Here is a 116,072-nt window from a genome sequence, read left to right as displayed (position 1 = left end):
AACTTGGACGTGCGTGCCAGTGCGGGCCCGCGCCGCCTTCACAGTGCGGATGTGGTGGCACTGGACAGACAAACCTTACGTGTAACATCACAGTAAACGTCACGGTAACATCATGACAACGGATATAGTTTGGCAATCCGCTGCATGGTCGTATCGAGTGCAGGCGAAAAAAGTGCTAGCTGGCAAATCCCGGGCGCTCGAAAAGCCCCACGCGAACATGCGAGATTACTGCGCTTTGAGCAAGCGAACATGACTGCTCGTGATCTGGCAAAAAAAGTGGCCACGAAATGATCACCTGAATTCGTCTTTAGATCACTAAAATAGCTGCCGCAAACGGTATGATTTCAAGAACAGACGGAACGATTTCAAACAGAAACTGGAACCGGTATCAAAAATTGTTAGGAAACGAAATACTGTTACAGGGAACGGAAACCGGTACGGAAAATCGTGTCGAAACGGAAACACATGGTCCAGATTTTTAGGTACCTGATACATAATATTAACAGAAGCGAGTTGCAGTAACCAACCAAGGCAGTAATCCATCACTCGACAAAAAAAAAAAAAAAAAAAAAAAACCATCGCGTGCGACTCCAACACCTGACACTCGACTCCAACTTCGAAATCCAAGACCTGTCGGCATCGACCCTGCAATTTAAGATCACAAGCACAAAAATATACTGTATAGAACCTCATAACTGAGTTCCTGTGTTTTGCAGTAGCCCCCATCTCCATATTTTGCTTTTCTAATCCAAACTCAAACTCAACTGAGTTCCGATGACTGGCACATCTTCGTCTATGGTGACATCTGGATGTTGCATTTCGACGCAAGATGGACCACACTTTAAAAAGAAGCTCCATGGATGTGTTTGAACGATATTGTCTTCCAAATGTCGCTACAAGCTACCAACATCGTATATGGAACCTCATTCAATATATTTTTTGCTGTATCCAACATATTGGGTCAAAACAGAGACAAATCAGGAAAAGATAGTCAACCACGAAGAAGCGAGAAATTTTCAGTTAAACGTTGAGCGTGATGTTGATGTACCTGTTGTTGACCTGTTGATCAGAACATGACCTGACATGTTGACCTGTTGTGCATCAGAGAGTTATCGCTACGGGGATTAACAATGAAGCGCCGATATGGCGAAAAATGCCGCAAGTTCACGAAGTGGACCCTTCAAGCGAATACTCCAAATACTTTTTGTCGTTGTATCATTTTTCAAGCAAGGATAAAACGTAAACGTAGTTGGAACTGTTGTATTGCGCGCGATACGAATGGTCTCAACAGGGAGGACTTTGCCGATTGTGCCAAAAGAAAGATTTTGATGGTTACATTTATTCCGCTTTTTTTTCTTAAAAGGGAACCCTAAAGCAACAAAGTTACTTTAATGTGGTAACTGCAGCTGTTACTAGTTACATTTCAAATGAGTAACTCCAGCTGCGACTCAGTTACCATTTTCGCAGGCTAACTGTAGCTGTAACCACTGAGTTACTTCTCTTGAGTAACTTATCCATGACTGGCAAATAGTCCCTAAACCTCGCATAAACCTCCATGCATTCAGTTTCGAAAGGGTCCAATGGTTGTGGCCAGCGGCGTAGCCAGGAGAATATTTCTTTAGGGGTTCTATGGGGAATTTACATGGGAGAGGAGGATTTCCTCCTCGTTTCCAAAGGTACTATTTCGGAGAGGGTGGACTATGGCAATGCATTTGGCCCCTAAAAGCACTCGAATCACTTCTTCTTTTCCCTCAGAGTGTATCATGATTAGACCTGCGGGGCAAAATCGAAGAAACGAAAGCTCCATTTCCTTTTTTTTTTCTCAGCGTTTAAAAAAAAAATTCTAATTACGAAAAAAATGTGAAGTACATGTACAATACAATGCATAAACGAGGCAAATAACAACAACAACACATGCCTTCATTGAGTATACCTTGAGGGACCGTGGTTAGGTTATACTGGACAAAAGCATTCTTAATTTTTTATTTGTATTGTGAACGGTCATACTTTCATGAATCCTATACCACTATCACACGCCATTGAACCAGAGCCGCGCATTGGGAGAGTTTGACCAGTGGGAGGAGCCGCGTTCATCTGACGTCACACGACGGGCGGTGCCAGTGCCGACATTTTGGAGCAGGGCTACCACCTTGAAAGCTCCTGTACGGTGCCATTCATTCCGCCATTTTTGAGCGGAGGTACAGCTGGTACAGCCTTCTTCAAATCTCCCCGTGCCGGCGCGGCTCCCGTTTCATTCCGGCCAAGTGGGCGGGGCGATGACGCGTCTGACGTCACGCCGAGCCCCCATCTCCAGGCGGTAGATGATCAAAGAATGGCCAAACTCTCCCCATAAACGGCTCTGCTGTGAACACGTAGCGTCAGCGAGCGTGTAACATGTCAACTTCGCAAAGAACATTGAATCCACTGATCTCTATAGTAATAGGTAATAGGCTGGATAGCGATTGAGGGTGCAACCGTACGGTCACCGGCCGCCATCTTGCGAAGCTCAAAACATTGCCGTCCGCGACTCAGCTGCATATTCTGCATGCGCCTTTGCATAGCATTTTTGTGGTGTCATGCCCGCCTGCTGTGGTTATGGGTGTACTGTCCGTACTGGCAAGGCACCGGGGACGACATTTCACAAGTAAGTGAATTAGTTTTACAAATAAATGTGATTTTTTAGTCCACGAGCAGGGCGACAGAACGTTGCTGTTGAAGCATGTGCGCGGCACTTTGTGACTCGTATCTCAAGATCTAAACGTTAAACTTTAAGCAGTACGCTATCTGGATAGAGTCATTGTGATAGTCCAGACTTCCTGCAGTTCACGGGTATGGTCTCGGCACGCAACATGCGTTGAAGTGCGCTTGTCAGGTGTGGGATCTACGGCTCAGTTTGTTGGTCACGGTATCGACGATTGCTTGCTTGGGTCAGCCTTGTCATCCCTGCCGTAATTGATGTCATAAATTGTTCAATGCAGGTTCCCTCACAGGTTGTGAGGATATGTACCTGACCGTTTAAATGGTAACCTGACCTTTTAAATGTTGTGGGCGACTGTGAGTCACAGCCGCCCACAACATTTAAAAAAGTGTGTGGTGAATGTCAGGCGAAAGGACTGGACGCCGTCGAGGACATCACTGGTCTGCAGCAAACATTTTAAAGACAGGTGCTTCGACAGAACGGGGCAAACCGTTCGACTGAGGCCTGACGCCGTGCCCAACAAGTTCGACTTCCCAGAACACCTCCAGAAAGTAATAATGCATACGTTATATGCAGCGGCCGGATTTGTACGCACTAAAAGCTGGTTGAACACACATGCATGAAAAATTAATTAATCTTGCTCAAAATATGGCACCTCTAGAAATTCACTTGCATGCATTTAAAACACGCAACAAATTCACTGGGGCAAAAGTATCTTACTTTATGCAGTGTACAAAAAGCATGCAGAGTTGAAAGCATAGATCGAGAAGTTATCCGTCAAAAGGAACTCCTTACGAAGTTACCGTGTGAAAAATGTAACTAAGTTAATAACGAAGTTATTCAGCCCGAAACGTAACTCGCAGTTACGGAGTTACTTAAAAAAAAAAGAACGAGTTACTCCCAAGTTACTTCGGACACAAAATAGCACTACACAGGTGCAGCGCGTGTGAGCAGTTGAGTTCGACCCTGAGTTGCCTGCGTTGAGTTTTCGTTTATGTCCAACAATGCGAACGCTTTGCATCTTCCCTGTGGGCACATAATGCTTCATTTCAATAGCAGCGGTTCTTACTTCCTGAACAGAATACTGTCATTGACTGAACATCACGTTTTATGACATAAAATACCATGGAAGAACCGGAGAGAAAGCAAGAAAACAAGTGGACGTGAGTGAAAAGCGAATTAAAAGTAACTTAGAACTTAGCTTAAGTTACTTTGGCAAAGTTACCTGAAAAAGAAACGAGTTCCTCTGAAAGTTACCACGGCGCAAAAGTAGCGAATTAAGCTATAAGTTACCAAAAAAGGGAACTTATAGTTACAATAACGAGTTGCCTCGAACTCTGGTTGTTGCATGAAAATCTAGCCTCTATGAATCATGTTCCCTAGTTAAGAGTTTCAAGCGATAGTTGATGATGGGAATCAGTACTGCATGAAGGGACCTTAAAGCTGCAACTAGTCCAATATATGAAAACACTCCTGAATTATGCATATTCACATGCAGTTAAAAGCCACTCCTTATTGGATAGGACAGTACTAAGATGGGCAAAAGCATATAAAGAAAAAAGTATTGCATGAAAATTTTGTCTAACGTACAAACTCGTATTAGTGGGACATACAAACACACCAGCCACATGTCTCTTTGGTGCGTTCCAGCATGTTTACTTTACTTAGAGACAATAAATAATTTTTCAACCTCGAATGTGTACTTTTTATTCTCCCTGCTTAAGTTTGCAACAACATACGTATGTTTGAATGCAGCCCAAATGAAAACAATGTGATCCGTCTGATCAAAGAAGTTTCCCTGTGCTACGGCAGTATCGGACTGTACCACCTTGCCAAGGAATATACAGAGAAGGTGACAGACAGGCCTCATCTGCGAAAGAAATTGTCAAGGTTGATCATATTCAATAACCAGTAATGCACTCTGCCCACTTGGTTGACTGCTTCAAACTTGCTGTTGCAACTGGACTTGTGATACTTTGATGTTGGAGCTTTCACCACAAGACCTTGCTACTTAGCCTTTTTATGACTTATTCACTCTACCTCTAGTCATTTTGAACTGTCTTTACCGCCATTTACCTCTCCAGTGCACATATTTCTAGTCGATATGTTTTTACCGTCATATAGCCTTTATATCACTTACTTGATATCATTCTAGTCCTTTGGTAGTGCTTTAGTGACGTTCGACATTTCGTGTCATAACTAGTTATATCTAAACTTCCTGTGCAAAGCATAATGTTTATACCCAAGCATATTAAGGTGGTTACATAAACAATCGTGCCAAACATTGCTGAATGCCGAGAGTCAATTCTGAGAATACTGCTCCCTGGCATTCCACACCCCCGAGCAGAAAGGAAATGGGAGAAACACGAGAAGCAACAAGCTGACAGACGACAAAGGAAACGTAACCCAACAAATACAACACCACACAAAACCAGAAATCACATAATCGAAGTTCAAAGTATAAAATTGGAACGACACGACCTCACACGAGTACAAAATAGACAGGAAATAACATGTATGTGACGGGATTTCACACAAAAAACGTAAGGAACCAAATCACGAGGGATTTCTGCAGCGATCCGTGGCAAAATTTTAGCGAAGCAGCAAGGGAAGCGCTCACAAACAGCAAAACTTGTCACAGCTTACATGCATTCCAATGGGCTGTAATGGCTCTTTTGAGCACCGCAATATGGCGGCCGGTTGGCGTACCCTTTCCCGCGATACCCTCACCCATCCGCTATCCAGCCTTTATACATAGAGATCAGTGATTGAATCCAATGCTCTCTGACAGTTTGACTCATCGCACGCTTGGTGACGCCACGCGCGTGTTCAATGGCCATTGATTTAAATGATAATTGAAAACTGTACGTGTGGCAGGGGGTATTATAGGCACTGAACAAATGAAAAGACAGTTTACCTCGATATATTTTTTAATGAGTTCCTTAAAATCAAATCCGAGAAAGCTTTGCGCCTGTTTCAGCGAGTCAAAATTGCTGGAATTTTGCATCTTCGTACGCGTTCCCCAGTGTTACCCTACACATTCCAGAAGCCTTGTGGTAATGGCTACATTGACCGAATCTTGTCACATTTCGTATTTGTTTGCCGAACAAGTAAAATCTATATCTATAATTTATATTACGCTACGATTTGTTCTGTAATATGTACGCTGATAAATCAAGTCACAAGAGTGAACACTTTCGTTTTTCTTTTCTTCTTCATTTTTACTAAAAAAGCGTGACGAAAACCTCCCGGAGATCGAAAACCCGGCGAACAGCAGTTCAAAATTTCCCGGAATTTTACACCTGGTAATCACGACAACTTTTAAGCAAGCACAGCATGTGTTGTCTACGTGAGCAAGCAGAGGCGCCAAGAGATTGCATGCTTCCGTCTGAATGACGGGATCACCAGTAGCGCACTGATACAAACACGAAAACACCTCACAAAAAAAAAAAGGACGCTATATACATATTTCAGCCTTGTAGTTCATTTATATGATTGCATTTTCTTATGGGTCGTCGTTCTTTCTTTTGTGTGTTCGTGTGTTTTCAGGGCCGTCTATCGCCCTGTTGCCCGTTGCTGCTCCTGCTCTCGGACACTGTCTGCTTCCGGGCCTTCTGTGTTTCCTTCTGTGTATTGTGTTGCGTCAGAATGTTCCACACGAAGGACAAAGGAGACGACACGAAGACATCGAACACAGCTCTAATGACTGCCCAGTAGGCGTCCTCTTGCGTTCTTAACGCCACGCCGTTCCTTGCAGTCGACGTGGCCCGTGGCAGGACCAAGAAGACTGCCGCTTCGCCAAGTTGCAATTCACGAAGCGTCTTCCTGTAGTCTTCGCGAAGGAATTCCATTAGTGGGTTCCGTCTGGCGAGTGTGATCGGGAAGCAAGACGGCAGACCACGAGCGAGGACTTCTTCTTCAGCCTGCCAGCGGACTTCGTCGAGGTACGTGTCTTGCGCAAACTCGCGTACCGCTGAGGTACCGTCCGGAAAACTGAGAACAATGTCCAGACTATCGTTAATTTTCTCCTCCTGTCTCCCACCGGACGGTCTTCGCACGGCTGTTTTTGAATGGACGGTACTAGGGAGACGTTTGGTGGTGACGCCAGAGTGTGATTTCGTCTTTGCTACCTCAGGTATTCGCGCCGCGCAAACGTCGCTGTTGGTAAGGCGATGCTTGCTGGATGGTCCAGTCGGAGTTTTGGTGGCTAGAGAAATGTTAGGTTGGGAGTCGTTCGTGCGGTCCAGAGCTCTCCTGGAAGCTCCTCGAGCAACTTGTTCGAGCCAGTCAGGGACTACGTTTTTTTCCGGAATTTTGGCGGCGTCGTAGTCCTCGTAAATGGTCTTGTCGGCGCTAGAGAGCGAGTAGGACTTCACGACTGACGGTTTCGTTGCAACAGGTACAGGAGCTGGCTCGACAGCTACTTCCTCGTCTTCGACGATGGTTGGTGGCTTGGCGGCCTTGGGTTTTGTCTCAGGCACAGGGTTTATGGACTTTCTGGCTTCCCACTCGCGAATCTTCTGCGCGACGTGATCGGGAAGTATGTCTTTGGATTTCGTCTTTCGATAATTCTTCCGAGTGTCGCCAACTGGTCGACGTTCGCGGGACCTGACCTTTTCTGTGACGGGGTGGGTGACAACTGACGTCTCAGTGGGCTTCCTCCTCTTCTTGCTTGACACTTTGGAAGAATTGTCTTCAGCTTTCGGACGTTCCGCACCGTTCGCACGCGTCACCGAAGAATCCCCAGCCGTAGTTGGAACGTTCTCCATACGGCTAGCCTTTTTGTGAACTTCCTTCACTTTGTGTTTTTCGCGTGATCGAGTAGCTGGCTTCGGTGTTGCCTTCTTCGCCGATTCTGGAGGCGGCTGTTTGTTAACCGCTTCTTTTGGCTGCCGCTCTATCTTCACATTTTCGTCTCGTGAACTATTGACCATCTGCTCGGCGAACTCTTGAGCGAGCGTGGCGAACTTCGCGAGCATGTCCGGGCCGTCTATGATGCTTTCGAGAACGCTCTGGATCTGCTCGAAAGCTGCGGACGTGTCCGTTCCGCTAGCTTCACCCGGATTACTGGCCCTCAAGCCATCGTCCTCGCCATTTGATCCTTCTTCGCAATGTGGCATAAGTCCATCCCCGGTGTTTAGTGATTTTGCTTCCTCGACTATTGGAGGCGGGGGCTGAACAACAGGATTTCTATCCATATCGTACAGAAGCGACGCGAAGCTAGCTGCGAAGTCGGAGTGCATCCTGACAGCTGTTTCCGCACTTGGACGACCGAGGTCGTCTTGCGCGCCTTCTACTTTGCCGAGCTTCGCAATGAGGTCCAAGCAGGAGCGTATATCATCCGGATTAAATTGCGTAGACCTCTCGGCTAACACCGGGATACTAGTCTGCACCACAGCTTCCGTCTTCGGAGCCGGACATCTTCTGTATTTCTTATTTCGTTTCCTTCGCGCTCCCTGACCGTCTGCCGGGAATTTCAAAGGTTGGTCAACTTTTGTCATCCGATTAACAACCAGCGTGGCTTCGCTTTGGTTGTCAGACTCTACCTTGTGCAAGTATGTGGACGCTACAAGTGGGGCGAGACATTCTTCGAGAGCCGTCGTATCGACGGTGCCAGACAACGAAGCTTCGAGTCGTCCCTGAGCTGTGATGAGGAACGTGGCTGGGACATCGTTCACGGGGTAGCACAAAGAGAAACTACGACACGCCGAACTGTTGGAACGCAAACACACAGGCACACAGCGCAGGGTCTCGATGAGCTTGCTGATGGTAGGATCCTCAAAAGCAGCGCGCATCACGAGGGATGACCTGTCTTCACCATCGATGAACACCAGTAGAAGGGCGCGTCGCCGTTGAGCCTCGGCGATGGCCTTCAGCATGCCGCCTTCAAACCAACGCATGTTGTCTGTCTTGAGAATTTTCCAGCTTCCCGATCCGAATTTGTATTGAGCAGCCGACCAAGCTGCGATGGTGATAATGATGGTACAGTCTTACACTTCTTCATCTTCGTGTTACTTATGTATTTCCAAAAGTGTTTATTTTTGTTGCCGTGCTCTTTTCGTCTTTCAATCACCATTACCATATCTCATGTTCAGGAGGATTGGTGATAATGATCATGACGTTGAGACTGTGGTACGACTAGGCGACCCACGCCTGTGCATGTAAAGCGTTGAGGGAACACTTTATCTGCACACACCCTGTACATCTACACTGACAAGTATTCGTATCTAGCAGTTTTTGCCAATTTCAGTTTCGGCTGCACGATGCAGACGACAGACTCCTCCCCCTTTTTTGCGTGTATCTGCGCGTGCGCGAAACGTGATCAACACGCATGGTACCACAGTTTGTGACGGATAATAGTGTCGTGTCGTGAACTTGAAACATGTCGAATACTGTCGATTCTTTGTTAGGCTATTGCCTTTGTCGATTGCAAAGGTGGGTATGAGTTCTGTTTGTTCTGTTGGTTGCGTCGAAGCTGCAATTGGATTGTGGCAGATGGATTCACGTATAATACGGAAGACCTTGAACGGACATCATGTGTTTTTCTGGTCTGCTAGTGTTGCTAGTAGAGAGGGGTAGTGGGCATGTTTTTGCCACCGTTTACGTTTCTGATACGATACAAGCCTTTCAGTTTTGTTCCTGCTACGCCGCTACCGTATCTGGGTGTTGTGGAGCATGCCAGCGGACACGAGTTCCAGCTCTGTCAGCGCCCTTTTCCTACTTTTTTTTTTGCAAAAGTGCTGCTTTTACATAATGCGTACGTACGTACCACTTCGCTTTGGTGAAATTGTGTATCTTTTGCGTGTGGTTGCATGACGCCGGCGACGCGAGTGAGCGAGCAACGGACGCGTCCCGCGTTGCGTTTTCCATGCCTTCGCGTGGTATCCATAAAAAAGACAGAAATAAATAAAGAAATCACTCGCGTAGGTGCATACAGTATTACTCAGCAATACCAGCCGGTGATTTTCGCCGTCATTTCCGGTAATGGAGGAACATGTATTGGCGCATTCATTTTCGTGACCAGCGGAATGGCCGAGCTGCTCGTGGGAGGCTCGTAGCCAAGGTCGTGCTGAAGACTGGGAGGTTTCCGGTTCGAATCCTACCACCGGCTGTGCTGTCTGAGGTTTTCCGGCAAACTTTCCACCCGAATGTCGGCACAGTTCCCCTCAAGTCGGCCCAGGAGGCACACTAACCTCTGTCCTCCGCTCCTTCCTGCTATCTTCCCTCCATATCCGTCCACGTCTGTACGCCGCTCATAGCCACAGTTGCTTCGCGGCGCTCAACACGGAATAAAAAAATATATAGGAGACGCCTCCTCCTGTGACTATAGGCTCCGTGCGCTAACCAGAGGGCGCGGCGAAAATCTGACACGCGCGCCACTTGCGGAGAAAATCGGTATGACCGAACTGATCGAGCGCTGACTGCTGTCGTGTGTTGCACAGCGGCTTCCGACCTCCTAAAGAATCAGGGTCTTCCTTTTTTTAACGTACAACTGTACAACTTTAGATCAAGGAAGGCTTTATGAGTCCGGACACGTTTCTGAAATGGAAGATGTCTTCGAACACCCGGGAGGGGACAGCGCGGTGATAACAACATACCTTTTCTCAACTAGTCTTCCCGTTTTAGGTTCATGCCTATCTCAGACGTAGGTTTTGTGGTTTTCGACATTTTCCGAAAAATGTGGAAGAACACTCCCCGAATGATTTTCTTTTTTTTTTCAAATTCGGCATATATCGAAAAAGCGGACCGCTATGCGGATGTGAGTATGGTATATACGCTTGCATATATTACAGCATAAGATGGGTTTTCCTTGTTTCCCTGTTTTGTACTGACGATAAACGCCACCGTTCACTTGGTATTTCACTTTTGCTAGTTGGTTGTTTCCCTCACTTACAAAATAGGCATGGCTTCGCGTGTAATTAAATAGACGCCCGCATTCGGACATCCCGTCCGTCCCGACGGAACATAGCTGCATAAAGAATCCAATTTTTACTAATTCATATAAATATCGATAAACACCCCCTTAATTTGCTTGAAAGTAAATGCCGAAAACCACAAACCCCCACGTATAATGAAGGGACGTTGCAGCGGGAGCGGCCGGCAAATGTAAACACGGTGCGGTACTGGCGATATTCCTCAATCGGCACGAATTTGCGTCTGTCACCAATTTGCCGCAGTGGCGGGGATAAATCCCAATTTCGAAAGGAAGGGAAGACTAAGAGAAGGCTTAGTGTTTTCATCAGTTATTTTCTGCTACGATGAAACTTGTGTGCAAACATTATGCACAGCAGATGACGTGTGTACAGAAGTTTTACCTCAATGCTTTTGATACAAAGTAGTAAAATAAATAATATGCAGATCGCAGAAATGAAGACGTTCACATTTACTGCAAAACAGGACGCAGGTATCACATGAGTAGGATTTGCAGCTTAGATGATACTCCGTTGTCGCGCCAAATGACTTGTATCCAGTGAAAAAATGGCTAGGAAGCAAGCGAGCCTGTTGCCTGGGGCCGCGCTTGTACAGCCGGGCAGGGAAACGATAAAACCTCATACTTCCCTTGGTTCTCGGAGCTGCCAATGACGCAGCAACATCAGCCGTGCGGGCCTGGGGTATACCCGAAACGTACTGGTCATTGCAAAAGTTGAAAAAAAAAAAAAAATCCACATCGCACCTCCTCGCCGCTTGGGTGGCTTGGGGCGCTGTCGTCGCCCCCTCGAAAGACTAGCGCACGGTGTCTATACTCCGATGAACGCTAATGGCGCGTGGCCTTTCACTATTTGCCTCGTACGTCACATATTAAAAAAAAAAAAAAAAAAAAAAAAAACAGCTCCAATATCGGAACTCCCAGTCTTCCTTTGTTTGTTTCTTTTGTCGTTTTTTTCTTTTCTCTAAGATCCAGTGATATAGAACACTGCGCATGCCTTGTCCTTGTGAGCTGACCTTGGTGACCACGACCCTGGTCGCGACGGCTTTACTAGCTTTTTGCGGAGACACCAGAGCGCACCAAAGAGCAAAGGGAAGACTCTGTCCGCTTGCCACCAGAGAAATTCTTTCTTTTCTTTCATCCGCATATCGTGCGCTTGTGTCGTCTGCTAGCAGCATCGGTTTCTTCTTCGCGTCTTTGAACAAATCTTCCGTCACTTCTTCCAGCTTGGTCATGTCTCGAAATCTCGCACGATGAAGTCTTGTCTATTCAACTATACTATAACTATACTATATAGTTATTCAAAATTAACTGCGTCGTTTATGTACCCGTGTACGTATATCTCTGCGACGTCCATGCCGACATTCAGACTGGATGAAATTTGAATGTTCGTATAGGATGTACAGTACACATGCAGGGTGATTTTTTTAGCCTTTAATTTTTATTAAAAAAGCTATGAGAGCGGCGCATAGATGACGCTTTTGGAGTTGAGTTCTACGGCCAGGTGGATACCCTCTCGAAGAAAGTGTGCAACTACAAGATGACAAAAGCCCGGTTTCAGACCGAGGTCAACAGTCCGTTAACTCGAATTTAATACGCTTAACTCTGCTTCAGTAACGGGAGCTATTGTCACTGAAGCATATGTCATGTCACTAACGTTTGTAAAATAAAAGAATTGAGCGTTAACTTCAAGTTTTAGCAACCCTTGATCTCGGCTCATAATTATCGCAGAAATTGAATTTAAAGTACACCGTAAAAAGCGACCGTGCGCAAAGGCGGTGGAGAGCAGTACCAGCCTGTTATCTGCCTGGGACCTCGCGCTGACGCTACAAGGATCACGCTCGCTGATTGGTCCAGAGAAATGTCTGCTACTCCGCTGTCGTCTGCTACTCGGCTGTTCGGAGTTCTGAAAAAGCCTTGCTATTGGCAAGATTTTGTCGTATTGCCGAAACATTTTTATTGTTTTACCGCCAATGATTTCTACAACGCAAACGCAACTCCGGCCATGATGCTTTTTTCTCTTTTTTTTTTTTTGTTTTCGTCAGGTCCCACGTCGGTTCAGAGCACAGGACCCCGCGCTTGCCTTGAGACGGCCCTGGTCAGAGGGCCACGTGATTTGGAGCCATGGAGATGATTGGAGTAAGTGCCGCTCAGCTGGCCAGATAAACCGGGCTTTCCAGCCCAGATAAGCCTCCGACGGCGAGGGTGATGCGCTGCTCAGGGCGCGCTTTTTCGGTTACGGCTCATTTACATACCGAAATTCAGCAATGACACGCGCTCTTTTGATATTTGGATTTGGATTTGGAGATAGAATGGATTTCAACGAGGATTGTCTCCCGTTCTGTTAACTCTCTTCCAGAGGATGTCGCACGGCCGTAGAACTCAACTGCAAAAACGACAGCTATGCTGCTCTCATAGCTTTTGCAAAATAAAATAAAAATGTATAGTAAAATTATAAAAATCGCATTTAAATTTTAGAAATTATAAAGGTTTCAAAACATAATTCTGAACACATACCTGAGGGATACGTAGCGTACGATAGCGTACGTGCGCCGAAAGGTCTAAGCAACGTCCTACCCTACCACAAAGTTGGTGTCCTCGGCCGGAACACGCAACCTTTGGATTAGTAGGCGGACATACACGCCACCAACGGATCAGATTATATTCACATTCAATATAGGACAATTTTATTGACTTGGTGTGACTATGCTCAAAAAAAGAGAAAGAATGGTTCTATAAATGCATTTGCCACTGCATCTTCAGCTGCCAGCAGCCGATAGTGTCGGCACGAGCATGCGCCATATATTTGTACTTCAATTAATGATATGAAACATGATAGCATGCAGAATCTTGAATTGGATGATCAGAGAATGGCGTGCATGAGGCAGGGGGCACGCCAGACGGCCGCGGCGTGGCCACTCTTTCCTGTCTGCATGCGTAAACCTTCAGTCCATTCGTCAGCTTCGGGGTCGTACACCTCGACAGTTGACAGGAATGACGTTCCATCGTAACCCCCTGTAACAAAAGAAACCACAGGTGACGTGAGAGATAACCTGTATTCACGCGAGCGGTATTGCACCCGGAATACTCCAGTGGAAGGTCCTGTCATAACTCTCTGCTGCCACACCTTCGTGGTCTGCTAACAATGGGGAACATGTTGCGGCTCAGCCACAAGATATTCCCTAGCAGACGACAGGGCCGATTGTGTCATCTGCAATGTGCGCAGTACCAACACCACCTAGATAGAGAAAGTCTGCGCATTGCCTCCTCCCTCCTTCGCTACGTGTATATATATAGTCAGAATTCGTCTGCTACTGCGATTCATCGTTCTGCGAATTCAAGAACCCGCAAATGATTGCAGCTCACCTGGAACCTGCAGACCTAAATTTTTAGACAAAAAGTGCAAGACACTTCCCAGGAAATCACTTTTGAGAAAGATTGAGACCGTTTTGCGCTTTATTTTTAAGTTTTCCCATTTGGTACGCGGGGGGCGTTCAATCAACTCGCAGACGACGGTGGTTCTTCTCCATGGCGACGACCGCTGAAAGCACGTTCGTGATTGGCTACGACCGTTGAAAACACGATCCTGATTGGCTGACTCTTAATTGTTACGCCAAGTCGACGTGCGCGTGGGCTTTCTGTATCTAGGTGGTGTTGGCAGTACACGTAATCATTAAGAGTGCGCCAATCACGACCATGCTTTGGCAGTTTTGGTAACCGTAGCTCTGGAGACAAGCCGCCATGAGCCGTATGGGCAACCACTTGTAGCCACAGAAGGCCTGTGTTTCAAATCATATGCGGGCTGCGGCGGTTGGTTGAATCTCGACTTTGCTGTCCACGTAGGGAATGAGTGACTTACATAAAGCAGGCCGCCTGTGTTTAGGTGGCGTTGGCTCTTCCAACCATGGGGAGTGTCCCGCGGCTCAGCCACAAGCTATTCCGTAGCTGACGACAGGACACGGTGTCGTCTGCTATGTGCGCAGTGTGCAACTCCCGATATTTGTGCGCCGCGCGAATGCTCAACGTAAGACGGGGAAGAATAGTTTTTTTTAGAAGTTTTTGCCTTTTCTTCCACTAGAATATTATGTGGGGATGTAGCTCGTGTAATACACTGAGAAATAAGCACACCCTCACCTAATGCGTAGACACGGCCATTGAGCACGGCAACTGCCAGGGCGCTTCGAGGAGAGATCATGGGTGTGACAAACATCCAGGTATCTTTCTCGGTGTCGTAGCGTTCCACGGACTTCAGTTGGCTCGTGCCGTCGTATCCGCCAATAGCAAACACGAACGTGTCCACTGCCAGAACACCTAAATACGGATGAATGATGGTCTAGAGGTTTCATAATGACACTGGGGAATGGTTACATGCTTCTTTTCTTTGCATCGATTTGAACCTGCAGTTTCACTTGAGTGCAGCACTCGAGTGGGTAGACATGTAGAAAATCGGCATCGATAGCAAGACTGACATCACGGCAGACATTCCCCGTCAGCGGTCACGTGCTTATGAGAACCAATGGGAATGGCCATAACTTGGGCTCTTCCTTGAAGTTCAGAGCTTGACGCGGATATGTGTTCAAGAGTATACCTTTCAAGTACTACGACACCTAGAACAAAGTTATTACTATTCTCATAAGTTAGTATTACCCCTGCGTGCAGTTCAATGCGTGTGTGATGTGACCAATACCTGTGTCCACTTCTAGCAGTCGGAGCCTTCGTCAGGACAGTGAGACGAACGGGCATAATCAGTATTTGTATTGGGTTGTCAGGTGTCCTAAAAGTAATCTCAGAGCTCTAAATCTTGAGAGTGCTGCAATAAATCGCCACTAATAGGCCCAGCGGCGTAGCCACAAGGCCAAGGTGGTGGGTTGGTTCGACAACCCCCCCAACCCGAAAGCGTACCTTTTCTAGTGCATTTGGGAGAGGAAAGACGAGGGTGAAATCCTCTTCCCCATATAAAATCCCCGTAGAGCACCACCCGATATATTTTTTGTGGCTACGCTACTGAATGGGCCACATTGTCATTGTGGAACTCATCTATTGCAAAATTCAATGCCCGTACGCTTTCGTAATCAAATCATTAGCACTATTCCGCGGGATTTCAGTGTACTTTGAAAACAAATAAACAAAAAATGCAATCGGGAAATTGGCGGGAATTGCCGCATTTACTCGCACAATGAACGAACCTTTTAACTCAAAAGCGTACGTAGCGGCATGGAAGGGGTGCGGCAATTACGCGAGGAAAACAGGTGCCGCGGCCGAATTCCGCTCTCCCTCTGGCTGCCGCTCTCTGCGTCGGCAGCGCTGTCAGGTTGGCTCATATCAGTACGGGAAAAACGTGTCAACGTTTGGGTGCCAAAGTGTGAGTATAAATACACTACCACTTTTACGGTATCATGAACCAGAAGAGTCATGAACAACCGCCCTCTCGCAAAGCGAGGTATACAGGTCCAATGGCACGCAACCCCTTGGTATATGTTAGGAGTATAGCTTAATTACCGGCACCGCTCCGATTTGAGTTCATGGATGTCACAGTGCTCCACTGGTTTCGATCTGGGTCGTAGCACTCGACAGATTTTAGTCTGTTCTCCCCGTCGTAGCCACCGACTGCGTATAACAGCCTGCGCACCACAGCGACACCTACGCCGATGCGAGCGCAGCTCATAGGTGCCACGGTCGTCCAGCTGTCCTCGGTAGGGTCGTACCTAGAAATTGCACTCCATCATCAAAACATCACTTCTACAGATTGCGCGCCGGGATTGTGTTACCTCTCTACTGATCTGTGATGCTGAGTGGCATGGGAGCCCCCCACAGCGTACAGAAGGCCATCCAGGACTACCAGGCCCACTCGATTGCGAGGTACCGACATTTCAGCGCAGGAGTGCCAGGAGTTGTTCACCGGGTCGTAGCAGTCCACCATGGCACAGTCATAGTTCTGTGACCGAGCAAAATGCGTCGCACTTGTAAGCGAAATGCTCGTCATGTCACCAAAGTTGTCGTGAAATTGTATGTCATGTGACTGTTCCGTCTGTTGACTTCCCCTTGATTTACTTCCCATTACTTTCATTGAGGTCACAGGGCTAGTTAACATTTCCATTCCGCACGTACACTTTGCACGTAAGCTTTGTGCGCAGCAGGCAAAAGAATAAATTCGTTCACATTGGAATCTGCCGATTGGATTAAAATTGGATTGGAATTTTCGGACGTCTAGGAGCCATACAGTTGGTCTGAATTTTCGAGCCGTCGAAATTTCGAGTCAATGACAAAAATAGACTCGCCTCCCCCAAAGTGACATCAAAACTGTTGCGAGTCTGCCATGGACGAATAGTGACGGGGAAAAGAGGGGGGGGGGGCGTATTGGAGCTTCAAGGCCACTCGTGAAAATTGCGTACTCTTTAGTCATAGGTCGCCATGATTAGCCTCAGATGTCATAATAAATATGGACCTCTGAACACCGCCACGATCCGCAGCGCACGTCTCCAGGAAAAGAGGTGATAGGGTTGATGCCTCCCTCCCCCCCTCCTGTTCCTAGGATTACATGCTCTGGGATATATATACTACGTGTATTCACAACAGCGACATTATTTAACGTCGTGCCTTCACGTGCCGTGCGCTGCCGTGGGGAACGTCCTGCGACACAGCCACAAAATATTCCGTAGCAGACGACAGGTGGCGGTGTCATTTGCTAAGTGTCGTCTGCTAAATGCGCAATATGCCACTCCCGATACGCCTGCACCGTGTGAATGCTCAACGAAACATGGGGCGGAACTTCGGCTCCGTGAGAAATTTTTTGCTTTTTCTTCCTCTAGAATCTTCTGCGAGGATGTCGCTTGTGTGAATACACGGATATTCGCACAAAAACTGAGTGTAGCCACGATCCTGGTGCGGAAAAGAGCTCGCGGGTCAGAAAAGCTCCTTCGCTCCTGCCAATAGTTTTCTAAAACATCTGAGGTCCAAATTTGATCAGTCCGAAAGATCGGTCAGTGACTGATTATGCATAATTTTTGCGTAATTCATATGGTTCAATACAACGTGATTTAAGACTCAAATAATCCACCACAGCTAACTGCATATGTAAATGCTGGCAGATGCAGGCAAATCACCCTGAGACGTTCACCACTGCATTCACCTTATCCGGTGAATTGTTCTTTTTTCTTTTTTTCTTCTTTCGTGCGCGACTCGACCGGTCGTTCCCGTTAGCAGACGATTCTCGGCAGCCAATAAGTGTTCCGCTCTCCTGACGTGACCACACGCGAGGAGTAGCCGCTGGGCGAGATCTGCGCCGCTTCTTGTAAACGCGGAAAATTCGCGATTCCCCAAATGAAATATTTTGCGTGACAGTTCCTGAAAGTACTATGTTAGAATACGCGGTTTATAAATGTTTGAAGTGCGAATGCGAAAGAATATAATAGTACGGTCAGCAGCTACTTTGCAGTTTCGGGTTTTCTTTTCGGGTTACACAACGGGCGACAGAAGGCCAGATGGCGGAGAAAACATTTCAGATGTTTTATATTACCCTGAAAGGCAGACGTTTTGCAGACACTCTTTCTGACACTGCTGACGCAGAGGACGGCGTAATTCTGTTACTACTGACCACTGTAGACCAGTGTGTCGACGACGCACTAGCCAGCCACCGCCCGCGCCCAAGACATTTGCCGAGTCTTCCCCACTCGACATTTAAGGAAAACACACGGGTGTGCAACATTTTTTCACTTGTGCTGTGTCGACGCGACCGCCGACAAAAGAGACTTCGATATATCGGGCTTGGGTGTATAGTGCCCCCAGTTTTCGGCGGAACATCGGAAAAATCGAGAAATTTCTCCTCGAGGAATGAAAGATGCCGTTACCTTGATAGCGACGAAAGTAACGGGGTTCATCTGGTGCGTCGCGCCCGCAGTTTGCGCTTTCCCTCTTTCTTCTCAAGACGCGCGAGGCTTCCTCCCATTGGTCTCCACAAAAGATCTCCCGTGATGATTGGGCCTCCTATCCGCATCACGACCGACACAACCGGTTCCCTTCTTTTTGTGTTGCTATCAAGATAACAAGATTTTTCATTCCACGAGGAGAGATAAATGTTTGCACTTCAGTGTCCAAAATATTGCAAGTGGAAGTACACTTGCCCCGTGAGGCATTTGACTGAGCTAATAGTGCCAATGGACAGTTACTACAGAAGTTGCTAAACATCGGCCTCCCATACTGGGTTGTTCGTTGGATTCAAAAGACGATTTCAGAAAATCCCAGTGCTCCTTGCGCACGCATTGCGTCCTGGGCGCTTACTGAGCGGAGAAACGAAGAATAATTAAGGCCCCGGCTTTTCCGCGAATTCGCGAAAGCCGGAATTCATCGCGGAATCATTCGTTTGGCACTGAATTTCACGGAATTCCTTATTTTTAGGGGTGTGCGGATATTCCAGTCATCCAATTCGAATCAAATATCAGACACAATAAGTATTTCATTCATTTCAAGAATCGAATACCCAATATTCGGATTTCCGAATATCCGACGATTCGCCGATTCGAACGACGCTTCCCGAAAGTGGGTTTCACCTGAAGCTTCCTTGCATGAGGTGAAGCGTGCTTTACGAAAGTGCCCATGCTGCGGGACCAGCACAGACAAGATTGTAGTTTAGACTAAGATAAGGTTAGCCCAAGTTTATTGTGCATACTTCGCCTGAGGAAGAGGCGGCGTCCCTCCCGTGCGCAATTTAGCGGTGGCAGTGGGGAGTTTTGATTTGATGTCTGGGAGTTTGCCTCTAAAGACTTAAATAAATGCCTACAGCCCAGAAACAAGAAAAGGTGTCCTGTAACTTCCACAGGGCATGTATTGTAAACTCCTTGCTATAATCTTCCTATAGAGTTCCTATAAAATGATTGCAGGTGACAGACCTTTGCCTTTGTCAGAGGAGATATCAAGATATCATGTATGTAATGCTGAGCCACAACATTGGTTTCAATCTGTAATTTTATAAAATATTTTTGTCCCCACATTATCCAACAAAATAAAGTGATTCCCATCTCAAGCAGCCGTTGACTGCTTGCCGCGGAAAATCGCAGAATTTCGACTGCGTCATGTGAGGCATGAACTGGGACCAAGAAGGGATGGCCGACGTGACATCGTTGGAACAGTCGTTGAAGTCCTTGCCTAACTCAAAAGATTCGGATACGGCGATAGAAAATATTACCAGCATTTAATTAACAATGATGAATCCAATTGAAGATGAATACAAATAAACAGACCTACAATTTGATGATGAGCAGGACGAACATGTCATACAGATGATGGTAGAACAACAAGCTCGTGGCGTGTACCCGTTAAGAATGCCCGCGCCACGCAATGACAATGACGATCAAAGAAGAGCTCTGACGCTCACAAGTCAGTGCCGCAGAATTTTGAATTTGCCGCAGCAGAAAACCAGGGGCCTTAAGAATAATACTTCCCGTTTCGCTTCCGCTGACCTTGACATTGTCGTGGACAATGGACTGGCAGGGGTGAAATCGAAACAGTTTCGAGGCCACCAGTTCACCAGCTCAAAGTGGCGGTAAGCACTCTGGGATTTTCTGAAGTCGTCTATTGTACTTACATGGTCTACGGCGGTTTGTTGAAGTTAAAAATAGTCGCTCGGAGGTCAGAGTTGCTTCTGGCATTCCGCAGGGTAGTGTGTGGGGCTTCTTTTATTTCTAATATATATTAAATTGAGAGTCCTTCTTCATTTCTAAGTTTTCTTCTTTAAAACCGTGGGGACTAAACGTTCATTGCGGTCCTCTGCAGTTGTTCAACCCATCATCCAGCTAAGCTGCTTCATTCACCTTCCGTTCTTAGCATTTTTAGCTCCATTTTCCCTTCAGCCCATAAGGTCACTCTAGACATGCACCTGTTCCCCCGTTTTTCACCACCAAATCTTTTGAACCCCAATTCTCCGAATGTCTCATTTACCCGTACAGTTTCTCTTTCCTGATTCTTATGTGACGGTTGCTCACGTGATGCATTGTATTACTGTCTGGTTGTTTTCTGTTTACTTGGTTCTGGAAACCTGTTTTCTTGTATTTGTTCTCTTGGGTTATACATACTTGTCACATTTAGTTGTGTAACCTGAAGAAGTGCAGTCTCTTGCACGAAAGTTCTTGTTGAAGTAAGTCTTAGTTGCTCCTAACCGTTTTTCATGTTACGTGTGTGATTCCCTTATCGCGGTCTCCTTGACAGTGTTTCTCTTTTTTTTTTGTTTCCCTTTCCGACGTATATATTAATGACTTAGTATAATTCCACATGGTATTTCAGTTAGACTTTTTGCAGATGATTGTGCTATTTATAAAGAAATCTTGACAACGGCTGATCATATTTTATTGCAGAGGGCTATTATTGCAATTATCGAGTGCTCTCTCCAATGGGGAATGGAAATTAATGAGGATAAAACTGTTCTCTTACGGGTAATTTGGAAGTGACCACCTAGTATGTTCTCGTATTTTCTTGATCACTGCGCGATATCCCAAGTAGATAAATATAACTATTGAGGGGTTACCCTTACCAGTGACCTTAAAAAATCGAAGTGTAAATTTTTTGAGTCTGAAAAATCGGTCAGTGACTAATTATGCATGATTTTTGCGTAATCAATGGGGTTCGATACAACATAATTTAAAAGACCAAAATAATCCAGCACAGCTAATTGCACATATAAATGCTGGCAGATGCAGGCAAGTCACCCCCGAGACATTCACCACTGCACTCACCTTATCGGGTGAATTGTTCCGGCCGCCAACTGCATACATCTTGCCATTTACAAACGCAGCTCCAAGGCCCGATCGAGGACAAGACAACTCGGCTAATCGAAACCAGCGGTGTGGAGGGCACAGGCATTCCAAGGCTCCCAGGGAATGTTGCTGATAGCCGCCAACACAGTACACAACCTGTGCCACTTGTGGCTTCCTCTGAGCCACAGTGTATTGTCGTCGAACCGTCAAGTCCTGAGGTAAAAGACATTTTGAACACAATACACATTTTACCCCCATACCTGAATAATCTTATATCAATTTTTGATATGAATTATATAATAATATTATTAGATATAAATTTTTATATGATATATAATTTCTTATCAATTTTTATATTATGTATTATTTTTATCGATTTTTTCAACCAATACCCCCCATACCTGAATAATCTTTGTGAGGTATTCAGAACACTGAGGCATGCTGCGGACGAGCTCGCAGTTCTGAAGCTGCTGTTTGAGGAATCTGGGAGTGAGGAAGTGACAGCGCACTGCACTTAGTACATCTGCAGTCTTGGAACGTCTGCGAGATTCATCGTGCTTCACCCAGCGGAGCACAGCGTTGAACACTTCGAGTTCGCAACGCACGTTGAGTTCGTCTCGCTTGATCAGGTTAACGAGCTGACCCGCCGACAGTGTCAGAAATTCGTCTCCTTCCGATACCTAGACATGTATTAAAATCCCATGAAGGGTACACAGTGCGTAGGAAAAGAATGCTACTCACTAGAGAGAAGTTCTGATCGATGTACTCGTTGACCTTGAGGTAGAGATGTGTACATCCGTGCTGCAAAGCGAAGTCTCCTATTCCGATGCAGTTTGACGGTTCAAGCTGCTTCTCTAAGTAGTTGCAGCATGCCTCGATAATGTGATTCATCTGCATATGAGAATTTCGGTGTGAAGGGCAGTTCTACAGCCGCAGCCTTTCCAAGGGGGGTGCGGGAGGGGCAGCCGCCCCGGTCATCTTCCCCAGGCGGGGCGCCAGACAGAAGGTCCTGAGAGCTCATATGAATGTAACAAGGTTGAGCGATACAAGCGGAGCGAGTCAAGAGCATGTTCATTGTAGAATTTGGAATTTAGATTTTCTTTCTTCCAGTTTCACTTTTCAGTGCTTTTTTCTCAATTAGAAATTTTCTGCACGGCTTCAAAGTGCGGAACATTTACACGACGAAATCACACGTGATGTGTGCACATCTAAATCTGAAGAGCTGATCATAAATTGTACTTCAAAATACTTCCCCTGGCTATTATACAAGTTTTGGAATGTAGTCCAGTAAACTCATCAGTCAAACTAGCACTTCAACAACAAACTATTTTCTTTACCTCATTTTCAAAAGAAAGTGAGAAAATAGCTTTATGACTCGCCTGAAACATGGTGGCAGCAGGCAGAAGCTGACAGACATTCCGGTGGTCGACACACACTCGTCCTGTGTAAGCAAAACGCATCACAGAAGCCATAGTGCTTGGATTAACCCCTTGAATGTGGACTACTGGCAGTGCTGCCTCACGCAAGCCCCCAGCAAACATGGCTCGGAAGTAGGGGGAAGCAGCAAGTAGCACCAGGCGATGCGCTGGAAACGAGTCTGACCCGACCCTGATTTCTACGTCGCAGAGCACCCTGTGCCTCCGCATCAGATCCATGACCTGTTGATGAGCCACTTGTTCGTTACTCATGCACTTACAGTTCTTCAGTGGCCTTTTCGATGGCTGACATATTTCAATAGACCTTTTTACAAAAGGAAGTGCCACCTGTGGCACGCAAGGGCTCATGGGAACTTAGAGGGCCCTACAGCATTATGAGACAGTCAGAGACAGAGGTAGAAAGAAACAACAACATTCCTGGTGTGCACAGCAGCAGCCGGGAATCATAACCGAAGCAGACGACGGAGCAGTGTCCCTCCCATGCTGCTTTATACCATGCGCTTGGTGGCGTGCGCAACTTTGTAAAATCTTCTATCGTTCATGTTCTTATTCACCTTTGGGGCTTGTGTTGTGCTTGTCTGGTGTGTGTTTCAGCCTCAGAACCACTATTTTCGAAACTGTGAAGTTTTGCTGTCTCTTTCAAAAATTTGTGGAAATTTGTAACTCAGCTTTTATATTTTCTGTAATGCATCTTTGAGCAAGGTTCATTTATAATACGTAATAAAATAAATATATATATATTTATTAGGTGCATTTCGTAAAAACTTTTGGGCGACACTATTTCGAGGCACCACACACTTACTTCTAGAGATTCTTTAGGAAAACTGTCCACTGATAAAATTGCTCCATTGCCCTCGGGTGGAACATCTGCTTCGCTGCAGACTAAGTCTGAGCATGATGGGCCTTCGCTGCAGTCAGACATTTTGTTACCTATGGACAGAAAAGTGCGACATGTAGCATACAGAGTAGCATATCGCGATCAGTCGTGAATAAAGGGAAGGTTTCATACACAGTGAAATTCAGGTCCAGTCAATTTCACGGGAGCTTCTTAGCAGTCTTACATTTATAAGTGATTTCACCATCAGTCTGAAAAAAAAAAAAAAAAATAGCAATAATAATATACAAGAAAGGGAACCTTATTATTTATCAGCATGATCCTATCAATCAGTCAAACAAGTGTTATAATAAAAATAAAAAAGTAGTGGAGGTACTTGTAGGGACTAGACATGATGACAAAGATTCACTGAAATAAATGATTCCTCCATTTCTCCAGCGAGCTCACGAGCATTCAGTTCACCCTTTTACATGTGTCCTATGCTGCCCTCTTATATGAAATATATACTCTTTCGTTGGGAGTCCTGCCGTCACTTCTGTCTTCACAATGGATGGAGTAATGCCAACTACCCCTCATAGATACGGAGGTGTACTGTCGAACATCTGTAACTGCGGGGGGTAAGATTTCTGCAAGATTTCTGCTCATTCATGACGCTTTAGCAACCCATATTTCGTTCAATAAACAGAGATCGGTATCATGTTTAGGCAGTGATCGCTAGAGAACATCGCCCAGCTGACACCTGTCACCACATGCGATCTGCAGCGGATACTCACTTTACTAGCTCTTCCGTATTGATAATGCAATATGCTCACTGTATGACGAAACAAGCAGAATGTAGCTTATGAACTATGCTTAATTTTATGTCGAGACGTCCGCATTCTCCTGAGCTGCCGCAGGCAACGGCTCGCGCAGCACGGGGCACGGGTCGGAGACAAGAAGCAGACGCAGCCGACAACAAACAACAACAACTTGTTGCCAGACGGCAGCAAGAAAGCTCCGACACTATTGCATAAAATGGCATAATTCACCGCACTACAATTATAAAGTGGAAGAAGCGTACAATTTTGCCACTTTTCAAGCGTTCAGCGGTTCAGCGTGTTTTGCTATGAGGTACGATAAAATTTTCGTACGACTGGATTTGCGAGTGGATTACACCGATTACACATGGATTCCACACACATGTTTTGCAGCTGATTTAAAGCCTGCTTGTTAAAGTGTTAAATGGTCAAAACATTATATCCGTATTGCATTTCTGATGACAGAAGAGGTGACAAGACACCAAACACTCATTGGTAACGGAGAGGTTGCACACGGCAGCATTTCTGCGGAGCTTTTGGATGGGAAGCCCGTCGAGCCAGATCAAAGTGACTGCTGTGGCAATGGGTGTTCTCTGTGCGTGTTCGATATCTACGAACAGGAACTTAAAATATGGAAGAAGGAATGCATGGACTACGTGCACGGCGTGTCATTGTCGGAGGTCTGTGCACTGACTTGCACAAATTCAAACGTCTTACCCCCTACTTCCTTCTTGCAGGAAGACGTGATCAGCAAATATACTTATCGAAACTTTACGATAAGCAATATTAAAAAAGTAACAGACGACACCTTCGTGTATCGATTTACCGTGCCAAATCATGGTCCTCTCCCCTTAGACACAGCTCAACATTTGGTTCTTCGGTATGTTCTTTCTTTTATTAAATCTGGTATTGGAGTTGCAACCGGTTTAGCAGAAAGTATCCTGTCTTCTTCAGGGCTTCTTACAATGGACGGGTGATCACACGTCAGTACACAGTAATCAGTCATAGGGAATGCAGTGGACACTTCGACATTCTCATTAAAGTAGGTTAAGGTTACGCACAGCTTTATGGTACCGTATAAAGTAATCAGTTGAATTTCATTGCAGATCTATCCTCAAGGGAAAATGTCCAGATACGTAGCAAGCTTACGCGAAGGAGACTTGGTTGAGCTTAGAGGCCCGTTTGGAGAATTTACTTACAAACCAAATCAGGTATAAGTACAGGTACTGCGTCTAACGTTCAAGTAGTCATTGTGTACACTTGATGTTACAGTTCAAAAGCCTCCTGTTGCTTGCAGCAGGGACTGGAGTCGCACCAATGATACAAGTCATCCGAGCTATTGTCTCTAACGAAGATGATGAGACTATCGTGCGACTACTTTACGGCACACAAACGTATAGTTCCATATACTTAAGAGAAGAGATAAACAAATTGAAGAGTTACTGGAATATTTCTGTGTTGTATTGCTTCAGCCAGGTGAGCAACTTACGCAGCTGAATGGCTTTATTTTTCTTTCCTGAAGATAAGGGTTAGGTGCAACAGAGATTTTTGTTGATGACATAGAATTTACTTTGGTTTGTTCCATTTATTTATTTATTTGAAGATTTATCCGATTAACTTAACCCTGCACCAAACTAATGCCAAAACGCTGCATGAAATTTCTAAGTGTAAGCCGCATGAATGGTAGGAAGATAAATTCTACGTCAAAACCATCCTAGAATTAACTGTTTAATCAGCTTCTGCTTATTAATTCACCTATATGTTTTAATTTCACCTCAGGAAGGTAAAGAATTCAAGCCTGGTTACGGAGAAGAAGTTCACTTTGGGCAAATAGATGAACGCCTGCTGAATGAAGAGCTGAAGAAGTTCCGTCAAACCCCACACGTTCTCATCTGCGGTCCAAATAGCTTCAATGCGCGCTTTCTGGCTTTTCTAAAAGAGACCTCGCCCAAAACGACATGGTTCGTATTTTAGTGAGACACTCACTGCTGCACCAAACCAATACTGTTAGACATATTTATTACCACCACCAGAAGATGCCCACTTGTTAAGAGATCACAGATCTTTTAACCGACACACTCCCTTGACGTGCTTGCGCAAGTTATCCGCGCGGGAGAATGTCTTGCCGCAGCGCGGGCACTCGTGTTTCTTCTCCGCACTGTGCGTCAGTTCGTGTCTCCGCCGATCCTTCGGAGAGTAGAACGCTCGACCACACTTGGCGCACTCGTGTTTCCGCTCCGCCTTTCCGTGGCAGGTCTTCCGGTGGGCAGAAAGACCCCTTTCGCTCTTGAATTCTTTGGGGCATTCACTGAAAGGTGATAGCATTATTGTAAAAATGAGAACAGCGATTTCTAGTATTCGAACCTAGAGAGTCTGGGTCAATTTGGTGTGAATACTTACATTTCTAGAACAACCTTTACATAAATAAATATACAAACCCCTCAACTTGGACTACGCATGTCCTGATATTCATTTTGCAAAGCATAATCAGGGAGGGATTTTGTGGTGTTTCCTACACAAACTCGGACGTGTGTACAGTTACAACTGAGAACTACATATTTTTGTGTTATCATACTGCACATATGCATCTTTGTGCATTTTGTATTATATCGCAACTCCTTTAGCAATTTTTACCATATATCTACATCCACGCAGCCCTAATATTTCTGTTACAGTTTTGAATTTTCTGTGTTGAATTCTTACTTGCAAGAGAAAACTTGGGTGGAGTCTTCGTGCTTTGTCTTGCAGTGCGCATCGAGATACCGCTTCACCGCAAACATTTCTCCGCAGACCGAGCACTGGAACTTTTTGTCACTGCAGTGTACGGCATTGATGTGTTCCTTCAGTGTGTGCTTTCTTTTGAAGGCCATTCCTTAAAAGGAAAATTGCAAACAATATCGTTTGAGGCAAAATTAAACGTACAGTATAACAATATGCAACTTTCCTTCTGCTATAATAACAGCGTGTGTGCCTACCAAACTTTTAACCTTGGCATGAGTCCCCAAGTCTTTGTGATGGAGTACCCTTTCAGGTAATTCTAATTCTCAGCTTTCTAAAGGCTAAAAATGTAAAAGCAAGGTAAAAGTGTTCCACTGCATATACAGTAATACTTGCAGGTACCTAATTTTTGCAACTTTTACAGTTGTCATTTTCCCATCAAAATTACAATTTTACAAAATGCTGGTAACAATGACAGCGAGGCATTTGACATTAAGATTTGCAATGAATGAATTCTGCTACGTCAAAGTGGCTTATTGGGTGCCATATGACGATACAAATCAGTAAAAACTGCAAGCCTGGGTGTACCAAGGCAGAGACCTTGCATAATAGCCTCAAAACAGAATATGACAACAAAATGCATACCACACATCTCACAGCGAAAGTCTCTGTACTCAAAGTGTGTTGGCATGTGTGCATCAAGCGCAAACTTGTGGGCAAACTTCTTATCGCAAACATCGCAGGCCAGAAGCGTTTCCGTCGAAGTTTCCGAAGCGTTGTTTGAGTGCCTCAGCAAGATGTGATCTCTCAGGTTATGCCTCCACTTGAAATCCTTGCCACAATGCTCACACCCGTATGTCTTCTCACCCGGTGCACCTCCATGCTTTGCGACCATGTGTTTGCGGAGGTGTTCTGTTGAGCGACACTGCTTCTTGCAGAACGAACACTGGTACTTGTTTTCGTCACTCGGATGTCTCGAGCAGCGGTGAAGTTCAAGACTGATGGCTGTGGGGCGCATTGCACCGCAGAGCTGCGGCGAAAACAAGAAAATGTGTGATGGCAACCTCAATGTCTCCAGTGTTGGGTACTGAGTGTGCAGTAATTCCACAATACACAAGAATACAATTTTTGCAGCAAAGAAACCAACTGGTCAAAGTGATATAACATATTGTGCATCGCATAAAGTACTGTGCCCAGCGTGTAAAATATAATATGGGAGATACCTTACAAATTAGTGAATACAAAACAGTACTGACCTCGCACAAAAATTTATACTTCTTGTGTAGTCCAGCGTGGGCTTTGTAAGCTCGCGAATCTTGAAATGTCTTTGCGCACAATCTACACGTTTGAACGGAGGGCTTGTGAGTCTCCAAATGTCTTTCCATTGCTGGCCCTTCTACAAACGACTTTCCACAAGTTTCACAGGTCTCTCTGTGTAGCATGAAGTGCTGAGATCTGTGACGGTACAGGAGCGACTCTGTCCTTGAAACTTTTCCACACTCCATGCAGAACAGATGTGTCGTCTGCTTATTTTGCTCCAAAGCCGCCATCACGTCTTGATGCACTTGTTGAATGTGGGACTTGTAAACCTGGTAGTCGTCGTACTGCGTTTCGCAAGCGAGGCAATGTGTGCGTACCTTGGGGTGGGCAGTTCGAAGGTGTTCCATGTGGGCATGTTCATCCTCTGCTTTTTCGAAACACATCACACAAGTAAATACGCGGGGGTTAGGGCGAGGAGCTGGCATAGGGCCGTCGTTCTCGTCCTGGAAACTTTCATCGTAGATAGATTCCACGCGTGCATAATCTGTACGTAGTTTGGGTCTCGTCTGCACACCTTCACGAACATTTCCAGTGGCATGATTAATAGGTGCTGCTTCTTGATCAAGGACTTCGACGCTAGTTGCATACATTTTATCGGTCAGCTGCTCTCTTGTGAGTGTGTTATTGTCATTAACATTAATGCGAGACGTGGGGAAAATAACACGTCACTTGAAAGTGCTGTACCGAGATACTGAGATGGCAACGATAGGGAGTCTTGTTAGCATGACGTCGTTGCACCTACACAAATATTTTGGCAATCCAGCCGTCTAGGCGGCTAGCGGACTTCTCCAAACCCAAGAACAAACAAACCACCAACACTACACCCAACTACACCCGTCTTGTCACAAATCATTCGGGAGATATGCGCTGCGCAGACTGCGCTACGGTAACGCGCCTTTTTGTCGGCGTCTGGATCTTGGGCTTGTGTCGGGCTCGGGGCGCGGCTGTTTCGATGGCGGGAAATTCAAACATACGTTGAGCTCAGAATGTCATTAAAAAAATTCTCAGTTCCGAATGCGTTGTTAAAGCAAGAAACTTGACTTGATTATTAACACACAGATTTTCTTTGTACGCGATATTTTTCATAGAAAACCGCTCGACTCGTTCCTCAGGGTGAAACGTGAAACCACGAGGACGAAGAGAAAAAACGTCATCGGTGATGTCATTATGGCGATGCGGCGCGTTCATTTTCTTCAAACGTAGTGGTGCGCTGTCTGGAACAACAGTACCCATGTTCGTCTACTGCACCTGATAAATCAAAGAAAAGGCGAAAAGAAACCCTTCTGTCGCAGGTGGTGGTGGTGATAGGGCTTGCCGTTGTCGGCCTCACGTATGTGGGCAACGTCACGACTCACGCCCTGGGGGAATGTGCGTCCTGGGCCGACTTCTAAGGGAACTGCGCCGACATATATCTGAAAGCGTCTGAGGAAAACCCAGGAAAAACCCCAGACAGCACAGCCGGCACCAGGATTCGAACCCGGGTACCTCCCAGTCTCGACGTGGCATGGCCAGCACGCTAACCACTGAGCCACGGGAGGTGGTCCCTTCTGTCGCAGCTGCGGCTTATGGTTCCTAGTGAAAAACCAACCAGCGGACCTCCTGACGTCAAAATGACGGGGCCGGCTCGATTTTCAAAATCGAATTCTGCGATATCTGGGCATCTGTTTGTGAATTACTTCGCATGGTGCATACTAATAAGCAGGATAACCGCTTGGATTTAAAAAAAAAAATATAGTGATTGAAGTGCTCTCTGGGCTCCTGTAATCCTGTAACTTTGAAGTAGGACCATAAGCGACAATATACCAAACAAGATTCACAGAAACTTTACTTTTATTTTTTTCCTGTACACGTACAGTGAAAATATGACTAGAATGAACAAATACAAAAATAAGATGAGCAGACAAGTGACAGAACCCGCTGTTCTTGTCTGCAGCACAACATTAAAAAGTCCTGTCAGAAGGTTGCTTAGCAGGAACAACCCCATTGCATTGAAGTTCATGGCATCCCATATCAGTAATGGGTTGGGAATGTCTTCTTTATTTCGTATTTCCAAGGTGTTCACAGTCACATGTGCTGGATTTTCCAACAGCACTCGAAGTACCTCAAAGGCAATGTGTAAGCCCAGTATCAGAGTTCCAATGGAAAACTGAGGCATGCATTCAAAGGCAGTATTAATGGCAGCACCGTAATAATGCAGAAGTAAAAAAAATAAAAAAATTGGCTTACCGTCCACGAGCAATAGGACGCATTAGCCAACCTTCGTGAAACTGGAGATATCTCTGTGTGCATGGCATACGTGAACAAAAACCCAACAGCCGACAGTAACATGCACGTGAGGGACGACTTCACCCACTCACGAATCTGATATCTGTAAGGATATTAACCTTGTTTGAAATTGAAGGAAAATATAAATGCGTACATATTTCTGCAATGGTGCGTATGTCGTGAAACGACATGTGCAGCAACACAAAAAAAAAAAAATAAAGTGCAAGTGCACAGGGATGATACAACTTATTTTACGTGTCAGTGCAAGCTCGGTTTTCAGATACAAACTGTTTGCCATGTGTGTGCGTAATATCGTGGCAATCACTTGTAAGCATTCCACTATTCGCCCCTCAGCTTTGTATATTTTTCTTGTGTTCAAACCATATCCATTAGCTTGTGAGCAGAGCCCGCCTGTGACTCACATACACGGCAGAGATAGGATTCCCTTTTGTGACATTGTATCATTGCAAAGTCCCACCTGTAAAACGACTTGCCCTAAAATTGTTTTTACATTTATTTTCCACCCAACATCACCCGTTTCTGGCTCCTGAAGAATATAAAAATAAACATAATAAATAAATAAAACGTAAAATCTATCGATATGCTGTCCGCTTCTCCCAGGGGGGCTGCCCACCTTGCCAAAAGGGGCGCAGCGGTCCTTGTCGTACCTACCGTGGTTTATAGACCATCTGCTTGCCAAGAACCACAGTTCCCAGGTAGAGAGCAATGTAACCAATAAGCGACGAAAGTCCTTCCTTGTTGGCGGCAATAAGTCCTGTCCGATCATTATTGTGGAGGAAGGTGTTCAGACTTGTAAATCGTAAGGTCAGTTCATATACTGCGAAAAGCGCAACGGAGATCGCTGCATCCCAAGTGGCTGGAAACAAGACATACAGGAGTGCTGATATTATCTGTGGAATAAGAGATTATTGTCCTGTTACTGCTTATCGTTTACACATCTGATGTCTTTCAGTTCTCAGGAGAATAATTCTCAGTTGAGCAATATTATAGGGTAACGTGAACAAGGCAGACTGAACCACATTTTTGTATTTTTCCTCAAATGTGCAGATGTACAGCTTGACACATGCTTAACAATAACGCAGTTTCATCCGCGAGAACTGGAACCACATTAGCGGCGCTTTGGAAAAACAAAGGAAGAGAGCATCTGGGCTACGTCACTTCTGTTTGAGGAGGAGTCCATCGTGGACCAGATGCACTGGCTCAGAATGCAGTGAACCTGGTCATGGCACACTCCCCTCTAGCTGGGATGGCGTAGAACAAACACTTTTTACTTTATTTTTCCCAGGCGCCACTGGGGTGTCGTCATTGCGTCAATTGCTTCATTGTTAAAGGGGCACTAATGTGTTAAAAAAAAACATTCCTTCATAATCAAACTGTTTTGACATCATTTCTGACATATCCTGTTTCACTCAAAACACAGGGCACCAATGTGAAGGGGCATTTCCGTACCTTTACGCATGCAAAAGTGAAAAAGAAATTCCAGTGGACCCCATATTCAAGTACAGGGCTCTGATAGTCGATTCCTTTCACCGTCAGGATACGTATAAGTCCGATAACTATGAGTATCGCGCAGCTTTTCGCCGCTTGCTTCACGTGGCCAAAGCTGCAAATAATTGCCGATTTATTCTCCATCTCAATTTTTTCTGGTTACAACTGATTTTGGTCATACGTACCTGCCATGCAGATGCTTTTGTTTTGCCTCAGGCGACACAAGCGCTGCTAACATGACAAAAAATGCTACACCAACGTCCATAAGGCTGAAGCCAGAAAACTTGGTCTTGGCAAAACGTCTTGGGAACAACGGAAAATCCACAGCCAGGATACACATGCTTGTCATAAAGAGCACCTGTGACCTTGCGACTGACATGAACGGAATTTGGGAAGGAGCCGGTACTGTGACACTGGAGGAAATATGGGTTATATAGCGATTGTGGAACTGACACGATAAAACATAGTGCGTTACTACTTACTTCCTTAGGGAGCTACATTTCTTATCCCTTTTCCATTTTTGTGATGAAATATGCTGAGTCATCCAAAGCAAGGTACTTCCACTGAGGAGTGTGAAAAATATGCAAGCAACATGGTTTGCAAGGATAGTCACAGCAAGAATGGTGGGGGCTGATAGCAGGATGGTATCTACGATGACTTGTAACCTGCACATTGATATATTTTGCGGGATAATTATACCTGTTTTTAAGGCAAGCTCTTAAGATGAACTAAGCAGCACACACCAGAAGTCTTGTCTGAGGATACGAAGAGAGAAAATCTTGAGCAAAACCACGTAAAACTGTGTGGTAAATAGGGGAATAAGCGTCAACATAATGACTTCGTCTGGTGCTGTCCCCAATTTGTTTTCCAGAAATTCTTCGTGTAGTTGTTTCTCTGTGGGATCCATGTCTTTCGTTGCCAACTGAAAACTTATCCGAAAGATTTAATAATAAGTGGCTACTGGAGCCGCCCACATTAATTTACAAAATCTTCGTATATAGTTATTATGACGAACATTGTAAAGACCATCGAAAGGCGATCAAACGACAGCCAACGAGTTCGACTTGATTGTACTGTAATTGATCGAAAACCGCGTATTTGATGATTCTATGATTCGATTCGGCGAGCAGACGAGCACGACGGCGTTGCGTTGCCAGCTGACCTTAATTGAAATCGCCGGATCAAACAGATAAAGGAAATTCCTACCGATGCTCAAGCATTATAAAAACATTCCAGTCAATGAAACAGATATTGGAAATTTGTCTACGCAAAATTTGGTACGTAGTTATATTTGTCTGAACATCTTGCGAATAAGTTGCTTGTTATCAGCGCCGGCCGGCACAGCATGAGCACGTGAGCGGCGCTCAAATCGGTTACAAAAGCGCATGCTGGCAACAGAATTCTCTTCTTTCGGCACCTGTTGAATCGAGGAAGCAGCTGATAATCTCAAACAGAGCGGCATTTAAAATGGTAATGAGGTCCAGTTACTTCCGTATTTTCATTAACAACCTTACCTCACGTGTTTCTTCTTTGTCGAAAGCTTCTGCAATCCATTTTTGCGAAATCGACAATGCATGCACAAGGTCGGTACTCGGCCTGACTTGCGAACGTGGATGGCTTCAGCACGCGTGTGGTTCCTTTGACGAACGGAAATTTTCCAACTATAGCGATTTTTTTTTTGGTCTAAACAACGTCTTAATACGTTCTGTCACGAGAGTCAGCTTTATCCTTACGACCAAATTTGCGAATTCTCGAATTGTGCCGGACAGTCCTCCGTGGCGAGACAAAGACAGTTTTATTGATACTCCGAAACCCAGAGCCTGGCGATGGGCCAGAACGCGAACGCTGGCTGAAACGGTAGTCCTGCGTTGTGCGCTTAACCACGCGGCGTGATGTTTGAGAAATGTAATGTCAGCTGATGTAGCCTCCGACCGGTCCTTGTATGTGTGACGAGAGCGCCTGCTTTGTCCTAGAGGTCCTAAATAAGCTTCGCGCCGACTCTACTTTGATCCTCTAGTTCCTTTCCGTATTTCGTCAAGGTGTGAAATAGCAACGGGCTAGATAACGTGGTCATAACGTTTGACTTGATTTAGCACAACGCGGAAGGAAAGTTTGCAACAGTTTGATGTCTCTCGGAATATGTTATGAAACGTCGTCTTTTGTTATTGCGCCGAAGCGTGTTGTATTGATTAAACACGAATAGAAAGTGTTGAAAGCCTTCGTGGTGAACAGAGGTGAAATCGGTACATATTCACTTGGGAAGGTTGTTCAGTATTTTTAGTTGTACACTTCACAAGACGCACATTTTGACGACAGAGCTCGCCGTCGTGCCATTGTAACTATGCGTTTTTCTGGGTGTTTGTACTTGGCACACCAATGAGCAGCTTTTTCGCTTTTATAGGTTGATAATAGCAGTGACGTCTTTAGCCTTTTGAAGAAAGTCTGCAGTCTACAAGAAGAAAGAGCGTATACCTACAAGTTATTTGAAGAGTAAGAGCATTTTCGTTTTTCTTTGCTCTTTGTTGCAACGTGTAATGGTTAATACGCAGCTGTTTCAAGGGCCCTGGGTTGTAGATATAACGCTACGGCTCACATGGCTCGCAGATGGCCTTATGCAGACAATGTTCTTGCCAATTGGATTGTAGTCAATGATGGAGGATAATTTATATTGGCACGACATTTCTTTGTCGTTGTAAGCGCTGAAGTATGCGTTCAGTGCCTTTGTCTCGAAACTGTCACGAATGTACCACGGGTGCCTTATATATCCAAGATGTCTCGTGCTGTGACACTTCTGCTGGTTGCAAAGCTGCTACACCACCGTGCCTTCCACTGCAAACCCTTTGGTCATATGCTTGCCGATCCCACACTCTGAGGAGCAACTCCGATTCACATACCCATTGTATGCCCACTACGTCAGCATCGCCGCCAACGACAATTCTGTGCTTTGTGTTTTTTCTTTTCTTTTTTTTTTTTACCGTTACACCCAGTCCTATTGCTGGTTGATCATCCACTTTTAGTGTTTTCATATGTAAGTTTTTAAACTATGTAGGATATCTCATTTGTTTTTGGTTAGAGCCGAAGAGATTTCACTCATTTTCTTTCGATATCCTTGTGCCAGAAAACTCCAAACTCCACTCATTTTCTTATGAATTTTTAGGTTACACATGCTATATTTAACTTAATCCTCTTAATCTGATCATTTCAGCTTTTAACCTGTTTGTATGTCGGTCATCATTATTTGGCACATGATGGCCATAGTCGCTTTTATGCCATTGAAACTATTCATCAGTATCACATGCTTGCCAATGCCATCTTAAGTGCAGATACTGCATCTAAGTCTCGGGTCAGACATGTTGGAGATATCTTTATGCAAGAAAATTCCAAATCAAATCAAAGTCAAACATCTTAGAACTTGTTAGGTGCACACGTTGGAAACACAAATAAGGACGAGGTCTATTCCTAAGATCGGCAGGGGGTTGCCATGCAATTTGTGTCATCAGCACAACTGTACCCAAAGAGTATAACAATCCTATTCCTTGTTACAGCTGTGTGACACCATTTTTTGCGGAAATGTGACCTAGTAATTTGCTGTAATTGGCAGTCTTGTAAGCTATCCTAAGCTGTAGAATGCAGACTAACCAGATTGGAGTGCATCAGGCTTGTCTGGATGTTGTCTGGAAGCTCTTGTGTCATACCTTTACTACGTAATCCGCAAATTTTATCATTAACTTTTGTAATGGTGCACATACGATGAAAACATGGAAAGTAGTCAAGTATTAACTCTCTTACTTAATTAATGCACGAAATGTGTTAGCATTTAGATGGAAAATATCGAGTTTGTAAAATACATGTACCTATACCAGTACAATCCCTGTCGGTGCGCATAAATATCGCCAAATACTGACCAAAAAATCCTACAGAACTGGCCAAAAGTGCACCCATGCTGTAATATATGTGGTCGATTCAACACAGTCATTGATACGCCTTTGTGTTTGCACGAATGAAACATGTCAACAACTGAAGAAGCCTGCTGAATTAATCGTTTTTTTTTTTTTTTTTTCTTTTTTTTCATTTATAATCATCTTCCCATAATGTGCCAGGGGCGGTCTGGTTTTCCTCTCTCTGATTACGCTGAGGAAGGAGGAACTGGCCTGGCAACTCCTCCTCCTCTTTTCCGTATTGCTTCCCACAGAAAGAGGGCACCAAAGCTTAAGCTTCTGGCTTCGTCTCAATGTTTCAGAACCTGTTTCCCCCCAAGGGGGGAGGGGAGGCAGTGATGCTCTAGCATGTTCAGTAATTCAGAAGCCAGTATAATGGCATGACAATCTGGTGGTGTCATGTGTAGCGGTTATTATAGCGGTTACCCTGAAGCGCTGCTTTGCAAATGGGGGGGGGGGGGTTCCTTTTTCACTGCGGCGCAAAACAAAAAGTTACTGGGAGGCTGCAGGAAATGGGAGTGCTGTTCTGCTTTCCTGCATATTGCCCATGTCGAGAGTGAGGCCATGGAAGATGTGCAAAAACTGAAATATGTGCATACCATATGCAGTAATGGGGCTGTGCAAATAGTCATTTTAAAGCCCAAGTAAACTGTTATACTGTAGAACCGTATTATTTTATGCCCCCTTAATTTTCGCGAATTTAAAGGGCACGCAAAATTTGTGGGTTTCGAAAACTTTCGAAATTTCCCAATGACCGGGGGGTATTCTTCTCGGGCAAGATGCAAAGTCGCGTTGTTGTCCTCGTCCCTGGTTTCCTGTCCGTGTCTTATTATCTGGCACTTCAACATGCTTCCAACAAATGGAGGTCAACGGACGGAGTATAATCTGAGATCTGGAGTGTTCAGAGGTATTCGTGAATAGTAGTGGTGGCGAATATATTGACTGTGCCCAATTCGCGAAATTTTGGGTGTCGCAAAATAATAGTGTTCTGCAGTATAACTGAATAGCTATATAGCCGAACCAAAAATATATATTTGTCATAATGACGGTCATATGTGCATACAGACCATGTGACACAGCATTCACTTTGTTGTACTACCTTCTCCTGTGTCGTTTCCAGCCTGGTATGTCCAGCTTTGAAAAGGGCTCCTTGGTTTTCAAATTCCAAAATGGAATTCTATAATAGATTTGTAATTTGTACTGAATACATGATTACTCGCATCGGTATTACAAAAATACAAATATTTGCGCAGCTCTCTGTAATAATGAAATTTGCTTCTCAAATGGATTGTTGCGAATTATGTGGAAAAACGCTACCTAACGCACAAGGGGTGTTGAAATTAAGTTTTACAACTAGGGGATTCCTTTCTCTGCTGTATTCACTAGTTATGGTTTGTTTGATGTCGTCATAGCACACATAGTTTACTCACTACCGCTCGCTATATGTTGAGGGAGTGCGTCCTTACACTTATCTTTAAAGATTGGCTTGAGAAGCTTTGTATTGTCGAGTTACTGCCAGGGGTGTATCCAGCATTTTTTCGAGGGTGGCTAGTTGGTCCAGCTTTGGACAGCATGCTACATCAATTACCTAAAGTCAAGCGAAGCTGTAAAGGGGTTGCCGTCCCAGGTTATCCCAGACAAACGTGAAAAACGGTGCTTTGCATCAATGTGAACCTGCATTGAAAGTTTCACAGCAAAGAGGGTAATAGAAGCGGAGAAAATGGGCACCACGGATACCGAAATTCATGGGCTCTGACATCTCAGACGTCGCCACCGCCAGTGAGGCAGCGCATGAGAAGTCTCGTGCTTACGGCTGCCAATGGGAATGGACGCAGCTCTGAGCTCTCTGACGTGTGCGCTTCGCTCAGGAGTGTGTCCGAGAGCTTGTACCTCGCTAAGTACGACACGTAGAACTATTCTTTTTTCCTCATTATTCTGGCGCGCAGTACAATGTGTCCATGAAGTAATGAACCACACCTGTGAAAGTGTCCCCCCCCCCCTTTCTCGATGCGTGTCATTATCATACTTTGGGCGTCGTGTTGCAAACACTCTGAGGGAACGAAGATAGTCTGGGGATGAAAGATATAGGGTTGCTTGCTTCTAAAACGAAAGAATAGTGCTTCTGAAATGCCATCAAGCAAACTCTGCCATTGCAGAGGCCACAAGATCTACCTCAGCACAGCTCCAAACTATGACTTCGCAACATTCCGAGAACTTGTGTGTGAAGTGACGCAGGAGTTCAAGCGCATCTCCGAAGGAGTGATGGACATCGAACGCAGGCTGCGTGTGGACTGTGGCTCCCAACACCTAGCCGGGTTTGTTGCCGCTCTGCAAGAGGAGGAGAAGGCGAAGCTCGAATTGGTGAGAATATTAATTTTAGAAGGCCCGGTGTTTCACGTAAGCGGAGCAGCCAGTAAAGTGTGCCGTAAATCTTTGTGCTTCAAAGAGATGCTGCCTGAAATTTTTGTGACATCGTGTAACTTACTACTTAACAACTCTACGTACTGTTGGGGACACGGTTGTGTAAAATCTCCAGCCCGTGGTGGAGCGATCCCCTGTCGGCGATGTCGCGCATGAAGGAACTATACCAATACCCTCCCCGAGGGGAGGCCGCGCTGAACTGCTCTCCCTAGCAGACGACGCGTAGAATGCGATGGTACTCTCTCCCGATAGGTGGCGCTGCATGGCCTTACATCGTAGAGCAGTTTATAGGGAGAGTTTGGCCATTAGGAGGAGCCTAACTTGAAGCGCGTCATGCAATGTCACGGCTATGCCACCTCCCTCGCAGTGCTCTATTGTTGTCCCGTTGTCAGCCGGTCGCAGACGCCATATTGATGCTGATCGTTGTTTACGATGCAAGGAGGGAAGACACGTGTGTATATTGTCCTTCGAAAGCCCTTCGTACTTGAACACTTTCAGTTTGGCAACAAAACCCCCCTTATCAGAGGCGGCTGTGGGTCATAAGCCGGTTATTCCTGTAGATTGCATTCATTGCGACAACAAAGCTGACGGACAGCATCAATATGGCGCGCATCAGATGGCTGATAAGCGGATTCTGCTTGGATTCAGTCTTTTTGGGCGGCGCAACGACGACTTTGACGTCAAAATAGGCTCCACCCACGAGGCGGCAAAAGATCAGAGAATGGCCAAACTCTTCCTGTAAATGGCTCTGTTACATCGGAGACTGTAATGGTATAGTTCCTTCGTGTGAGACGTCGCCGATAGGAGACTGTTTGGCCACGGGCTGGAGATTTTAGACCACAGTGTCCTCAACAGTACATAGTGTTCTTGTTTGTGCTTCTAAATTCTGCATAATGGTGCCTGTGTACAGTGCTGGACAACAGTTTACGGAACATGCTCCGGCGCATTCCTCCATCAGAGTGACACGCTCGCAGCGAATGGGACCGTACAGACATGTGCCTAGGTAACCCAGTCACCTGTTTGCAAGTCTGTACGCTACCATTTGCTACTAGCGTGCCACTCTAAGGTAGGAATGCACCGGAGCATGTTCCGTAAACTTTTGTCCAGCACTGTACATACAATTAGTTGTGACACTTTGATAGATGTGGTTGATTGCATCATGTATGCAATTGAAGACTTACGGCCAATAATGCTACAAGTGCACTTGCACCGTTTGTAATGTTCTCAGTCGTACAAGTACTTGTATACCATTCTTTATCAAATTCTGTCACCGTAGACAGAAGCGCCATCGCGTAGCAACATAAGCAAGAGAGCTCATGTACAAGCAACCTAGACTTGTAGTGCCTATGTGTTATTAAACAATATTTTCACCATGAATTCATTAGCTTTCTGTGTGGGAAATACCTTTAAAAGGTATCTGATATAATTTAAGCCAATTATCTTAAACAGGCACAAAACAGGTTGACAAGCATTTTCCAATTATGCTCAATGAAAACACACACACTGAATACAGCAATACAGCACTGAAAACATAGTGCGTACGTGAAATAGAATATTGAGTGGTTTTGGTACGGTTTGAACTGCTATCTTGGATTTGACAAGTGGGAATATGTTTAGAATTGACATAGCTTCTCGATATTACAACAAAATAATGTATAAGCGTCCCACATTCTAAATGGTTGATGATGCGCGACGTCAAAATGTCGTGTCGCTATAGTCACCAGGACATCACAGGGCGGGGCATGAGGGCGAAAGAGTGCTGTGAATATTCAGTCGGTTTGGAGCCATTATTTACTTTTTTGCGGCAAAAATATTTGAAAACGTTCACCATCGGCAACGTATCACAATGCATTTAAAAAAGTGTGCCTCGTATACCTGTTTATTGCCCCATTAAACACCGTTTTTGCACTTGTACTGTTGTTGCCCGTAAGTCCTCAATTGTATTGACGTGTTTGGGAAAAAGAATTATCCTTCTATGCCATACACACATGCCATATGTGAGCTATAAACCCTCGAAGCACACTCTTGAAGTCAAGTTTGGCCTATAGCATGCTACAATATGAGCTTTCCTTTCTTTAGGTTGCGAGGCTGCAGCTAGCAAGACAAAACATTCTTGACAATCCTGATCAACACGGATACCAGGATGACATCAAAGACATGAAACAGCGGTATGCATTTGCTATTGCAATGGCACTAGGGTACAGTGAGCTGTGGTGTCCATTTGTATGTGGTCACACACAGAAGATGGTTGGGAGGGTGGGAGGCACGTGCACCTTTAGTTTTGCTTTGCCAAACTTTCTCGGGTAAATAAACATGCGCACCAAATTCATGCGAATTTGTGTGAAAAAACTTCCAGGATGCTAAATTTGGGGAGAAATCGGGATCAGTTTCTCAAACTAACTGTAGTGATTTGGTACAAACTGTGATGTAACTGCATCTGCTGCCAAACAAGCAAGTTAGTGCATTCCTACAGACATCCCAGTGAGGGGAATTTGCCCTAAAGATTAAACTTTCAATTCAGGGTGCAAATTCGGGGAAGAATCTGGTAAAACCCTAGAACTGAAGGCTCTATCTCCTCCATTCTGAAGTACAATATGGGTAGTGGAGAACGCTAAGCACTGCATATTCAACACGGCTGTTCCACATCTTGCGTTAATCAAGAATGCGAGAAGCTGTTTTCTTTATTTGGCGCCCGAAAATCTGCGTACCACCCAGTATCGCCCATTTTACCCTGTTTTACAGCTCCTGAAATAAAGACAATTTTTTATCCCCATTTTCAAAAGACACAAAAGCGGAAAACTCGAGGCACTGTGCATGAGAAAGCAAACATGAAAATGCTGTGCATGCCTGTAAAATTTACAGTGGCATTTTACTGACATTTGGTTTCATTTTTACAGGTTAAATAAGGTGGTAGAGAGGATAAATGAACACCTGGAAGAACTCAAGTACGAAATGAATGACTTGTGAAGATCGTGACCAAGAATGACTCGGAAGGACTGCAGGCACAATGGTGGTACATTCCTCCAAAAGGACTTTACCTTCTAGTGTGCAATGAATTTACCTTGAATCTCTCACCCATCTGATCCCAAATTACGTTTCTACATTTCTCCGTCATGAAGGAACAAGAAATCCATCCTGACATTTTCTTTTGTTTGTTCCTTTCTTTTCTTGACACATCAAGTAAAATACTCTTGACTCGAAAAAGACGGGTTGTGCCGACTACGTCTCTTTTCCAGAACGGGGCACAATTCTGATATGTGGGAGCATTTTTTGACTTTGTGAAAACCTTGAGTGATATTGTGGAGTTTCTATCTTGCAATCTGTTTTGGTAACTGTTCCAAGAGCATTTTTTTTTTTTGTTACTGCCATAAAATGTCTTTTTGTTGTGCATTTGGCACAGCAAAATTTTGATGTGTAGAGTTGCGCGGGTTTGTTTCAAGAGCAGTTGGGCTTGGTGGGAAATAAAAGAAGTCTTCGGTTGGAGGATTTAAATCGTTGCGTTTAACTGTGCGTCTGTTTTTGTTCTTCAGCTGTTCCTCTGATCACAGGTGCCTTTTCTTTTTGCCATAATTTCAGTTGATGTGAAGCTTGTATGACATCAAAAGCAAACTGAAATAAAACAACAGTGCAACACATTTTCTGTGCACACTCATTCTCAACATTAATTTGCCAGGTAAAGTGCACTTTTGCCATTATACTTTGTATTGCATCTGTTTAGTTTGACAAAATGCGAAGATTACAGGAGTAAGGGTATACATCATAGTTAGGGATCAGACTTTTTGGAGTTTTCAACTTGCGAAATTTAGGGGGTGCTTATTGGGGTTAAATTTTTTTAAAAGTTCAGAGTTTTTTGGGGTTTAGAGACATGGGACAACATTACTGAATGGATTTCTCAGAGTTTACCAGAGAAATGAGTGAGTAACGACACAAAATACGAGGGGTGTTCAAGTCAAACCGGGACTTTGTCTTCTGAGTGTACAAATGGCTCGCGCTACTTCTTTTTCGTAATTTTTACACGCGACAGGCCTCCGCATTGACCACGTGGTGGTCCAAAGTTTGTGCAAAACAGAAGACACATTCTGGACAAGATGGCCGACAACGAGGTGAGCGCGCACATCGAACAGAGAATTGTCATGAAGTTTCTCGTGAATGAAGGCGTAAAGTCATCTGAAATTCACAGAAGACTTCAGGCTCAGTATGGCCACGATACACTTAGCCGCAGCAAAGCGTTTGAGTGGTGCAAACGGTTCCGAGACGGCCGTACATAAGTGCAGGACGGCTCAGAGCCCAGTGTCAGAGCTCCTGAGAACATCCAACGTTTTTCCACGGTTTTCGGGGACAAGGCTCATGTTCATGTTGATTTTCTGCCCAGTGGTACCACCCTCAATAGTGCATATTACTGCCAGGTTCTCAGGGATGTGCATAAGGCGCTGAAGCAAAAGCGGCCGGGCCTCATCACCAAAGGAGTCTTCCTACAGGACAATGCACGCCCGCATACCGTGCATCTCACGACACGCAGCTTACAGGAACTTGGCTGAGAGTTGCTGCCACATCCCCCTTACAGTCCAGATCTCGCCCCCAGCGATTTCCATTTCTTCCGGCCACTGGGGGCTGCCACTTCAGCTGCGACGACGAGGTCAAGATTGCAGTTCGATCATGGCTGCTACGCGCCGGTAGGGATTTCTACGCTGCTGCCATCCAAGCCCTCGTGAAACGCTGGGACAAGTGCATTAGTGCAGCTGGAGATTACATCGAAAAATAAAACTAATTTCTCGCCTGTAAGTTCATTTTACTTTTGCGAAAAATGAAAAGTCCCAGTTTGACCCAGCCCCTCGTATATAGAGGGTGGAGCACTCAATGACATCACAAGTGACTGAGTACTATTTTGCTCTATTTGGCCCATTTTCTTCACTGTTCAATAACCCATTTACAGTGAGATATTGTAAGACATGGCCTGCACAAGTTTTGCGCAAGTCTTTGTAGTGTTCAAAGTGAGGAGGAAGTTCTTTCTTAACATTTGGATTAAGTACCTGGATCTTATACCAAAGACCGTCATCTGCAAACCACTATGTTCAGCATGCCACCAGAATGGTGCTGAATGCTGAAATATGTCGTTTTGTAAATCTGTTGTTTTAAAAAAATACCGGCAAGTGTTTATCTGTGTTTCTGGGATAATGCCGGAAACCTAATCATAGTCAACCCTCGATTTCTGAACGTTCAACGTTCATAAATTGAGGTTTGGGCTGAGAGGGCAAAAGCACTAAAATGATAGGATTATGTAACTAATGGCATTCTGCACCAGTGTTTTTTTTCTGTGTCGACCTTGCTTGGGAAAGACATGAGGTTACCAACGCATGACTTGACACTCCTGCACTGATATGTACAATAAGTGCCGATATGAATGCTCAATATGTATCCGCTTTATAGCTCGGCTCCAAAGTGACAGCGGCTTGCCCTCCTGTGGTCCCAAAATATGAACCATACTTAGTGTTGAACAGGTAAATCACGTTTATATCCTTTTACAGTGGGACATGGGGTGCTGCACATTTATTCCCGACAGCAAAACCCCAGACTATAGACAACGAAAGCAGACACACAATCTCAGATACACATTTAGTAGAAAGACTGACAAATTTAAAGAAAACGTAGTCTTTTACGCTTTGTTGCCCTATATTGACCTGCTATTGACGACTGCACCTGGATAGTTGTTTGGAATCTACAGATGAATAAAAAGCGTGCATAAAACAAAAAGGGACAGCACTTGTGTTGTATTGTCTGTTTTTGTTTTGAGAGCTGGCTTTATTGAAGTATGAAGTATTGAAGCTTGCGGCATACTTGTCTGAAATCGACAGGTTGCGGTTTGTCCTGTCTGAAATCTACAGGTGTTGCAAGAAAGTTTTTTCCGACTAATAGACACCTACGGCATGCTACCCAGTCCCAATACATCTTTATTAGTTGAAACAAACGATGTTCTAACGCCTGGAGATTTCAGGCTGGATAAACTGCAAGCCGTCGATTCCAGACAAGTATGTCGCAAGCTGTACATGCCTTCTTCATGAATTGAGGTCAAAACAGGTGAGGGGTCTTCTAGGTTTGTCCCTGAAACGTGCGTTCACTGTTCAAAAATCGAAGGTTCATAAACTGAGAATGACAAACAAGGAGAAGTGTCCTGTCCCAGGAAGCAGTGTTTGAAAATCAAGGGTTGACTGTATTACACATAAAAACTGCAAAACCCTCAATCCCACCCGGATGAAAAATGTTACTATGACAGCAATACAAAAGGAACATGATTACTGCGTCGTTTATAATTTATGACAACTAACCGCAAAAATGACACAAATGGTTTGTCAGTAGCAAAATTTATATGCATAAAACAGAATGCCCGAAGAATGCAAGAAAGCAATCTAAGAGTGATGTTAAATTGGTTGCTGTATGGCACTAGACGTGGTACTCTTCATTAAAGTGGTACATACATACTGTCATAAAACACATTTATGAAAACAGAAGTTCAAAATCGACATCATTCTGCAGGTGCGGGTCAGTTTTGAATGAATGCTAAAACCTGCGCAAGACCAGCACAAAAGCTTGGGCCTTGGAGAGAGGCAGTACTGCAGACAGAAATTACAACCACCACAGCAGAAAGTAATCGTCCTTTTTGAGTACCACATTTTACATAAACGTTGTTAAAATTCAGCTAGTTATTCATTTTTGGAAGTATTTAGGTATATAGAAATTAATTACAGTAACAGAGTTCTTTGTAGCAAATTATTTCACAGCTCTACACACCCCCATGGGTTGGGTTTCAGATAAGGAGAAAGTCTCAGGAAGACCACATGCATTTCTGCATGGTTTCAGCAACTGTGACAGAGCCAACAAAGCAAGTCTGGAGAGTAGGCCCTTACTAGGTTAGTCATATGATCGCTCTTCCATTCACCTCCTCTCATACACAGACACTGTTGTAGCACATTGGCACTCCTATTGGGCTGAGATTTATCCAGACCCCCCTTTCCTGTGCACCACCTACTGGCACAGGGATATTATTACAGCTTTAGGTGTACCAGCAATGATTCATGGAGCTATTACAATGTAACTGTAACAAAGACTGCTGAAATTCTTTGCAACACTTCCCCAGAGCTAACCAGTCCGGATAAACCTTTAGCATGTAGCAGTAATGTGGCATCTGAAGGCGTTTAGGGGGTCTTGCTCAAGGACCGCTCGTGTACATTAAATAGATTGGCTTCAACCACAGTTTTTGTGCTGGAGTGCTCATTTCTTGAGACACCTGCCACCTCCAAAAACAAAATGGAGCTATTTTTCACTGGTCCTTTAATATTATTCACTGCGGAGTTCCAATCCTATCCGTAAGTAACAAAGTGTTCATATATCAATTTCATACTAGATCTTTGAAAGTATTTGAAATTTCACATTTCGTTTTCACTCAGGTAATTCCAACATCAACCACACTTTCCCTGGCGTTTATTGTGAAGACACATATAGATACAGTTGTTGCAACGTTGGCTGCAGAGGCAATACGATGTCACCCCAGAGCATCTGCCCCTTAAATATCACCCCCCCCCTTCAACAACATAGGCTCTTCGAAATAACCCCTTGATATCCAAGTGGACCAGGAACAGAGGCTGTTTTGCATTCAGTCAAGGCCTACCCCAAAATGTCGACTAAACTCCTTCAGTTTTCGACAGCTCGTCAAAGTTTTCTACGAGGTCGGGAACTTCATCGTCATCTTCGTCACCACCAGGCCCTCCTGTCTGCTCAGAGTGGCCAACTGAAATGAGGCATATCATAATTATTACGTGCATTCTGCACAAATGCAGTGTGCAAATGATCTTTTGGTCTGTACCCACCGACTGCACTTTGCACACTTGCAAGCCTCTTGAGGTGTGTCAGGCTTTCGGCACCCAGCTGGTTCAATATACCAGGCAACATTTCCGTGATCTCTGTAACGACAATACAAAAGGATTACGAGACGTGTTTGTGCGCGCAATGCAGAAGACTACCAACGTTTTGTCTCAGCATGCCCCGTCACTGCGAATGTGTTTGCTGCCAAAGAAGCTTGCACCTTAGGGTTGTTGAAATGAATGACTGAGCCATCTTCCTTGATCATGTTCACCTGAGAGGATCATGGTTCAACATATGTCACACGCTGTTGCAACGCACAGTGAAACAAAAAGAAAGAGAAGAGAAAATACCTCTTCAATGCCTGGGATGTTGTTAACAGTGAGCTTCTTCAGAGAGCTCTGCAGTTTTTTGTCGTCTGTGGTAGCAGTCCTGTGCACCACCTTTTTCTTTCGGCGTGCTGTGCCCTATGAATTAATAACATTCAAGTAATTTTTGCGAACAAACCACCACGCTTACATGAAGGAACATCCATGAGATAACAGATATACAAATGAAACATTCGAAGTCCTAGAAAATGTATTACAAACTACGAAAAAGCTTTTCCTAAAGAACAGCGCAAACTCGCCGCTGCGTATAAACCTGATACACCCTAAATTGTAGAATATAGCTGATCTTTGAGAAAGATACCTCCCTGCACTTTCCCTCGGCCTAGCAGATAGTCAACGGTAGGCCGATCGTATAGAAAACCACGTCACACAATGGACAACATGTGGCTCCGGTACAGTCATCGTTCAGAAACTAGCACCAAACATAGAGGGTACACGTGATTCACACCCATAACAAAGCAAGATGAGAAACTCACCTTGCCGCCAATGCGAACTTGCGCCTGAAGCTTGTTCAACTTGTCGGCATTCATGCCTGAAACCACGTGAAGTCAAAATTACACGAGGGCCTCGACAGATTGCTTGAAAAGACTTTCAGCCGGATGCGCGAAACTAAGTCAAGAAAAGGCGATTTGTGCTGAAAGCACGTCTGGGAAAAGTAATCTTCATAGTTCTGCATGCATGCCGGGGTCCCAGTGAAGCAGGTACACGAAATAACTGTTTTCGTTTGACGCAATTCAAAGAATGGGAAAATCATCTATGGAAGCGGCATGCGGCGTGGTTAGGGTTACGATTTCACTTGTTTTGTGAACGTGCATTCAAATCCTTCCTAAAAATTCGAGACCGATTGTCACGAACTACATTTGTACAGGTGCCTCCACCACCGGAATAGTGTCATCATGGCAATGCTACACACATGATAAACATTAAATTCGTAAAACTCACCGCAATTTTTACGATGCGCGTAATGTATCAATAAGATGGCTTGATGCGCCTTGAGAAGAGGAGCGCAGTCTCGACCTCAGACGAAAAACGTAGATAACATTTTGTTGAACGGCTTTGTCAAATAACTTTATTTTACTTTTAAAACTATTTGTTACAATATTTGTGCCATATAAATAAATATCTAGTAGATTATGTTTTGTTTATGTAAGACGCTTTAGTAGCTTCCGCTGTGTGACGACACGTCCGTCTAAGATATTTTGTTTTTTTGTTCGGCAGTCATAAAGGGCGCGAAGTAGTTTTGTCGTTTTTTTGCGGTAGGTGCCTCATTTCTTCAGCTGCAGGCGACTTTTTATATCATGGCAGAAGCAGCAGAACCAACTCCAGCTACAACAGAAGAAGGGTAAGTAAAATAAAGAAAACGCGCTCTGTTGCTTGCTGCAGCTGACACTACCTCAAATGGCGGGCATGCTGACAGATTTGAAGATATTTTACTACAGACGTTGTTTACTACCGTACACGGCACTTTATTCGACAGTAAAGCTGAAGCACATTGATTCCTCAATTTAATGGACCAGTTGCAGTGCTCTGCACGGATGAATTTTGTCGCGTGAAGGCGTGAAGCACGCATGCGAGCCGGTTTGTTTGAAAACGTTTGTTTCTTTTCGGTATTGTACAGTGTTTCAGGTTTTTGCATTTGCTTTGGTATTCATGTTATCTACCATGCTGTGTGTAAGCACTGGCAGGGCATATGAGAAGAAATAGACAAAACAAAGTCTAACAAAGCGTTATGTTACAGCATCAACACAGATGGTGTGGATGGGGCAATGCTACTTCTTCAGGGGAAACGACACTTGCTGGTGCAAGATTATCCCTCCGCGGTCATCAGTCTTCAAGATGCTTGCAAACTTCTTGCTTCAAAGTATGGGGAAACTGCTAATGAGTGTGGGGAGGCATACAGGTGCTATGGCACAGCCCTGCTAGAGCTTGCTCGACAGGAGACCGGCGTCCTGGGCAACGCGCTTGGTATGAGCTGACGTTCCTTTGTTTGTATACAGAGTGTTCTTTTTTATCCCTTACATATTTCTTATTAAAAAAGCTATGAGAGCACCATAGATGTCATTTTGCAGTTATACTGCGAGGCAGACGTCTTCTCGAAGAGAGTATGTAACTGCAAGGTGACTAATTACTTAGAATTCATTAAGTAACTCTCTAATTAGGGGATTTCGTGCAAAAGTGAGATAGCACAATGGGAGACAATCCTTTTTGAAAGCCATTCTATCTTTAAAAAACCCTGAAACACACATGCTTCGAAATATCCATCTTCGAATGTTGCTATGCGAATTAGCTGGAGCAGAAATCGCATAGACTATCTTTGCGTTTGCTGACCAAGAGTGGTGGTGAAAGGCCTCACCGTTGTCGGACTCACGGAGGTGGGCAACGTCACGACTTACGCCCTTGGGGAATGTGCGTCCTGGGCCGACTTATAAAGCGGGACCCGCATACGACGTCAGTCGTGACGTCAGCTCGACGGACAACCGCTGAGTCCATCCACATACGGCGATTTCTCGACATTTCCTTGGGCGGCGGTGGCGGGTTGGCCTTCGGAACCCCTTGCTTCGTTTTTAGTCACAAATGTTAACCAGAAGACTGTAGGCGAGGAAAGAGCTAAGGTTTAAGGTGGAAAATGTAAAACGAAATACTGCATACATATAATTTATACGTGATCTCCCTCGAGGACGAATGAAACACGACAAGAATCAGACGACAGAAACTTAGAACAGATAATGACTGCTTTATTTGACATCGAGGGGCCACGTTTAGGAGAGGAGATTGCAAAAAGAACGTATAGGGGCTGACTACAAAAGCTTTTACTTCTGTCACAGCTTAACAAGGATCCGAGAGCAGTGGTACAGTGAACATGAGGCTCTTTCAGGGTACAGGGAGCGTGTGACGCCTGAGGCTCCCGTCCAGATGTGCTGGCCTCCTGCACCCCAAGCTCGGGGAGCCGAAGAGCGGACGGGAAGCTTTAGTTGCTTGTTGAGTAATTAAAAATGCATTCTCCGAGTGACGCTCACGTTTGTTGTCTCCTGCGGAAACAACAATCGCAACAATCTGTCTTGCAACTGGGTCGACTTGCCTTTATTTTATTGCCCAGAAGGAATGTTCCTGCATCCGGAATTGAAGCTCACACGCTATCCCCCTTGTCTGTTTCGTTTTGTACACACGAAATTGCGTGCGGTGCACACACACAGCCGTACGCCATGACAGCTAGCAGCTATCTGTGCCGGCAGCAGCTTCCGGCAAGACACCCAATTGGTCAGGAAGGATGCGCCACATCCGCCGTCACCCGTCGACCCGTCAAGATCTGCTCACCACAGACGTCGGCGAAACAGGTCTGCGGCTATTGTTTTCAGAACCCACCAGAAAAGCATCGAGCCGTCGACGCTTTTCCGTTGAGAAAGCGTCGGATGCGGGTCGCCCTTAAGGCTCCTGTGGCTCAGTGGTTAGCTGACCAAGAGCGAGGAAGGCTCTGCCTACTGGATGCAGGCCAATAGGGAGGACGCAGAGGGCAGGCACTTCCCAAGCCTCTGCTCTTGCCTAAGAGGTGGCGCAGCATTAACATTGTTTCGCGTGTCGCCAAGCTTCTGCCACGGTGGACCAATCTAACCAGCTGGTTCGCTGTCCGTTAACCAGCAGCTGTCACTGTTTTGCCCGCCGCAAGGCTTCTGCCGTGGCGCACCAGTCTAACTAATGGCTTTGCCATCCGTTAACTGGCGTACGCGCGACTCCCGCTTGGCCTCGTACCCACGTTGACGGACAGCAGAGCCGTTGGTTAGATTGGTGCACCACGGCAGAAGCCTTGCGACACGCGACGGTAATGCTGAGCCATCTCTTAGGCGAGAGCAGAGGCATGGGAAGTGCCTGCCCTCCGCATCCCCCTATGGGCCCCCATCCAGTAGGCAGAGCCTCCCTCCCACTTGGTCAACAAATGCCAGGATAGTCGAGATGATTGGAGTAGGTGCTCATCTACTGGCCGGGGTCCATTTGCATAAAATGGGTAAGAGTCTCAGACTCAATCTCAATTGCCTTGGCAGTGCATTGAGCACGCGCTCGCTGCTCGTGCAGGAAGCACTGCCGAAGCTATTGACGAAACGGGCCCAGATCTACCACTTTGCGGCCCAGATCGTTGTTGGCAAGGGTGACGCCCTCCTGTGGCGCACTGTTTTGATTTCAGCTCGTTTGCATGGCAAAATTTGGCGATGGATATTTCAAGGCACGCACTTGTTTCAGGATTTTACAGATAAGAATGTCTTTCAACGAGGATTGTCTCCCATTCAGCTATCTTGCTTTTGCCCAGAATTCCCTAATTAAAAAGTTATCTAATGAATTTTGGGTAATTAGGCATCCTGCGGTTACGTACTCTGTTCGAGAGGATGTCCACCTGACTGAGGAACTCGCCTGCAAAAATGATATCTATGCTGCTCTCATAGAATTTTTATTTAAAAAATCTGTGATTTATAAAAATGAATGCCCTGTAGAATTACTGTGCTATACAGTCTTGGGAAGTATCTTAATTACAAGTAACCACAGGTTTTCCAGTTGTATTTAATCCCTGTACCACGGAATTTAATCCTTCTATTATGGAATTTGTCTGGGTATAATATCAGTAGAGCCTGAAGTTTTAGAGTTTAACCCAGTTCTTCCCTGAATTTGCACTCCGAACTGAAAGTTGCCACTTTAGGGTGAAACAAGACTTTTACCTGCGAAATTGCCCTTACTGAAACATCTGTAGGAATGCACACTAGCTTGTGTGGCAGCAAACACAATTACGTCACCGCGTGTACCAAACCTGAGTTTGAGTAATAGAGCCCGATTTCTCCTCGAATTTAGCGCACTGGAAGTTTTTCCACCCGAATTTGCATGAATTTAGAGCACATGTTTATTTCCCCGAGTTTTACCCCCCGAATTTGGAAAAAAAATATTTCCTGAAAAATGAAGGCTCTAAATCAGGTATTCTGTAGCCGGCAAGCGATTGTTCAGCGTAGGTTGGGAAGTTTTTGCAATATTGCGGGACAAACCTTTTTTCCAATGAAGCTACGTGGGTCTTTAACTGGCTGATGAAAATCTGAACCTGCTTTGATCTTGTTGGGGTCTGATGGGACCACTCCTGCGGCGCAAGGTGGCAGAGGACTTTAAAGGCACCCAAAATGGCATTAGGGTTCTGACTTTTCAGTGTTTTCATTTGGTAAAAATTGGGAGGTGCCCACCGGCTCAATTTCTGGAGATCTTGGGGTCTTTCAGGGGTTCTTTGAAAGGTATCTCCGAAAAAGTCAAAAGTTTAGAGAAATTGAAAGCTCCGGCAAGCACCCCCTGCCATTGGAGGAGTGGACGAGCTGCCGGGCACATGAAACGCACTTTTTATTTTTCATTTTTCTTCTTTCTGTGCCCCGAGTTGTTCTCCCCCCTTGGCACCCAAGTCCCTTCGTTGTACCCACAACCATTGCCAAGCCAAAATACCGAAAGGTCGGAAACCATACTTATGATTAAGTTGTAACCCTGTAGCGGCAGGGCAGCCACTTTCAGCCACTGGATGTAGCCAGAAAAGGTTGAGGAACTTGCCGTGTCATCGTCCAGATAACGCAGGCATATATTCTACCGCAGCCCCCGGAGCACTGTGTCCGTCACACACTCAAATGTGGCGGGGACGTTCGAGAGTTCAAATGGCATGGCTTTGAACTCGTACAAGCCATCAGGGGTGGCAAAGGCTGTCTTCTCGATGTCAGAATGCTCTTTGAGAAACTCCCAGTAACCGGCACGTAGATCAAGGTCGTCTTTTGGTGCACATATAACGCATATATCTGAGGCACGTGGTATACATCCCAGTGGGTGATCTTGTTGAAGCAGTGCTAGTCGGTGCAGAAGGGAGAGCACCAGTGCCTGGTAAGGAACTGATAAGGTTGAGCAATAAAGCGGCACCCGAGAGGACGTCTACTGTAGAATTTAGAATTAGATTGTTCTTTCCCATTTTAAACAGGATACACTCTAATGGAAGCATAAACTTGGAAGTTTCCTGACATTGCGCATCCTTCGCTCCCCTCTATTCCCTATGGCTACCCGCTCTTTCTGGTTGTTAAAGAAAGCAGTGAACGTTGAAAAGCATAGATTCCTCATTTTTCGTGTGTTTTGTATTTTGGGACGGCTCTGATTCTAGGTTTCCACTGAATGATGTACAGGCATGTCACTTGGTGGGAAATTGTGTGTGGTACATGTGACGGTTGTCCTCTCTGCCACTGAGTCATGCATAATGTTCCTATGAAATTCAGTTTTCTTTTAATGTATAGTTGTTGTACTTCTTCAATGAGGGAGGCGTTAAAGAGTCTCTAATGTGCAGAGGATGAATCTCCATCTGAAGAGGAGGAGGAGGAGGAAGAAGATGGAGAAGAGGATGAGGCAGAAAAGCAGGAAGCAGAAGGGAATAAAGAAGGAGCAGCTGGTAAGATCTGGTGTGTGCATCGTTTGCACGCTATGTGCCACATGCGGACATTGTCTTTGCAGTGAGATATGTTTCGGAATGCTCCTGTTGAATGTCTGCGTAACAAAATGACTAAGTCGTCAGTTAGTGACTATGTATTTCTACGTATACATCTCATGACCAAGGCTATTGTGCACTTCTATAGTCTTCTGCAAGGGCTGCAGTGCATAGGTTGTGCATTGTGTACTGTATTGTACACAGGATAAGTGACAACGTTTATGAATCATTTTTTCGATGTATGTTGATAGTTTCATCACATTCTGATGATAGTGTCTTTTGCTTGTAAGCAGATAACAATGCAGACGACAGCTCTACATAATGGTGCTACAGTGGAATCTCTTTAAATGGAACCCCGAGGGACCTGGAAAATCTGTTTCGTTTATCGGAAGTTCCATTTGCAGAGTTGTGTGTGAGGTGTTAAATGGCGTAATTTCCAGGAGTGCAGAAGTTGGAAGCAGTCTTTGTGCACGTTACTGGAGTACACATACAATTTTCAACTTTATTCTAGTCCACACTGAGATGTTCCACCTTCACACGAACAGTTGGCCCATTCATTGGGATATTTTGACTTTGGGCATGCATTATACACAATAGAAAGCATTTTTTCAATCCCTTTGTCCAGGGTGTCGAACCGAAACGTTTTTCGTTCCGGTTTTCGTTCCGGTTACATCATAAACAATCCGGTACCGGTTCTGCTGCGGAGCAAAAAAATATCGGTTCATACCGGTTTTTAACCGGTTTCGCTTCTGCTGGGAATATTCATCCCCACACAAAAAAAAAAAAGTTACAAAATGTAAACCTGTTTATTCCGCATACATGGTATTTAATATTAATAGACAGCTGCGAAATTGGTAGCTCCTGGTTCCTGTAGGTTACTGTCTGAATGAGCTTTCTCCTTTCTTGAAGCGCATGCTACAAACGGACTTGTTTGTCGTGATGTCATACGTAAAGTACTTTCTTGCTGGGTTGGAGCGATCGCGTCCCATCCGAATGTCTGTTGCTACTGTCTAGCCAGCAAGCACCACCGCACGAGTACGACGCAAATCGAGGAACACCTTCACTCACAAACGCGCTCGATGGCTCCGTTATATTTGCTTCGTGTCCTGTCCACAAAAGAGTTGCCACATCGCACGGGCTTGCCCTCGCGTATACGTAAATGTATTCAACTTAGCTGCTCTCAAACAAAGGACGCGTTGCGCGACATTACCGATAAAGAAGCCGTTATGCAGCCCCCTTGGGTCGCTGTTTAGTTGAGGAGAGTTTGGGGGGATCAAATTAAAACGAACACTATGGCACATTGCTAGAAAGTCACATGTACCTCTAAGTCTGTGTGCGTGCACGAACGATAAACCATTACAAAGGGAGCCTAAGGGTCATAGTATACCAACATACATTCCACCGTAACCGTAACCCTCGTATAGTATCCATGACATGACTTCAGAGCACACGACGTCTGTTTCATTCGCCTTTCCGTAGTCCAAACCGGCGAAGTTTTTTCTTGGACCGAAAACCGTTAAATATATTTTTCGGTTTCCCTCCTGGTAAAACGTATACGGTTTCGATTCCGTTCCGGTTCTCACCAAAATAGCGTTTTTTTTTCGGTTCCGGTTTTCGGTTCGCTCCGACACCCTGCCTTTGTCGTCACAGAGTCGAAGTCTTTTTCTTTGCTGTCCAAATCATGAAGCACTAAGGGCATCACACAGCTTGTCAACTGTAACCTTCCACTGTCACTGTCATCGCAATTTCTCCGAGACGTACATAAGCTGTTGACAGTGCTGATAGAATAACCAGTTTTCGACTTACCATATTTACTCGCATAACTGACATGCTTCCGTTCTTAACGTAAAGATTGTGATTCAAGAAACAGTGAGAAAAAGCCTGTTGGTCCCAGGACACCGACTGATTTCAGGAAAATGTTGCGTGTATGTTGACTGTTGAGTTAGTGTTACAACAAATGTTACAACAAAGAGTTCTTGTTAACATACTTTTCGGCATCCCTTACCCCATCGCAAGCGCTGTTGTTGTGCAGCAACCACACTCAAAATTGTTGATAACTTTGATCTTGCTTTGAAGATCAAGAGCGTGATGTGCGCACTTCTGCAATGCCATTGGAAATGGCAATTACTACTGTTAACGTACTAATCCTAATCATGGCTGTACTAGAAGCAGAGAGCTCAAGCTGCGATGCGCATAGTGACGATGCTCTGAAATGTTCAGTCAGTTCCAGTCTTGGGTAAGTTACTTCTAAAAAGTAACTGAGTTACAGTTACAGTTTATCTGACAAAAATAGTAACTAAGTTACAGTTATAGTTACTTTCTTGGTCGAGTAACTAGTTACAGTTACAGTTACCGAGAGAAAGTAACTTAGTTACATTACAGTTACTTTTTATAAAAATGTCCATGAGAGGGTGATACAATTGTTAAGAACATACATTTATTTACATTTACTCAAGTGCAATAAGAGTTGTCTCGCACTTAACCAGAAGCAGTATAAGTTAATACGCGGTTATCCCACACGGAAAAATACGACATGTGCATGCGACCTGGCACATCGCGGTGAAAAAGAAGAGCACGGTGATACGCACATGTTTTGTAACGTGTAGAGAGAGAGACATAATCAAGAACAAGGAACTCGCCTCAAGATGCTTTTACAGGTTTGAAGTTGACGTCCTGCTTGCCGAGTAATTAAGTCTTATTCCATAGCTTGCACTTTACGATTAAATTATTCTCGTCCTTCCATGATAAAAACGCGAAGGTTGCTTCATAGAGCGGCCACGGAAGCTTATGGTAGCAGCAACCGGAGCAGGATTAGCCATTGCACTGGTCGGAGCGCAAGTGAGCTGACCTGAAACTTTCTCTTTGTGCGTAATCATTCCCTTGTCCATATCCACAGGAGGCAGGATCCCGTGATAGGGCAGTGACAGTGTCACTCACATATGACTCACTCCGACCGTTGAGGGTCAGGTCACTATCTTCAACTAATTTCTGTTCGCAAAGCTGGAATTCCCTGTTTGGTCAAGAGCCCAAGGCACGGGGCACATACCGATTACGGATAAAAGGAAGCAAGATATTGTTAGGGGGAAGTAGGGGAGGGTAGAGTAAAGAAAAAAAAGGAACGACATTTATTCGAGTAACTAGTTACATTTTGCAGTTACTTTCACAGAAATAGTAACTAGTTACAGTTAAAAGCTACTTCTCTGGAAATGTAACTAGTTACTGTAACTAGTTACCCCCAAAAGTAACTAGTTACAGTTACAAGTTAAAAGTAACGTAGTTACTACCCAAGACTGGTCAGTTCCGTGTACCCAGTGGTGTAAAAATTTTCGTTCCGTTTAGCGGGAAAATTTTTGCACTGCACAAATACGAATCCAATCAACCTTGCGACTGTTGTTCCGTGAAAGCAGTAATTCCGTGTAAGCAATTCCCGTTTAGTGAGATTCCACTGTATATTGAAAACCAAGGTTGACCCAGGTGTGGGAATTGTCTGGTGCATAACACCTTTAGAATAAATTGCTTAAACATTGTATTCTCTTTTCCCTATGACTTTATGTTGCAGTGTGTATCAAAGATAGCTGTGCATGCTAGCATAATAGTGATCCAATAGCGTCCCATTTAATAGATTACCCTGAAACCTGCTATTACTCAGGTTTTGCAAAGGCACTAGCTATTGGATTAGCTGTAAACAAATATTTAGCCTAATTGTAGTCATTTTGTTACATGCTAAACATTTGACAGGACAAGATATGGTCTGCTTGTGGCACCTTGTTATCGTTTAGCAAGTCTCCAATGCATGCTAGGCACAAACAGCTGTAACGTCAGACTATAGCGTACCCTGCATGTCTGTCCTTGCTTCTCTATAAGTGGCTTTGGGCAACACAAAGCACAGGTTGCTGTCACTATTGTAATTGCAGCTTTGAGCGTGCATGCTGGAGCAGTTGTCTGGTGGCAGTCCAGGGGACCCTGTTCGTTGCAGACATAATACAGGAATATTGTAGCATTGCAAGACTTGTTCCATGTTGTAGCCGCAAAGCTTATGAGAGCATGCTTTTGTATTTGTGGTCGCATTGTAGATTGCTTGCATGGCTGAGAGTGTAACACAAATTTCACGGCAGCTTTGGAGGCAGAATCTAGAACCTCAGAAGAGCAAGCAGATGTAACAGATGTGGTGGTGGGAAAAGCAGAAGGTGGCAAATGTGCGAATGAAGAAACAAGTGGGGTGAAAGAAAGTGGGGAAGTGAAAGAGTCAGGAGAGGGGCAGATGGAAGACAAGGTGGCACCATCTGAAGATGAAAATGTGGAGTCTGTTGCGGTGGAAAAGAAAGAGGATGCGGAGAAGAAGGTTAGCGATGAGAAAAGTGAAGCAGTAGGGCAAGCAGATGACGGCAGCGCTGAGATAACCAAAGGTAGTGCAGAAGCCATGGAAGTTGATGATCCATCTGGTAGCGGCAAAGGTGAGGTGTGATGCATGCTGAAGAACTGTTGAGTTCTTTGATGAAGATAAGTCCTAAACGTTGCATGATCTGCTTCTTGGCTTTGCATGTGGCATTTAGAGGAGCAAAAGCATATGCTGTAATGCATGGTCAGTTGTATTAATTGATTTGGCATTTCGTTTGTAGCAGTGGGGTATTGCTGCGGAACTTTGTGGTCTACATATAGTCTACATTCTTCGCATCAGTGGGTCTGCACATGCGTTAATGTTATCCCTTCTCTCCAGAGGACTCATCAGGAGCAGAAAAGTCTGCTGAGGCAGAGGAAGACCTCGAAAAAGAAGAACCAGTGCTCAAGGAAGACCCTCACATATCTGCTGAACCAGGCACATCGTCGGCTGCACCGCAGGAGAAGGTGGATGAGGTATGTGAATGTGCCATGCCTAGCGGTACACATACATACATATATACACTCCCATACATTCATACATACATACATATATTCATACATGCATACATTCATGCATACATACATACATTCATTCATACATACATACATTCTGTATCTGTACATAGATACATGTGTATAGATACACTCCTGGTATACATATACTCCTTTTGGACATTATCCGTGCCATTATTCTCCACTTGTGCCATTATACTCAGGTGCACATTATTTTTTACTCTTCAGGATGAAGTTTCGAATCTTCAGCTAGCATGGGAAGTCCTCGAACTTGCCAAGGTCATCTTCAAAAGGTACGTAGTATACAGAGGGGACTGTTCATAGTTGCACAGTATGTGGTCAAATACTGGATGTAGCCATGTTTTACGTGGAAACCGACGAACCTGTACTTCATTCAATATTTAGTGGTGGCTGCTGATAGACATACTCACCATGCTGATGAAACAGGTGGCTGTATTCATTGAGTCTCTGCTCAGCTTGTGACAATGCTGTGTCACCAAAAGAAGCCATACTTTGCACATCAGTATATGCCTTGAGGTGTTCATTGTAAAGCCACAACGATTCCTCAACAGCTAAAGAAATTGTGGAATAGAGTATTGACAATGTATAGAACATGTGGTTTTTATATTTTTCATAGTTAACTACACAAATCTGCAAGCTAAATGGTTTTCACACAATTTTTTAGCGTTAGCATCGATGGAACTTTTGGCATCCCCCATGCCAGCATTATTTCCTACAGAGTGGAAGGAATACGTGTTTGTGTTGTCCATGTTTGTAGTCAGCCTCAGCTAATAGACCCTTCCCTGTTTGTAAACATATGACGTCATTGTGTTCGACAGCGCCACTAATTTGGTAGAGTTGAACTACGTTGGAAGCCAGGGGCGAACGAGGTTGCGCCCGAAAGCCACGGTCTTGAGGGGATTACAGTGGTCCCTGAAAGGGACGCGACCTTCGGTCTTACTTTTGTTTCAGTAGGAAGCGGCGAACAAGTGCCCATTCAAGGATCTCAACCCTCCCCTTCTGATTTATTTCGGTTTCAGTCTGTCTACCAACGTCATGGTGACGTTTCTCGCGTAGAGCTCTATTGTTTACACGTATAAACTCATGATTATTGCAGCAACTTTTCAGTCCATCTATGTTGTGTCTTTTACAAAGCATACTAAGGCTACCTTTTGTGGAAAAATTTTAGGCAAGCTGCGGAGGGCAACGCCGATGCTCTCGGAAAGGTTGCAGACATTCTGCTCAAGCTGGGTGAAATTAGCATAGAGTCTGACAACTGTGAGCAGGCTGTGGAAGACTTGTCGGAGTGCTTAAACATCCAGAGGGAGACTCTGGCAGCAGATAGTCGGCAGCTAGCTGAAACGCATTATCAGCGTGGCTTGGCACACTCTTTTGCTGGACAGTACAACAATGCTGTGGACGACTTCCGGGCAGCGGTTGGGGCACTGCAGTTACGAGTGGAGAACCTCACCAAGTAAGTTTGGCCTGCAGGATTCAGCTCGAACATATTCCTTTGTAATGAGAACATCGACAGTGAACAAACATGCTTTTGCATTGAGAGAAACTTGTGGGCGCAGAAGCATATCGATGTATTTAATCAGCACCACCTAGATATTTGCTACGAGATCGACCTCTAGGAGGCGACACTGTTACCATTCGAGTGTGGATAACACATGGGGTTGATTCTTCTCTGTAATTCTTCTGTATGTTCACAGGAAGATCACTTGTGCCGCGATGGTACGACAGTGTTCGGTTCCCCAGTGCTCCACCTACTGCACTGAACGCGGAATAAACGTGTAAAAGCAGACGACGCATCCACACTGCGGTAGTTCTGTTCTCCGCAGCGTGCCAACACCGTTCGATCTCGGAGCGAATCCCGAGCCTGCTTACTCGTTGTCGTGATGTAACAACTAATCAACTAGTCAACCAACCAGGACTGTTTTCAATGGCCGTAGCCAACTGTGAACATGCTTTCAGCGGTCGCAGCCGTGGAGACGAGCCATCGGCAGCCGCATTGACAGCCGCTGTCGTCTGTGGGTATTGAAAGTCCCCGCATCCTAAGTGGAGAAACAAAATAATGTGCAATACGGTCCCATATTTTTCTCGAGACAAATTTTCTGGAAAGCGTGTTTCACTGTTAGTCTACAGGTTCAAATTTGCGAAGATAGCTGCAATCATTTGCGAGTTCTTGAATTTGCAGAACGGCGAATCGTGGTAGCAGACGAAAGCAGACGTAGTGAAGAGGACGCATTGAGCAGGGATTCTGTACCTAGGTGGCGTTGTATTTAAAAACACGGGGGTGGAAGCACATAGGTGAAAATATTTTCTGCTTTTAACTCTTCCCCTCCTTGTAATGTATACATTTCTATGATGCATTGCACCGTTTGTTCTTGGCATTCTGACATCTGACAACATTGGAACACCATTTCTAACTTGCTCTTTGGACCAAACCCTGTGAAACTGGTGGCAAATATAGGATGTAGGCTACAGTAGGTGCACAGCTTGAAGTAGCCAAGGAAATAGTGCTACTGGCACAGATTTATCTGATTTTATTTCTCATGCACCACATATTTTGTACTTTTGCGCTATCCATTTGGGAGATTATTTCACATATGAGTTTTATTTCTAATGTCAGTTTGTTCTGTGAGTGTGTGTGTGCCACCTTACCCCTGTATCAACCAGAACGCATTTTGTGACAAAAAAGCATGCATGCTATGCACATGGGTCAGCTGTATGTGCTGCTCCCTAGTTTCCCTCTCTCCCCTATTGCTTATGGAGCGACCTCAGTGGTCCCCTTCCCAAATAAGGGGTACCATCTCATGGTGAGCCGCACATGATTTCTTCTGTGAAGCTGTGCAGGTCTACAATTACCTGACAGTTGCTGCCTTGTGATTGGTCAGATACTTTGTCACATGGTTTCCCCCCCTGTCCTGTGCAGAGACAAACTGCTGCTGGCATCAGACACTTGTTTTGTTCAAGGGCTTGCAAATATGGATGCTTGATATATACTGTGTGAGAAAGAGGGTTATAGTATGCTTTCTGAACTAGTGCATGCACAGATGAAGTTCCTATTGAATTACCATTAGGGATGACTTCATTTGTCGATGCAAAAGTATAACCACCTGCTTCGAGTCACCTGCTGCTCTATGCAAGAGGGACAGGGATAAGCATGCTCATTCTAATGTGTAGATATCGATGGTTGTGTTTCACGTGGGGGATCAAACTGAATCAAAACCTGATACACAAATCAAGTGACGTGTATCTGGGGCCACAATGTATCCTGAACATGAGACGGGTGGCCATTAATACGTATAACTGGCGAGTGACTTGCACTTGACTATCTCGTAATATTTTAGTTCCACATCGCTTAATTTAAGCAAAAAAAAACTGTGGTATTTCAGATTTATTGAAGAGAACAAGTCCAAAGAACGTCAGGGATCACTGGACGATGATCCAGTGTGGCGAGCAGAACGTGAGGTTGAGGAACTACAGGGTCTTCTGCCTGAAGTGAAAGCAAAAGTAGAAGACACTGAAGATATGATGAGGCAGGATTGCAAAGCCATCAAAGATGCTGCGATACAGAAGATGATGGACCGATCACCTGTAAGGCCCACTTGTTTGTTCGATACAATCGTTAAGGTGCTGACATTTCAGTGATTTCACAAAAATGAACGGGTTCAGGGTATATTGCAGAATCCACGGTTTCGTACAAATTTTGTAGGACTGTGCCTCTGTATTGAGAATCGCAGCTTTGGTGCAACAGGTGGATGGACCCACACAATATTGTGGGTCTTCAGCTTGTAATCACTGGTAAACAGCACCGTGGAGATCAATATGCAACACACCTTGGCAACCATGCCAGACCATTTTCGATATCCTACAGTTTCATGAGAGAATGGATTTGCTAAAAAACCTGCTTCCTTCTGACATCTCCATGTTGTCCCTGACTTCATTGGCAGCAGTGTCTGTGGTAGATTAGTAGAATGTAGTAGATTAGTTAGCACAGACAAGGGCAGGCCAAGAACATCAGTGGTGGAGGGAGCTGTCCCAAAAAGATGAGAAGGATGCCACGATGATAGTGTTCCACACCACATACACTGCATCTGGTGCCTGATTGGCTGATGGCATTTCTGCTGCTTCAGAATACCATGACCGCTGCCGGTTTTTCTCAGTGTTTCAATAGTATTTTCGTGACAAGTTGTGGTGCTAAGCAAAACAATTGTGGATGGATGGTCCTTATTGAAACTCCAACTTTCATGTGAGAACTGTGGACGACAGGGTGCGACAATTTAGAGATCGTTACACCATAGTGAATGTGTACTGCAGAGCACTGACATTGCTCGATAAAAGCATGGTGCGATGTGCTAGCAGGTGACTTATATACTCCTGTCAGATGGGCACACTTATGGCCTTGAGACTAATGACCTTACGTAAACGTTGTATGTAGCTGAAATACGGCCTTAAAGGGGTTGTGGATCCAAATTCAAATACAGTCGACCCCCGTTTATCGGGACTTCATTTATCCGGATCCCGCGGTATCCGGACAAAAGGAGCGGGAACGGATTTTCCTCCATGTATCTTGTTCTCGTTTATCCGGACTTCAGCTTCCGGACTCGGACAAGAATTCCAGGGAACGAAAGTCGAAAATTCTTGTAATCCAGCTTCAGTTATCCGGACTACCGTGAGTAAGAGGAGACGCTGACCCAGCTTCGTCACCCTTTTCGCTGTGTTGGGGTTATTCCCGTCACCCGTGAGGGACCTACATTCCTCCGTAGGGGAGACAACCGTGCACGATGACCCCCTTTTCTATTTGTGTGCGCTGGGTCCCGTTGACCAGTCGAGTCATTTGGAAATATCTCGAGCAACTGTCCGGTTCTAGAGGGGAAAACTCCAACCCGAGGGCCTGCTGCTTACGGCCCGTTGGCCGATGAAGACATTCCCCTAGCTGAGCTGCGATCCCTGATGCAGAGGCTCACTGCAACTGCCGTAGATGATGCTGCGGTTTCTGACTACGTTGACGTTGATAAGGATGATGACGCGTGTGCAGCTATGACTGATGACGGGATTGCAGCTGTTGCCTCCGATTATGTGCAGCAAGACGGTGCCGATGACGCCAGTGAGAAACAAGGCTCCGACATTGACACTTTGCGTCCGCACTGACATTCTTCGAGCAGCGCAACAGCGTGGCTCAATTCTATGCAATTAGCAAAAGTTTGCAGGAATCGAGTGCCTACACTACTATGTAACAGCTGTCATTGACGAGATTTCTGTGTTTTAATTAAACCTTGCTCTGTAGGACTTTTCTATTCGGTCGTTTCATTTATCCGGATGCCGCGGTATCCGGACGATTTCGCCGGGAACGGCACCGTCCGGATAAACGGGGGTCGACTGTATTACACAAAATCATGTTTGAAATGTAGATTTACGGGTGGCAAGCATCTCCGTCGAAACCCTTTCACACTGCGCTCCCGCAACCACGGAGTTATGGCGCTTTGAATATGAGGAGATCCTCTCACTCTTGGCTCGCCTCGTCCTCGCCTGATCTCGGTATGACGTAGTACCGAGCGCGCCACGGAAGTGCGGAGTTCCCGTCCCCATGGCGACGCCTGTAAACAGGGACGCGGCGAGCGCTGGGACGCGACGCGGCGAAGTGAAATGAGCGGAAGGGCTATGACGTGGAGCCATAGAGCAACTGGTCAAGGCGTCACTTCCCGCCGACTTCATGGAGCTGCCCAGCACCGTTTGGCGCCACGGTCGGCGGGGGCATAAAAAAATGTGAGATTTTTAAAACTCTGTAGCATAAAAAATAATAGGAGGTGGGACTTTGCGTACGGAGTGCGTGGAGCAAGGCGTACAGACTGTGCCAGAGACAAAGTTCTATCTGTGTGGTTTTCCAACCCCTTATCCGTGAAGGTGTTTTGTCGATGATGTCTTTGTCATTTGTAAACGTTGAATGGGGTTTGTGAAATCACATTTGTTCTTGCACTGAGTACTCAGAAACAGCATTTGGTTGGTGTGCTTAGCCAATTTGAAGAATACAACGGCAAACGAGATTTTATTTGAAGCGCTTTGAATGCTTCGTTGTGTGCGCAAACTTTTGGATGCAGACGACACACAGTGCAGTCTGTCGAGGGTATCACTATGAACTGAACATACGAGGTAGAATGAGAAGCAAAGTGCCAACAAACGGCCCCAGGCGGATGTTCACCTCGAACCAGCTCTGCTAGCCGGTGTCTTTAGCACATGAACAGTCCGAGGGTCACCCACTGTCTGCATCTGTACCGCGTTAAGGAACCACTCTCACACACTTATATTTTATTTTTCTTATCACCTGCAGACTTCAGAATTTGCTACGCAGAGCAAATAGAGTAGCCGTCGACACTTTTCTTCACGGCCACACAAATTTCTCTTTCACGATACAGCCTTCCGCTTCCAGCGAGAACTCTCAAGGGCAGTCTCGTGATGTGGGCACGCTGATAAAGCACGAAGATTGCAGGATCAAGAGCTCGACTATTGCTTGAGGGCATCTGACATTCATTTCTGTTCTTCACGCCTCCTTCACGTAACAACCAATGATAGACATGAAGGAATTGAGGTCGATTACTTTGACGAGAACGGGCCTGCAAGTGCCTTTTTCAGTAATAGTGCATTGCATTTGATATTTGAGCACCTTTGCTATGTCTGTACCTGTCCTGGCCAAAGCCTGTTTCGTTTTATACGTGTCACTTTTAAACAGTACTGATTACACTCTTTGTGCTCTGGGGACCCTGTGCCAATGTTGTACTAAGAGCTGGTAATGTGCTGGTAGTGTAGTGCAAGATTATGCTAGGAATGTTGCTCTGGGGCGACCATGTGTTCGACATCTAGAGATATGCGTTGACCCTTTCTGAGGAGTACTCTTTCTTCGTGACTATGTTTACTAACCAAATGTTATAATTGTCTGTTTCAGGCCACATCTCCAGTCAAAAATGCAGGCTCGGCGGTAGGCACCTTTGGCCCTTTCTTTTTGTAGTAGTGGTTCATAAATACCCACAAAGCTTCCCCATACACCAATTGTATCTCCACTCACCAAAACTAAAATTAAAGGGGCACTAAAATGCAAAAACAAGTTCACTTCAAATTACGTTCCACAGTATGTTAATTTCGTACTTGTTATCATAATTCAAAACTTTGATCCATTATGGAGCTACAATCGAAATTATACCGGGCTCTTTCTTGCTTCGGTGCGAAGCATGTGAACGTCTTTTCAGCTCGTGCATAGGTGTTTTTAGTCCATGCTGCGTGTGCCACACCATGGGGCAGTCCCGGTGAAAAACATTGTGCACGTTGCGAAGCGGAGAGGCATTGTCGTCCGAAGGACATGAAGATAAATGTTGTAGGGGTGTGCGAATATTCGAATTCTCGAATTCGAATCGAATATCAAACGCTCGAACTATTCGATTCGCGAATCGAATATCCAATATTCGATTTTTCGAATATTCGACTATTCCACGAATATGAACGACACAACCCGAAAGTGGGCTTCACCTGATGCTTCCGTGCATGAGGTGAAGCCTGCTTTACGAAATTGCCCTTGCTGCGGGACCAACACAGGCGGGACGGTGTTTCGTTTAAGATAACGTTCGTTTAAGACACACTAAAGCCATGGGCTACAAAATGGAAACTTTTAGTGCGAAAGTCACATATTGTAAATTTTGCACGAATATTCGATAGTCGATTCGATATTCGGAATTTTTTCCCTCATTCGATTCGATTCGACTTAAAATATTCGGATTCGCACACCCCTAAAATGTTGTCAGTGGAACATTCGCGAGAACTATTGTGATCTACAATTCAGTGAATCGGTTTTGAAAAATGCCGCAGGGTGCATCATGCCGCGCATATACGGAACACTACGATCAGACCCGTTCCAAATCCACATGCCCATGATAGGTATGCGTGTGCTTCTCCTGCTGTTTCATTGGATGCCGCCAATCTTTGCCTCCTGGGGATCCCATTCGTTGCCGCCAAAGACGGCTCTGTTTTCATTGCATTTTTCTTCCAAACGGTAGCGCTGTGTGAGCTAATTTTGTTGTAATTACACTAATTGAAACGGTGACTTTCATTTGAGAGCAAGTTGTTTTTGCATTGTAGTGTCCCTTTAAGGGAATTGCTAATGAAAAACATGCGCTGAATGTGAATGGGTATTTGGCACAATATGCGAAGTGTGGATTACCTCTTTGCCTTACTGCATGCAGAAACCTGGAGTTATAACTGCGTTATTTGATCAGGACAACATAATTTGAACATATTTTATGTTTGCGTGTGGTCATTATGAATGCACATACAAAAAAAAACAATAGTTGCGATATTGTATTTCTCAAGCCCATTACAATATTTTTGTTGCCATTTTTTTAGATCACATTTAATTAGACAGTTTATTTTTGCTCATTAGCGAGCCTTTTTACATTTTTGTGACCAAATGATTAAACAACGTTTGCAACTGCTACACCAAACTTGTTGCATGCCAGAGTAGGAAGCTGCTCCATCACTGGTGTAGCGGATAACAATTGTTTCTCTTATGTTGTTTTGTTTCTCCACTTTTTGAATACTCCCTTGATTTTCCAGGAACCGACAGTGAATGTGATCACACACCTTGTAAAACGAAAGGTTCGTTCCTTGTACTTTCCCTTCCAGTATTGCTAGCTGGCTGCTAGCTATAGTCGTGTTCAACTTAAGAAGGAAGAGATAGCGCCATGGATAGGATGGCTGGGCCCAGGGGCCCAGAGAGGTCACGTTCCCTCCTGCGCCAGATAATGTAATCCATCGTATTCTCTCTGCTTCCGTATTGGCTGTTAAGAATGGCTGCATGGTGGAGCTGCAGTATCTCTCCTGGCACACTACTGCTCCTCATCTACAACGGGGCACGTAGTTGACGGACTAGATTTCTTTTCCTTCTTAAATTGAACACTATTACACCCGCGTATAACGATATTGACGGTAATCGCGAATTCGATCGTTATACGAGGGCTGACCTAAATAGCGCGCCATCCCGCGTGTAGCAAAAGAAAAAGAAAGAGATGCTAAAAAAAAACTCTGTGTGACATTGCACTGGCTTGGGAAAACAGCGACCAGAACTCGTGGAGGGAACCAGGGAACATATCAGGACAACTTCTGGCAACGCTACACGTCACCGTTCCGCAAGTCTGCTTCACCTAACGCGTGTGTGCTTTAGGAGAAGCTCGCTTTAGAACCCTGTCGCGCGACTCGCGGGTGGAAAGCACGTGCTAGGCCTTTTGAATCATTTCGCGAATTTGAGCAGCATTGGCCAAATACGGAGACACAAAAGCGTTACCACCTACCACTTTCACTGACAGCACTGGAAAAATGAACAGTCGCTGTCTATTTTCTTGCCTCAATTTTTATTTTGGTTTCTTTCTATGTTAATTTCGGACGATACGAATTGTTTCCGCTACCCTGTGAGATTTGTATTCATCGAGATTCTACTGTATCTTATCGCGGCGAAAATTGCGGCGAGGTTATGCGCACGGGACAACGTCCAACATCGTTATAAGAGTATTCGGAACCGCGGTTTCCATTGCTGTACGCGGGTCGTTTCCCCATAGAAACAATGTATATTTTGACAGTAAAATCATGAACCATCGTTTTACGAGGGATATCGTTATACGCGACATCGCTATCCGCAGGTTTTACTGTATAGCATTGTAGGTTAGTGTGAATTTATGTCAGCAATGTCAATTTCTCCGTTATGAATGGGGAGTTAGACAATGGGGAGTGCTAACATGATTCACTTGTGGCACGGAAGCTTTCCTTGTTGGTTGTACAACATATGTAATGTTTGGGACACGGTCTGCCACCTCTTGGGAGAGGTAATGGTCGGATACTTGGTGTCGTCTGCTAGTGAGAGCGGTTGCGCGCGGCCTCCCCTCGGGTATACTTCATTCGTGCCCGACATCGCCAGTAGTGCCCAGGCACAGGCGGGAGGGGCTTGGGGCTATTTTGAAATCTCTAATATGTAAAGGTGTGTGGAAATTGAAATTTTCGAATACGAACATCTGCAAAATTGTCCTTCGAATATCACGTCGTAGGGTAAAGGCTTCTAAGAGTGACAATTTAGCCCCAAAAACTGGCATCCTTAGAAAAATGCCCTCATGACACACACTTGAAGTGCTAATAAAGAACATGTACTAATGTATTGGCTTAGCCCAAGGCATAGATGCCTATATGCACATGTACAGTACAATTATTTTTACAACGAAACAATGTGCTGTTCTCACGAGGCAAGCTGAAAACCGTAAGAATCTTGCACTTCCAAAATCTTTCATGGACATTGAACACCTGTGTTGGCATTGTAAATGCTGGTGAAACAAACAGAATTCAAGTAAAGCGCAATGACGTGTTCAGAATGTGGGATGGTTTAGTGATGAGCATGTCTCAGAAGGAAAATGAAGGTGGCAAGTGCTCTCGTCTTGCACTGACAATGCCTTCCGCATTTGTTGTGTAAGCGAGAAACTGCACGGTTTCAGTGTGCTCTCACATGCGACGTCACGCGTGAGACCATCATTACCAGGGCGGTAATGCATTGTTTGGAACAGCCCCATTCATTAGCGAAGTAAAACTGCGATCCTCGAAGATGTTGTATGGCTGTGCTTATCATGCTTGATCGTTTCACGACGTTTTTGTTCAGCGCTTCTTTCATTTGACGGCGAAAATCTGTGCGCGTGCCTCAAAAGTTTGTCACATGGACGTCGAGTCGCGAGCAAATGCGTCTTGCTATCATTTGTAACAACAGTTATTGCAGTTTCAAATTACTCTGCAATTGGGACTCTGTGCGAAGTCATCTGCAACGCCGCGTTTGACTGTTTTGCCATCTGACGGAAGAAGTAAAACACAGGTAGAGCTGGTATAGCCGATTGGAAATGTTAGACAGCGGCGGGTTTTTAATTTTCACGATTTATCCGCAGAGAAACGGACCAAGTGGTAGCATCGACATAAAATTTTGGGGCATAATACGTCCTCTAACATCTACTTTAGCTTCCCAACACTGTTTGTTTCATCTCCGCTACAAACCCGGAAGTTTATCTTGGGGAACCCCGTACATACCTTGTGCTTTATAGTGACAAGGACCACATATTGTAACATCAAATGTGCTTCACATAGTTTATTGTTACACTTAAATAATATTTACATCAGACACGCGTACAAACTGCTACTAATAATGCACGTGATACATACTTGGAATTCGGGGAGAAATCAGCTTTAATTCGAATTAGCCCTAAACTGATTCGGGAGGGAATAATGTGGAAGAATCCGGTCTGACCCCAACCATTTTCATCCCCTTGTGATAATTTCGCATTGAAAAATGTCATTACGACGTACTCAAGTTTCTGTTGCAACAGCCACACAATAAATGCACGGTTGAGTGTAGAAACTGTGCAGGCAGACGACGTTTTGATAAGTTGGATTGAGGGGGCCCACGTTGCTTGCTTTTGTCACAGTGAATAGGCCAACGTGTGTTAACTTGGAAATTGCAGAGGCCAACAGACGAATCTGGTAATGACTCAACTTCTTCCCCCATCAAGAGGCAAAAAGCAGAGACTCCCACCAAGAATGGAGAGAGCACTACAACAGCAGTATGTATAATTAGGGAGTGACTTTTTTGGGTTAAATGCCTTTCTCAGATTCGGGGGGTAAAAATCGGGTGCTGTTTTTAAATCTGTAATTCGGGGAGAAATCGGGCGATAATTGTGCCTTCGGGTGTTATTGTTTCTCCTCTTGTCTATTAAGTCCTTTCCTAATCTCTCTCTCTCTTTTTTTTTTTTGCGGGATCGTGACCTTCCAGCGGTAATGCCCGAAGCCATAGACAGTGTTGACACACATGAGTGTATTGCTGGGAACATAAGTGACCCATTCTTACATGTGTTACACATGGCGACCTTTGTTCGTCTTCAGTGGAAACGTCACTTGAAGATTTCATAGTGACTGGAATTCAGGGAGAAATCGGGTTTAACTCGAATTGGTCGGAGGTCAGTTCGGGGGGGGCGGAATAACCGGGCAGAATCTGGTTTAACCCGAAGTCACTCCCTATGTATAATGCCGTTTTGGCTTTTGACCAATCAGGACGAATAGAGCCTTGCATTTTAGCGTTAAACCTGCAAATTAAAATTAAATTAAGTTTGCATCCTCGTCGCTTAGTTCCTCGACGCGAACAATCGAACCTGCCAGAGTGCAAGCATGGCCATTCATACATAGAGCCTGAAGTTTTAGGGTTTAACCCGATTCTTCCCCGAATTTCCACACTGAATTAAAGGTTGCCTCTTTAGGGTGAAACCCAATTTTTACCCGGCAAATTGCCATCACTGAGACATCAGTAGGAATGCACAGATAACTTGTTTGACAGGAAATGCAGTTACATCACTGTTTTTATCAAACCAATGCAGTAAGGTTGAGTAGCTGTGTCCGATTTCTCACAGAATCCAGCATACTGGAAGTTTTTCCTCCTGAATTCGCATGAATTTAGAGCACATGTTTATTTTCCCCGACTTTTACCTCCTGAATTTAGAGAAAAAAAAATTCCCAAAAACTTCAGGCTGTATCATACATAGGGTTTAAGGTGGTAAAGCCCATTTTTATGCTCCCAATTTGCACCATCATCAGTTTGGGTAGTAATCGAAAATGATTGTGCAAATTCAGCCACAAATGCAGGCACTGGCAAACGCTAAACGTTCACCAAAGCTCCTTGGCATCCAGTATTCACGTGAAATGTGAGACACACATATTTTCTTTTCCACATAAAAATCTGCTCTTTCACATGGTACCACCAGATTTTACCCTGCCTCATAGAACCTGATATAGAACCCCTAGAGCTGTGCGAATAGCAAAATTTCCATTGCGAATAGTTTACGAATATATTTCACTTGCACTGCGAATCGAATCCGAATAATTTCTCCAGATGGCGAATCGAATTCGAATAATCAGAAAAGGCCCAGTTCGAATAATTCTGAATACCTCATGGTGAAATATTTTGTGGTGGTGTGCTCATTTGATGATGTTCTGTTCCAAACTTGAGCCTTTTCACCCAGTGTAACATATCGTGAGAGAAGGGTCCCTCTCTGTTGTGTATGGTAGACTGCATTATTGGGATGAACTGTACTGAGAGTTATAGCGAATTCCACTGGTCGTTCTGGTGCACCGTAGAGCAGTGTAACACCCTCGCCACAATGAGGGGCGCTCTCCGTCAGTGCAACTACATTAATCCGCCCAGCGGAACATCCGAGAGGGTTTCAGTGCAGCGGCGCTGCCCCAAACAATCTTCAACGCCACCTATGTTGGCAGCTGTGCCGTTGACCAGGCAGGCAACATTGGTAAACCGCGAAAACCTAAACCGAGAACAGCATGGACGGTGTGTATCAACTGTGCTTGGATAATGACGAAGCGCATCGTTTGCTTTTTTCAATGTGCAGCACAAATGGTAAGTTGAAATAGCTGCATTCTCTACTTTTCGATATCTGTAGCGTTATGTAGCGTATGTTATGTAGCGATATCTGTAGCGTTATGTAGCGTTATCTGTATTCGTCTTTGTTTTATAAGTTTTGCGTCCTGTCTCATTCGAGCACTAGGAACACGATGATACGTCATACATAGAGTTCGTTGTAAATGTTGTTCAAATACGACGATCCTCCTTCGCTACTACTACAGCTATCTCTGCTGCTGTCACTGCTTTCGGAATCCTCAACGAGACCGAAAACCACTTCCATTTCGTCCGCCATGTTCATTCGAAAGCGGAGGAGGGACCGTCCGGGCGCACTCCCGTGTTCCGGTCTCCACCGCCGATTTTCTCCGTGCAGGCAGAGTTGCACTGGTGTTGTACTCGCCCGGTGTAGTCGCCCCGTAACGACCAGCGGAATGCGATGCGCTTTGCATTGAAACGACCAGTGGAACACGCGCGCGCTGGCCAGTGCAGGTTTTTCTGCACTAGAACGACCAGTGGAATTCGCTATTAGTCAACATGTTCCATGCAGCCTGCTTTGTATGCAACCCCTCATTTCTATGTTTACATTATGAATTTCGTGTACTTTTTTTAGAAACTGCAGTGCCCAGGGTACAGTGTTGACCATGCGCTCATAGAAGTTGTAGACTTCAGTGGCAGAATATGGTAAACAGTGTAAAGTGGGCTTCACCTAACTCTTGGGTGTAATGAGGCAAAGCCCACTTGCAGAATGGTGATACCCCGCTTCAGTACTATTCGAAAAATATTCGAAAATTTCAATGTAGGTTGTGAATAGGATTCGAATAGCATCAGATGCATGTTTCATGTTCGAAATTTCGAATATTCGCACAGCTGTAAATTTTCCATATCATTTTGAAAAAGGCAAACTTGAAAGCACAAGGATCTATGTTTCATCTTTTACAGCACATTTTAGAATCATGCACAAATTCTTTATACAGTTTGAGCTTGTTTTATGGCGCTGCCAAAGGACCTCAAAGTTAAATGAACGGCACAATTTTACTCTACCAGGAGCACTGCAAGGCGTGATTCAGTAACGTCTAAATACGAGCAGCACTCCTGTGGTGTTTAACCACCATGGAAGGAGCAAAAAAATGAAAGAACCACGAATATGAGAAATCCACACACTCTGGGAGCTGCCATCTGAAATTTTTGTTCTAGTCCACTTCAGGTTATAAAACATCCTAGGCGTAATATCACACTATTTTACACTTCCTGGGATTAAAACCAGTTTTCAAAAACTTCCCCAAAGGTACAAGGGAGACTTTTAGCATATACAGTCAAACTCCTTTATAGCGAACACCTTTTTAACAAAAATACCACTACAGCAAATTTTTTTTGCTGTCCCCTGAGTTTTGTTGTAAAGGAGTTTGACTGTACCATATAAAATTTGCTGTGATACTAAAAAAAGCTATGGTGTTTGCTTTTCTTTTCAGAGCCCCACAAATAACGAAAAACCCGTGCCCAAAATGCAACACATTCTGTCCTGAAGTTTGACCACGGTCCTCTGTCCTACCTGTGCGGATTCTTGTGGCTTTGTTGCTTGTGTATACACTATTTGTACTAGACCCCCCGAAAATCGTCGTACGACCGCATTGTACAAAACGTTCATTGTTTATTTAATACGTCTTTCACACACCATTAATAAATTTCTTTAGCAACATACGCTTCGCATTTAGTCTCTGTATGAATGTGTGAGAATGTGTCCAGAGTGATTGCAAGTCTGTCTGTCTTGCACGATTTTGATGAGAGCATGATGTCGGCGTAGTGTGATGGTTGCACACCTGACCGGCAATCAGATTCCCCGTTGCTCGATTGCATACTTTCCGTCAGCTACTGTCCTTGCTAGAAACTTACGGTGAATTTGCGTGGTAATTTCCTGGCAGCTTTGTTTGCAAGATTCTGAGCAGTTGAGTTCCCTGAATCAAAACGTGCCAACTGTGTTCCTAGCGTGAGGAATTGATCAGCTAGCACTTTCTCACATCTGCATTGCGAGTGCCTGTGCGGGCACATTAGTTATTAACACCTAAATTCCGGGCAGTCATATGCGGGTAACAGCTGTCACATGACCCAGTGCAGGACAGTGTTACTACATTTTGACCACACAACCACTTCCGCCAAGGCTCTTGGCTCGGGTGTTAGCTCCTTTTGCTGGTGGATTTGGATTAGGTCTCACCATGCCAGATTAACAAGTGGAACTTGCCGTATGTCTGAATGCTGCGCGGCACAATTTTCCTATTTACAGGAATTTATTACATTAATTCGGGAATATTTAGAGCTCTTTAGATATTTCAGACTGCTTTCCAAACAAGGCTGAATATTTCTCTCTATGCTGAGGACTGTGCTTTGCAAAATGACTAGCTTGGATCTGCAGTGGCACAGACTTGCCACTTAGGAACACCTTATTGGCTATCTGCTCCAGCCCAAGGTATTCAATCTCTAGACCTTTAGCTGACGGACGTTTCTTCGCATACGACAGAAGAAACGTGGCAAATGAGTAGCCCGTCATGAAGGCGTCGTACCCCGCCCGGTGAAGTCCCGTCGTACGTTTCGCAAGTGGTGGCACGTCGCAGCTGTTGGAGTGGTCGTCCAATTTTCCGTTATGTTCCATCTCTTCGACATCTCCGTCGACGTCACCCATTGCTTCACTGTCTTTCGGTTGATTACTATGTTGTACTTTCTGACGCCTCTTCTGTTGCTTCGTTGCTTCGGCATCCAAAATGTCATCCACATCGTGTGATGATGGACAGGCTGTTCCATTGGTGCACCAGCCATAGCGCTAAATAAAAATGTACCGCAGTTTAAACCCACATATCTGCTGAACGAGATATGGTATGGTCAGGTTATTGTAATTGGTTGCATGCTTTGCCCCCCTTGGAAGCTCTCTGCCCTTCCCTGGAAAGTCCTAGGAATACCCATGCGTTCAGTGCGGATAAAAACAGAAAAGGCATTGGTAGGTCCTTCGTGGCAAACATTGCTAAGACAGACATGCAGCTATAACTGATACTCACTGCAAAGTTTTTGCACACGCTCACGGGAGCTGCATCGCCAGGAAGCTTACTACGTAGTGCACACTCGCCGTGGTCTACTAGGTGTTTCTCATTGTATTCCTGAAAGTCTACGCTGACATAAGGCTTCCCATGGGCCTCCTTTGAAGCGCTCTCCCTCTGCCTGAAAACATCAAACATGGCAACTTTCGTGTACAAAATAATTGGACTCTGCAAATGGTATAACTTTAAAACCAAAGCAAATAGATGTGAAACCCTTATTGTTTGCAAGCACTTCATTTTTGCAGCTTTTAAAGGGGTTCTGAAACCATTTCCAAACTTTTGAAGAAATCACCTGGTACATATTGGTCTATGTGTACCGAACGTTCACATCAAAACGCTACGTCTCTGCGATCCCCACAAAGAGGGAGACTGCCGCCGGACCGGTTTCGGCACAGTGTCTCTCAGGAACTTCGTGCAAGTGCGCACACCTACACCGTCACTTCCTGTTTGTCTGCCAATGTCTCTCAGCGTTGTTCGGCGCCACTGTCAACGGTGGCTCGAAAAAAATGCAGTTTTAAAAACCCAGTAGTAAAAAAAACGTTCAAGTGATGAATGTGGTACTTTGCATGTCGGCTCCATGGACTACAACGTATGAAACGATGCCATACATTACGCGTGTTGCGTATGGTTTCTCAGCCCCTTTAAGGGCACACAAAATTGTCTCGCACTCCAAAAGCTACGCTGGATTTGCAATTTTTACCTTCAGAGTTGGTTGTACATGTTACTGGAAAGCGTTTGAACTGCTTCACAGCGCAAGAATGTGCAATGTCACTTTCATCAAATATGCGAAGGGAGATTTCGGGAAGTAGGCAAATTGAGCCACAAATTTTAGCACCCAGGATTTGTTCAATTTAGTGTCCGTTAATATGCACCCTGTGCACGGTTCGTGAAAAATCCGAGGTCATGAAATTTATGGGTGTTACAGTTTTCCCAGTCATGAATATTTATTTACCAGAAGCAAATAGTTATGTAAACAAACACAGATAGAGAGAGAGAGCATGTATGGATACTGATCTTCGTAGGTAGCAGTACTCACTTGATTTTCTACCCTCTCTCCTGGCAATTTTTGGGCTTGCAAGCAGCTTTGGAACTGTACTCTAATATGTTCTGTTTGGACTAGACAATCCCTTCGATTCGAAAATTGTGTCTAGAATTTCATATTCAATTTGGGATTTGTGTTGAATACTATAGAATTAGTTCCTTTGGTATCAGAAAAAGTCTGAATATACGCACAACTTCGAAATTCACACAATTGAGCCCGTGCATAAAATTGATTGAATTCGCACAAAATAAGCTCGTGCAAAAACGACGAGCTCTCGTGTACTGCGATGACTAACCTTTTTCTGAATACGTACTCCAGGTATGATGCGGGCATTGATGCCTTGAACTCAGAGATGAATTTTGTGTCATAGATGCCAGCAGAGAACATTTCAGAAAGGTCGGCAACGAAAATCTGAAGGGACCTGGGCAGTTCGGCGTAGAAACACTGGTAGACGAAGACTAGGTCGATAAACCCGTTGTGCAGTACAATGGGTTTCTTATGCAGCACTATCTGCGTAATCAACTGCCTGAGTGATATTCCTTCTGGCTCTTCTTTTGGTGGCTGCAAGGGAGGTTAATTACATGAACAGTGCATACATTTACAAGCATCAGGGGCATTGGTGAGGCCATATTAAAATTTAGTTTTGTGGCATACAGCAGGGTACATTCATACTCCAACATATAGCTCACGACATGCCTGCTTACCAAGCTTTCATCATTAAAGTAGCAGAGAAGTCATTTTTAACACCCAGTTTTCTTCCTATAAAACTGTTAAGTAGGCCAGTAAGATGCACCATGCAAAGTAATTTACACCACAGAGTCATAATTATCCCGGAAATTGAATTTAAAATACGCCGCAAAAAGCGACAGTGCGCAACGGTGGTGAAGAGCAGTACCAGCCTGTGATCTGCCTGGAACCTCGCGCTGACGCTATAAGGAGAACGCTCGCTGATTGGCCTAGAGAAATGTTGTCTGCTACTCCGTTGTCGTCTGCTACTCGGCTGTTCGGAGTTCTGATAAAGCCTTTCTCCTTGCTCGGTAATGCTTCGGCCGCTCCTATCCCCAATTCTCCGGGAAAACTGGCAAAACAGGTTTACGGCGGCAAAGGGACAAGGCGCTGACCCCCACTGACCGGCGAACCAGAACGAGTCTCCTTATGCCGTCATCGGTGACGTCGCATCATTCCTCCTCATCCTCGTTATAGCTGGAGTGGCGAGTTAAGGGTGAAGGCGCGGAGCTACGTTTGTGTGAGTTATTTTCTGGGAAACAAATTGCGCACATCAAAACCTTTCGCGCTATTCGGTATAATGACACGCACACTTTCATCAGATGTCTTAATCCGAAATTTTTTTGGATGGCCCTCTGTACTCCTTTAAGAACATTTAAGCCTATACTTCCATGGACATTCAATTTCAATTTCAATTCAATTCATTTCCCCCATCAACTGACTAATTAGTCTAGTTATTGCTATATCTGTCTACAGTCAACCCTCAATTTATGAACTCTTAAATTACGAATTCCCCTGCTTTATGAACAGTGCGCTCTGGAACAAGGAACTTCCCCTTCCCCACTCCAAACCTCGATTTATGAAATTTTTTTGTAAATTTATCTGTAATGCTAACTGTTACAACATACATACACCATTTACACTTGGAAAATTATCATGTAGAACTGGGCAGCATCCAAGGCCCTCTCTCATTCCAGGTTAATTTGTTTCAATTAGTCAATTGTTTCATTTATTCCAGGTTTTCCCCCCCTAAGACTGCAGAAATGAAGTAGTAGTAGCACTTGTTGGAATGAAAAATAACATATATGAAGCAGACTTCTTGAAATTGCTCCTAATAAACAGAACAGGCTGAACTTGCTTATCGTTTCATTGTGGTGAACGAGCGGATTTCTTACCTTGTCGTTACCCTTGTAAAATGGCACTCCTAGAGCATACTGTCGGTTGAAGTCAAACCCGTGGGTGATAAGGAACTGTATTGAAGATGGCTCAACAATGTAGCTTTCGCTGCACATGGCCAGAATGTTGAAGGTCTGTACCTTAAATCTTGGGGGGGGCAAAAAGTTTTGCTCGTATTAGCTGCTAGCTACATGCAGAACAAATGTGAAAATGTGTCTATTGGCAGGAATGTCTTGCAAGTGCATCCTCACGAAGGTTAGGACTTGCAACAGTCTATTTTGTTTTTGTCAGCAGCAAAAAAACAAAGAAAACTCAAATTGTATGCAGACTAATATTTTGGAAGCACACCATATTTCTCACTCACATTTTTATTTCTCACTTGCACATATTTCTCACTTACACATTTTTACATGGACACTGCAAGGATTGCATCACGCCATGTCCCAGCAGAAACTTGACAGTGCAGCAGATGCATTTTGCTTTGAGAGTGTGAGGTGACGGTTTCAACAGGTCAGATAAATCATTATCTGCTTCAAGTACGCACACATGTGCTGAATAGTGGATTTAGTCAGCATTTGTTGTGGATGACATAAGAGAAAGCAGACATTGACAGTGGTTTCTTCTAGTCTCCGTGCAAAAGCTTGTACCGAATAAATCTACTATCGTCTTCAGTGTTTTTTGTCTTTGTGTTCTTCAACTACGGTCTTGACTGTCCTTCTACGTTTCTGTGCTTCTGTCTCCTCCGTGCTAACATAATCAGGAAGGAAGACTGTAGTGTGGGAAAAGAAATTATTCCCACAATAGCTGGCAGATGCATGAAGTCCGAAACAGAATGGGATTTATCTGAATCCTCGTTTTCCTCACGAGTAAAACCCGCTAGATAAAGAAGGCCATTAAACATGAAAAGGAAAGCTCCTTACTTTAATTGACCAGTTTCTTCAGTTCTCCGGTCGTGAAGGAAACACGACAGGCCCACAGATATCACAGCTCGTGAAGCCGCAACGCTTGCTATGGCTTTGTAGCGGTCATCTACAGCCCTTTAAAGCATACAAGAATACGACCATCAGAACCCATACAGCAGGACAATGCTTCGTGGTCGCTTACTTTGCGTTAATTTCTTTTCTTGAACCAATGCCGCTCAGTTCCTTAAGAATAAAGCACGAACTGTCAGCATTCATGCGTCACTACACGTGACAAAGTGAAAACGTATTCGTACTTACGAGGTCGAGAGCAACGAAAAGCGACGTCCTCACAGCCCACATCAATGACGGCCATAGCTCGGTAATGTTTTCTTTATTTACGTCAACGACGGGGACGCTCGTAATTGCGCTCATTGTAAACCGCGCACATTAACAATCGCGGAGTTCCCGAAGTCCATTTAATAACTGGCCGCACTTACCTGCACGAAACGGTTTAGTTTAGTAGAATAATACAATGCCTGACCAAGCTTCAATGCTAACTCTCTATATTATATTCGTTCCTTAAAATTAGTTTATTGTGAAATTTTAATGTAAATCCCATTTCATTATTGAGCTTACGGACCGTGAATCCGCACTATTTTCCCAATCTGTGTTACTGCGCTAGCGTAACAGCGGCGCCGCGGCGCGGCCAGCGCGGCGGCGGAACTATTTTCACGTCAAGATGGCAGAACGCGAAGTTTGTGTGCGTCAAAATTTCACCTGCGCGCTACGAGGTCGTCGGGGGTATGAGTGACGCAAAGTCTCCAAGTTTTGTGAGAAACCGCTTCACGACGTTGCCAAGATAACAATGGCGAACAAGTCTGCAGAATATTGGACTGTTCAAGACGTCGGTGAGTGGCTTGAAACCGTACGTCTTCCTAAATACGTCCCTGTGTTCCGAGATCACCTTATTGATGGGCGTGCTCTACTGACATTATCGGAATCTGACTTGAAAAAGCCTCCCCTCGAAATCGGAATTTTGGGCGACATCAAGAACCTCATGATCTGTGTTCGAGAATTACAATACCAGAATATCAACTCAGTCAAAGCTCTGATGGGCCCAGCCGAATTGCTCAGTTCTTTGGACTCTCAAAGCTTCACGCGTCGGAATTCAACACGGAAGCGCCGCAAGCGTAGCAGCAACAGCGTCGGCGGGTCATCGGATGGCACTGCTCCTTCACCGGATGTCTCATTCGACTATGACGATGATGTCGAAGGCGACGACTTCGTTCTGGCAAAGTCCCGTCATCTCAAGCCCGAGATCTGGAAGACCGCCGTCGGAATGCTTTATTTCTTCGCTGTCACCTGGATCACTGCTATCGTGATGGTTGTCGTTCATGACAGAGTCCCGGACATGCAAACTTATCCCCCGTTACCCGATATCTTCCTCGACAATGTACCGCATATACCGTGGGCTTTTGCCATGTGTGAGCTGACTGGCGTGGTACTGTTCGCTTTCTGGCTATGCATACTCATCTGGCACAAGCATCGTTTCATTTTGCTACGACGCATGTTTTCCCTCTTTGGATCTGTGTTTCTCCTGCGTTGCATCACCATGTTAATAACCTCGTTATCTGTGCCAGGGAAACACCTCGAGTGCAAAGCTAGAAACTTGGATGGCATGTCTCAAAAACTGCACCAAGCCTTCCTCATCTGGCAAGGTGGGGGAATGCTCATACAAGGTGTGCGCACGTGCGGCGACTACATGTTCAGCGGGCACACGACCGTCTTGACACTGCTGAACTTTTTCATCACAGAGTACACGCCGCGTTCTTACTACTTTTTGCACACCATCTCGTGGGTGCTGAACCTGTTTGGCATTTTCTTCATCTTGGCGGCGCACGAACACTACTCGATTGATGTGTTCATCGCGTTTTATATATCAACGAGGCTGTTCCTCTACTACCACACGTTGGCGAACAACCGAGCGCTGATGCAGATGGACAGCAAGCGTACGAGGATCTGGTTCCCACTTTTCTACTTTTTCGAGTCGAGTGTTGATGGGATTGTGCCTAACGAGTATGACACTCTGTCGGACTTGGTCAGGTGGGTCAAGAATAAGATGGGCAGAATTAGATTGAGGTTCAAGAAACTTGCTTAGCATGTGGACATTGGCCAATCCTCTTGTTGCTTTAGGTTTCATAATTGCAGACAAAAGAAGAGGTGAATTATAAATTCGAGTGTTTCCCTGTCCTTCTGACAAAGCAGAAAAGAGATGCTCGAGTGTCAAAATTAGGTACAAAGGTGACACTTGCACAAAGCGTGCTGAAGACACGTAAAATCAATTTGTTGTCAATGTTGTACGGATAAATGTTCGTGAACCGGAAAAGTCTTGTTAGGTATGACATTGAATGTGATGATATTTGCAGAGTGATATCCCACGTTTATTATTATCTTATTCAAAGGTTCCAAGGTGTTATTTATACCATTCCTGTACCATTCCAAAGGTACCACCTGCACAGTACAGAACCTCTGAGATTGGACACCTGTTGCATTTGATTACAGTGCTCTGCACCCCTTTTGAGTACTGTTGCAGATATTGCCAAATATTTTGTAAGCCTTTTTGACAACGACCCGATGAATCGCAGGAAAGCGACAATATTCAAGTGCTGTGGTGTGTACTTATTTTTAGTTCCTCACATGGGCCATCGAGGCATGACTGGGGTCAGTCATTGATCTGCGTGACATATGATTCGTTTTCAGAACTTTTCCCAAACACTGCAAAATATCAAGGTCACATTGGTGGTGCCCCTTTGGCCCTGCGTTCACATTATTTATTTGATAGGCATTACTATTGATTGTAAGAAGTACATTCTCAGAGCATAACAGCGACCCATTACGTTAGGCATTGCAGTGTGGTATAATATTTACAGTTACGGTATTGGTTGACTGTGTTGTTTGCTCGTAAGACCCAGTAGAGTTTTCAGTATTAAAGCTCGCATCTGTAGAACGTGTAGCCATAACTTCTATTTATTTTTTAACACCCACAGGTGTGTGTGTGGAATAAACTCTGTTTGTATTTTTCTTCTCTATCTGTAGTTTCCTGTTAATGCAGCATACAAGCAGCTGGGGAAATTGTTGCATTGTCTCGGCTTGGATTGTTATGTCATACTTGTGACATGCACACGTATTTGGGTCATGACATTGAGTATTGACATTGCCTGCAGAATTTAATGTGACAGCACAATAATCATTTGTGTTGCTTGACAACATAGCTAATTTGGTATTGAAGCATCATGGAAAGAGGTGACCTAACGCCCCCCCAGGGAGGGGTGAGGGTGTGTACACACAGGTTCTTCCTGACCAAGCTCTTCGGCAGGCTGAAGGGAAATATGTAACTAGCATACGACGATCGACAGTAGACTGGGGAGCACCCACAATTATTCTGAGGGGTGGTCCTGTCTTAGGGGACAGCATGCTACACAGTGATTTATCAAGACATTCCCCCCTCCCTACACCCCCCAAATAGTTCAATGAAACCCTCCTAACTTTTTCGCCTGTGTACCTGCCCTTGCAATTTCAGCTTTAGACACATGTCGGTAATGATATGTTAAGTTGTAATGGCGCAACTATAATAATGACCCCTTCCCCCCTCCCCATTTTTTTCGAACACCCCTCCCTGAGCCCTGGACCGGTAATCCAGAAGATGTGCGTTCGATCCCTACAGCTGGCTAACCTTTTCAGTGACTTTCATCTTTCACCCCTCCATGCTTGTGATTCTGGATAAACCACTGATGCTACATAAAAAATATTTCGGGAGAGGATCGGGAACCTCACATAGGGGAGAGGAATTCGCTTTGTTCTCCCTCTCCCAAATGCACTACCAAAGGCACTTTTAAATTACCGCGTGAACTGCGTCACGCCGTCACGCGACCAATGCGCGCGCTCCCGAAAAAAGCGGCGTCGCCCGCTGCGGCCTACACGCTTTGGCACGGTCACCGACGGTTGCCCACGCGGGAATATGGTTCTGCAATATGTACCTGAAAAGCTGTATGTTTCGCCACTTCGCTGTAGCAGCTGTCTGTCAACTATGCGCTGTAATGATGGTGGCTTGTAAAACGAAGAGATCTGACCAGTCTACTTATGCAGAAGCGTATTTATTTTCGCGTGCAGCAGAATGTGTGTCCGGCATGGAAAACATTTCGAGGGACTACAACAACATGGTTGCGAATGCGGTCTTCTGTAGCCAAAAATGCCCTGACATGCACAAGGACGACTTTGACCAGTATGGTTATGCGACGTTGGACAGATACGCCTGTCGGGCGAAGTGTCAACGGAAGCTTCTCGATGTGCCAGATACCCCACAGCGTGTAATTGAATTCGCAGACGAGATTTCGTACGACAGCCTTCGCCTCTGCACTGAACAGGCAAGTGTGAAAATTGCTGCATTTGATATAGTGCGCGGCCTTTGACCTTGACACACTTCTCAAAATGAACATCCGGAGCAGACGCGACGTCTGCTTATTGAGGCGTTGCCACTGCTGTCAAAGCCCACAACGTTTTGCCTGATACTGTTCGAACGAATAATTCAGAATATGATGCTTCCCATGTCAAGTGACAGTATGAGCCCTCTATCAAAGGAGGGTAGACTTCATATGCGCGCATTGGCAAGGTTCAAGTCTTTTCCCTGTACTTGACTGTCAACACTGATGAGGCCTTTTACCAGATAGTAATACACATTTGCAGGCGAATATCTCTAATCAACCTGGAAAGGGTAAGCATGGTTCAGAAGGTGCATACCCCGGCTACCATCCAAGCAGCGTTTTCTTGCAGAAGAATCACACAGTTAAGTTATTGTATACAGTAATGGTATAAAACAGAATGTGTCCTTTCAGCTGTGCTCTCAATGTTAGCAATAGTTTGGTCCAGTTATTCATTTTTGCTGCACCATGTAATGTGCAGAACCACACAGTTATTTGTGAGCAGGTGGAGGAAATTGTTTCAAGCCTATTCGGATCACTCGAAGAGTGTCGGGCAGCTTGCGAAGACAACAACCTTCCATCAGATCCACGGAAGAGATTTACGCTGCCTTTTACACGTAGGTATTGCGTGTGTAGTTTTTTGGGTAGTGGAACATGCAACTGGATGAAAATAGGCAGAAACCAGTCGTTGATCTATGGGGGGAGAACCCCCCCCCAAAAAAAAAGATCATGAGCCCCTTTGTTGCTTGAACAGAAGAAAGAGAGAGAGAAAGCACATTTAGTTGCACGTGACTTTGTTTTTCAACCTTGTAGTTCCCTGATCGAGGTGCATGTTTATTCTTTCCAGGGTATGCCATATCTGAGTTGGAATGTAAGACTGGATGTCTACTGTGGTTAGAACACTTCAATGGGACGCACCATCCCAGACTTTTGTCTGCGGCATACGAGAACCTTCAGATTTGTTACTACTATAGTAAGTGCATTTAATACAGACATTATGCTTCACATCATTCCTGCTGTGTTCTCTCGGTAACTGTCAGATATCTTCCTTTCCTGTGGGAAAACCACTAAACTCACGTGTGGTGACCATATGCCGGTTAGTATTTAATGATTTCAGACATCGCAGTGTTGCTCCATCTGCTTCTGAAGTATGATATGTCGCGTAGCAAAGTCGTCCTATCTTATCATATGTCTTGTGCTGCTCATTTTGTGTTCTGTTTTTTCCCGAGCTAAGGGACACTTTGCCTATTTCTGCTCTAATTTGTACTTTCAAAAATGCATATGGTAACATACATAAACAATCTGAAAGTAAATTTCAGTGAGCTAATGCTGCTTTATTGCGCTGTAGTATATGTTCAATGTAGCCATAAAATTTAAGCCCATCCCAACTTGTGAGAGACTCACGAGTGATATGTGATGCGGGGATGCAACAACTGATCCCCTTTATGCCCCTTAAGTGCCTCGACGCTGGTAGAAACTGCGTAGAAATCTGAAACCCAGTGAAAGTGAAACATTTTGAAGACAGATTTTTGTGTTTTTGAAATAGCCAATTGGAATTTACTTTCTGGATACTCCTTGTGTTTCCTCATGATCTCATTGGATGGGACTCACCTTTCATGCAAAACATCTGTTCCCTTCCTTGTGCTGTGCCACATAGCTCTGACAGAGGTGGCAATGTTTCAGTTTCAGTTTATCTTGCACCAAAACATGGTGCTAGGGGGGACTGGGCAAAAAGCAACAGATGTGTGCTTGACAAGGCCCAGCCTCCCTGCGAATGTGGGCAGAGCCAACTACGTGAAAACTCCCCAAACAACACCAAGCTTTATAAGTCTCTCCTGCAGTTGGCCTTTCGTGTGTTGTTTCTTCTGTCAGCCTCATCTCGTATTGAGAAGTACTACGGTGGTTTATCCAGAATCCCAAGCATGGAGGGGTGTTGGAAAAAATTGGTGGGGGGGGGGCCATTATTATAGTTACGTCATTACAGCTTAACATATCATTACCGACATGTGTGTAAAGCTGAAATCGCAAGGGCACCCCCTGTAGGGGGTACACAGGTGAAAAAGTTAGGGGGTGCCGCTGAACATTTTGGGGGATGTAGGGGGGAGTCTGGATAAATTACTGGAAGTACACCTTAATGGCATACAATACAACCTGTATTCCACAGGTAATCGCCTCCAAGGGGCGTCTTGGAATACAAAGCCTTCACTTTACCCAAAAGACCTGGATGTCTTAGTGAAGAAAGCATTTGACGACCAACGACAACGGATTCAGCGGGAGTGGTACTTTCTCAGACGGGTACTTTTACAATAATGAGCAACTGCACAGGGCTGCATGAGTTGGTACCTCTTTCAATTGATCAGTTATTTCTGTTTCAGGAAGTGCTGCAGTATTTGAAACCCTTGCAGGAAGAAAGAAATAAATTGATGAAATTGAGAGCATTACTCAAAGTAAGCATTATCTGCCGATTGTACCTTCTTGAATGGCTCTTCAAACTCGCTAAAAAAATGTATGTATTATAGCATTGGTATAGTATTGTAGTATGTGTATGTAGCCAAGTTGTCACCATGGAAATGCCAATTAAGGACACATAAACACACAAAGCGGTTTGTTACAACGTAGTGACAAAATGCGTGACTGCATGAGTTGAAGGTAGGAGAGACAGTGAGTAGGTGCGTTAAGTAGGCGCCCCAGGGGTGCGAGTGTTTCAGACTCTACTCACTTAACGCGACACAAGCTCCACTCGCGCACCCAGGAACGTGAAACTCAGAGCCGTTTTTCGGGCTCCCATTTCGTTTCCATGCGTGGAAGCAGACAACAAATGCCCAGGTGCTTAAGATTTTCCGTGACGTACTTCCTCTTCAGTGGCGGCAGGACGACCTTCGAAGTTTGGGCTCGGAAGCAAAATACGGACTTGGTGTTAACGAATGCTCAGGTTTCAGTAAACTGTAATATTTTTCGAACTGTTATCGTGCTTTTTGATTAGTGGGCAACTTCCAAACGGATGTCGGCGCTTATTTGCGGGAAATGCGGTGCTTTAATGCAGACACCAGTAATATATAGAATTGATGCAGAGATTTAATTTGGCAATTAATCTAGTCAGAGTGAATCAGCTGGGATAGGAATCATTGCAAAAAGAAACAAAAAAGCATGTCAGCAGGAATGGCTGTTCCTATTCACTAAAGTGAGCTTGTTTGTAATACCTCGGGTTCTGCTAGGGCAGGCTTTTTTGTGACTCAGAATAGTGGGTGGAGCATTGGTCTAAGGACCCCATTCGCTGTCCCATTTTTCAAGTGTGCGTAGGGTTGCCACCTTTCGTAGTGAAAAATACCGGCTGAGGGAGAGGAGGTGGAATAGAGGGAAAGGAGGAAATGTTCGCGGGAAAGGGAAAGTGGGCGAGGGGTGGAGAGTATACAGAAAGAGAGAAAGAAAGAACGAGCGTACTCGCTCAAGACAATAATAATAATAATAATGAATAACTAAGAAAAGGACTGGTGACTACGGAGTTGGGTCTGTGCTCCAGATTTATTCAAGCTGTAGTGGAATGTTGAAAGGAAAACCCCGTAAAAGCCCCTATGAAAGGTGTTGAGCCACAAATACCGGCAAAAGGCTGCCGGTATCACCTTCCTACCGGCATTCGGCAGAGCGAGCAAAACCGGCCCTGCCGGTATAATACCGGCCTGGTGGCAACCCTAAGTGTGCGAGACATTTCATCATAACCCCCTGCTGGTCACGAACCTCCTGGGGGTCGCAACCCACAGTTTGGGACACACTGGTGCACAGAAATGAGAAGCCATTCCAAAATACTGCTTTGCCTAGGAATCCATTTTTTTTTAGAAATTATTCTTGCATGTTTTAGGAACAGCTGTTGCAAGCTCGAGCTGATCTCGGAGAAACAGATCTTGGAAAGGGCATCACTATCACTCGTGATGAAGCAAAGCTGAAGGGTACATCCAGGTTTGAAGCTGAAGGTTTTGTATCCCAGGAAGAGTGCGATATGCTGTTCCAAATGGGCCGCGTAAGTATGGAGAGGATAACACGCAAGACACTGCGGTTACTAGATGACAGGCTTGTGCTTTTGTGCTGTGTCATTACTAATCAGTAGGAGTAGTAGACACACTAAGTGAGTGTTCTTTGCTCATATGTTTGTGCATGTCCAAGAAAATTATATCCTCGCAATTAGGGCAGTGCAAAGAGCAAAGACTTTCTTCTTCTTTTTCTTTACATCAGTACTACTTGAAAAACAGGAAGGCAAATGTTTAATCAGGTTTCAAATAGAAAACCTATGTTCAAATTAAATGGAGGAGTGCAAATGTGCACAGCTATATGAGAAATATTAGAAATATATGGAGAAATATTCTCATGTAATTCTGCCTTTTGTGAAATATACTGCGTTACCTTTGGTTGGTGGAGTAGTGAACTGTGAAGTAAGGCCATTATTATTGTACCAGGTGGCATGTGCATCCATTTTTGATTGAACTTTTCATTCCATTTTCAATTCAATTGAATCTTTACTCTCACAGTGAACTTTGTTCGGTGTCTCTTTCTTGTTACTGTAGGCCTCAAGGGCACGGTTTTTTATCGTACATGAGGCAGCTGACAGGGTAAGGAACAACAACTGTTAATCTTGTGGTGACAAACGTTTCTTGAAAGGCTCACCAGAGCACACATCACGTATACCCAATCCAACAATAATGATGCCCGCTGAATCCATAACCACATAAGCTATGTGATCACAGGTGCAATATAGCACAAGGCAAATGATACTGGTAGGGGCAGGTGAACAACTCGTGAGATTAGTGACAAACTGGTCTTGAGGGGGAATCAGTAAGCAACATACCTAAAGCCCAGGCAAGCAATGTATTTATGAGGAACTTAGCATCTCTCTGGGCCTGAGGACTAAGGGACGAAGACAAAACCATACAGGAGAGAAACAGGACAGGACAGGACTGAGCGTAGTGTACAATGGTTGTTCAAGGTTGACCGTTACTTTTATTTCTTTAAATACGATGGAAAATTTGGGAAGCACCAAACTACATCAGTTTTTCAAAATATGTTCACCGTGTGCAGCTAGACACCGCTGCCATCGCTGTGACAACTCTTTGATGCCATTGGCGTAGGAAGAAGTGCGATGCTGTCGTAGCTACTGCAGAACATCTTTCCGCGGAGCTTCATCTATGTGGAACGTCTTTCCTCCAAGGTGCTGTTTAAGGGGCCCAAACAAATGGTAATTGCTTGGGTCTAAATCAGGGCAGTAAGGTGTACGGGGGAGAGTTGTACACGTTACTTGAAAAAAGTAATTGATTACCGTTACAGTTACTCTCGTGGCAAAAGTAATTTTTTACCGCTACAAATTACTCGAGTAAAAATGTAATTAAGTAATGCGCATAAAAGTAACACCGTTACTTTGAGCGTTACTTTGGATTGCTTTGACTATGGTTACTGTGCCTAAATGCAGGTGTCGCAGTGATGCCAAACATGGAGAGTAATGGTAGACATGCAAGGCCACTCCAAACAGACACACACTGTATGCAGGGCTCTATTTACAATTTGTGTCAAACGTGCGGCAGACGTTTGAATGACATTTGCGGAAGGTTGACTGAGGTTGCGAAGGTTTGTATAATTATTATTTTACAATACTGTAGGACTCCGAGTCGGAGACCAGCAGCTACTTTACTGGAAAAGTAATCGATTACTAGTAACAGATTACTGAAAATTGAAATGAGATTACTTTAAAAATGACTTGTGCAGAAAACTAATCGATTAATTACAAAATTACTCCAAAAAGTGATGGATTACTAGTAACGCAATTACTTGTAATGCGTTACGTACAAGTCTGGTATGAGACAAAACCTCCCAGTGCATTTTGGCCAGGATTGCTACCGTCAAATACGCCATGTGAGGCCGGGCATTGTCATGAAGAATATGTCCCTTACAGACAACATCCTAGACCTTTTCTTGCGAATTGCATTTCACACTGTACCCTTTATCAATGTGGAGTCGTACTGGGCAATAATCATGACCCCTTGCTTCAACAAGTCCACATGGATGACACCCTGCATGTCCGAGAAGACAGTTCCATCGACTTCCCAGCAGACGGCTGCATCTTGCTTTTCTTTGGAAGCGGGGAAGTCTTATGTCGCCATCCCATGCTGCTTCCTTTTGTCTCTGGGGTGATATGATACATCCATGTTTCGTCACATGTGACGATTGATTGCAAAAATTTGTCCCTCTCGGACTGAAACCGGTTCAGCAGCTGCTCAGAGAGTGCCATCCGTGCTCCTCCTTGGTCACAAGTGAGGTGTCGGGCAACCCATCTTGCACAGACTTCCCAGAACAGCAGGTGCTTGTGAATGATTGTCTCCACACTGCCAGCACCAATGTTACGCTTGGCCACAATGTCCCAAACTGCTACTCGCCGGTTCTCGAGGATGGCTTTCTCAATGCCTGTGATGTCCACTGGCATGACCGCAGTCGGACGAACATGTCCATGTGGTTCATTTGTCATCACATCCCATCCTTCGCCAAACTGTCTGCACCTATCTTCTCTCCTTTACAAGGAACTTGATTATGCATCGCTGTTCCACGGACACACTGCTCGCCTCCATGATAGCTGCCGCTGCACATGCTGCTGTCCTGAGAAAGAGTCTCAGTTTGTTCTCCGAAAGTTTTAATTACGTTTTCTCACTGATTTTTCTCGAGCAAAAGTCTCTGTCAATCTTGAATGACCTTTGTATTTGTATTGCACGTTTCACACAGATTGCGTGGAAAGTTGTGGTGGAAAAAAATAGAAAAAGAAGCCTGAACCTTGAGACAAACACTGTGACTGAAAGAGGCCATAACCGCTTTTGTGCCAGAATAATCGTCATCGGTGACTCAGAGTCATCATAAACTGTTCTTTTTGTAGGTTATAATAATTCGAGGCTTTACGTCGCGAGACAACTATGTTTTGTAGATGAGGTGGTGCTTCACTGCATGGGACCCTGCTGGCAAAAATGGAGAGAGGCTAGATGTGCAGGTTAGAGCACCGAACGGGCTGTGTCCTTAGGGCGAGGCGTTGGCTTTCCTTCGATTTACCCGCCCGGGCCAGACCCTATGGCTCCATACCTGACCCGATCTGGGCCTGGCCCATGCCCGAAGAATTTCTAGATTTTCCGGTCCAGGCCCGGCCTGAGCCAAAGGAACTTATAGGTTACCCAGCACTGCCCATTGTAGCCTGCTGTAAAAGTTGAGCGTTACTACCTAACAGTGGGGTAACACAGGCTTGAGCTCGAACTAGGCCCGATAATGTACCGATCCGGGCCCATAGTGGTCAAACTCGAGCCCACCCTGGGCTTGTAAAAGGAAAGTTTTGCCCTGCCCAGCCCACGAGCCGGGTTCGGGCTTTCGTGTAAGCCTAAGCCTGTGCAGTAGAGCCCTGCATGGGCCCGGCACGGGCTGGGCCTTCGTTGGCTGTATGCTCGGAGCCGACAAAATACGCCAGCACTGTGGGCCGGGATGTCAAATATGTTTCCGAAAGTCTGGCTCTGCCGGGTCATGCATCTAACTCCTTCTCAAACAAACCTTCTCAAAGCCCCTTCACATTGCTCCTGTCTCCCCACGTATCTCACAATCACGTTCACAAAGCTTGGTGAGAGGAGTGGGGATTGGGAGAAGGAGTTTGTTGACAACATCCCCTACCTCCACAAAAACTTGTAGTGTAACAATAACACTCTTGCCTGCCTGCATTCCAGATTTAATTTGATCTTGTGCTGTAGCGGTGTTAAACCGCCAGTTCTTGTACATTTGCGGTCTTGTTTTCTTGTCTTATAAACTCACTTATAAATTTGTTTGATAAGCGTCTGGGAATGCCAGGCTGGGCTCTATTCGCTGAGTCATCAAGCCGGGCCGGGCCCTACTCACTAGGCCACCGGACCGGGCTGCATAGAAACAGGAAGGGCCGGGTCGGGCCATTTTTCTATGCGCCCAGGCCGGGGCAGGCCCGGAAAAGTTGTCCCGTGCAGAGCTCTACTGTGCAGTAGAGTAGGTGTACAACCAGTAGTCTCGTTACATGGTGACATCAGGAGCACATAAAGGAGCTCCACCTCATTTCAATAATTTCCCCAGAAATCGACCTTTTGGGGAGCGGGGTGGGGTGGTGGTGGGGGGTACGTGTATTGGTAGTCAAGCTGTATTGAGCAATAACCGAAATTTTATGGGAAATCCCTTCCTAATTTAATTTTGGTGTAAGAACTTATGAACACTATCCAAGTCAAATATGTAATTACAAAATGTAAAGCATTGTCAGCAATGTACATTACGTGGAAGTTCATTGTGTGTGAACTAGACGATGTTCATGTCAGCATGTAGTTTGGAGCAGAATATTTTGCAAAACATACCATTGGATATGCAAGCCAAAGGGATCAAAATTGTTCCCGTAGTGACGAGGTTAGGCCCGTGTGGCCATATCTGTTTTCATGTGTCTAAATTGGTGACACAGGGAGATACCCGAAAAGATGTTTGGAAAGGTATATTTCTTTCAGTTTCTCCCAGTTTCACACACCGCCTCTCAGGTGTGGAACTATGTTGTTACGTTTTGCTGCCCTCTTGTGAGGCTGTGTTCATGTGGGTCATGTGGTTGTCTAGCATTGTCTAGTGTTCTTTGATAATTAACCCAACAAAGCGAACATCTATTATCTTAAAATCTCCAGGTTTGGCCTTGGGGGAAATCCCGGGAATTGGGGACATGAAAGTACGCTGGGACATTAGTATCTCCGGGTCTGACCCCGTAACCCTCAATTTCCTCACTAGAGGTGAATTTCTCCCAGGTTGTGGACCTGCATCTTACAATATTTACCCCAAGTCTGTAACAAGTGTGGCAATGTAGGCTCTGTTGAAGTCAAGTGGTGTGGAAGAGCTTGAACTACCATACCACCGTCAATATCATAATCATGGTGGTGTGCAGCTGCGGACAATAGGAGAGCACTCAAAAGAGTAATACAAGTTGATATTTGTATTACCCTTTTCGTGCTACCAAAGCTCCAAAGGTAGTTGCATGCGACATCATATGCACACACATTCGTGAAAAAAAAAAGTCAAAAAGTGAAGAAAAAAAAAGCTTTCCTTTGAGATGACTGTACACACGAGGTGTAGCCATATGTCGTTTTGAGACACATTGATTTCAGTAATCATTGTGGCAGTTCTATGAGTAAGAAGACTACATTCGGTATACTCTTGCTGCGCATGCATGTTGTGACAGCGGCTCAAATGCTGCAACCAGTGTCTTATTTCGAATGGGATAGCAGTACTTACTCATATTTATTACAATATCCTGGGTGATTACAGTCCGCATTTCTCCACCAGGTGAACACACAAATAGGCAAGCCCCATCTCCTCCTATTTTGTTACCTTGCATCCATAATGGTTCGTCTCTACCATGGCCAGAGCTATCTTTTGGGGTATTTTATTTGCCGCAAAGCGGAATGGGATTCTCAAATGATCGACTTGCCAAGCCACGGTACACATGTAGAGTATTTTGTATCGTGACATGCATATGGTAGTCTTAGTCCAAATCATCATCCTAACATGCGAAGCAATGAAGTATCCGAAGAATGAATAACTCTGAAACTTTTGCTTGTGGCATAGTGCAGTGTTTTTCTTTTTCCATGTGTTTCTTTTGATGAGTTCCTCCTCAGGAACTTTTCATATGCATGTTCCTCAGATATGCTTTAAGAGTCTTCCTTCGCAGGTTTTCTCTCAATGAAACACTGCGTGCACCAAATGACATTCCTTATGTCTATTCTACACCGAGCTTTCACTTTATTAACGATTTGTAATTTCAGAATTTGACTGTCAGGGGAAATGGATACGATGGGAAGGAACAGCCTTTCTCAAAATTCGAACTCTTCAAAGGCTTCTCACCTGAGATGGCAGCACAGGTGAATCACCTTGAAACTCTATCATTGTGTCTTGGAAACAGCTCTGTGACTGCAGTGTGGCCATGGGCACATTACATTATAATCGATAAAAACCCCTGTGAGTGGCAACTAAAAGACGTGACTCAGTGTAGAGCGATTTTGTCTGTCGCCTTCTGTGCGATGGTGCCATAAGGGTATAGATATGGCCTTGTCTGATTCACGTCATGTGAGCCTGGCCATTACCTGTGTCAGTACCGGGCTTCTGACGGTGGGGGCCTATCTGCATGACCCCTGACCCATGGTGGTTCATATCAATGGCACCCCATTTGAAAATCACAACCTGGAACCAGTTGGGGGTCATGCTGGTTCTGACTGGTTCTTGTGGGTTTTAATGTGTTCCAGCTTATCACGGGAGGCCAGCTTAGGTGGTTCCAGTAGAACTGCAGTCCATGTACAATTGCTTTAAGCTGAATAATATCCAGTTGGGTTCCAGTAGAACTGGAGTCCATGTACAATTGGTTTTCAGCTGGATAATATACAGCTGAAAGGGTTCCAGCTGGATCCATTACGACTGGTTCCAGCTGGATCCATCAAAGCTGGTTTCAGGTGGATACATCTGAGCTGGTCTCTGCTCGGGTTTGTTCTATAAGCCAGCTTAGATGGGACCACTTCAGTTTCCAAATGGTTTCAGCTTGTGATTTTCGACTGGGGCAGCCAGAAAAATATTTTGGGACGCGGTCTGTGGGGACTGGAAAAGGAAGGTTCTCACCCTTGTTTCTCTCCCCCCAAATACACTATATGCCTTGTCTGCACCTATAAATCTAGCATTGGCCTGTGTAAGGTGAAGCTGTGTTCCAGCAGCATATTTGTAGCAATTCTGCACTGCATATTTTTTATTGTATTATTATTATTCATCTGTTATGGTATATCGAATGTTCTTGATGTACCTTTCCTTCGTACTTCAACTTCCCCCTCCCTCTGTGGTGAGAGACATCCTGCACCCTTGGTCACATTGCAAACTTGGGATAACTCTCGTTCATTTGCAGCTCATTGCAAGCGGTCAGCTGAAGCCAGAGGCACCACGTGTCTTGTTGAAATTGGCGGAGCGTGTTCGTGCTTATATAAAAGCTTACTTTCAACTTGAACGGGAGCTGTACTACTCCTACACGCACCTCGCCTGCCGTGAGGCACTTCCAGGTATGGAAGCGTACGCGTTCATTCGTGCCTCATTAATATGGACCTCGCTAATATGGACGACTCAAAATGTAGACGATTTATATGGTGACCAAACTTTTTCGGTGTAGCTATGGGAACTCGCTTTTCGGACAGTGGACAGTGCAATAGGGTGCTAAACCTATATAGGGCTCTATGTGTGGATGGCATCGGTATCAAGATAACTTTGCCCGTCATTGAGCAAACATTTTGCTGCGTGCAACGCAGGAACAGCTTTTTCGGAGAACAAAACAAAGGGTGGACAAATAGCTCTGAACAGTATGTTCCAGCCACAGAGATGGTCATATAACTTGTCTGGAGAGTTGACAATTGAATTAGATGAGTGCACAGGCATATCAAGATCACCATCACAGCTGTCATGCACTCTTAAAAGTGAACCTCGCAGCATGGCATGCTCCTAGCCAACCATCATCCCGAATGACACCGTTCTCGCCCCTGGTTTGTTGAAAATGGGAGGCCTTACGCAATTATGTGTAATTAAGGCCCCTGGTTTTCTGCTGCGGCAAATTCAAAATTCCACGGCACTGACTTGTAAATTCCTCGAATTTCCGCGGCAAGTAGTCAACAGCTGCATGAAACGGGAAACACTTTATGTTCTTGGATAATGCGGGAACAGAAAGTATTTTATAATCTTAGAGATTCAAAGCACTGTTGTGGTTCAGCATTACATGATATCTTGTGTTCTCCTCTGACAGCAAATGCCGTCTGTCGTCTACAATAATTTTATAACTGCTGAAAGGTCTTTCAGCATATACAGAGTTTATAGGAACTGAGAAACACCTAATCGCAATAAACGCTAAATTCAAGCCCGCTACCTCGTTACGTTCCGAAACCCAATTAACGTATTTACTCGCATAATTTGCGCACTTTTCCTCCAAAATAAAACAGGACAAGTTGGGGGTGCGCAAATTGCGCGGGAACGTGCGTTACGATATTCAAACGATGCAAAATTTCAATATTTTAGTTTTTTTTTTTTTACTTTTGTGTTAGCGCCGCGAAGCAACTGGTGCTATGAGCGGTGTACAGATGAGGACAGATGGAGAGAGAACAGCAGAAAGGAGGGGGGACAGGGGGGAACATTTTAGAATGCCGGTCATATAGGGTCTCGGTAGAGCCGATAGTGACGTTATCACTGCATTGCGCAAGCGCGAAAGACGTACCAAATACCGCACAACCGCCGACGGCCGGGAGGCAAAATGCCGGTCCACTTTGCCGCTCTTTTCCCGGTGAAATACGCCGAGACTAGAGACTATACGTAGAGACTCTAGCCGAGACGATGCTGGAATCGCACTCGACAACCGAAAGCACGCTATGTTCACCAACTTTGTCTGTGTTGAGGTTTGTCATAGCGTGTTTGTCCAGCGTTTCTTTCGCGTTTTGTAGTTCGAGCGACAGTATCGTCCATCGCGTCAGTGGACCACCACCCGAAAGTGTGCGCAAAACAAACAAATCCACGGTAATAACTTCCGTAGCACTGACGGCGTTACGAAAAGCAATCGCCACGGTCGCTGAGTCGCGCGTGCCAGATATACGCGCGCGAAAACGCGGGTGCGCGAATTATGCGATGGCGCAAAATATGCGAGCAAATACGGCATGTCGAAGGGTCACGTGTACCTTGGAGCAGCTGGGAGCCTGCACAGCACGCGCTTCTATCGATGCTCTTTTGCGTGAGCGTGCAATACTTCTCCTGAGACGCTGCACATCGTATAGTAACTGTCCACATCGCGCCAATCGCGTTCTTCGACCCAATCGGATTTCCGCAAAATTCCGTGCAAAACACCGCAATATTTAGAGCAAAACAATAGATTCCGCGAAATTCCGTGCCAAACGAAGGATTCCGCGATGAATTCCGGACTCTGCGAAATTTCGCGGAATTGCAGAATCGCGGAAAACCCGGGTCTTATGCATAATTGTACAAAAAAAAAAAAAGGCGTACGCCTTCAGTTTTCAACAAATCAGGAGCGAGAACGATATCTCACTCGGGACGATGGTTGGCTATAGGAGCATGCTATGCAGTGGTGTGTTAATTTATCAATTTTGTTTTAGGAGAATGGCTACCAGCAGCACGCATTCCACGTTACTGAGATTTTACCCACTTTGAGTTACACATCGTGCACGTGAACAAACCCCATTTACTGCTTTCCTCCTTCAATATACAGGGTGTCCCAGCTAACCGCGAACATATTATTAAAAACTATATATAACTTTTTCCAAGATGAAATCAATTGCAATATAACATATGCTGAAGGGCACTCCTTAGGAGGGCATTAGCAAAGCCCTAAGGCAATGTATTAATTAACTTTCATTAATTAACTTTTTAATTACAACAGCTACGAAGTTGTCCCAATGAGAACATCTGTTCCTTTCGGTCACCTGATATCGTAGCCCTTTTCAGAACAAAAATCCGTTCGATAGATCGCCTGCAAAAAATTCGCGAAGGAACACCATTTTTCTTTATTTTGTTCATTGCGCTTCTTAGAAGACTCGTCTTTCCTTCACCCCCAATGTGAGAGGGAGAAAGAGCACACTATCGCCTCTTGCGTCCTGGAAAAAGATTAAAAGAAAACAGAAAACACAACCCAAGATAAGGCCAGTAGGTTCCGATCGTTTGTTTTTGTTTTGTTTCCGCAAGTTGTCTCAAGCTAATCTTCGACGCATGAGGCGGCACCGTGCTCATTCACCCTCTCACATTGGGGGTGAAGGAAAGACGCGTCTCCTAAGATGCGCAATGAACAAAATAAAGAAAAAAATGGTGTTCCTTCACGAATGGATTGCGGGAGATCTATCGAACGGATTTTTGTTCTGGAAACGGCTACGATATCTGGTGACCGAAAGGAAGAGATGTTCTCATTGGGACAACTTCGTAGCATTTATAATTAAAAAGTTAAGTAATGAAAGTTCATTAAGACATTGCCTCAGGACTTTGCTAATGCCCTCCTAAGGAGTGCCCTTCAGCATATGCTATATTCCAATTGATTTCGTCTTGGAAAATGTGATATATATATTTTTTAAACATATGTTCGCGGTTAGCTGGGACACCCTGTATTTGTTTGGTTTTTCTGTAATACTCGATAACATGTATGACTCGCTTTGTGGACAGTTTCAGCCAAGGGACGGAAGTGTCCATAATAATGAAGCATGACTGCATTCTTTCTTTTTTTTGTCTTAGTTTAAGGTCTCTAGATGCATTTTTTCTAGGGGCACAAGAGGGGAGGAATGACATGAGTCATCCAGTCCATGGAGACAACTGTAATTTCGAAAAGAATACGGGAAGGTGCACTAAAGAGAGTCCTGCATACACTTGGAGAGATTACAGGTAAGCCCTACAACAGAACATTATGTATAGACGTAAAGCACGTAAAGGATGTAAACGTTACATAAAAGACATGCGAAAGGTGCTTCCAACATATATTTTTTTAGTGCGTGATACGAACGTGCTACTTTTGGGAACCATTACACAAAATGCTGCAAATGTCGCTGGTAACACTTTGGACTTTGTTTTGTGTAACTTGTCTCCCCTAACAGAAGTAGTGTATGAACCTCTTGTTCATGCCAATGTTTATCATGAGAGAGGCGGTACCCGAAACGGGGAGGGAGAGAGACGACACAACAAGAATTCTCGAACACAGCAAAAAATTTTATTTACCAGAGCTCTATATATTCTGCGCCAATCTCTGTTTCCTTCCAACTTCCTTCACAAATTCACAAACGTTCTGAAGGGACACACTACATATATAAATGAGGAAATTATATTGAACTGTATAGATATCTTAGAAATTTTGACTGGTCACTGGTACTAAGTGAAGTGTGTGCTAACCATGCAGTTGACTTGTTGACTTCAGTTGAACCTCTGTATGCAATAAGGGGATACGTCAAAGAATCCCAAATGGAGAAAACTTCAAGTGAATATTTGATAAAGTAATTGCAGCTGGGTTTCCTCGAATAATGCAAATGCAAAATGTGTAACATATATATGTATGTGTCTACTCTACATGTATGTCCTGGGTGTGTGACTTGCAGAAATTGGAAAAAATCCAGAAGCAGGACATATCCCCTTTTTCAATGTAACACCGCATGCACAGGGTTTGGGTGGAGAAAAAGACAGTTCCCACGAGCCAGACCTCGATGGCTGAACAATGGTGAAGTCACCTGTGTATAGTGGAGCAGCCCGGATCAGGCTTATCGTGCTGCTCAATAGGCTGCAATAGGTTTCCATGTGCTGGAAGAATGGAAAATTGCTAAAAGAAACCTTTCTGCATGTTTTTCAGTTCTGTCGTCTTTCTGAATGGCGACATTGAGGGAGGCGAATTCATCTTTGGCAGAAGCATGCATGACAGAGACGTAAGTGTAGTCTTTGGATCAGTTGTTGCTGCCAGTATTTGTGAAGGAGAAATGGCACATACTATGGAGAATATACGCCTAATGAGGCATTGAGTTAGCACATTAGCCATGCGAGACTGGGGTTCGTGCACATTTAGACGTAGCGCTACATGAACATAGGGCCTATTATTATTGTAAAGGTTCATTACAAATGTTGGTAAAGTTTTGTTGAAACCGCTCGCGAATTGAGAGATTGATGAGAAAATTTGATCAAAGGCTGGTTTGACTTGTAGACGTTGAAAACACATCATCAAAAAACATCAGTACACTAAATCACAAAACATCAAAATGCCAAAGTTCACAAGCCATAATAATTGATGCACCACTTCACGAAGGGAGATTGTCCAGAATTATGGCAATCTTATTTTCAACATTATGCATTGTATCTTGGATATGTACCATGCAGAACAATCAGCAGCATTTTCAGCACTGTCGATATCATCGATGCCTAAGTTTGGGTTTAAACCACTGTGGACCTCAGGATAGCCACGCTTGCTTGTGCTTGGCATCTTCTGGTCTGTTGTCCACTTCAAGGTCCAGAATGGCAGCCACCCTATTATTTTCACGCGTACAATCCGCAGCTTATCTGTTAAAAAGGTTCCCGGGGGTCCACTGCGGCTTATGCGGTGATGCGTCTTATCTGAGGGATGTTTCTCCTGGAGCTTCTCACCCGGCAAAAACGAGCCCCTCATATATGTGCCCCAGATGCCTTTGTGGGCGGCAGACCAGGGGTTCTCATCACTCTTCCTTCTTCCTTGAGGTCGGGGGCTTATCGAAGGATTAAACATATACGCGGAATGCCTACGGGCCTTCCCCTCTCCTATCTCTGAGTTACCAGGATTCTTTTAGAGTCAATCAACGTAGAGACTTGGGGTATTTGGCACATTGCTACTACTGAATAACTGTGCCAAGACAACACGAAGAGAAGATACGACTTCTAGAGTCAGTGCTCTCATTTGTCAATGTTGAGAATTCTTTCATTTGCACAAATAAATCTCTTTCCAATTCGTGTACCATTTACGTGCCTATCCCGTTGCGTTCATTGTGATATTATTCCGGCGTACAAGCCGCATCTTATCTGGCGGTGCGGTTTATGCGCCAAAAGTTTTCCTCAGTGCTGGAAAAACAGTGGCCTGTGGTGTATCGGCGGTGCGGCTATTACCCGTGAAAATACGGTACATAGCCAGTTTTTCATTTTGTTTACCGCTGGCTTCACTGGTCAGTTGGGGGTTCGTAAAACGAGAATATTTGTAAATTTGTTGAGGGAGTGGATATGTAATGTCGAGGTTTTGTAGTTCATGGGTTGGCTCCATCAACACATGCTCTCTTCTTCTGAACATTGATGTTTGCATCGATGTAATTAGATTCGATTCTTCAGTGTGCACATGAGCGTACGGAAGGGGGGCATCGTCCCCTGGAGCTCCAAGGTCACTTTGGAAATTGCCCTCTTTACATAGAAGTCGTCACGACTAGATCTGCCGCTAGACGACCGCTAGATCTGCTGGAAGTGGCTGTTGGTTGCACGTTTTGCCCCCCCCCCCCCCCCCCACCACCACCACCACCACGCACACACCTTGAAAAAAAATATCCTGGGAACGCCCATAATACCGATCAGTGGGGTTTACTCTGATCCGCAAGCACAGAGCGGGGATGTCATCATTACAATCATATTACAGTTGCAACAGTTTGATGCTTCATTGCTGCCATGTCTAAGGCCAGGTTCCCACTTGCGAGAGACTGGAGTCACTAAATAGGGGTACACAGTATCGCATTCCTTTTCCGCGCCGGAGCCGCCGCTCGGTGTTCGCGATTGGGCCGGTCGTGTCACGTGGTTTCTCCTTCCCAGAACGCGCCGTCCATGTTGAGTCCCTTCCATCCAAAACCGGTTTCTCGGTTGCGAGCTGGCTCGACTGCGCGCGGAGAAGGGGGAGATCGGCGTTCTGTTGCTAGGCGACGCAGCCGCGCCGGACCCAAGATGGCGGGGTCGCTCGCCGGCGTGGCTTAATGTTGCTACTCTGCTCCCTATTTAGGGACTGTACGAGAGACGTATTCCGGTCCCGCTCCGCCGCTCGCAAAGCGCACTTCGTTGGCGGCATCATCGCACTCGCGCCTCACCCACGTTCCGAGTTTTCGTTATGAAACGTGAATGCGCGAGACGTCGCCCGCACAGCGCTGCCGCATCACTGAGCCTGTATCCCCATTGGCTAGCCGCCGTCCGCGGGAGAGAGATCTGCCCTCGCGGCGAGGTCAAGGACGTCCTTCAAGCCGTCGCGGGCGCCCGCGCGGCAGTTCTCCCTAGAGTCACTAAATAGTTCTTCCGTCACTAGTTCTTCCGCAAGTGGGAACGAGGAATATATCTGCGAACGGAGCTGTCGCTAGTCGCGTTCGTTTTCTCCTTTCGTCTAGGCAACAGTTGTACCAAAATGTGGACGTGCGGTTGGCTTCGCTAGTGAAAACCTGCACGGAGTTCTGGCACTAAGGAAGGGTGAGCGCTGTATTTTAGCCCTGTGGCTCACGTTTGACCCTCAGCACGAGGAAGGTGGCCTGACGGACGCTGCGAAGGTGATCTACAGAGAGCAGCGAGAAGAGGCATAGCTGCAAAGTTTGTGTCGGCCTCCCTGTTTTTGTGGGAAATCATACCTTGCATAACAGTTGTGTAGAGCTATAGTTGTGTTTTTAAATTTAGGCACTAACGAAAAATAGGCTCAAATGATATTTTGGCAGCTTTGTGACATACATTATTTACAGCTATGTTTTTGTACGGTTCTATTGTTGACTATTATTATATACCAAGTCGAGCTTCCAGACCTTTTTGGTGCTTTTGGTTACTGTACAGATCTGATGCTTGGAATGGAAGCTCTGAAAATATACATTTGTTATGAAAGTGAGTTGTGCTTGTCTGTGTGAATTCCCTTCTAATTCAAGATACCTTATGCGTAGGGTTCTTGAGGTTTGCTAGTTCTGCGTTTTGGCCACAATTTGATATTGTGCTGCCTTCTGTTTTTGCAAAGCAGCCTGAACTAGAGGGTAAGGTGCCTACCAGGTGGCAACTGTGCAACATTAGTCAAAATACAGACTTCTCGACAAAGACTTCAGAAAACATGTGCACAACCCCTGTGAATTTTTTTTTTTTTTTTTTTGCCATCTGCATTTCATTTTTTTATTTCTCTCTTTTTTTAAGCAGTCGGGTTATTGGAACTGAACCAGGTGAGGGAGAAGGAAGCATGTAACTTTTGGATTATTGTGGTTTATTTGAAACCATAATTTATGAAACTAGAAAATCTAGAGGTAGTGGTCGGTCGTTCCTTTGCTGCCCGGCCTATGTGCTCTCCAAGCTTATTTTTGAAGGAAGAAATGCCGAGGCCGCCTCGAAGATTGCATGTGACCTACCTGGTGAAGAAAAGAAAGCTAACGAAATAGCTTTTTCGCAGATTTCAGCCGAATCTCTTCTGTGTGATTGCAAAGCAGAACACTTTCGTGCCAAGACCCGTTAAAGCTTGATACTCGTTTCATTGATGGTTTATGTCCGGAGAAAAAAGTTTGAGCACTTTTGGGATTTTAACGGAACTTTCTGCAATTTTGTCAGATCTTTTTTTCTTTTTGTCAGAGCCAGAATCGGAAGCTGTTTAGCGTTGTTGTCTAGCAGGCATAGACAGTGTTAAAAATATCTTGATGCGCACAAAATTGGCGTACGCGAAAAAAAAAAAACAAGAAAAAACGCGCTGCAGCCGCGCCAAAATGGGAAAAATCGGAAAGTAGGTCATACATTCGAGCCGATTTCTAAAAAGCCACATTATTTATCGCCTTGATATTTTTCTCTTGACTGTCGAAAGGCTTGTGCTTGCAGAATATGCAAAAATATGTTACATTATTTGCGTGGCGTCGGACCCGGAGCTGAACCCGAACCGAAGACTCTAAAACCCTTTTATTTTTGATTGAACCGAACCCAAATTGTTTATTTTATCGCTGAACCAAACCGGAACGAAAAAAAAAAAAAATTAGGAAGATCTATTGGTGGATCATTTGGAAATGCGTTAGTCCAAGCCTTTGGTTCGTACCTGTGCTTCCTCCTTTCTGTTTTGCTTCTTTCTGTTTTGCTTCTTTCTTTTTTTCCCCCTCCTTTTTTCTCCTTTTTTTTTTTTTTTTTTTGCTTATTTGGGTGTAGTTCCGTATCGGGACCGCTCGTTTTTAAAAATCAGTGAAAGCGCTAGGAAGGTAAATATTGCATAGAAGTGGAAGAAGGTCATATACTGAATCTAAAAATAAATCTAAGAAATATAAAATTCTGTGGACTAGAAGTTTTTTTATATGTATTTCAACAACCCCATCTGATGCACTTCTAGCGCAGGAGAAACACGGGAATGCTAAGCCTAACCGATTCGAAACTTGCCATCTTGCAAAAGGTAGGGTCGTTGAATTGGGCTAAATCACCTCACTTTAGTGAGGTTAGTCCAGGTTGGGTTCTCTTCTCGTCTTCTCGTCTTTCCTTCTCGTTTCTTTCGCGTGTCCACACATCGACACCGCCGTTTTTCCGTTGACATAAGCCTTCTAATGCTAACCCATTAAAGGAGAAAAGGGGAAAAGAAAGGAAGCAAAAAAAAAAAAAAAAACACACAAGAGAAAGGAGGAAGCAAAACAAGCAATCAAAGAGAACAAAGGAGGAAGCACAAGAACGAACCAAAGGCTTGTGCTAACGCATTTCCAAAGGATCCACCAATGGATGTTCCATAAGTGTTTTTTTTTTTATTATTATTATTATTCTATTTTTCTTTTTTCTTTTTCCTGTTCCGTTCTGGCTTGGTTCAGCGTAAAAATAAACAATTTGGGTTCGGTACAGTTACGGTTCATTAAAAAATAAGGGGTTTTAGCGGTTTTCGGTTCGCGTTCAGCTCCGGTTCCGATCCCTGCAGCCGCATGCGTAATGTGGCCGGAAGGCTCACTTGCGAGCCCTTTAACGTCGACGCACCGCAAATAATGCAACATGTTTTTGCATATTCTGCAATCACAATAAGCCTTTAGACAGCCGAGAGAAAAATATCGAGGCGATAAATAATGTGGCTTTTTAGAAATTGACTCGAATGTATGACCTACTTTCCGATTTTTTCCCGTTTTTGCTCGGCTGCAGTGTGAGACACACTGAACCTACAGATATCAGACTTATATCACCAGAAAAAACATTTCACGACGCCCAAAATGATGTATTGCTCCTCAGATTGAAACATTGACATAGAACGGATTTCTTTCCGTGAGCTAGAGGTGGTAATGTCTGATATTGATGTTGCGCTTGTGTAACCTGTACTTGTCTCAATTTTTGAGTGTACAGACGTCATTGCCGTGGATCAATTAAACCGCTGTATGCAATAAGGGGATAAGTCGAAAAATCCCAAACCGAGAAAAGGGACCTGATCTGATTATCCGTCCCATTGACACACGTGCATTTCACCTTTTTTTCACCATGCTGTAGCGGGCCAACAAATCACAATAAGGTCCTGAATTTTAATTGGCAGGTGCATACTGGTATGTAGATGTCATTGCAGCAAAAATAGTAAAAAGGGGATAAGTCGACTTATCCCCTTATTGCATACAGAGGTTCAATTATTGATGTGTTCTCATTTGGATGTTTGATGTGTTCTACTTGATGAGTTTTGTTTCCATGTCTTCTTTCTCCGATTTTATACAAAATGTACTATTCCTTTTTTTTTTTTTTTCCCTAACCCTGTCATCTTCTATTAGCCGAAACCAACGTGGCTTGTCTCCGGTTTTGTTTTTGCTGCTACTGTAACCCGGGGGAGAGGCCCCCCTCAAGCTTCCCTAAGCTTTTTGCCAGGCCTCCGTCCATCATGTGTATAGAAAAATAAAGTGAAATGAAATGATAGATGCCTTTCAACTGGCGCTACGCAGAACGGTCGGCAATACAACAGTAAAGTGAACTACCGGCCATTTTGTTACATAGAGATGGGATTTCGTAGAACACTTTAATACACTCTGTCCACTGTCATGTGGACAACAAGGGGGAAAAAATCACAAAGGTTTCTTCCTGGTATCGTGTCTCCGCCAGGAGCGCCCAAAGTTCGGAGAAACGAAAAGAGCGATAAAAGGCGCTTCATGCTTTTTTTTTTTTTCGGCAACGGATTGACACAGCGACTTCAAACAAACGGTTTCGTCACCTAGAGATGTCGGTCAACAACATATAATTCTTCAAGCAATATCTGAGACCACGTCCGGACCAGCCTGCCTGATCTTACGCGGAATCACCCAAGTGGGCCTGATAAAGATATGACACAAATTACATTTGATAGTATGAGCTTTGAATATTTCCTTCACAAAATTTCGTAGAAACACTTTTCGTCTTGGCAGCGAAAAATATATTTGAACTTGACCTTCATCCAGCTTTGCTCAGCAAGGCTGCTTCACCTCACGATGGATCGCCGCTGCTCCCAAGGAAACACTGGAATAGCGTGTTCTCTCTCCGACGATGTTCTGTCTGCCGTAATGTGTGTGTCGAAGGGGCGTACCTCGAAATAAAGTGATCGAAATCTCCGCTGCAAAATTAACTACTGGCAATAAACGTTATTTGACTATAAAATGCACCAGTCGCGCGCGGGAAACTGTAAATAGCATACTTAGACTAACCTGGACAGAAAAATGCAAACACCAAACTTGGACTAACCTAATAATATACTAACCAACGTGGTGTTCCGTCGTGTCTGCCCCGCTAAGCCTAACGGCCGCTAAAATTTGGCTTTCGTTCGCTAAAACGACTTGGGTGGACATCGAAAACCCGTGAATTTGGGTGATTAAATAGTGATAGTGTTTTTAAACACGGCATATACCATCTTACGAAGCAATCGAGCATTCTCCTTGATTTTTCTTGTATCGAGAACGGAAATCTTCAGATCGGGGATTTCGCAACCGGGAATATCAAGGTCCACCCTGTCGTAGCGTAGATTCCCGTCATGCAAATTCTCCGTTTCACATCATCTCCATTAAGAGATTCAGTAGCACGAACTGCGATTCTCGCGACATTTCATGCCCGTAAAGGCGGGTAGCAGCAAAGTTGAGCGTCATGTCCCGCCACTGCCCGTTGTCGCCGAAGTACATCCTTGAATCCAGTGTTCCTTGTGTACTGAGCCGCCGCAGAAGGCCGTTCTCGTGAGAACCTGAAGCTTGGAAGGTTAATTTGTACAAATTGTATTTTTTTTTTCTTTTTTGCGTTGGAGAACGCAAATCGGCTTGGACTGCTCTTCTGTGTGTTTGGCGGCAGCGGCATCGCTGCGTCGTGAGGTGAAGCAGGACTTGCGGGGCAGCGCCGGATAACTGTGTATATATATATATATTTTTTTTTTTTTTCGCTGACAAGACGAAAAGCGTTTCCACGAAACTTTGTAAACTAAATGTTCAAGGGCCATACTGTCAAATGCAGTTTGTTTTTCTAAGCAGTATTTCCGAACTTCATAATTTTTTTCCGCGTACGCTTTGAATTCGCTAAACAGTTGAAATGGCTCTTGCAAAATTCCGGAGCTCCGTAAAAAATACGAAAAGTGCTCGCATTTTTAGCTTTCTCCGGCCATAAACCCTCGATAAAGAGAGTCAATTAAGCGTCTTGGCACGAAAGTGATATGCTTTGCACAGAAGATATCATACATCACACGGAAGAGATTTCGTGAGAATTCGCGAAAAAGCTATCTTGTTCGATTTTTTTTTTTTTCACCGCGTGGGTCGCATGTCCCATCGCAATCTTCAAGAGGCTGCCACGGAGCGAAAAAAAAAAAAAAAAACTCCGTCAAAAAATAAACCGGGAGAACATTGACTGCAAAGGAACTATCACCAAAATTCGCTTGAAAGAAATCGGGGATGGTCGGGCCCAACGTCTGGGACGTTTGGCATGGAATGATCCTGAAGTGAATGAATTCCTGAACCAGGCAAGAGGTAATCGTGTACATCCCCTATTGATTTTAATGCGCGTGATAAACGTTATGAATAAGTGCGCGAGCTAGTCGATTTAGAGGAGCAGACGATGTTTCCCGCTTACGTGCAAGCACAACAGGTGGCGCGCCGTGCGCAAACAAATCGCAGCTTCGGAAGTTTGCAGACGACGGACGGTGGTTCTCGGCGGGAAACTCGTCTCTGGGCCGGCGTCCCTTCCTCTCACCTTCGAAAAAGTTGGCGCACAAGTTAAAAATCTTGACAGTGCCTCTAATGTCGCGCATCTGAGCAGCCGTGCCTCTCTCTGTGGTGTGTGATGTGTGCTCAGTGGCTGTGGAGTACTCTGCGGTTTCTGCTTTTCATTCACCTGTGGAATGGAGTATGGACGTACAAAATGGTCACCCTCTACTGGAACGCTACAAATCCGAGGTACGCATACATACGTTTTAAGAATGCATTCTCTGGTGCACAAATGTTTGTATCAGAAACGCTTTGTGCTTCAAGCACAAGCTGTCAACTCCATCGAAGTTTTCGAATTACGTGTTCAGAGCATGTTGGTCTAAATAGCAATCTCATCTCATCTCATAAGCAAGCAAGTCCAGTGCTGTGTGTCCGTCCTTTTTTTTTCCCCTGCACTGGGGTTCTAGCGCTTTTAAAATCTTCCACCAAGCAACCCAGTTGTTAGCTCTTTTAAGCAAGTGCATCACTTCAAAACATTATAATGGGTTTTGTACAAGTTGCTTCTGTTACTTCAAAGTAGTGTCAACCTGTTGGCTGCAAACCTTTCAATTCAAAACGTTTCAGTACGTTTTTGGATAGTAGCAACAACATCCACGACGACATCAAGCATTTCTTCTTGTACCACGAAGTATTCGTGAAATTGTCTTTTATATTCTAAAGACGTGACATGTTTTTTTTTTCTTCACTGCGCTGTTTCACTGAACTTGTACATTACTTTAAGTACATTTTAAATCATGTACTTTCTACTGTACTTAAAGTACTTTTTTCCAAGTACTTTCCAATCAAGTACTCAAGTACCCAAACTTGGACTCCAGGCAAAAAATCACAAAAGAGTATCAAAAATGCACCCTACTAAAAGTGCTAAAATGATAACAAGAAAACGAAAACACACAGATAGCGCTATCTGTGTGTTTTCGTCTTCTTGCCGTCATTTTAGAGCTTTTAGTGGGATGCAGTACCAAGAGTTCCAGTCTGACATTTTACCAAAAAGGATTTTTGTGCTGTTAAAGAGCATATTTGTTGAAGCAAATTTATTGTTGACAGGCTTGAATTGTTGAAAAAGCATCAACGCTTCTATGATTATGTAAAACGAATGGAATGCAAAGACACGCACACATTATGACACTGCAACCGGCAACACAATGACTTGGTCAATTGTAATTTCAGTTCTTTCAATGCAGGGTTCTATGCTTTTTTTTATATTGTTTCCTTCATTGGCAATTAATAATCATTTTATATCACAATGTGTGATTGCATTACACGATGAACACTCTGAAAGACACACGCATGCTTTCATTTTTACATTTGGCATTTTTTTTTAAATTGGTCACATGGATTACATTGCTGCAGATCACAGTCATATAAAAATGGTGGCTTACATTGTGCTTCATCCTTTTTTACTTTCTTCATATTCTTTTTTTAAACATGTTGTATTTCAAAAAGCAGCATGAAATGCCCAGAAATATATAATCTCCGTTGGCCTGTACCTTTATTTTCCTTGAAATTTCCTATAGCCTGTTATAGCAGAAGATTAGTACCGGAACACCATACTAGGCGGGTGATCTTGGATCAGTCAGCGTATAATACATAATCACAGCACAGGTGACTGATTACCTCTCTACATGTAACTGCAAATTATATCATCTGATTAAGTTCATATTCACGGGTTAGCACTTAACCTAGGACTTTATGGCTTTACAGCATTTGTCAAGAATGCTCGCTAAAGTTTTGCCAAAAAAGCAAGACACAGATACTAAAGAGTGCAATGCAAAGTGATACAAATTAAATTCGCAATCTACTTGACGAATACTTGAAGTATACTTTGCCTAGTACTTTGTACTTTACTTGAAGTACATTTGGAATTGGGTACTTTGTGCTGTACTTGAAGTACTAATGATGGTATTGTACTTGGTACTTTACTTTAAGTATAATTTTAAGGTACTTTGCCCATCACTGCTGCTACAAATTATGCTTTTCTCTCTCTGATTTTATTATCATTGTGGTGTTTCGGTACAGTATTATAAGTGCCTTCTAATGAGCTGGTCAGCAGGAGCACTCTCTTAGCATTCGATATGCTGTTTCATAGCTTGAACCCGACTCTGTTACGTGGGGCCGAGAAGCCAATCCATTGAATCACCGTTGGTTGGTGGTGTTTTACTACCGAGCGATCTGCCTGCAGGTGTGGCTGCATGTTGCTCTGGGTGGGGCCTGCTTTCGTCCTGGGCCGACTTCACTGGGAACTGTGCCGACGTGGACCTTATAGCGTCTGAGGAAAGCTCAGGGGAAAACACCCAGATAAAACAACCGAACCCGGGTCACCTCCCAGGCACTTTCTCACCGTTCTCCAGACACCTCCACCCCCCCCCCCCCCGCCACTTCCCCTTCCCTCCGATACACTCGAAAACTCAGGAACAATGACAGCTGGTTTTATCGTCGCGAAAGTTTCGGCGGAAAGAAGTTTCCTCCCCGATAATAACTAAGTACGCGTAGTGGTGTCAGTATTTATCGACATCGGATGTGCCAAACGATGTAGTAAAGCTCTTATACATATTGTAAAAGCAAGTCATCGTCTGTGTCGTACTGCACGAGCTTCAGATGCAAAAAGCCCTTCTAATAGATGCTCCCTCCAAAGAACGTCCTGTGGGGTGTTGCCATTCAAATTAGACATATGATCTTCCCCTTTGCACGACAAACCCGGTTACCGGCATCCCGGTTGAAGCATAACATCTGTTCGAAATACTGTCTGCTCCCGATCTGGTGGCTTTTGCTCTGATCCAAATGCTCCCCAAATGCACTATGAAAAGTACGATTTCGGGAGAGGGGGTTTGGACGCCAGAACGGCCAGAACAGCCCCTGTCTAGGCAACTGACTGTGCGGTCAAGAATACTGTCTTCCGCGCCAACACTGGAATGTGACTCAGGGTGGATTAACACGAGCGACATCTCCGCGGAATATTCTAGTGGAAGAAAACGCAGAAAAGGAAGAAAACAAAAACAAAAACTGCTCACGGAGCAGAAGTTCCGCCGCGTTTCGAAATATCGGGAGCGCGCACTTAGCAGACGACACCGTCTGATTGGTGCTTTCCTGTCGTCTGCTACGAAATATCTTGTGGCTGCGCCGCAGGATATTCCTCGCGTTCGGCAATGCGCGAAGGCACATGGCGCTGACGTCATCTCGTCTGCAGCTGGAATATTTTGATGGCGCTGATGTGAATACACGAATTCCGACGAAAATGACAATTGACGCAGCCCGTGCACAGTCACATATTCTATTCGGATCAAAGTTGGGTATCTCGGAGCTATTGAGCACGTAGGGCTATCTCAGTTTGTGGTACCAAAATTATATGTAATCTGTGATTTGAGTACCCACTAGGGGGCACCACCAAAAGAAATGTTCATTTGTATGCGTGCGTGTTACTCGTGCGGGTTCTTTCTTACCGTTTCGCTGACCAGATTGGCGTGAGCCAATCAAAGCGCTTCTTTTTGTTTGGTCCGCAGCTATATAGTGTCGTGTGCATTCGGCGAAGGCCGTAATAGCTGCCGCGTTCACGCACATTCATTTAGCCGCGACCATGTCGCTTGTCTTTGGGCGAATACCTCGGTGGCATCTTGTTTTATGGTGCTGCTAATTCATCGGCACTCATTGCATGCACCGGCGCCTACGTTCACTATATAATAGCCGGCAGGGCAATTAAACTGGCACCGAGAGAGAAGCAGATGCCTTCTGCGACTCCTCTGGAAGTGGTCGGAACACGACGGGAGGTATGACTGGAGATTCATGTGTGAGGAACGAAGTATGTCGTGCGTGTGTAACAGAAGGTGAACGGAGTTCAGGATAAGAGTTCGGAGATAAAAGTATGCGTTCCAGGAGTGACTATTGTGATACTGTTAGAGAGAAAGAAAGAAGGAGAGAAAGAAACAGTGCGGGTGCAATGACGCAGTGTTACAAATAGACCGTACGCCCAGATTCTCAAGAAATCGTGAGACAGCGCAATATCATTTGTGTAGTCAAGTTTCGTTTATAGAGTGTAACTTTCCAGACGGTGTATGAGTGAATTCCTCAACCCCCCCCATCCCCCCCAAAAAAAAGAGGGAGGGAGAGAGAGAGAGAGAGCGTCACAAAAGCTCTACTATGTTTTGCTAACTACCGGCTTTACTATATGAGTGCTATCTAGGCAGCTAGATAATGTATGACAATGTTCATGCTGGCAAAAATCAAACGCATCGAAACTGGGTTGTCTACATGCGCCCTAAACGTAGTGTTTCACTACATAGCCTGCTCAGGGCCCCCCACTGCACAGAATGATGTCCATATCAATACTTCAGTAAAAACTGGTTTACTCCGGCTTGACGCAATAAATTAAAACAATAAAACGTAAACGTTTCACCACCTATGCAGGCGGCATCCTCAGTACACAATGAGTCGAAAGTGAAAATCAACTTAACTTATCTTGTCTTAACTTATTGCGTCAAGCCGGAGTAAACCCGTTCTTTTTTTTTTTTTTACAGTATGTATTCTAGCGGCTTCTGGAGTAATTTCTCACATATATCAATACTGGTTTGAGGAGAAATCTGGGTCTATATGCCTTTCTGCGATTAGCGATTATTCATATACGTGTAAGGTATCGTAAAACATGCCTCCCATTTTCAACGAAGCAGGAGAAGGAATTACGCGATCTGAAATTCCGGCTGGCAGGGAACCTGTTATATTGTAAAGTTCCGTTTTTAAAGCGTGCTCTTAAAACAGAGCGTCACCACCATAATGGTTGAAACTTTCAAATAAATCCGAATTACATCATCCAGGTCGACCCCTCTCTTGCAGTGTATAGACGCTTACGTCTTTGAGTGACAGTGACTGCATCCACGAGCCTTTTTCTCAATATGTAAGATTTAGCATGTGATAAAGACCCCATAATTTACGGTTTCAAAAAGGTAATTCCTTCATAAGAGGACCCACACCGCCGCCGTCCCTCTATAATTTTTCATCCCCTCGCCTCCGTGGTACCTCTCCTCCTTACATGGCAAGTCGGTCAATCGCGCGCATTAAAAAGGATAAAACTTGACAACCCGAGGTGTCTCGCAAGATGGACGAAGCGTCGTTCTTCACACGCTGCCGTGTGCGCAATATAATCATTAGTTTTCACTCTCTCATCTCGTGCGGTTCCTGTATAATATGTACTACAGTGGCATGCCGGACTCTGGCACGACGATGCTAATGGATGGGGAGAAGCCCAGGCTATTTGTCCGATTTGTCAATAGCGTCTCCCTTCCAACGTGCTTCTCAAACGTAATGGATTGCTAGGGCAGGTTGGAAGTTAAGAAGATAAAAATACTATCACCGTCAAACCGCGGTAAAAATATATTTCCGTTGTTGTGTGCATGCGTGGGGTACGGGCGGATTCTGAAGCTCACGAACGAGGCCTTGTGTTTTTTTATTGATGTGTGTTGTTGCATCTCTACTGGTACGTTTGTGTTGGCATGCACAAACGTGGGGTAATTAACGTTTGGTGATAACTTGTGCGTTTGTGTGTTTTGCAAGGCATGCTCTCTCGGGTGCAGAGTGACTTGTTGCAGACGACAGCGACAAAGCAGACGGCGGTCCTGTCGTCTGCTTCGAAAGCTTCGCGCGCTACGTGGAGATGGCTCCGTCCCATGTTAGGCGCGGACCTAATTCTCCAGTTGTTGTTTATAATTTATCCGCATGCGACCTAATATGGAATGGAAATCCATTAGCGTTTTCAGCAGTAGTTTTTGCAGTACTTTCATATCGGGAAAGTGTTGGAATAGTTTAGGGCGTATGTGACACTGGAATCTGCTGGCTTTTCGGGATTTTTTGGGCCGTTTGTTTGGCATTCTTGGATGTGTTAGGGCCTTCGGGGACTGTGAGAGGTGGGAAAATTTTTGGTTTTCAGTCAGTGCTGCGATTGTCGTCATTGGTGACTAGGACTTTCTACGTCACCACCGGTAGGCGAACCAGTTCAACCAGAATTGTCCGGCGGGGAGTGGCTGAGTGAGTTGCGAGTCAGCGTCTTGGAAGGGGAAAGTATACTGTGATCATATTTTCATGAAGATGTTGTATTGAACCGAAACATATGTGACGCGTATACTACGTTTGTACGACATGCATTACTGACGTTAGTGGGCAATGTCGTGATTCGTAATTCACCTTTCGAACAATCTTTCCCTTGAAAGGGCTTTGTGTAATGGGTGTTGGTCGATGGCTTCTAATTATGCTGGTCACTTTGTTTGTAGGTCTTTCGCCACGAGGTGTGAGTACAATCTGGAGTACTGCATTTCCATTGGACTGATATTGTCAGCCAAATCCCAGGAAGAACTAACCGCCTCATAAATTAAATTAGAATTTTCCTTCTGACTGAAAGAGTGAAACCATTCCGGTTCTCTGGAGGCAGGATCGCCAGGTCAAAATCCTGAAAAATCGCCAACGTGCCACGAGAAAGTAGACAAAAGCAGCCAATATTCTGTAGCCAGTGCAGCAGGGTTGCGGAGTTGCAACTCCGGAGTTGGAATGATGGAGATGGAATTAACGGAATGGAATGGGGTTGCCAAGCCCATTCCAGGAGTAGGAATTGGCCATACCGTTTCGTTCCGAGGAATTGAAAGGAATGGAATCATCACAAATCTCCATTCCTCGGAATGGAATTGGAATGGAATTGGTGGCCCCATTCCGCAACCCTGGTGTGCAGGCATCATATCATATGGAATGAGGGACTCCTTAACGATTGCTGAACTTTCCAGCACACAAACAAAATCGTAATCGAAAGACATATATCGTACCGACTGAGAGAAGGCCGATCATTGACGGAAAGAGGAATTAACGCACTGTACGTCTGCTTCGGCATCATGTGGAGCATGATGGCAACTATCTCGATTTAGGAGCACATTGTAGTCTCAAACGTACCACGCCAATCAGAAAGTAGCCAAATCTAGCAACCCTATACTTGGAAACTAGGCCCACTACCATAGCCGCATAGTTTTCAATCTGCCGAAGGACATTCCTGGCGCAAACGCTTCAGGCTATACGGGGTAGATAACTCCCACTTCATGCACAGGGGTCGAGCTGGGTGCATCGGATTTTGTGTAATTAGGCAAATTTTTACAAGACTGTCTTCAGTTGCACGAAACATGCGATTTTTCGGATATCCCTCCTAACGTTCATCTGGAGTTCAGCTAGGTAGACTTTTCGTATGGGGCCTCCCCCCCCCCCCCCCCCCGCACTCGGCGCCTATGCCCCCTACGACCATGGTTTTGGCGCACTATATAGCCTGAGTTGCTTTTGCGCCATTAAAATTGAATCATCATCATCATCATTATGTCCCCTACGGAGAACGGCGAGGTATACTAAAATGTTGGATTCTGGTGCAGAAATAATTACTGAGTTCACCACTGTACAGGGATTGTGAGCTTGCAAGCAGGATTGAGCCACGGCTGGAGCGCATGCTGCAGAAGTGGACGGAACCAGAGGCGAATCTATAGGAGGGGGGGGGGTATGTTCTGACCCCACGCCCCCCTCAATTTCGGAGGTTCTACGTAGGGCTTCAATTGACCTTAGATAGTGTAGCAGGATGCTGTCCAAGGCAGGACTCCCCCTCAGAAAAAATCATAGATCCGCCTCTGGACAGGACCCGCATTTTCGTTTTTCTACGCCGCAATATTTCTTCGACCCGTACATGATTTATGTTGTTCCTCAACCGGACGCATAAACGTTGTGGACGACGGCTGTTCGGTTTGTTTCTTTGCTCCGTATCCGTACTTGGAGCCTATAGGCGCTTAAGTAACTGACTGTCGTTCCGGTATATTTCCATGCAACCTTTGATTAATGTATCGCGAGATTATGTAAGTACTTCGTCACGACGGCCGGGGGAGGTTGCCTTCATTGTATCGAAATACGGCACAGGGATAAGCGATGTGCCGTGAGTGATATTGCTTTCCATCTATCAGAAACTCCGGGCAAGACGAATGCCTTGTCAGCAGTATATATGAAGAGGTTGCTGACACGATTTGGTCGGCGGGGCTAAAAAAGGCAGGGCTGTTCGCGGACCTTTAGGTCTGGGTATGTGCACTGTGGTCCTGGAGAACGCTATAATCTCCTGCGTACAGACGCTATGAGTACAGCACGATAATATACGCTTGTTCGAAATTTTAAACACCTTTCTTGGTACAATTATGAAGTACCTAGGGCGTATATTCCCTTCTATGCATTCCTGTTATACGTACCTTTTGTAAGAAATATAGGGGGTATTAAATGGGCATAAGGAGTATCGGAAGTCTGTTTGAGCGTAAGTGTAGAAAGGGTGCAAGACAACAACAAATAAATCATGACTATGACCTGGGGTGCAAGACAGCAACACGTTCTTTTTATGCCTTTCTGAAAAGTACATGCACCCGATCACAGCAGAGCGGCGGGCTAAAATCTGCGTTGTACGTAACGCCGTTACAGTAATCGATACTTTTTTTCGGTATCGGAGTGCGGATCGCCATACGTTTTTGAATCGATATCGGAAAAGTATTTCAGTTACAAATTTATGGTAACGCGATCTCCGTATCGTTACGGACGCTTTTTTAGTGCCCCACCCTTTCTTCACTGACCATATATCTTACTATTATTCATTGTCACTGGTCCGCCTAGCTCTTGTCAAGAAGCCTGTGGACACTCCTCTACGTGATCCGTAACGGGAATTATATCAAACACATGTTCACTTTTTCTTCCAGCCTGGAAGAAATACCACGTTGTGTTGTACCACGTTGTGTATACCACGTTGTACCACAAAAGAGTTGAGGTTCAACGAACAGAGGTCAAGTCCTTGACAGTGCGCTCTGGATTCCATGTAAAGAGTTGTAACACCTATTTTGCTGTGATATCTCCTAATTATTTCCATAATGTTTCCTGTAGCAGCATGTAGAGAACCAGTTGTAAACCTAGAGGTACTATACCGTTATTACTTTTAAAAGTCCATGTGGCCCTTGAGAACCCTTGAAAAAATTCCCAAATTATCTGTACGAAGTACCTGTACATCTAGTGCAATTTTTTTTAATCATGTCATCTTCTCGACAATCTCTGGAGTCTCCGTCTCGGCTACTGTCCTAAGGGTACGCTGTTAATACAGAACTTTGCCACATAGCACGCTCCTTGCCAACCACCACTCCGTGTGATATCATTTTGTGTCCTGATTTGATCAAAGCAGGGGAAGGCGTCTATTTGGGGCCTGCATAATGTGTCCCAAATAGGCGCCTCTTCTCATTTTCATCAAATCGGGACACACAACTAATGATATCATTCGGAAT

The 116,072-nt window shown here is 44.8% G+C and overlaps 11 protein-coding genes across 18 annotated transcripts in view; 6 read left to right on the top strand and 5 right to left on the bottom strand.

Moving 5' to 3' along the window:
- Positions 1-13,295: 13,295 nt before the first annotated feature.
- Positions 13,296-24,598, bottom strand: LOC135391223 (kelch-like ECH-associated protein 1B). Of its 2 annotated transcripts, none has more exons than XM_064621386.1 (11): positions 24,415-24,598; positions 23,814-23,892; positions 23,609-23,733; positions 22,750-23,028; positions 22,112-22,261; positions 21,772-22,050; positions 21,350-21,583; positions 16,394-16,560; positions 16,125-16,330; positions 14,760-14,936; positions 13,296-13,640 (listed from the first exon to the last, which is right to left on the bottom strand). In XM_064621386.1, exons 3-11 carry the CDS (start codon positions 23,726-23,728, stop codon positions 13,489-13,491), a joined length of 1,764 nt encoding a protein of 587 aa, XP_064477456.1. In that variant the 5' UTR covers positions 23,729-23,733; positions 23,814-23,892; positions 24,415-24,598; the 3' UTR covers positions 13,296-13,488. The 2 variants fall into 2 exon arrangements, with proteins under 2 accessions (XP_064477456.1, XP_064477455.1); XM_064621385.1 differs by having other exon boundaries at positions 23,609-23,736; positions 23,816-23,892.
- Positions 24,599-24,780: 182 nt separating this feature from the next.
- Positions 24,781-26,883, top strand: LOC135391225 (NADH-cytochrome b5 reductase-like). Of its 3 annotated transcripts, XM_064621389.1 has the most exons (6): positions 24,783-25,118; positions 25,176-25,318; positions 25,393-25,480; positions 25,545-25,649; positions 25,711-25,914; positions 26,218-26,883. In XM_064621389.1, exons 1-6 carry the CDS (start codon positions 24,897-24,899, stop codon positions 26,410-26,412), a joined length of 957 nt encoding a protein of 318 aa, XP_064477459.1. In that variant the 5' UTR covers positions 24,783-24,896; the 3' UTR covers positions 26,413-26,883. The 3 variants fall into 3 exon arrangements, with proteins under 3 accessions (XP_064477458.1, XP_064477460.1, XP_064477459.1); XM_064621388.1 differs by having other exon boundaries at positions 24,781-25,318; XM_064621390.1 differs by having other exon boundaries at positions 24,781-25,318; positions 25,711-25,832; positions 26,218-26,360.
- LOC135391224 (oocyte zinc finger protein XlCOF6-like) lies at positions 26,441-29,372 on the bottom strand. Its single transcript, XM_064621387.1, has 4 exons — positions 28,413-29,372; positions 27,802-28,186; positions 27,142-27,310; positions 26,441-26,746 (listed from the first exon to the last, which is right to left on the bottom strand). Exons 1-4 carry the CDS (start codon positions 29,064-29,066, stop codon positions 26,494-26,496), a joined length of 1,461 nt encoding a protein of 486 aa, XP_064477457.1. The 5' UTR covers positions 29,067-29,372; the 3' UTR covers positions 26,441-26,493.
- Positions 29,373-30,288: 916 nt separating this feature from the next.
- On the bottom strand, positions 30,289-33,430 carry LOC135392764 (phosphatidylinositol-glycan biosynthesis class W protein-like). Of its 2 annotated transcripts, none has more exons than XM_064623478.1 (7): positions 32,994-33,430; positions 32,733-32,915; positions 32,436-32,663; positions 32,212-32,365; positions 31,414-31,652; positions 30,703-30,844; positions 30,289-30,622 (listed from the first exon to the last, which is right to left on the bottom strand). In XM_064623478.1, the coding sequence occupies exons 1-7, from the start codon at positions 33,155-33,157 to the stop codon at positions 30,290-30,292; spliced, it is 1,443 nt and encodes a 480-aa protein (XP_064479548.1). In that variant the 5' UTR covers positions 33,158-33,430; the 3' UTR covers position 30,289. The 2 variants fall into 2 exon arrangements, with proteins under 2 accessions (XP_064479548.1, XP_064479549.1); XM_064623479.1 differs by having other exon boundaries at positions 32,733-32,813; positions 32,950-33,004.
- Positions 33,431-33,592: 162 nt separating this feature from the next.
- LOC135391222 (required for excision 1-B domain-containing protein-like) lies at positions 33,593-42,244 on the top strand. Its single transcript, XM_064621384.1, has 5 exons — positions 33,593-33,720; positions 34,652-34,740; positions 38,345-38,549; positions 40,689-40,777; positions 41,507-42,244. Exons 1-5 carry the CDS (start codon positions 33,718-33,720, stop codon positions 41,574-41,576), a joined length of 456 nt encoding a protein of 151 aa, XP_064477454.1. The 5' UTR covers positions 33,593-33,717; the 3' UTR covers positions 41,577-42,244.
- A 3,824-nt stretch (positions 42,245-46,068) lies between these two features.
- Positions 46,069-47,894, bottom strand: LOC135391221 (transcription factor BTF3 homolog 4-like). The gene is made up of 6 exons (XM_064621383.1): positions 47,795-47,894; positions 47,329-47,384; positions 46,817-46,930; positions 46,629-46,737; positions 46,472-46,564; positions 46,069-46,392 (listed from the first exon to the last, which is right to left on the bottom strand). Exons 2-6 carry the CDS (start codon positions 47,380-47,382, stop codon positions 46,286-46,288), a joined length of 477 nt encoding a protein of 158 aa, XP_064477453.1. The 5' UTR covers positions 47,383-47,384; positions 47,795-47,894; the 3' UTR covers positions 46,069-46,285.
- A 127-nt stretch (positions 47,895-48,021) lies between these two features.
- Positions 48,022-73,387, top strand: LOC135391219 (protein HGV2-like). 2 transcript variants are annotated; one of them, XM_064621380.1, is made up of 12 exons: positions 48,022-48,194; positions 48,591-48,817; positions 53,187-53,288; positions 57,440-57,778; positions 58,042-58,178; positions 58,446-58,510; positions 59,407-59,691; positions 61,619-61,820; positions 65,167-65,199; positions 66,825-66,866; positions 69,752-69,850; positions 73,161-73,387. In XM_064621380.1, the coding sequence occupies exons 1-12, from the start codon at positions 48,151-48,153 to the stop codon at positions 73,212-73,214; spliced, it is 1,629 nt and encodes a 542-aa protein (XP_064477450.1). In that variant the 5' UTR covers positions 48,022-48,150; the 3' UTR covers positions 73,215-73,387. The 2 variants fall into 2 exon arrangements, with proteins under 2 accessions (XP_064477450.1, XP_064477451.1); XM_064621381.1 differs by lacking the exon at positions 57,440-57,778 and having other exon boundaries at positions 48,023-48,194.
- LOC135391220 (target of EGR1 protein 1-like) lies at positions 69,364-79,233 on the bottom strand. The gene is made up of 7 exons (XM_064621382.1): positions 78,939-79,233; positions 78,823-78,863; positions 78,639-78,755; positions 77,718-77,865; positions 76,112-76,377; positions 74,736-74,895; positions 69,364-74,503 (listed from the first exon to the last, which is right to left on the bottom strand). The coding sequence occupies exons 1-7, from the start codon at positions 79,050-79,052 to the stop codon at positions 73,997-73,999; spliced, it is 1,353 nt and encodes a 450-aa protein (XP_064477452.1). The 5' UTR covers positions 79,053-79,233; the 3' UTR covers positions 69,364-73,996.
- Positions 79,234-79,343: 110 nt separating this feature from the next.
- Positions 79,344-81,701, top strand: LOC135392763 (sphingomyelin synthase-related protein 1-like). Its single transcript, XM_064623477.1, has one exon. The coding sequence runs from the start codon at positions 79,486-79,488 to the stop codon at positions 80,776-80,778; it is 1,293 nt and encodes a 430-aa protein (XP_064479547.1). The 5' UTR covers positions 79,344-79,485; the 3' UTR covers positions 80,779-81,701.
- Positions 81,702-82,544: 843 nt separating this feature from the next.
- LOC135391218 (prolyl 3-hydroxylase 1-like) lies at positions 82,545-101,492 on the top strand. 2 transcript variants are annotated; one of them, XM_064621378.1, is made up of 13 exons: positions 82,545-83,044; positions 83,364-83,462; positions 83,580-83,715; positions 83,946-84,071; positions 85,263-85,393; positions 85,474-85,545; positions 86,955-87,113; positions 87,655-87,699; positions 92,917-93,012; positions 94,038-94,188; positions 97,423-97,540; positions 98,493-98,565; positions 101,011-101,492. In XM_064621378.1, exons 1-13 carry the CDS (start codon positions 82,652-82,654, stop codon positions 101,197-101,199), a joined length of 1,788 nt encoding a protein of 595 aa, XP_064477448.1. In that variant the 5' UTR covers positions 82,545-82,651; the 3' UTR covers positions 101,200-101,492. The 2 variants fall into 2 exon arrangements, with proteins under 2 accessions (XP_064477448.1, XP_064477449.1); XM_064621379.1 differs by lacking the exon at positions 87,655-87,699.
- Positions 101,493-106,702: 5,210 nt separating this feature from the next.
- Positions 106,703-116,072, top strand: part of LOC135391216 (ephrin-B2a-like) — a 503,132-nt gene continuing 493,762 nt past the window's right edge. The window contains exon 1 of one of the 2 annotated variants that reach the window (XM_064621371.1): positions 106,703-106,959. In XM_064621371.1, coding sequence (XP_064477441.1) covers positions 106,847-106,959 — 113 coding nt within the window. In that variant the 5' untranslated portion in view covers positions 106,703-106,846. The remainder of the gene's footprint in view (positions 106,960-116,072) is intronic. The other variant, XM_064621372.1, reaches the window with a different exon arrangement.

Source organism: Ornithodoros turicata, chromosome 4 (genome assembly GCF_037126465.1).
Source record: "Ornithodoros turicata isolate Travis chromosome 4, ASM3712646v1, whole genome shotgun sequence".
In the NCBI taxonomy this organism is placed as follows: Eukaryota; Metazoa; Arthropoda; class Arachnida; order Ixodida; family Argasidae; genus Ornithodoros; species Ornithodoros turicata.
This window is presented reverse-complemented; position numbering and strand designations above follow the sequence as displayed.

What these genes read in the sequence shown, in the direction of transcription:
- LOC135391221 (XM_064621383.1), bottom strand. Translation starts at nt 47,382, where the DNA reads ATGAATGCCGACAAGTTGAACAAGCTTCAGGCGCAAGTTCGCATTGGC. An exon ending in ACATCCCAGGCATTGAAGAG is followed by an intron (nt 46,738 to 46,816) that starts GTATTTTCTCTT and finishes TGATCCTCTCAG; the next exon opens with GTGAACATGATCAAGGAAGA. An exon ending in AAGTGTGCAAAGTGCAGTCG is followed by an intron (nt 46,393 to 46,471) that starts GTGGGTACAGAC and finishes GCCTCATTTCAG; the next exon opens with TTGGCCACTCTGAGCAGACA.
- LOC135391219 (XM_064621380.1), top strand. Translation starts at nt 48,151, where the DNA reads ATGGCAGAAGCAGCAGAACCAACTCCAGCTACAACAGAAGAAGG. An exon ending in CCAGCTACAACAGAAGAAGG is followed by an intron (nt 48,195 to 48,590) that starts GTAAGTAAAATA and finishes GTTATGTTACAG; the next exon opens with CATCAACACAGATGGTGTGG. An exon ending in CGTCCTGGGCAACGCGCTTG is followed by an intron (nt 48,818 to 53,186) that starts GTATGAGCTGAC and finishes TCTAATGTGCAG; the next exon opens with AGGATGAATCTCCATCTGAA.
- LOC135391218 (XM_064621378.1), top strand. Translation starts at nt 82,652, where the DNA reads ATGTACCTGAAAAGCTGTATGTTTCGCCACTTCGCTGTAGCAGCTGTC. An exon ending in AATTGAGAGCATTACTCAAA is followed by an intron (nt 85,546 to 86,954) that starts GTAAGCATTATC and finishes TGCATGTTTTAG; the next exon opens with GAACAGCTGTTGCAAGCTCG. An exon ending in CACCTGAGATGGCAGCACAG is followed by an intron (nt 93,013 to 94,037) that starts GTGAATCACCTT and finishes GTTCATTTGCAG; the next exon opens with CTCATTGCAAGCGGTCAGCT.
- LOC135392764 (XM_064623478.1), bottom strand. Translation starts at nt 33,157, where the DNA reads ATGGATCCCACAGAGAAACAACTACACGAAGAATTTCTGGAAAACAAA. An exon ending in ATCCTCAGACAAGACTTCTG is followed by an intron (nt 32,916 to 32,993) that starts GTGTGTGCTGCT and finishes ATCAATGTGCAG; the next exon opens with GTTACAAGTCATCGTAGATA. An exon ending in CGTCCTATTGCTCGTGGACG is followed by an intron (nt 30,623 to 30,702) that starts GTAAGCCAATTT and finishes TGCATGCCTCAG; the next exon opens with TTTTCCATTGGAACTCTGAT.
- LOC135391220 (XM_064621382.1), bottom strand. Translation starts at nt 79,052, where the DNA reads ATGAGCGCAATTACGAGCGTCCCCGTCGTTGACGTAAATAAAGAAAAC. An exon ending in TTTTCGTTGCTCTCGACCTC is followed by an intron (nt 78,864 to 78,938) that starts GTAAGTACGAAT and finishes TTTATTCTTAAG; the next exon opens with GAACTGAGCGGCATTGGTTC. An exon ending in GAGTACGTATTCAGAAAAAG is followed by an intron (nt 74,896 to 76,111) that starts GTTAGTCATCGC and finishes TGATGTTTTCAG; the next exon opens with GCAGAGGGAGAGCGCTTCAA.
- LOC135391224 (XM_064621387.1), bottom strand. Translation starts at nt 29,066, where the DNA reads ATGTATGCAACTAGCGTCGAAGTCCTTGATCAAGAAGCAGCACCTATT. An exon ending in CTTTCGCTGTGAGATGTGTG is followed by an intron (nt 27,311 to 27,801) that starts GTATGCATTTTG and finishes TTTCCTTTTAAG; the next exon opens with GAATGGCCTTCAAAAGAAAG. An exon ending in ACCCAAGTTTTCTCTTGCAA is followed by an intron (nt 26,747 to 27,141) that starts GTAAGAATTCAA and finishes ATCACCTTTCAG; the next exon opens with TGAATGCCCCAAAGAATTCA.
- LOC135391225 (XM_064621388.1), top strand. Translation starts at nt 24,897, where the DNA reads ATGACAGAAGAGGTGACAAGACACCAAACACTCATTGGTAACGGAGAG. An exon ending in TTACTTACAAACCAAATCAG is followed by an intron (nt 25,650 to 25,710) that starts GTATAAGTACAG and finishes TTGATGTTACAG; the next exon opens with TTCAAAAGCCTCCTGTTGCT. An exon ending in TGTTGTATTGCTTCAGCCAG is followed by an intron (nt 25,915 to 26,217) that starts GTGAGCAACTTA and finishes ATTTCACCTCAG; the next exon opens with GAAGGTAAAGAATTCAAGCC.
- LOC135392763 (XM_064623477.1), top strand. Translation starts at nt 79,486, where the DNA reads ATGGCGAACAAGTCTGCAGAATATTGGACTGTTCAAGACGTCGGTGAG.
- LOC135391222 (XM_064621384.1), top strand. An exon ending in ACCTACAAGTTATTTGAAGA is followed by an intron (nt 34,741 to 38,344) that starts GTAAGAGCATTT and finishes CTGCCATTGCAG; the next exon opens with AGGCCACAAGATCTACCTCA. An exon ending in ATCAAAGACATGAAACAGCG is followed by an intron (nt 40,778 to 41,506) that starts GTATGCATTTGC and finishes TCATTTTTACAG; the next exon opens with GTTAAATAAGGTGGTAGAGA.
- LOC135391223 (XM_064621386.1), bottom strand. Translation starts at nt 23,728, where the DNA reads ATGTCTGACTGCAGCGAAGGCCCATCATGCTCAGACTTAGTCTGCAGC. An exon ending in ACCTCACAAAGATTATTCAG is followed by an intron (nt 21,584 to 21,771) that starts GTATGGGGGGTA and finishes CTTTTACCTCAG; the next exon opens with GACTTGACGGTTCGACGACA. An exon ending in CTCAAATCGGAGCGGTGCCG is followed by an intron (nt 14,937 to 16,124) that starts GTAATTAAGCTA and finishes ATCCGTATTTAG; the next exon opens with GTGTTCTGGCAGTGGACACG.